The sequence below is a fragment of the Oncorhynchus nerka genome, linkage group LG12, assembly GCF_034236695.1.
Source record: "Oncorhynchus nerka isolate Pitt River linkage group LG12, Oner_Uvic_2.0, whole genome shotgun sequence".
Classification (NCBI taxonomy): Eukaryota; Metazoa; Chordata; class Actinopteri; order Salmoniformes; family Salmonidae; genus Oncorhynchus; species Oncorhynchus nerka.
In genome coordinates, this window is record NC_088407.1 from 53,478,097 (window position 1) to 53,602,142 (window position 124,046).

General features: G+C 43.2%; 2 protein-coding genes and 1 long non-coding RNA gene across 4 annotated transcripts; 2 read left to right on the forward strand and 1 right to left on the reverse strand.

The window, feature by feature from the left end:
- Nucleotides 1-1,827: 1,827 nt before the first annotated feature.
- Nucleotides 1,828-73,370, forward strand: ltk (leukocyte receptor tyrosine kinase). Its single transcript, XM_029675141.2, is given in 31 exon segments — nucleotides 1,828-1,949; nucleotides 2,071-2,144; nucleotides 32,308-32,397; nucleotides 35,467-35,616; nucleotides 35,882-36,110; nucleotides 38,332-38,471; nucleotides 38,578-38,718; nucleotides 42,971-43,120; nucleotides 46,618-46,718; nucleotides 47,045-47,205; nucleotides 47,475-47,569; nucleotides 51,361-51,459; nucleotides 51,706-51,880; nucleotides 52,783-52,933; nucleotides 53,150-53,269; nucleotides 53,659-53,815; nucleotides 54,306-54,426; nucleotides 54,428-54,486; nucleotides 58,475-58,573; nucleotides 59,179-59,331; nucleotides 59,611-59,724; nucleotides 62,034-62,220; nucleotides 62,389-62,479; nucleotides 67,999-68,063; nucleotides 69,499-69,628; nucleotides 69,794-69,891; nucleotides 69,984-70,076; nucleotides 70,318-70,419; nucleotides 70,550-70,684; nucleotides 70,828-70,918; nucleotides 71,006-73,370. Coding segments are annotated over 30 exon segments (4,584 nt in total). The 5' UTR covers nucleotides 1,828-1,949; nucleotides 2,071-2,089; the 3' UTR covers nucleotides 72,038-73,370.
- A 268-nt stretch (nucleotides 73,371-73,638) lies between these two features.
- Nucleotides 73,639-93,233, reverse strand: LOC115138359 (inositol-trisphosphate 3-kinase A-like). 2 transcript variants are annotated; one of them, XM_029675145.2, is made up of 7 exons: nucleotides 92,518-93,231; nucleotides 83,490-83,589; nucleotides 78,028-78,241; nucleotides 77,088-77,292; nucleotides 76,770-76,871; nucleotides 76,317-76,388; nucleotides 73,639-74,618 (listed from the first exon to the last, which is right to left on the reverse strand). In XM_029675145.2, the coding sequence occupies exons 1-7, from the start codon at nucleotides 92,938-92,940 to the stop codon at nucleotides 74,379-74,381; spliced, it is 1,356 nt and encodes a 451-aa protein (XP_029531005.1). In that variant the 5' UTR covers nucleotides 92,941-93,231; the 3' UTR covers nucleotides 73,639-74,378. The 2 variants fall into 2 exon arrangements, with proteins under 2 accessions (XP_029531005.1, XP_029531006.1); XM_029675146.2 differs by having other exon boundaries at nucleotides 74,546-74,632; nucleotides 92,518-93,233.
- Nucleotides 93,234-98,994: 5,761 nt separating this feature from the next.
- On the forward strand, nucleotides 98,995-105,470 carry LOC135574345 (uncharacterized). The gene is made up of 3 exons (XR_010465376.1): nucleotides 98,995-103,296; nucleotides 103,388-103,413; nucleotides 103,666-105,470. It is a non-coding gene; the product is annotated as an uncharacterized LOC135574345 (long non-coding RNA).
- Nucleotides 105,471-124,046: the final 18,576 nt, after the last annotated feature.

A 124,046-nucleotide genomic window follows, 5' to 3' on the forward strand; every position in this document is an offset into this window, starting at 1 on the left:
GGGAATGCTTTCTTGGCACATGTTAGGTCCCTTCATAACAATTGAGCAAGGTTTCCATGCCCGAAGAATTCAGGCTGTTCTGTAGCCAAAGTGGGGTCCGACCCAGTACTACATGGGTTTACCTAATAAACTGGACACTGAGTGCATATATGCCTCAATTAAAAAAAAATATATATATATAGACCCTTAGCTTTTATTTGACACAAGATTTGACAAGCTTCCTTTTACAAACATATACAATAGATCAAAAGCACTGTGATGTGATTATTAATATACAATATATGCCCATTGCTTTAAAATAGTAATGCACCAACATCATTTGAAAAAATACAGATTAAGCATGCATCGTCTTTACCTCGTCGTTACACCCAGACACCCCTTATTAGCGTTATGCTGAGATAGCTGTGGCCTTTGATCTTCACTGATCTTTGTAAACACATCAAAGGCAGGAAACCTCTATTAGCAGGTTATTACGAGGTGACAGGCGTAACCATATCCTGTATTAAAAACACATCAGACACGACACATGGACGCTCAACATAGTCAAGTTCTATGTTACAAGAAGAGGAGCACTGGTGAATGAAAAGGAATGAAATATGATACAGTAAAGAAGAGGAATCCAATGGCATAATGGGTTCATGTAGAGGAATGGACTTTTGCACTTTGCAATAGAGACTTTTTCAGGTGTTCAGAAATGTGGTTTTGTGAGACCTAACAGATTACTTCCTTTCTTCCTTTCTTATTTTAATTTGGATGTCTTTCAGTCCATGAAGGGAAACAGTGAGTTCCTGTGCTTGTAACTTTTAATTTCATAACTAGTACCCACCTTTGGTAAAAATGAATAGTTACAGAGCCTCTCATGATTGAAAACTGCTCAATGAAGTACCCCAAATGCTACTACTCTAGGCTCATCACTGGTTCCTCTTGATACTACAACTGGAATTCAATCACGCAAGTACAGCTAGAAAGTTCTACTGTGGAAAAATCATATAGATTCTGTGAAACAGGCATTGTTTTTCTCTAGTTTTCTCTTGCTTTTCGTGCAAATCAACCTGGCCTCAGAGCATTTCGTATTATTATTGTGTGTAAATCTTGGAAGTTCCATTTACATTTACATTACATTTAAGTAATTTAGCAGACGCTCTTATCCAGAGCGACTTACAAATTGGTGCATTCACCTTATGACATCCAGTGGAACAGCCACTTTACAATAGTGCATCTAAATCTTTTAAGGGGGGGGGTGAGAAGGATTACTTTATCCTATCCTAGGTATTCCTTAAAGAGGTGGGGTTTCAGGTGTCTCCGGAAGGTGGTGATTGACTCCGCTGTTTGTGGATGTCCATCAATAATTTCACATGATATGTTACAAATGACAATTCTTACTATATATTAAGAATTTGCAAAAAATACTATATGTTAACTTGCTAATGTTAGCTAGGCTATGTTTTCTGTTTTAGGGTTAAGTTTAGAAGTTAGGTTAAATGGTTAATGTTAGGGTTAGGGTGAGCTAAAAGGATTAAGGTTAGGGAAGGGTTAGCTAACATGCTAAGTAGTTGCAAAATGGCTAAAAAGTAGCAAGTAGTTCAAAGTTGCTAATTACAATAATGCTAAAGATGAGATTCAAACTTGCAACCTTAGGGTTACCAAACTTTACATTCCGTATCATACTAATTGAAGTATCCTGGATTTACATTTACTATGTTACGTCCATTGTATGAGACCAGGCTGTGCCAACAGTAAAACATGACCATACCAACCGCCATGCACAAAGCTCTCTGCAAAGCAGTAATATACAGCATGTACCACAGGCAGGCTTTAGGACCAAGTTTCTAAGTAGGCAGTGGTAACCCAAAGAGAAGGAGAAGACATTCATTCGGGAGTGAGTTTGAGTTGGTTCACCAATTCAGACCGAAACGCTGCAGCATCAGCATCGCCACTATTACAGCAAGGTGAAGTAAAAACTACGCTCGCAAAAAGGCTGCACGTCCTTGGGACCTGGTGATCTAAAACGCGTTTTTGGTTGTTTATCATTTGTTAACATTAATAAATAAAAGTGGCAACTCTTTCCAGGATCCTTCCAAAAGGAGCCATGGATTGTATAAGAAGACACACTTTTATTAATATCGCTGTCAGCGTTTTGATAGGTAAGTAGACTATAGTAATTTATTTACAATTTCCTTAGCTATATTGCGGCACTGAGGAGTCAATTTCAGTAATGTTTATTTATTTTATTTTTTAAATATCTTTGGTTTGGTCTAGATACACAGGAATATACTTCATTCGAAGTTTCAGTATCAGTTCCCCTCACGGTCATGATATGTTATTCTTCTATGATAGGCATATTAATCAATTCATTTTATTGTGAGATTAATACACATTCCTGACCGAATCATTAAGGTTAACATACTTTTAGAGTCATTTAGAGTCATTCTTGCACCTGGAAAATTCAGAACGACACATTTCCATTTGTTAGGAAAGGTTGTGGCAGTCAACTTGTTTACTCAACGGATTTCTCTAGAGGAATATTGTTATTATTGTCTGATCATAGGTTTTTAGGAATAATCGCCTGAGATGGTCAGAACCATTTTGCGACCTATTGTAGCTTCAGATCAACTGTGATTATTAACATTGCTGCCATTGAATAATTCTTTGCTATTTGACATTGTGATTCTTGGTACCCTGATTATTTGGAATGGTGCTGAATTATTTAAAAACAATATTCACGTGGATAGTCCATGTTGTCAATATTACTTTGACTATGCCTCACTGTATTTCCTTAAAGAGTAAGCCTTCATTATCCTTACAGCCATATGCACATTTTCGCGATCTTCATAATCCATAATGTCTCAATCAGAGAGTTCCTGAGGAACCTGCTTGAATATGTCTGTTTTAACTGTAGTTTACGTTTCTGCATGTACTGTACCTGTATAAGCACACGACATTTACACACGCCATCCCACTGATTTATGAGTAAGTATGACTGCACTCCCAGACAAATTTATTACAAATAAAAAACTGAAATACCATTTTTTAAATTTACTTAAAAGTAATTGTGGCAGTAGAAGCTGATGTGTTCCTAATGCTAAATCATGCATTAGGAAAACACAATTTGTGTTAAATAAATATGACAGGAAAACACTCATGTAAGATTCATGAAGCTCAAATGTAAGTTCAATATGAATAATTTATATAATGTTGTTTTGGCTTGGTTTTAAAACATGTTTTACTTGCATAAAACTCTCAACTGTTTAAATAGAACAATTATATGAAAAACTGTCTTAATTAACAAATTAGAGTAGGTGGTTTTGCTCTCCTTTTATAGTGGCTTATTTATTTATGTTTAATGCAATCGCTCTTGCTATATATCACGGCAGAATATTCTTTAGATGAGGAACATTGAAGTATTTGACATCAAATGTGTTAATTACATCAGAACAAATTAGTAACTACACTGTAATAAAGTGGTATCAGAGGAACCAGAACTATTTTCACAGACCTTTTATTACTTGAAATAGTGCAGCTTCACAGATTCTATTATTTTGGTAGTCATCCATGTGCTCATTACATCTGAAAGCATGTCTTGTAGATGGGACCAATCACCGTAGTTCATCCAATACATCTTATTGTAATATATTCATTTATTTCCCGAAAATGTATTTCTTGTGATGAACTGTTGCTTTAGTCAAATAGAGGCAGGGAATTCCAAGCATGTATATATTATTTTGATAACAAGTTTATAATTTAATCGGGTCTGAAAGCAACCAAAACAAATGCAGATTTGTAGTGTGCACATTGGTAGATAATCTAGTTTACACGTTTGACTGTGCTGGCAGCTGCTACCATAGAACTACACAGATTTTCTCAATATTAAAACTTCAAATCACCAGCTTGCCCCTTATAATAAGAAGTTTACCTGTCTTGAAATGTTGTCTGTCTTGACTATTTTCAACCTACAGAGGTATCTTAAAAATATCTTAAAATCAGGTAAAATATGTTCAATCTTTGACCTTGATGCAGTACCTTATAAGACAAAGGAGCTAATCGTGGGCTACAGGAAAAGAAGGGCCAAGCACGCCCCCAAACACATCGACAGGGCTGTAGTGGAGCATGTCGAGAGTTTCGAGTGACTTGGTGTTCACATCACTAAGGACCTATCATGGTCCAAACACACCAAGACAGTCGTGATAAGGGCACGACAACACCCCCTCAGGTGTCTGAAAAGATTTGACATGGGACCTCAGATCCTCAAAAAGTTCTATAGCTGCACCATCGAGAGCATCCTGACTGGTTGCATCACCGCTTGGTATAGCAACTATTCAGGCATTCCGACCGCAAGGCACTACAGAAGATAGTGCGTACGGACCAGTACATCACTGGGGCCAAGCTTCCTATGCCAGGCGGTGTCAGAGGAAGACCACAAATATTGTCAAATCCTCAAGCCACCCAAGTCATCAATCATTCAATCAAATTTATCATCAGCTGATGTCACAAAGGGCTGTACAGAAACCCAGCCTAAAACCCCAAACAGCAAGCAATGCAGATGTAGAAGCACATAGACTGTACTCTCTGCTACCACACGGCAGGCGGTACATGAGCGCCAAGTCTGGGACCAAAAAGGCAGATTCTACCACCAAGCCATAAAACTGCTGAACAGTTAATCAATAAAATGCAAATGAATTACTTAAAAATCATACAATGTGATTTTCTGGATTTTTGTTTTAGATTCCGTCTCTCACAGTTGAAGTGTACCTATGATAAAAATGACATACCTCTACATGCTTTGTAAGTAGGAAACACTGCCGATTTTGCAGGTTATCAAATACTTGTTCTCCCCACTGTATAGTGCAATCGGAATGTATTCAGACCCCTTCACTTTTTCCACATTTTGTTATTAAAATATTTTCCCCTGATCTATCTACACACAATACCCCATAATGACAAATCAAAAACAGGTTTTAAGAAATGTTAGCAAATGTATTTAAAACAAATCTGAAATACCTTATTTACTTAAGTATTCAGATCCTTTGCTACGAGACTCAAAATTGAGCTCAGGTGTATCCTGTTTCCATTTATCCTGTTTTTATTTTTTATTTCACCTTTTATTTAACCAGGTAAGCTAGTTGAGAACAAGCTCTCATTTGCAACTGCGACCTGGCCAAGATTAAGCATAGCAGTTCGACACAAACAACAACAGAGTTACACATGGAATAAACATACAGTCAATAATATAAATAAGAAAACAAAGTCTATATACAGTGAGTGCCAATAAGGTCAACTAAGGGAGTTAAGTCAATAAATAAGCCATGGTGGCAAAGTAATTACAATATGGCAATTAAACACTGGAATGGTCGATGTGCAAAAGATGGATGTGCAAGTAGAGATACTATGGTGCAAAAGGAGCTAAATAAATACATACAGTATGGGAATGAGGTAGATAGATGGGCTGTATACAGATGGGCTATGAACAGGTGCAGTGATCTGTGAGCTGCTCTCACAGCTGGTTCTTAAAGCCAGTGAGGGAGATGGGAATCTCCAGCTTTTTGCAGTTCATTCCAGTCAGTGGCAGCAGAGAACTGGAAGGAAAGGCGACCAAAGGAGGAATTGGCTTTGGGGGTGACCAGTGAGATATACCTGCTGGAGCGTGTGCTACGAGTGGGTGCTGCTATGGTGACCAGCGAGCCGAGATAGGGCAGGGCTTTACCTAGCAGAGACTTGTAGATAACCTGTAGCCAGTGGGTTTGGCGACGAGTATGAAGCAAGGGCCCAGCCAACGAGAGCGAGATCATCCTTGAGATGTTTCTACATCTTGATTGGAGTCCACCTGTGGGACATTCAATTGATTTGGACATGATTTGGAAAGGCCCAAACCGGTCTATATTAGGTCCCACTGTTGACAGTGCATGTCAGAGCAGCCATGAGGTCGAAGGAATTGTCCGTAGAGCTCCGAGACAGTATTGTGTCGTGGCACAGATCTGGGGAAGGCTACCAAAAAATGGCTGCAGCATTGAAAGTCCCCAAGAACACAGTGGCCTCCACCATTCTTAAATGGAACCACCAATACTCTTCCTAGAGCTGGCTGCCTGGCCAAACTGAGCAATCGGGGGAGAATGGCCTTGGTCAGGGAGGTGACCAAAAACCCGATGGTTACTTTGACCAAGCTCCAGAGTTCCTCTGTGGAGATGGGAGAAACTTCCAGAAGGACAACCATCTCTGCAGCACTCCACCAATCAGGCCTTTATGGTAGAGTGGCCAGACGGAAGCCACTCCTCAGTAAAAGGCACATGACAGCCCGCTTGGAATTTGCAGAATGAATACATCCCTGATCACACGCAAACACAGTTCACGTTCATAGCGGCTACATACAAACAGCTTTCCAAACCTTCATATCATATCATCACACTAACCACTACACACAGTCTACATTGTTTCCACCATAATAGCTAACGTCAAGTCAACATAGCTACTAGAACTAACGCGTTAGTAAATCCGCTACAATAATGCAGTACAGTGTATAGTCAGCAAGCAGTTTAGCAGTTACACCGGTGGGCCCCGGTGGCAATAAATTAATAAAACCAAAAGCTTACCTTAACTTGGAAGAGTTCCAGTGTTGGATAGCCATAGCCAGCTAGGTAACATAGCATCCCTCTCTGTTTGAGCCGGGTGTTTGAGTATGCTAAACTAGCTAACTGCATTCGCTAGCTAAGTAAGTGAAAGTGAAAGTGAAAAAATATGAAATATAGCTAGCTCACTCTCTCTTGTTTCTCCTTAATTTTTGAAGAAATGCATTTGTTCAAAACTGTTCAACTATTGTCTTTCTCTCTTTTTGAGTCAATTATTCACCACATTTTAAGCACTGCAGTGCTAGCTAGCTGTACTGTATGCTTTCAATACAATATTCATTGTCTGATCCTTGGATTGGGTGAACAACATGTCCGTTTATGCGGCAAGAGCTCTGATAGGTTGGAGGAGGTCCTATGGAAGTCGTCATAATTACTGTGTAAGTCTATGGAATGGGGGGCCTCCTAGGTTTTGTGTTGAAGTCAATGTACCCAGAGGAGGATGGAAACTAGCTGTCCTCCGGCTACACCATGTTGCTACCCTACAGAGTGCTGTGCTGTTGAGACTACTGTAAACCTTCATTGCAATTTAGTATAGTTTTATCAAAAATTATATTTTTTAATGTTTCACACACACACACACACAAGTCAGAATCGTCCAGAGTAGTGATGCTAGACGGGTGGGCGGGTGCGGGCAGCAATCGGTTGAAGAGCATGCATTAAGTTTTGCGTGCATTTAAGAGCAGTTGGAGGCCACGGAAGGAGTGTTGTATGGCATTGAAGCTTGTTTGGAGGTTTGTTAACACAGTGTCCAAAGAAGGGCCAGAGGTATACAGAATGGTGTCGTCTGCGTAGAGGTGGATCAGAGAGTCGCCAGCAGCAAGAGCGACATGATTGATGTATACAGAGAAGAGAGTCGGCCTGAGAATTGAACCCTGTGGCACCCCCATAGAGACTGCCAGAGGTCCGGACAACAGGCCCTCTGATTTGACACACTGAACTCTATCAGAGAAGTAGTTGGTGAACCAGGCGAGGCAGTCATTTGAGAAACCAAGGCTGTTGAGTCTGCCGATAAGAATGTGGTGATTGACAGAGTCGAAGCCTTGGCTAGGTCAATGAATACGGCTGCACAGTATTGTCTTTTATCGATGGCAGTTATGATATCATTCAGGACCTTGAGCATGGCTGAGGTGCACCCATGACCAGATCAGAAACCAGATTGCATAGTGGAGAAGGTACGGTGGGTTTCTAAATGGTCGGTGATCTGTTTGTTCACTTGGCTTTCGGAGACTTTAGAAAGGCAGGGTAGAATAGATATAGGTATGTAACAGTTTTGGTCTGTGTGTCACCCCCTTTGAAGAGGGGATGACCGCACCAGCTTTCCAAACTTTAGGGATCTTAGACAATACGAAAGAGAGGTTGAACAGGCTAGTAATAGGGGTTGCTACAATTGCGGTGGATAATGTTAGAAAGAGAGGGTCCAGATTGTCTAGCCCAGCTGATTTGTAGGGGTCCAGATTTTGCAGCTCTTTCAGAACATCAGCTATCTGGATTTGGGTAAAGGAGAAATGGGGGAGGCTTGGGAAAGTTGTTGTGGAGGGTGCATGGCTGTTGACCAGGGTAGGGGTAGCCAGGTGGAAAGCATGGCCAGCCTTAGAAAAATGGTTATTGAAATTCTCAATTATTGTGGATTTATCGGTGGTGACAGTGTTTCCTATCCTGCAGTGGGCAGCTGGGATGAGGTGCTCTTATTCTCCATGGACTTTACAGTGTCCCAGAACTTTTGGGAGTTTGTGTTACAGGATGCAAATTTCTGTTTCAAAAAGCTAGCCACAGGATGGACTATTCGATGCTAATGCAGTACGCCACAGGATGTTTTTGTGCTGGTCAAGGGCAGTCAGGTCTGGAGTGAACCAAGGGCTATATCTGTTATTAGTTCTACATTTTTTAAATGGGCCATCCTTATTTAAGATGGTGAGGAAACCACTTTTAAAGAATAACCAGGCATCCTCTACTGACGGAATGAGGTCAATATCCTTCTAGGATACCCATGCCAGGTCGATTAGAAAGGCCTGCTCACTGAAGTGTTTTAGGGAGCTTTTGACAGTGATGGGTGTTGGTCATTTGACTCCGGACCCATTACGGACACAGGCATTGAGGCAGTGATCGCTGAGATCCTGATAGAGGTGTATTTAGAGGGCAAGTTGGTCAGGATGATATCTATGAGGGTGCCCTTGTTTACGGATTTAGGGTGGTACCTGGTAGGTTCCATGATAATTTGTGTGAGATTGAGGGCATCTAGCTTAGATAGTAGGATGGCCAGGGTGTTGAGCATATCCCAGTTTAGGTCACCTAACAGTGCAAACTCTGAAGATAAATGGGGGGCAATTAATTCACATATGGTGTCAGCTGGGGGCTGAGGGGGTCTATAACAAGCGGAAACAGTGAGAGACTTATTTCTGGGAAGGTGGATTTTTAAAAGTAGAAGCTCAAACTGTTTGGGCACAGACCTGGATAGCATGACAGAACTCTGCATGCTATCTCTGCAATAGATTGCAACTCCACCCCGTTGGCAGTTCTATCTTGGTGGAAAATGTTGTAGTTGGGGATGGAAATTTCAGAATTTTTGGTGGCCTTCCTAAGACAGGATTCAGACACGGATATTAGAGAGATGCATAAAGCAATCACAGGTGTTGATCAGGAGAGCTAAGACAACAACGGGTAAATGGCGATTAATGGGCAGAATGGGTCAGTTAGGTACGTACAGGACCTGAGTTCGAGGCTGGGGCCGACAGGTAAACAAAATGAGGTACCATGTTATTGAAACAGTCCAGGGGGCATCAGCTGTGTAAATGAGTGATCACAGGGTCAAAAGAGCAGCAATAGGTGAGTCAAGGTGCTGATCGGTAATCACTATTACGCTAGGCAAGCAGGGGACACAGCGTTCAGAAAAGCTAGCGGGTCGAGGCTAGTAGCTGGTTCTTTGGCGACATCATAACAGAATAGCCTGCTGAAACCACATCGGGCGATCACGTCGGCAGTCCAGTCGTGATGGATCTGCGAGGCTCCATGTCAACCATAAAGGGTCCAGGCCAATTGGCAAAGGAGGTATTGTAGCCCTAGAATTAGCTGGTATATGGGCCTAGCTCGAGGCCAGCTCAAGGCTAGCTGGTGCTTGCTTCGGGACAGAGGCGTTAGCTAACAGTGGCCACTCGTTTGCAGCTAGCTAGCTGTGATGATTCGGAGTAATGATTTTGTGTAATGATCCAAAGCGGCAGGAATCCGGTGATATGGTAGAGAGAAGCAGTCCGATATGCTCTGGGTTGATATCGCGCTGTGCAGACTGGCAGGTGTTGTCCGAGCTAAGGCTGGCTGATGACGGAGGAAAAAGGCGAGGACCGCTAGCCGTGGCTAACACAGACTAGTAGCTAGTTAACTTCCATCTCCTGATGGAAGTTCCAGTTATAAGAAATAGAAATACAGATATGTACCACGTTGGGTGAGGCGGGTTGCAGGAAAGTATATTTAGTTCATAGATAGAATGTGAGATTAAGATATGTACAAAAAAATACTGTCTATTTACACAGGAAAAGACAAAAGACAAAGTCAGAGACAGATACACATACACACGTCCTACCTACTGCACCACCATCTTGGGAAAAATTAGGTCAGGGCACTGTGCAGGCCAGTCAAGTTCTTCCACACTGTTTTAGACAAACCAGTTCTGTATGGACCTTGCTTTTTACACGGGGCATTGTCATTCTGAAATAGCAAAGGGCCTTCCCCAAACTGTAGCCACACAGTTGGAAGCACAGAATGTCATTGTATGCTGTCGTGTTAAGATTTCCCTTCACTGGAACTAAAGGGCCTAGACCAAACAATGAAAAACAGCCCCAGACCATTATTCTTCCTCCAACAAACTTTACAGTTGGCACTATGTATTGGGGCAGGTAGTGTTCTCCTGGCATCCGCCAAACCCAGATTCGTCCGTCGGACTGCCAGATGGTGAAGTGTGTTTCATCACTCCAGAGAACACGTTTCCACTGCTCCAGAGTCCAATGGCGGTGAGTTTTACACCACTCCAGCTGATGCTTGGCATTGCACATGGTAATCTTAGGCTTGTGTGCGACTGCTCGGCCATGGAAACCGATTTCTTGAAGCTCCTGACAAACACTTATTGTGCTGACGTTGCTTCCAGAGGCAGTTTGGAACTCAAGCTACTCGCTTCGGCCCTCGGCGGTCAGGTTCTTTGAGCTTGTGTGGTGTATATCCCTTTGCCACTGAGCCGTTGTTGCTCCTAGATGTTTCCACTTCACAGTAACCGCACGAGTGTGGCTGAAGTGGCCAAATTCACTAATTTGAAGGTGTGTCCACATACTTTTGTATATATAATGTATTACCTCAATTACCTCAACTAACCCGTACGCTTGCACATTGACTCGGTACCGGTATCCATTGTATATAGCCTCGTTATTGTTCATTTATTGTGTTTCTGTTTTTACTTTAGTTTATTGAGCAAATCTTTCTTACTTACTCTGCATTGTTGGTTAAGTGCTTGTAAGTACGCATTTCACGGTAAGGTCTATTTGGATTGGTTTTACAAAGCAAGAGACATTAAAAGTGAAGCCATGCTTCTCTACTGATTTTATGTATTATTTCCTGGCATTGTTTAGATGGCTCACCAATGGCATTGGTTTTCTGGTGCATAGTTGATTCGCTGCCCTTATTATCCACATAACTGATTAGATAACCTATCCAATGGTCATCACAGTAAAATCACAGGACACAGTACTCACTCTGAATTAGCAAATATTGGTATCATTTTCACCGCTGTGGCACAGTCAATTAGTTCTTATTCTAGCGTACTAATGAAAATAGCCCCTCTACAACTTAGTTTGCAGAACATGTTTGAGCATTTATTGTTCTGCAAGATGACGAAAATGTTTTCCTGTAAATGCCAGTTAACTATTACCAGAATTATGCCTCTTTGTCTAAGTCTAAATAGGCCTGTGCATTGTTTGGGTTTGACTTTTGCTTTTAGTATGATTGAAGAAGCAACTGCCAAAAGTAAGGAAGGAATCGAAACCTGATTTGAGGTTACTTCTGAAAATATAATTGATTCATCAAAATAACCATGTACGACTCAGAGACACTCTCATTGGAATCATTGAGCTATACTGTAGGGCTTTTTGTTCACTGTAGACTTTTCAATAACCAAGAAGAGAAAGGAGGCTTAACTTAATTTGTGTTTTAATAAGAAGAACCGCAATTAACGTCTGTCCCCCCCCCCCTTCCAGTAATGCTTAGTATTCTGTCTAGGTGAAATTAACACCAACAGCAGATATGTTGTCTTTGAAATCTACTGTCCATACTTGCTGAACCTTCACATTGATTTCAGTTACTTGTACTTCTAACTTAATTTGATTGTTTTGAATTGATATACATGCTGAATGAATTCAATGCAAGTGCCAGTTACCTTTTTCTTGAGGCAGATCCAATCTATAAAATAATAAACTCATGTTGATGTGACGTCTAGCAGGCATGTTACATGAGTAGAGTGGTACGTTGGTTACGCATTTCCTACACGACATGTCTACTGGAGAAAATCTCAGTTGGGAGGGAGCTCCTTTAGGGTAGGATACTGCTATTGTAAACAGTCTTTGTACAGACATATGTACAGTAGGCTATACATCATATTATCGTAGATAGATGCAGTGTTTCCCCTCTTATTTATTTCAGCGGCGGTGGCAAAGTAAGTAGTGGGGGTCACTGCCTCCCGTGAGATTTTTTTTTATAGAACGACTGTGATAAGGTCATTTCTGTTGATAAAAAAAAAAAACTACATTCTACTCCCAAAAGCATGAAAATGTAATTATGTTGACACCAATCGGAAATATAACTGATACACTGTAGGGAGATGAGGAGCAAGCAGTGCACTCATGGCTCTAATTTGCACCACTGCTCAATATGTTTGAACTTAAAGGGATGGTGCGAGATTTTGTCATCTAAGCCCTGTTTCTACATACCTAGAGTCAGAACTCATGTATAACATTTGATTGTCTCTGCGTGCAGTTTGCAGGGGCATGAGGTGTTGGAGAGCCATTGTCTTTATACTATACCACTCAGAGGAGTGTCCCACACTACTGTAGATACCAAAGTGGCTTGGGAGAGAGAGTTTTGAAGCTAGATCACTCTCTTTACACTACAAAACTATGTGTTGTGGAACTAGTATGTGTCGTCAAACTAGTGTAGTGTAAAGAGGATCTTCTATGGAAGAGCTGTTCAGGCCATTGTGAAAACCTGTCTGTGCTGTAATGGCACCTCAGTACCTCCAGGCTCTGATCAGGCCCTACACCCAAACAAGGGCACTGCGTTCATCCACCTCTGGCCTGCTCGCCTCCCTACCACTGAGGAAGTACAGTTCCCGCGCAGCCCAGTCAAAACTGTTCGCTGCTCTGGCCCCCCAATGGTGGAACAAACTCCCTCACGACGCCAGGACAGCGGAGTCAATCACCACCTTCCGGAGACACCTGAAACCCCACCTCTTTCAGGAATACCTAGGATAGGATAAAGTAATCCTTCTCACCCCCCTTAAAAGATTTAGATGCACTATTGTAAAGTGGCTGTTCCACTGGATGTCTTAAGGTGAACGCACCAATTTGTAAGTCGCTCTGGATAAGAGCGTCTGCTAAATGACTTAAATGTAAAATGTAAATGCTGTCATAGCTGATTCAATATGCTAACTTTATGCTATGGTAATATAGTTAACATTAGGTTGGAGACTGGATTTTTGGGAATGTTGGACTTGGCAAGAATATTTAGAGTGCATTGAGAAAGTATTCAGACCCCTTGACAGGGTCTTCCAAATCGACAATGACCCCAATGTTGTGGCAAAATGGCTTAACGACAAGGTACAGTATTGGAGTGGCCATCACAAAGCCCTGACCTCAATCCTATAGAGAATTTCTGGGCAGAACTGAAAAAGTGTGTGCGAGCCAGGAGGCCTACAAACCTGACTCAGTTACACCAGCTCTGTCAGGAGGAATGGGACATAATTCACCCAACTTATTGTGGGAAGCTTTTGGCTACCCGAAACATTAGACCCAAGTTAAACAATTTCAAGGCAATGCTAACAAATACCAATTGAGTGTATGTAAACTTCGGAACCACTGGGAATGTGATGAAAGAAATAAAAGCTGAAATATATAATTCTCTCTACTATTAGTCTGACATTTCACATTCTTAAAATAGTGGTGATCCTAACTGACCTAAAACAGGGAATTTTTACTCTGATTAAATGTCAGGAATTGTGAAAAACAGAGTTTAAATGTATTTGGCTAAGGTGTATGTATAAACCTCCGACTTCAACTGTACATAAGTATTCAGAGCCTTTACTCAGTACTTTGTTGAAGCACCTTTGGCAGCGATTACAGACTTGAGTTTTCTTGCGTATGACGCTACAAGCTTGGCACACATGTATTTGGGGTGTTTCTCCCATTCTTCTCTGCAGATCCTCTCAAGCTCTGTCAGGTTGGATGGGTAGCGACAATGAACAGCTACTTTCAGGTGTCTCGAGATGTTAGATCGGATTCAAGTCTGGGCTCGCTCTGGCTGGTCACTCGAGGACATTCAAAAGCCACTCCTGCGTTGTCTTGGCTGTGTGCTTAGGGTTGTTGGCCTGTTGGAAGATTAACCTTCGCCCCCATCTAAGGTCCTGAGCGCTTTGGAGCAGGTTTCCATCAAGGATCTCTCTGTACTTTGTTTCGTTTATCTTTCTCTCAAACCTGACTAGTCTCCCAGTCCCTGCCGCTGAAAAACAACCCCACAGCATGATGCTGCTACCCCCATGCTTCACCATAAGATGTTGCCAGGTTTCCTCCAGACGTGACGCTTGGCATTCAGGCCAAATAGTTCAATCTTGGTTTCATCAGACCAGAGAATCTTGTTCCTCATGGTCTGTGAGTCCTTTCGGTACCTTTTGGCAAACTCCAAGCGAGCTGTCATGTGCCTTTTTCTGGTACCCTTCACCAGATATGTGCCTTGACAAAATCCTGACTCTGAGTGCTGTGGAAAATTCCTTTGACCTTATTGCTTGGTTTTTGCTCTGACATGCACTGTCAACTGTGGGAAATTGTATAGAGACAGGTGTGTTCCTTTCCAAATAATGTACAATCATTGAATTATCTACAGGTGGACTCCAATCAAGTTGTAGAAACATTTCAAGGACGATCAATGGAAACAGGATGCACCTTATCTCATAGAAAAGTGTCTGATTACTTTTGTAAATAAGGTATTCCTATTCTTAATTTGTAATACATTTGCAAAAATGTATAAAAACCTGGATTTGCTTTGTCACTATGGGGTATTGTGTTTAGATTGATGTGGATTTAGAAATGTTTTAATTCATTTTAGAATAAGTCTGTAACGTAACAAAATGTTTTCAGGGTCAAGGGGTATGAATATTTTTAAATTACACTGTGCTCTATAACCTCCAATACTTTGATTCTCACTTGAATCTGTTTATTATGATGCCATATTAATAGTTGTATTTTTACTGTATGAATCGTCAATGTAATTGAACAGATGGGCTGTTCATTGAAGTAAGCAGCTAATTGTGAATCCTGTCTCAATTAGCAATTAACGCGGTGTGTGAATATATTTGAATAAAGAGGAAGAATATGAAAACCCTTTAAAGACTCAAGGACATTTTAGAAAACACAATAATATACTGCAGATGGTGCCTTTGATGCAAATCATTTTGTAGCTTGTTGCTCCTAAAGCTCAATTAGAGGGAAATAATGAGTGATGGCATGTTCAGACATGTTCGAATTCTTAAGTAGTGAATGACAACGTTTTACTATCTGATGTGTTTTACATCTGCTAAACACATGGCCCAATATTTTTTTTCTTAACTAGGCAAGTCAGTTAGGAACAAAATGTTATTTTACAATGACTGCCTACCCCAGCCAAACCCTCACGACACTGGGCCAATTGTGAGCCGCCCTATGGGACTCCCGAACATGGCCAGTTGTGACACAGCCTGGGAACGAACCAGGGTCTGTAGTGACGCCTCTAGCATGATGATGCAATGCCTTAGACTGCTGTGCCACTCAGGAGGCCCGCTATATAACATCTTGTTGGCCAGAAGTAAGAAAGCAATAACAAGACATTGTCTATCACCTCAGATACCAACCATCCAGGACTAGACCAACAAAATCCAAGATATGGAACAAATAACAGCTCAAATCCACTTGAAACCTGACCCCTTTGTAAATACCTGGACCTACTGGACATCATTTTTAAACCAAAAAACAACAGAACCCTTCTAAATAACAGACCAAAATAACTCCAAAACATAGAAGAATGAAAGACAAAACAGGAAGAAGGATAATTCACCAGAGTGAAGATGATGGAAATGTATTTATCTTAAACAAAAATGTATTAAAGTTGTATTACATTGTATTTTATTAAATAAAGTAGTGCTCCCAATAGGTAAACATCTGATTTCGTGTACAAAACTGTCCATGGCATGCTCCTGCTCCTTCATAAGCCAGTGATGAGCCATTTCCAGGTGGATAATCAAAACCAGGCTGTGAAAATGTATTTACCCCTTTTAGATATTATTCTAAATGATAAAGACTTTCAACATGTTTTCAGGTAAACAATCCCTAAATGTATGTTAAGTGAATGATTGAAGCAGTTAGATGGCAGGCCTCCCTGAATGGAATACAGACTGACACGTCTATTAAGTGATGACCTTCTGTACCGTAGATTGCATGACTCACTATGGAATTGTTGATTTTAATGCAGAATTTAAAGGTTCTCACCTTTTCTAACCAGATGATGCCATCTACAGTATATATACAAAAGTATCTGGACAACCCTTCAAATTAGTCGATTTGGCTATTTCAGCCCCACCCGTTGCTGACAGGTGTATAAAATCGAGCACACAGCCATGCAATCACCATAGACAAATATTGGCAGTAGGATGGCCTTACTGAAGAGCTCAGTGACTTTCAACATGGCACCGTCATAGGATGCCACCTTTCCAAGAAGTCAGTTTGTAAAATTTCTGCTGGAGCTGCCTTGGTCAACTGTAAGTGCTGTTATTGTGAAGTGGAAACGTCTAGGTGTGACAACAGCACAGCCACGAAGTGGTAAGACACACAAGCTTAAAGAATGGGACCGCTGAGTGCTGAAGCGATGTCCTCGGTTGCAACACTCTACCGAGTTCCAAACTGAGTCTGGAAGCAATGTCAGAACAAGAACTGTTCGTCGGGAGCCTCATGAAATGGGTTACTATGGCCGAGCAGCCGCAAACAAGCCTAAGATCACCATGCGCAATGCGAAGTGTCGGCTAGAGTGGTGTAAAGCTCGCCACCATTGGACTCTGGAGTAGTGGAAACACATTCGCTGGAGTGATGAATCACGCTTCATGGCTGTTGAAGGAAGAGGACCAAGGTGCAGCGTGGTGAGCGTACATCTTCTCTCTATTTGGAAAATGACGCCGAACAAAACAATAAACACTACAAAAACAAATTGTGAAGCTAAAGGCTATGTGCCCTAAACAAAGTTAACTTCCCACAACCACAGGTGGGAAAAAAAGGGCAGTCTAAGTATGGTTCTCAATCAGAGACAACAATAGACAGCTGTCCCTGATTGAGAACCCTACCCGGCTAAAACATAGAATACCCACCCCAACTCACGCCCTGACCAAACCAAAATAGAGACATAAAAATTATCAGGGCGTTATACAGTACCCTCGCTGCGGGCCCCGGGCACCTTCGCCCTGGGCACCTTCGCTGCGGGCCCCGGACTGGGCACCTTCGCTGCGGGCCCCAGACTGGGCACCCTCGCTGTGGGCCCCGGATTGGGAACCCTCGTTGCGGGCCCCGGACTGGGCACCCTCGCTGGAGGCTCCGGACTGGAGACCGTCTCTGGAGGCTCCGGATGGAGACCGTCGCTGGAGGCTTCGTGCCATGGATCATCACTGGAGGCTTCGTGCCATGGATCATCACTGGAGGCTTCGTGCCATGGATCATCACTGGAGGCTTCGTGCCATGCATCATCACTGGAGGCTTCGTGCCATGGATCATCACTGGAGGCTTCTTGCCATGGATCATCACTGGAAGGCTTTGTGCCGTGGATCATCACTGGAGTGGAGAGACACACGGGAAGCCTGGCTCAAATGTTTTGGGGGGGCTGCCTCTCGGGCAACCTTGTTAGCCGTGTTCCCTCATAACGCTGCCGCTCTGCTTTAGCTGCTGCCTTCGCCTTCCTCTCTGCTTCTACCTGCTCCCAGGGCAGGCGATCCTTCCCGGCCAGGATCTCCTCCCACGTCCAGGATCCCTTGCCATTCAAAATGTCCTCCCACGTCCATTCCTCCTTACCACGCTGCTTGGTCCGTTGTTGGTGGTGGGAAGTTCTGTCACGGCTGTTGAAGGAAGAGGACCAAGGTGCAGCGTGGTGAGCATACATTTTCTCTTTATTTGGAAAATGACGCAGAACACAACAATAAACAAACCGTGAAGCTAAAGGCTATATGCCCTAAACAAACCGTGAAGCTAAAGGCTATGTGCCCTAAACAAAGTTAACTTCCCACAACCACAGGTGGGAAAAAGGGCAGCCACCAGGTCTGGGTGTGACAGCTACTTGCCCCAATGCATAGTGCCAACTGTAAAGTTTGGTGGAGGACAAATAATGGTCTGGAGCTTTTTTTCATGGTTCGGGCTTGGCCCTTTAGTTCCAGTGAAGGGAAATCTTAATGCTACAGCATACAATGACATTGTAGACGATTCTGTGCTTCCAACTTTGTGGCAACATTTTGGGGAAGGCCCTTTCCTGTTTCAGCATGACAATGCCCCTGTGCACAAAGCAAGGTCCATAATGGTTTATCGACATCTGTGTGAAAGAATGTTACTGGCCTGCACAAAGCCCTGACCTCAACCCCATTAAACACCTTCGGGATGAATTGGAACGCCGACTGCAAGCCAGGGCTAATCGCCCAACCTCACTAATGCTCTTGTGGCTGAATGGAAGCAAGTCCCCACAGCAATGTTCCAACATCTATTGGGAAGCCTTCCCAGAAGAGTGGAGGCTGTTATAGCAGCAAAGGGGGACCAACTCCATATTAATGCCCATGATTTTGGAATGAGATGTTCGACATACCTTTGGTCATATAATGCAATTTGACCAACATTATGCATAGTCTCGGATATCCCCGAACTTGGAGCAGCGTAAGCCTATAGGCAACGGCACAAAGTCTGGGGAGAATGTCAGCTTTTCTCTGATATTCAGCCAAAAAAATCTGGGGAGACTCCTCAACTCTCTCAAGAAGTCACGAGTTTGGGTAGGCGGGTCTGTAAATACAGGTGGGAATTGTGCTCATGTTTAGCTAAGGTAACAAGCGAATACGGCAGTGGTGCTGCAGTGACCCATTTCCGACCCAAACTTATTCCCGAATTTGTCCAGATGTGTTTTTATCAATCTTGATTCTCAGATGTATGTCATCATAGCATATAGATTTCAATGTGTTAATGGGAAAGCGAGGTTGTGGTGGTTGTGATGGCTCATATTTCCTTCCTGTCCCTCCTGAACAAAGTCCTCTAAAAATGGCCAATTTCCACTGACAGGGGCAAGAACTGAAGATTATATAAAACCTCACTTTACAATGTATTAATGGGAAAGCGAGGTTGTGATGAGGTGAGTGGATGGATGGGGGATAGAGAGGATGTGTGTGTGGGGGGGCAGAATGTCTGGATGATGTGGGCTTTTAGTGTAAATGGAAGGACAGGGGTCTGAGGTCTGAGGAACCCCTGAATCTAATTCAAGCCTAGCTGCAACCAATTAAATTATAAATTGAATTATGGTGTAATTTTTGGGAAATGCCAAAAGCCTGATTCACTGCATATGAATAGGTCCTTAGAAGTGGGGAGGGAGAAGACCAGCATTTTGCTCCAACAACAGACCCTGTATTTTGTTATGGTCTTGCGGTGCGGTAGCCATGTTTTTCCTAGTGGTCAAATAGTCTCTCTGGGTAGAAAAGGATGAGACAAGTTGCAGCACAGACCCTGTCCCCAGTTGTGTTTAGTTTGAAAAACAAAGAGGAACTTATTACAGCTGGAGGCCTGGATATTTCCATCCTGTCTGTGGTCTGTCCAGATCTAGGGTTCCCCCTGAACAAACGCCTTTGGAAATTGCCAATTTTCACTAGCATGAAAACACTGTCGTGGTATTTTGGCTGGCTGATTAACAGAGAGCAGATTCTGCTGAGTTTTAACTCTGGGCTCTTGAGGATATCTGTAATCACAAGAGCCCAGTCTCCTGTGTATTTGATTTTCTGCAGCACTGTTCTCCTCGATGTGTCAGTGGCGTGCGTCAGAGTTCTGGTGGACAGCCCCATACGATATGTCTGGAATGAGCAAGAAAATAAAACCTAAAACACAATTTCCTGTGGTGGGTCATGACCATGTTTTGGAATTCAATGATCTGTTGTCATAGGTTTGGTTCTCTATGTCTAAAAACATGCGGTGCTCTAAGTTCCTATTAATAGGGCTTGAATTCTTCAGATTGACATCTTCCTCGTCTTTTAGAACAATGAGTTTCAGCAAATATGTTTTAGGTTGACTCCAGAGCTACTTAAGTCTGTAACCACACTAAATCTAGTACCAGTCACAGACTAACAGTAGACCTAATTAACATAGGCTGACCAGTTAAGTTGCTGGATTTTGTCAGTCTCCCTGCTGGAGTGGAATAAATGAAAAGGGCAATATTCCTCCCTGAATGGATACCAGTCAGGAAGAGCCATATTAACCTGTTTTCATTCCACTAATGTACAGTATAGTGTTTGAAGGAAGTTGACTGCAGAAAAAATAATCCCTTGTTATATTTGATCATTATTACCTCTATACAGGGTAAGGAACAGAACTGCTTCATCTCAGCTCTATATAATATGACAGGAATGCGAAAGCCTTCAGTTAATGAGGAAAACATTCCTGTTGACAGGCGTGGTGAAGAGCGCGGTGCGGTTTCACTGTCCTGGAACCTAATGAATGTCAAGCACTTCTAATGAAGAGAACAGATGTGTTCAACAGATGTGCTGCTCTGTTTATCCGTGACTCCACTGTCTGTCTCCTCTTCTTCCAAGATACTCCTTAGCCTCTGGAGCTGGTTTGAATTCAAGGTCAAACATAACTGCTTCACTTAGGAAGACACTAATGGCTCTGAGTTAGATCATGCTGTAGATATTATATTGATGCTGAAGCTGTATTGTACGAGTCCCTAAGTATGCGTGGATACACAATATACAGTATCATAACATTTTAGAATAGAAAAGGATTACACTTGGAATCAAATCGATAAATCTATTTTTACAAGGGAGCCCAATGTCCAAGAGTTACTTCCTATTTTAAGCTCATGGGAGTCTTATCCCTCCTCGTTTTCGTTAAATGGTGATAAAGTATACCCTTGTGGTTCAATGTGTTTGAAGGAAGTGGGTCGGATCAGCACCAAACTCATTTGTCAGGTTTAAATTTCCTGGCCACATCACTACAGAAACGTTCCTTTGTGAATACTGAAGATTCCATTTGGCAAGCCTGGTTAGTTATTGGCTAAATGAAGACTCCTACTTGGACCTTCAGCTAATTCAATCGAGCACAGGCCTAACCGAATGAACAACAATGACGGAATGCGTTATGACATTTTAATAAATGGTTTGGGGAATGGTCTTGTCTCCAAGGGAAGATCCTCGGAGCCAGATGATGTGATGGCAGGTAGCCCTATGCGGGTCTGCTGGCTTCCATCATTGGAACTCCTTTCCCCCGCTGATGACAGGCCTTCAGGTTATTATAGTGGTGAGGAGGTGGATGCTTGTCGAAAAGTGAGAGAACGAGCGTAGGTGGACATTTTAAATACATCCCCAGATTTAAGCCCATTGGCTGAGAGAGAGGAAGGTGCTAATTGCAAGAGTGAGCCCGGAGGTTAAACAGTCAGCGTGATGAATGTGCATTATTGTGCCGTGCTTAAAGGCTATGAGGTAAGTAGGTGAAAGACATTCCACACATGGCTAATAGGAACGAGGAGAAGAAACAAGACGCTATGTTGACGATACATTTGTATTCATTCCCAATACGCCCGTAGAAAAGGAAACAAAGTGAATTATGTTAAGCCTACTGGATGAAGTTAAATGAGCATTCGGACCAGCCTTCCTGATTGAACTTTCTTAAACTAGATTAGAAAAAGGCAAGGCTGATGCTCAGAACATTGTGATATGATTTTGGACTCTTTCTCTACCAGAGCTTTTTTTGTTGTTGCCTTGATAGTAAATGGAGGCTTTTCTGGCGACTTAGGAAAGATGGTGACGATGAGTGAGTTGTATCACTGTGACAGGCATTCAATGGTCCATTGGAAGAATAGCACCATGGTTTATGCCTTTTAGCGTCAGTAAATTGCCCATGCACTGCCAAAGCTTTATTATTAGGATATCCCTCTGGACATACCCTCTTAGTGGGTACAGCACCAGCTCCTGTACATCCTGCAGAGCTTTTAACACCAACATGTGTGAGACATCTGATATGTTTAGGCGTTTCTGCATGAATAGACAGTGCATGACTTAAACAGGATGTAAACTGGTGTCAGTTGGGAATGATGCAGACCACTGGTTCTAGTTGATGTCCCTCTACAACAAACCATGCCTTAGGATGTGGATTCCATTAAAACAACGTTGCAAATAAATTGCTCCCTTCTAAAGACCTTTTCTGTGAATGAGTTAATTTTCCTACAGATGATATCAAGTATTGTACGTTTTGGGCACCCTTTTGGTCAGAATACAATTTGGAAATATCTGAAATAGCTCAGTACTGATGTATTACCATATCATAATCCACTATGTACTGGATTAGAACATAAGACTGAAAATATAATGAGCAAAACTCTCCGGTGTGAGAATGTACTGTAAGCTACAGTGTTCCCTTGAACTAAATATCTAGTCCATTTTGTGTGACAATTTAAATGTTTTACTGTAGGTATTTGTTCTGTTTCACAGATCTCAGAGCATGAAAGGTGTGAGGTGAAATGGAACACATGTAAACCATTCAAATCGCTCAAACATACACAAAAGGCTGTTATCAAAAGTAAACATTTCTACCAAGTATGGGGTTTTTGTAGTGCGTGCCCGGTACACCAGGCACTACCTTTTGAAGTTGAACTAAATCTGGAGCACGGCAGGGAGGTTATGAACCCAGGTTTGTGTAATTGAGTTGAAATGCTGTGGAATACCATCTTTGTCTTCAGACCGTGGGGCGTTGTCTTAGATCATGGGGCTATAGTGTAAGTTGACATTACTCTTCCCCAGAGGGGATAAAGCCTTTCGGAAGCAGGCGGATGCTCTTCCAGTGGATGACTCAGCAGGGAACAGAGGATGTAAGAAGACGTCGTTCTGCTGCATGATGTTCTGAGAAGAGGAGTAGAGGAGAGACGGGTCTGCTTAGGAGCGTGTTGGCAGTGTGGAGCCGTGGAGCTGGTTGGCTAAGCAGGCCCAGCTGTCACCGTCAAATGTGCTCCGTCGCCTGTGCAGCTGGAGTAGCTTGCACACGACACAGCCTGGACCTGAATCACAGAATCTGCTTTGAGGCTGGGCCTGCACTAGCTAATGAGCCAGATCATCCATTCCTTTCATTTCTGAAGATGACCAGATATCCTGTGGTTGATGATTGAATATATTTTTCTTTTGTTACATTTTTAGAGCCAATCTTAGGGCGTCACCTCAGCTTTGAACCGCACATGTGACGGTAAACAGTCAAACAATCCCTTACTCTGGAAACATCTTTGCTTCATTTGATAGTCAGTAGCTAGCGAAGAAGCCAACGCCCTCAAAGTAAACATCAATTTATGCATTTTAGTGTCTTCAATAAAACATGCCAACTGTTAAATTGAACCAACAATTGCTTTATTTTGAAGCCAAATGGCAAATGGTGTCACTGGTATAGAGAGGAGTAGGCAGGAGGCTGTCGCAGGTTTACTGAATTTATTTAAGCACCATAGATCAAAGCCGGACAAAAACCAAACACTGTTGTGCTCAAAATATATCTTCATAAACACAAAGTCACAGGGCGAACCTGTCATGGATCCCTCTGGAACTTTCATTGCGCACACCTAGCCCCTATTCCAACTAATTGTATTGGTATATAAACTCAGCAAAAAAAGAAACGTCCCTTCTTCAGGACCCTGTCATTCAAAGATAATTAGGAAAAATCAAAATAACTTCACAGATCTTCTTTGTAAAGGGTTTAATGAACATGCACCTGTGGAACTGTCGTTAAGACACTAACATCTTACAGACGGTAGAAAATTAAGGTCACAGTTATGAAAACGTAGGACACTAAAGAGGCCTTTCTACTGACTCTGAAAAACACTAAAAAAAGATGCCCAGGGTTCCTGCTCATCTGCGTGAACGTGCCTTAAGCATGCTGCAATGAGGCATGAGGACTGCAGATGTGGCCAGGCCAATAATTGCAATGTCCGTACTGTGAGATGCCTAAGACAGCACTACAGGGAGACGGGACGGGTAGCTCATCGCCATCGCAGTGGCAGACCACGTGTAACAACACCTGCACAGGATTGGTACATCCGAACATCACACCTGCGGGACAGGTACAGGATGGCAACAACAACTGCCCGAGTTGGAACACCAGGAACACACAATCCCTCCATCAGTGCTCAGACTGTCCACAATAGGCTGAGAGAGGCAGGACTGAGGGCTTGAGAGCCTGTTGTAAGCCAGGTCCTCACCAGACATCACCGGCAACAATGTCACCTATGGGCACAAACCCACCGTCGCTGGACCAGACAGGACTGGCAAAAAGTGCTCTTCGCTGACGAGTCACGGTTTTGTCTCACCAGGAGTGATGGTCCGATTCGCGTTTCTCGCTTCTGTTAGTCACATGTCTGTGGAAATTGTTCAGTTTATGTCTGTTGTTGAATCTTATGTTCATACAAATATTTACATGTTAAGTCTTCTGACAAAAACACAGTTGACAGCGGAGAGGACGTTTCTTTTTTGCTGAGTTTGTGTGCCCTTTGTTCACCCTGGCGCTGACGATTATTGTTACAATGTCCGTTGGTGCGTGTAAGTACCTGTGTTGTGTGTTTTGGGCTTTCGTGCCCTTGTGGATTGTGTAGATGATTACGGGTCTTGTCCCGTGAGATAATCATTGTGCCCGTGTGTATTTATTTTATGGTACTCCTGGCTCTTTTGTTTGGATTTCAACCCTGTGTTTTGTGTACGTGTTTGTTTGGTCTTTGTCCCCGTGCCTTTCTACGGCACACCGTAATTTGGGCTAAATAAAAACCCGATTACTGCGTCTGTCTCCCGATCCTTCATGCCAACGTCACAGAATATTCGACCATTAAGGGAGACAGCAGGAATGGCCCGTCCGACGACGCTGCGACGGGGTACTGTCACAGATCCCTCTGGAACTTTCATTGAGCACACCTGGCCCCTATTCCCACTGATTGTATTTGCGTACATGTGCCATTTGTTCACCATGGTGCTGTCAATTATTGCTGAAAGCTTGAGCTGGACAGGAGGGGGAGCCAAAGCAAAGGCTGGTGTGACAGTAACCCCACCCCTCCCCCGAGGCGGTGCGCTGCCGACCTTGGGGATGACCCCGGAGACGCAGTGCTTGTCGGTTGGACGATGCCTGTGGAAGTCGCGAATAAGAGAACGATCCAGGATGTCCCACGGAACCCAGCACCCCCTCCCAGTCGACCAAGTACTGGAGAAGCCCCCCACAATGTCATGAGCCAACAGACTGCAGACGGAGTATGTCGGGGGCCCCCTCGACGTTCAAGAGAGCGGGAGGTGCATTCTGGGGTCCAGCACGAGACAAGGGACCAGCTTCCACCGTCCCGAGGAGAGATGCATGAAATTAGGGTGAGATACGGTAATTGACGAAGAGCTGTAATCTGTACGTCACCTCAATGACTCTCCTCAGGACTTTGAACGGCCCCACAAACAACGGGCTTGGCTTCCGGCAGGGCAGGCGGAGGGGCTGGTCCTTCGTAGAAAGCCAGACCCTGTCACTGGGGTGAAAGACAACACTGCAGTGACAATCAGCCTGCGCCTTCTGCTGGAGGACGATGCACTGGAGACGGGTGTGCGCGGTGTTCCATACCTCCTCGGCGCACTGGAACCAATCGTCCACCGCAGGAACCTTTATCTGATAGCCTAGAACACACTGAAAGGGTGTGAGGTTAGTGGAGGAGTGACGGAGGGAGTTTTGTGCGTATTCTTCCCGAGGCAGAAATGCAGCCCACTCCCCTTTCCGGTCCTGACAGTAACTACGAAGGTACCTACCCAGTTCCTGATATACCCTTTCCCCCTGCCCATTTGATTGGGGACGGTACCCTTAGGTGAGGCTGACCATGACCCCCAGTCATTCCATGAAAGCCCACATGTCCTCCGGGAACCCGTAGTGCAGGAAGACATGAGAAAAGAGAGTCTCCTCGGTTTGCAGGGTCGTAGGGAGACCAGACAGGCTTTGGAAAACCGGTCCACAACAACCAGGATGGTGGTGTGCCCCTCTGAGGGGGGAAGGTCTGTGACAAAGTCCACGGAGAGATGGGACCAAGGTCATTGTGGAACCGGCAGTGGGTGGAGTTTGCCATAGGGGAGGTGCCTAGGTGTATTGCTTCGTGGCAGGTCGAGCAGGAAGAGACTTAAACCTGGACGTCCCAGGCCAAGGTGGGCCACCAGTACTTGGCGAAGAGCCAGTTGATAGTATGGGCTATACCCAGGTGCCCCAAAAGTGCTGTGGGTGCCCAGGCGAGGAGACGGCATGTAGATACGCCCCTCGGGACAGTGGTTAGGTGAGGGCTCCTGTCACAGTCCACATTCCACACGACAGGAGCCACAGTGCAGGACAGGGGAATAATGGGTGTCACTTTCTCCCTCCGATCCTCTGTGTCATGCACCCGGGACATCGGCCTTAATGTTCTTTGATCCCAACCGGTAGGAGAGGGTAAAGTCAACCCTGGCGAAGAATCGGGCCCACCTGGCCTGACGCGGGTTCAGCCTCTTCGCTGCTCGAATGTTGTTACGGATACAGTTATCCTGTGTGTGTGTATCCTGTGTGTGTGTTTCTTTTCTCTCCTTCTCCCCTCACAGGTGAAAATCATCACTCCCCAATCAGTCAACAATCAATCATCAATCAGAAGACACACCTCCTCCTATTTCCTACCCTATCGCAGTTCCTTCCCCATGGTTTAAAAACCCCATCATTTGTTTGCTCTAGAGCAATCTCTAGCTCAATCTCTCTGTAAATGCCATGTCTGTAGGTCTCTGTGTTTCAAGTCGCTTTGTGTCTTAACCTCTCTTTTGTTTAAAGCACCTCCATAGCACTTTGTCATCACCTGTGAGTATTGTTTTTGGTTATGGTGTTTGTGTGTTGCTGGTGGGAAAAGGGGGAAACCAAGACAAGTCGCCCATGGGCATACACTACCCGTAGGTGAACTTTGTTAAATACACTAGTTAGAACTGGGCGGACCACCCACTGTATTTTTGGTTAGTTAGTTAGCTGTTGTTAAAGTAGGCTAGTCTAGCTTAGGGGTGTTTTTGAATACTTATTGTTTCTTTCCTTGGGTCCAGCTCAGCCCCTTTTCCTGCTCCCCCCATTACCGTGTGTTTATAAATAAACCTAGAGTTTGACGGTAGATTTCTGTTGTCGTGGTTATTTCGTGCACACTTTTACTTTGTCACAATAATAATTTGCATGAGTTATGTTACGGGTCTCATTACCATCCCCCCTAGACTGTCGGGCCAAAAGGGATTCGTAACAAATGTACTCCAAGTTCTTGTGGTCCTTCCAGACAAGGAATGGGTGTTTAGCACCCTCCAGCCAGTGCTGCCACGTGTTCAGCGCCTTCTTGACGGCCAACAACTCACGATCCCCCACGTCGTAATTCCGCTCTGCGAGAGACAGCTTCCTTGAGTAGAAGGCGCATGGATGGAGTTTAGGCGGCGACTCAGTGCGTTGGGAGAGAACAGCCCCAACTCCAACCTCGGAGGCGTCCACCTTCACGATGAAGGGCAGAGATGGGTCAGGGTGAGCCAGAACAGGTGCGTCAGTAAAACGTTCCTCGAGCGCACGGAAGGCTTTGTTGGCCTCCCCAGTATAACACAGCTGTCGAGGACCTCCCTTCAGTAGGGAGGTGAGACCCCTAATGAAGCGCATGAAATAGTTAGCAAAACCAAGGAAGTGCTGCACCGCCTTGATGTTGGATGGACCAACTGCACTGACCCTCTGCTCTTCCATCTCCACTCCCGCAGTGGATATCCGATAGCCCAGGAAAGAGATCGCCTCCTGAAAGAAAAAGCACTTCTCCACCTTGGCGTACAGGTGATGCCCTCTCAGCCTCTCCAAAACGGAGCTGACAGGACCTGACAGGAGACTTGTTGCATGGGTGTAGTGGAGTACACCAAGATGTCGTCTATGTACACCACTACCCAGCAACCCAACATGTCTCTAAACACCTCGTTAATGAATGATTGAACCACTGAGGGTGCATTTGTCAGGCTGTAGGGCATTACCCTGTATTCGTAGCGCCTGGTGCTGAAGGCGGTCTTCCATTCATCCCCCTCTCTGATGTGCACCAGGTTGTAGGCACTGCGCCAATCCAATCTAGTAAAGTACTTAGAACCTGGGTATATGTTCGATCACAGTGGGTATGAGAGGCAGGGCATAACTGAATTTAACAGTTGCTTTACTTAGTATTCAGTAATCGATACAGGGGCGGAGACCTCCCTCCTTCTTCACACAAAAGAAGTTGGAGGTGGCCAGAGAGGTAGACGGACAAATTCATCTTTAGTCCAGCGCCTCCTGGACATAGGCCTCCATGGCTTCGGTCTTTGCATGCGAGAGAGGGTAGATGTGCCCACGCGGGAGGTTAGAACCAGACAGTAGGTCGATATTGCAGTCCCATGAGCGATGTGGGGGAAAGCACGTGGCACGAGTCTTTGAAAAGGCCACCTGTAGGTCCCGGTGCTCCATAGTGTTAGGGACGTGGGTGGTTTCCAGGGAGGTGGCACAGATTGACACAGAGACACCTCCCCTGAAACCTAAAACTGCACCGTGTGCAGGAGAGTTTAAGGTGGTTGTGAGTAAATGTGAGGGAAATGGGAATCGTGGTCTGGCACACCAGTCCTGTTCCGAGGGGACGGTTGTCTAGGGCAAGGACTGGGATAGGAGTTAAAAAGGGTCTAGAGGAATGCGTAATGATAAGGCCACTGACCGGTCTAGGAAATTGCCTGCAGCACCCGAGTCCACTAGGGCTGGACTCAGTGGGGGGCCAGGATAGTCAGGGAAGGTGACAGGAAGGAGGATGGGCTGGGTGGACAGAGAGGAGCAAGGCACGTCCACGCCTACCTGTGAAGGTGCAGGAGTGCTCCTCTGCCTGTCGCTTAATCACCTGGTTCTCCTTCTGGGACAGGTGTTCCAGGGGTGGTCCCGCAGTAGGAGCAGAGACCCTGTTGATGTTGCTGTTGGCGTCCCTCAGGGTGAAGGTGCGTCGTGCCAAACCTCTATGGGCTCAATCTCGCTGGAGGTTCCTGGGAGATACCCGAACCCCCGGGATGGGCGGCGAAGGGCACGCAGGAGATTGTCATGGCGATGAGCTGGTACAGCGTGAGGCCCTCATCGCAACAGGCCAGCTCGGTCTGGATGTCCGCCTGTAGCCCGCTAAGGAAAACCGTCAACAGGGCCTGGTCGTTCCAGCCAGTGGACGAAGCCACCAGTTGTGGTGGTGGAGCTTTGCTCCTACAGCTGAGAGGTCGGGATGTCCTGCTGCTTCCTGTTTTCTTGGGTCGGTTATTCTGTCACTGGTGTAGAGAGGAGTAGGCAGGAGGCAGTCGTAGGTTTAGAACTACCGGATTTATTTAAGCACCATAGATCAAAGTGGGACGAAACCCAAACTTTGTTGTGCTCAAAATATATGTTCATATACAAAAAGGCCCAGGGCGAACCCAAAGTGCAAAATGTAAAGTACTCAGGAAATAGTAGGACAGATTCCTCTCAGGAAAACAAGTAACATTTACAATGACCGACGAAGACAAATGGCAGAGGGTGTATATATACAGTGACAGAGTGGGGATTGGAACCAGGTGTGTGTAATGATGACGAGACAAGTACGGGGTGGATGAGTGAAGGGCGTTTACCAGCAGTAGGTTCGGCAGCAGCTAGAAGGCCGTCGACGCCTAACGCCTGAGCTGGACAGGAGGGGGAGCCAAAGCGAAGGCTGGTGTGACAAATGGCGAATAAGGCATCTAATGGCATCTAAGCTGAGAAAATATGTTGGTGTTTGCAGTGAAACATCTGTTTTTATACAATATTAAAAATGGCATCGTAACCAATATAGTTACAGCCTACTTCATTTAGTGAGCGGCTTTTTTTGAATAATCCAATTTCACAAGCATGGTCATGTCTCATATGTTTTTCTTCAGCATCTGGCAACATACAGACGGTCTATTGTCATGTGAGCTTTTCATACAGGGGTCAATCTTTAGAATGACGCGATACTAGTATGGGCTTATTTTTATTGTCTCTTTTGTCCAGTCTTGTGAGGTTGAGTTATGCTGACCCCCAGTGAAAACCCCTATTCCTGTTAGTGTGTGTTGATCCTAATTGGACCGTGGGGTGTGTCACATGATTTGTCCATTAACCCCCAGGGCTCTGATTGTTGGCGTTATGTCCTGTTTCCGGCCCTCTACTCCATTGAGCTAAAACTGTCATCTCCAGTTTATTTTTGTGTGACTTTGTAGTTAAAAATCGTCAATCGTTGTTTTGAATCGGGCTTGTTGTCTATAATTAATCTGTTTATACACATTTGATTTGTTTCAATCACTTCGGCTGAGTTCCTGTTTGGCGAGTCAGAGATGTAAAGCGTGTCGGTAGCCTGGAGCCTTGAGTCAGAGGGATCAGGAAACTTGAGTAGGGCTTTATTCAGGTCTTTGTGTTAGAATTCCTAAGCCTCTAAGGGTTTACTGTAACAGTGCTGATGTTGCACCCTGTTCAGTAATAACACGATGCATATAAAATGGAGTGTTTGGGAGAGGAGTGCTTTCTGTGGACTGTGTATGAGGCAACTCTTAATGTTGTTTGCATAGATATTCTTGCTGATATTCTTATTCTGCTGCCTCTCACTCTGTGAAACTACTGGTAATGTAGGCCTACTGTATATACCTTGGTAAAACAGAGCTCTCACACTTGCAATATTCTCTGCGGCCTGATCTTGTTTATGGCCCTTCTGTGAATAGTTTATTTATATATATATATATTTTCTTTTTAACACATTCTGAAAACCTAGCTGCCTTGAGATCCCGGATTACCTTGTATGCTTCCTGTGGTAGAAGATTAAAAGGCATTTAAATATGGTTTCCAGAATGAGTTTTTCCAAGTGTTTTATTTGAATGTAAATCTCACTGACCAGGATGTATAAATTCAAGCCTGATCCCCTCCACCCTCATTTAACTGAGTAAGTGTGGACAAGCTGTAGCCAAAGGGATTACTTGATAATTAAGTTCAGCTGATGTTATTGAAATCTAAGGACAGACAGATTCAGGGAGGAGGCATTCCTAACTAATACGATTAAGATACATATCTTAATGTTCAAGCCTCTATAAACAAGTGGAGGTTTTATTGCCAAGATTAAAACAGGCCCGAAGACAGGGGTTGTGTTTAATCAAAGGTGGTGATAATAATGTATATAGCAATGCGAGGACTCGATATACTGTATGGCAATCCAGAGAGAAGGTTCTGAGCTGTTCTGTAATGGTTACCTTGTATTGAACTTATTGGCCCGGGTTTTTCATGAGAGCTAAATTGGGCTATTAAAAAAAATGGGTTCCATAAAAATGACTTATTTCAAAACAGAGCTTAATGTAATAGTACCAATAGTTGATCTACTTTGATCCTACTATCCCAAGCAATGTGTGCCCATTTCAAACATGGCAAAGGAGTTTTTAATAACCCTTTTTGGTTATTGTGTAGAACTCAAGCCATGTTGTTAACAGATTGTTAACTTCGGCCCATGTAAACAAATGATGTATTCTAAAGTAATGTTAGGTAATTGTGCTCAAGTCAAAATACTATACTGTACCTCTTAAGGTTTGTATTTACAACCTGTTAATAATGCCTTTTATAAATGTTATGAACCTCGTGTTATTACAGTACAAACTCACCTTTTACAAACATCTTGTTCATATGCGTAGGCGACAACAACTCGTTGTGAACTCAAATTGATCCTTCCCAAAGTTATATGACAAGCAATTATCTTCTGTTGCCTTCACACTCATTATTGAAACTGTAGGACAACAAAAACATCAAGCATTTGGCCACATTCATCTGCTACATTATATTCAACATGTCAGAGTGCAATTTATATGTAAAGGCCTCGTCAGAGAACACTTGAGTAAGCCACCTATCCTCTGGTGTCGGGACACACAGTCAATAACAGCAATCATCTAACCACTTGTTTCTCGCTCTCTCGCTCTCTTGCTCTCTCGCTCTCGCTCTCGCTCTCTCTCTCTCTCGCTCTCTCTCTCTCTCTCTCTCTCTCTCGCTCTCTCTCTCTCTCTCTCTCTCTCTCTCTCTCTCTCTCTCTCTCTCTCTCTCTCTCTCGCTCTCGCTCTCGCTCTCTCTCTCTCTCTCTCTCGCTCTCTCGCTCTCTCGCTCTCTCTCTCTCGCTCTCTCTCTCTCAGTTAGCAGCTCCAGCCATGCTTTATTGGACAAGTCCCTGGAGGAGAACTTCATGTTCCCCCATCGCTTGAGGCCTGAGGACGAGAGCCAAAGTAAGACTATTCACTTAGACACAGCCACAGCAAGCTGTTTGTCATTAGCAGACCAGGAGAAGAATTCATTATTGACTTATTGACATTATTGACACAGTTGCGTAGAATACTCTCCCCTATCGTTAGTGAAATATGCAAAGTGTGTACGGAACCCAACTTATTAAGTGTCATTAATGGTCATGTGTGTCAGGGTCATTAAGGCTCAGGTGTCTGTCGTTATTCATTGTTTGCCTTATAGGGCTGCTATTTCTCTTAGGTAGTAAGTAGTTGTCACGCCCTGACCTTAGAGAGCATTTTTTATGTCTCTTTTTGGTTTGGTCAGGGTGTGATTTGGGTGGGCATTCTATGTCCTTTATTTGTGTTTCTATGTGTTGGACCAGGTATGGTTCTCAATCAGGGACAGCTGTCTATCGTTATCTCTGATTGGGAATCATACTTAGGTAGCCCTTTTTCCCTCCTTCAGTGTGGGTAGTTAACTTGGTTTGTTGCACTAATGCACTGTAAGCTTCACGGTTGTGTCTTTCGTTTGTTGTTTTGTTGGCGACATTTTGAATAAAAAGGAAAATGTACGCTCACCATGCTGCACCTTGGTCCACTTCTTTTGACGGCTGTGACAGTAGTATGTGTGGTCTGCAGAGAGTGAATTAAACCATTGAAAGCACTAATCTAATACAGTGTTTGTCACAGCTTTTACAACATTGTAATGTGTTCGTCTTGAAATTTACACAAAAAGCCTCATCTGCCTTGTTTATTCATGACAAAAGCATGCTTGTATTTATAGTAACCCATCAAACTGCATGCAATAAAAACAATTTTATTACATTTTCCATCTAACCACTTCTATTAGGATATTTCCGCGTCCCAGAAGAGAGGGATGGTGTCACGTCCTGACCTTAGTTCCTTTTTTATGTCTCTATTTTAGTTTGGTCAGGGTGTGAGTTGGGGTGGGCATTCTATGTGTTGTTCTATGTTTTGTATTTCTGCTTTTGGCCTGGTATGGTTCCCAAGCAGAGGCAGCTGTCAATCGTTGTCTCTGATTGAGAACCATACTTAGGCAGCCTGTGTTCCCACTATGATTTGTGGGTAGTTGTTTTCTGTCTCTGTGTCTGCACCAGACAGAACTGTTTCGTTTTCGTTCGTTCTCATATTATTTTTGTTTTTTTGTGTTCAGTTTAATTAAATATTAACATGGACACGTACCACGCTGCATATTGGTCCGATCTTTCATACTCCTCAGAAGAGGAGGAAAGCCGTTACAGATGGCTTTCTTATTAATGGTTTCACTCCTTCAGGACCGTCACACATTCACTTGGTTAGATTCCCCATGCCAGTTATGGAGCCTCTAAAAATGTATATTTTCCTCTTCCAGACTGACATTCCCTGGTCTTCTGCTGATAATGGAGTTGTTTCAATGTCTGATCGTTCGCAAATGACTAGCTTCATCAGACACAAAGCAGCGTTGTTCGTTTGAACTACAAAATGCTTTTGAATTGTTTTGTTGGTGTCTTATTGGAGAAATGCTAGATATCTCCTGCACTACACTTCAGGCAAGTTCCAGCGCAAATGGAATTAGTCTGAAATGGACAATAACAGCTCCAAACACTAAGCATGGTTTCTAAGGTAATTTTAGTACATTCTGGTTGATGAGAAGAAATTGTACTGAATATGTACTGACATGAGTAATTTGTGCATGATTGTGTGAGTTTAGCAGACTCCAGACACCAAAGAGTTAATTAAATAGTTAACCAATAGCTACCCAGACTATCTGCATTGACCCTTTTCGCAATAACTCTTTTGACTCACATATGATCACATATGCTGCTGCTACTGTTATCCATCATATTATCTATCCTGTTGCCTAGTCACTTATATGTACATATCTACCACAATTACCTCGTACCCCTCCACATCGACTCGGTACTGGAACCCCGTGTATATAGCCAGGTTATCGTTACTCATTGTGTATTTATTCCTCATCTTGTTTTATCTCTGCATTGTTGAGAAGGGCCTGTAAATAAGCATTCCACTGTTAGTCTACACCTATTGTTTACAAAGCATGTGGCAAATTTGATTTGGATTTGATATTTAATGATGACCTTTTGTTAAGGCTCAGAGATGCTTTATAAAGAGTTTTCAATGTCAAACTAAATAGAAATGTTCTACTGAATATGCTGTATCTGGTTTGGTATCTGCTGTTCTTGGAGGTAGGCAGAGCTGTCTGTTTATTGCCATTATCGGAGTCTGATAAATGTGCTCTCAGATAATGCATGTCAGAGAGCTCCTTTGGTATGAGTGGAAAAAGGTTACCACTTATGTGGATCACTCTGCATTGCTTGTCTGAATGTGTTCAGAATTACAGTAGAAACAGTAATGCCCACAAACTGTGGTATCTGTACCGAGGATGTGTCAGCAATCATGAGATTATCACTCCAATTCTATGCTGTCGTTGAAGATGAAGTCTATACTGTAGCTAATTTACTGAAACCATAATGGTTTCAAATGAAAATTGCGCTGAGATTTGGTTCATTTCTGCTAATTTCACCCATTTGGAGTTTCTTCTTCCCTTGTAAGGAACTATTGGTGGAGTGGAGTACACAGTTAAGGAGTTGTGGCGCAGTGGTCTAAGGCACTGCATCTCAATGCTAGAGGTGTCACTACAGATCTGGGATCGATCCCTGGTTTGATCCTGGGCTGTATCACAACTGTCTGTGATTGGGAATCCCATAGGGCAATTTGTTCTTAACTGACTTGCTTAGTAAAATAAATATAACATCTCGTCATACTTCTGAAGCAGGATGCCATGTTGGCCTAAATTGGCATCAGATAAGGATAATTATTTCCGTGGGTTGTGTCTCCATTTCATTCATTTGTATAAATACTGTCAACTCATTTGATTACAAATCTATTTCAGATGTAGTTTCCCTCTTGGATTCCATGTTGACGTCAATGAATACAGTACAATGTGAATGGTATCATACAGTTACAGTGGCCAGTGTTGAGCAAGAATGTGTGACAGGTCCATAGAGTCAGTCTCAGACCTAATGAAACTCTTTATCCTCACTCCTGCAGTTACCTCCTGTGATTTTGAATCGCCTTGCTCCTGGAGCTTCTCCAATCACAGCAGCAGATATGATTGGAGGGTCACGTCACCACAGCAACACAGATCCAGCACACAGGCCATGAGACCGGTCAGCGACCATTCGGAGGGGAGCTCTGATGGTAAGGGAGGAAAGCACAGTCACAAATTGTGTTTTTCACTCACACTTTTAACGTGGTACTCCTTTTATCTCACAGAGAGCATGGTGTAGTATACTGTATTCAGAGAGACGTAATGGAGTCATTAGATAGATGGTGTTGAGTGCTGGGAAAACAGGCAAGAGAGAAGGGGAACATTTTTAAAATGTTATTTCGCTCTATAATCAACTGTTTTTTTTTTTTTTTTTTTACTTCTGGGAAATTATTGTCTGGTTCCCTCCCTTTCTAGGTCACTTCCTGCTTGTGAGTGCCTCTGCGGCCTCCAGGGCATCTAGAAAGTGTGAATACCACATCACTAGTCCAGTGGTCTACAGTAGTGGCCCACTGTGCCGTCTGCAGCTGGCCCGTTTTGAGTCGGGGCCCACCGCTGGAAACCTCTCAGTCTTAGTGAAACCAGTCGACTCGGCATCTGTCATCAGCACAACAGCTCTCAGTGGCAGAGCCCAAGATGGCACCAGGTCAGCAAGGCCTTATGATTAGATTTTATGCTCATGTTTAGCCATTTATGTTTCAATTGTATGCTTGTTCACTTGAACATTCCACACACCTTTTCAACCATTTCTATTTTGCATGCTTACAGTAGTAGCATTTACTGTACTAGCTCTACAGTGCATCCATGTGTAACTCACTTACGGTACTTACGGTACTCTACAATGTATCTTGAGTACGTTCTTAGTGATGAAATCTGGCAGTGAACTCAGAATCCTATACACATCCACCTAATACAGTAGTGAAAGAAAGGGGCCAGCATTGCATTGCTAGTAACTATAAGGTACTCAGTCTGTTGATGGATTGAAGTGGTTGTTTTAAGAAATACATGGATCATTCTGCTATAATGCACTGAAGTGCAGGTTCTTGGGATACCTAGAGGGACTTGACATACAATAAGCTTTAAGTATGGCATGGAAATAGCACTACATCCCGAGACATGGAGAGAGATCATCTTTGTGTAACTATTGTTGGGCAAATGTCCTTAATATTGATCTAATGTTGGGCACAGGCATTCTGGGACCAGATAAAAGCATTTTGTTTCCAAATGCAGAACCTGAAAATGAATTTGGACATAATTGGCCTGGACAGTAGCGTGGAGGGATGGGCTGTGGCTATGCAACGAGGTTATACCCTGGCCTCTTTATTTGGAGAGTAATGGAGTGCTTGTCCATTATGAAAAAGGTTTTAACTCACAGACTGTAAGATGGTGAGTACTGGGGATGACAGGTCACCTTAATCTCCACTGGAAGCAAGACATACTGTATAAACAGGGGTGGAAGGGGTGGAAATATAGAAAAAACAGATGGAATGAATGAATAAATGAATGAAAGCTTTCAGCTTGACAAGTTGTTTTTTCACAGAATGGACAGTACTGTGTAATGTTCAGCACTCACCCACCGTAATGTGTTTGAACCTATTAGCTGAGGTAGTAATAGAAGTGGGCTTTTAAGAGCATCTCATTTAATCTTCTTGAATAAAGGCACACCTATCGTGAGAAAAAAATGTAATTAAGGTTTAAACTTGGATTTTAAAGGCGATGTAAACATTCCATTTAGCTCCCCCCCAGAAATGGGGTTGGGGTCACCTCTCCTAACGTGAGCTAGCTAGGCTATAAATATCCATTGGTGTGGCGTTATGCTGCTAGGTTCTCTGACAGGTCTCAGATAAAGATATTTGAGAATTGCTGGATTTCCAAATGACAGTGGTTTACGATGCTATGTGTGTGTGTGGGGGGGGGGGGGGGGCTCACATGGATGGATGGTTGTTGTATGGCAGAGACAGCATAGAGCCAATATGAACAGTGTATACTATATGTTGTCAAGCAAGAATGGAATCTAGACAGTTTGAATGGAATTTTATTTGGGTTAAAGATGTACAAAAATATGTACAATGTGTCGCCAGAGGATAGCACATTAATAATTAAAACACTTGTTTCTAAAGTGGTCCTTGATGCAAAAACATACGGAACATGCAATGATTAGACAAAATGACAAACAAAGACATTACATTCACATTTCCATCCCAAAAAGTGCCACTTGTAGATTGCACTTAAAAATAGTTAAATGAGCAGATGTTGAGATGGTGGACATAATATGTGATGTTATGCTGACTTCAGTTGAGAGGGAAATGTATAAACCTACATTTAAAATGTCATAACATAATCTTTAAGTGTAGTATAATGGTTGCCTGGGTATGAAGATGCAACACACTCCTCCCATTAAAAGTGAAGTTGTTTGATGACCAGAGACTGTTTGTGACATAGACGAGGCTGCTTAGACGTTTATTTGAACAGAAAGTCCTTTCAAGATTTTGCTGCCCAGACAAACATGCCACAACCTCACACACACACACACACACACACACACACACGCACACACGCACACGCACACACACACACACACACACACACGTTTTGTTCTTCTATCTTCGTGGGGACCTACAGTTTTTTTCTCCATTCAAAATCCTAAACCTAACCCTAACCATTAACCCCATACCCTTACCCTAATTCTAACCCTAAACCTAAAATAGCCTTTGTCCTCATGAAGACGTGGGAAATGTCCCCACAAGGGAGAATGTTCCTTGTTTTACTATCTTTGTGGGCACTTTTGTGGATTTTATGTCCCCACAAGCGTAGAAGAGCCAACCCACACACACATGCACAGTTAACCCTCTCTTTGCTTGGAACAGGGCCCAGTGGGAGGTGCTGGAGACGGTGATTGGAGAGGTGGATGAGCCCTTCCAGGTGACCCTGCTCTACTCCACCTGCCTGGGGAAGGATAGGGGGACTCTGGCTCTCGACTCCCTGGAGCTCATAGACTGTGACATGGGTAAATTCTGAATTACATCTCCGAACGTTAATAGAAACATAAAAATGCTATAATATTTTTCCGGGAACTAATCTGGAAACTAAATGTGAACTCTTTCTTGTTCCAGGTCACCATGAATTACAGCTGGGCACAGACTGTGACGAGATCACTTCTTTCCACTGTGAGCTAGGAGGCTGCATTGACAAGACTAGAGTATGTGACTTCCACAGTGACTGCCCCCTAGGGGAGGACGAGGGATTTATCTGTGGTGAGTCTAAGGCCTTAAAGGGATACTGCGAGATTCTGGCAATTTAAGCAGTTTTTCTACTTTTTCTACCCAGAGTCAGATGAAAAGTAGAAACATTTCTTGATTACCAGAATCTCGCAGTATTCCTAAGAGCAGCTTCAACAGTGCAACAACGTCACATGACATTACTGACGTTGAATTCAGGGTCCAGATTTTTCATGGTCATCATGTGGCTAGGACAAATCCTGGGCCCTATGTGTGTGTACCTTGCATCTGATCTTTCCAAGAAAGATGTTGTCGAATATGTGTGTATATTTCATCCAAACATCATACTTTGAGAAATCTGAATAAATTGTGTAACATTCTGAAATTTCAAATAGGTCTTCACCATAATTCATTGCCAGCTTTGATTTATTTTATTTTATAAACCAAAGTAAATCTTATAACGTAGTGATCAGATTATGTTTGAAACAGCTAACCCTAAAGGAAAAAGAGTTTCAGCATCTTAAATCACATCGTTTTTGGTTGGGTATTCTCATTGGATTAAATTAATGCAATTAGAAGTGACGAGAGTGATGTGACAAGCCACAAAGACAGAGTGTGGTACCACTGGCAGGGTGCATGCCACCTGCATTAACTGTATTAAAGTTTAAGGCCATGATGAATTGTTAATCCTTTCACTGGAGGCAGTGGATTAGCCAACAGTAAGTGCTCTCCTTCTCTCTACTGTGTGTCTTAGTCAGTTCCTTCTCTCTACTGTGTGTCTTAGTCAGTTCCTTCACTCTACTGTGTGTCTTAGTCAGTTCCTTCTCTCTACTGTGTGTCTTAGTCAGTTCCTTCTCTCTACTGTGTGTCTTAGTCAGTTCCTTCTCTCTACTGTGTGTCTTAGTCAGTTCATTCTCTCTACTGTGTGTCTTAGTCAGTTCCTTCTCTCTACTGTGTGTCTTAGTTAGTTCCTTCTCTCTACTGTGTGTCTCAGATAGTTCCTTCTCTCTACTGTGTGTCTCAGTCAGTTCCTTCTCTCTACTGTGTGTCTCAGTCAGTTCCTTCTCTCTCTGTGTGTCTCAGTCAGTTTCTTCTCTCTACTGTGTGTCTCAGTCAGTTCCTTCTCTCTACTGTGTGTCTCAGTCAGTTCCTTCTCTCTACTGTGTGTCTCAGTCAGTTCCTTCTCTCTACTGTGTGTCTCAGTCAGTTCCTTCTCTCTACTGTGTGTCTCAGTCAGTTCCTTCTCTCTACTGTGTGTCTCAGTCAGTTCCTTCTCTCTGTGTGTCTCAGTCAGTTCCTTCTCTCTGTGTCTCAGTCACTTCCTTCTCTCTGTGTGTCTCAGTCACTTCCTTCTCTCTACTGTGTGTCTCAGTCACTTCCTTCTCTCTACTGTGTGTCTCAGTCAGTTCCTTCTCTCTACTGTGTGTCTCAGTCAGTTCCTTCTCTCTACTGTGTGTCTCAGTCAGTTCCTTCTCTCTGTGTGTCTCAGTCAGTTCCTTCTCTCTGTGTGTCTCAGTCACTTCCTTCTCTCTGTGTGTCTCAGTCAGTTCCTTCTCTCTACTGTGTGTCTCAGTCAGTTCCTTCGCTCTACTGTGTAACAACCACTAGATGGGCATTGCATTAAGAGACAGAAATGTGCCAAAAGGGTCCTTCCACGAAGGCTAATATTTTTCTTTGGACCATTCTCTGTGGGTTTAATACATGTACTGTTTCTCCAAGACACCACTTGGAACTGAAATACCATTATTAAACTGTCATTTGAATGTAAACGCTCGTTTAAACGGCAGCTTTGTGAACGTATACAAAGGGAATTGATTAGTTAGTGACAACATGAAGGTAGCAGTCGACGCTTGCAGCCCTTGCATCAATGCTCACATCAACACCATTAGTCATAAAAGCCCTCTTAACACTCAATCAGAACACACTCAATGCAAAGAATGGTTCAGACATGGAGAATACAACTTGTACCTCCAGTAGGTAATTAAGAGGCTATTCTCATTGACAAACATTCAAGGAGAGGCAGCGTGACAAGATTTCAATTGACATAATATGTACATCAGTGGGGGCTGCTGGTTAGATCCATCTGAGCCACTGGCTTAATCCCATTCTTTAATTTGTATTTTTGGTTGAGCAGTAGATATATATCTCATTTAAAAGTTGATATTTGGTTGTGTTCTCAACCAAACACAATTCAATACTCATTTTGTAATATATTAAATAGCCTAAAGTTAAGGTTATCTAACAAACTAATGTAACATTCAACTTTGAAATTCGTAACACATCTATGGCCATATTTTTTCTTATTTCTTCTTATGTTATTACTGTATATAAAGCGTGGATGTTCAAGATAGGTCATCACAGGTCATCACAGGTCAGTAGAGATCTTCACAATTGCTCGGCAAGACGGAGCTGCTCTTCCTCCCGGGGAAGGACTGCCCGTTCCATGATCTCGCCATCACGGTTGACAACTCCACTGTGTCCTCCTCCCAGAGCGCTAAGAACCTTGGCGTGATCCTGGACAACACCCTGTCGTTCTCAACTAACATCAAGGCGGTGGCCCGTTCCTGTAGGTTCATGCTCTACAACATCCGCAGAGTACGACCCTGCCTCACACAGGAAGCGGCGCAGGTCCTAATCCAGGCACTTGTCATCTCCCGTCTGGATTACTGCAACTCGCTGTTGGCTGGGCTCCCTGCCTGTGCCATTAAACCCCTACAACTCATCCAGAACGCCGCAGCCCGTCTGGTGTTCAACCTTCCCAAGTTCTCTCACGTCACCCCGCTCCTCCGCTCTCTCCACTGGCTTCCAGTTGAAGCTTGCATCCGCTACAAGACCATGGTGCTTGCCTACGGAGCTGTGAGGGGAACGGCACCTCAGTACCTCCAGGCTCTGATCAGGCCCTACACCCAAACAAGGGCACTGTGTTCATCCACCTCTGGCCTGCTCGCCTCCCTACCACTGAGGAAGTACAGTTCCCGCTCAGCCCAGTCAAAACTGTTCGCTGATCTGGCCCCCCAATGGTGGAACAAACTCCCTCACGACGCCAGGACAGCGGAGTCAATCACCACCTTCCGGAGACACCTGAAACCCCACCTCTTTAAGGAATACCTAGGATAGGATAAAGTAATCCTTCTCACCCCCCCCTTAAAAGATTTAGATGCACTATTGTAAAGTGGCTGCTCCACTGGATGTCATAAGGTGAATGCACCAATTTGTAAGTCGCTCTGGATAAGAGCGTCTGCTAAATGACTTAAATGTAAATGTAAATCTGTTAAATTCTGTGCAGCATCTCGAACTGCATTGATCACTTGCACCATGTACTTTTCATGTAATCTCAACTGCAATCCAGGTCATTTGCATCTGTCATTAGACGAAGTGCAGCAATAACAGATTAATCTGATATATAAATAAACAAAATATCTGACACTGTATTCCCATGAACTTTAGTGTGCTTTTAGAGGGATACTTCAGGATTTTGGCAATTAAGCCCTTTATCTACTTCCCCCCGAGTCAGATGAACTGGTGGATACAGTTTTTATGTCTCTGCGTGCAGTTTGAAGGAAGTCACTAACTAGCGCAATTGCTAACTATCGTTAGCGCAATGACTGAAAGTGCATGGTAGCTGTTAGCATGCTAGTAGATACCATAGACTTCCAGTCATTGCGTTAATACGCTAGATAGCATTAGCTCACGAAACTACCTCCAACTTCCTTCATACTGGATGCAGAGACATAAAAATGGTATCCATGAGTTCATCTGACTCAGGGGAAGTAGATAAAGGGATTCATTGCCATTGAAAAATGCCATTGAGGTTTCCTTTCTTAAAGCATTGTTGACAATATCAGAATGTAACTGTAAGCTGTTACTGCAATTTCAGGTGAAAACTCAATTAAAACAAGTCTCAAATATCCTGAAAATGGCCGTACATTTCAGCTGTTTCAAAAGCATTGCTCTGCTACTAGTATGTCTATTGTATGAATGTTGGGCAATTCTGTTTATACTACCCTGCTTAGACCTAATAAGACCTATTGAATAGTGTGACCCTGAGGAGACGCTGTGGGTTCAGCACAGTAGAATAGCCTTTCTTTTGCTTACTTACTCTGAGAAGAAAAGATCATGTGCTGGGAGTGCTCCAATTGGTGTACAAGGTGGTCTTTGAAAAGGGGAGTCTGTGGACCTAGTCACTATGTCCTATGTTTATAATTTTCTAGAAGCTTTCATTTGTATAAGCTGTATCTGAATTTATAAGGGTATAGGGTACTGAATGAGCCACTGTGTCCCCTTGCAGACACTCTGCCTTATGGAGCCCACTGTTCCTTTGAGCCTGGGTCCTGTGGCTGGTCAACGTCCAGTGAGCTGTCCTCTTGGAGGAGGGTCACTGGGGAGGAACTGGAACACAGTAAAGACATGCTGGGGACAGCTCTGCAAAACACCCAAGGTAAATGGTGCAAAACACACCAGGTCACTCAAAGGGTACCAGTAAAATGGCTGGCTAACCCTTTATTTGAAGGGGGTATACATGGCACCTTTATCAGGCTAGACATAAATAGAGGTTGGGTATTGCATTGTGCTGTATAAAGTATCAATTTTACTCTAGACTGGTCCTCATCCTGTAAATTGAGTATTGTTTTCAGAACATTGGGAATCTAATGGCTTAGTACAGTGTCGTGTCTTTGGCTATGCCGGATTAAGTGATATGACATGCTATTCTATAAAATAATTTCTCCGTAATTGATATGACCTGTTTGAGCTAATCATGTAAATGTAATTAACTAGAGAGTCGGACACCACAAAATAATATTTATAGAGCTGTTATCTTCCGAATAAACTCTTAAAGACCTAGTAATATTTTACATCAATTGCAGTCAATATTAATCGTAAACTTAATTCAGTCTCATCTGAAAGTTGTAAATTCTTGGTTATCTGCACAAACCCTGGCTAACAAGTTGAACCAGCAATACAAAATTGGGTTTAATAATTTATTTACTAAATACCTAACTAATCACACAGAATTACACATACACATAATTAAATCATAACTTGATTACAAATGACGTATTAAAGGAAAACGTCCCTAGCGGGCGAAACAGATATGACAACTTGTTACACAAAAGAAAAGGGGCTGGGTTTGAGTGAAAGAGCGGGAAGACTGAGGAACAAAGGGCGAAGCTGTGCTATCGTAAATACAGTGTCTTATGCATTCTAAATTACCGCCCATTTGGAAAAGGAAAATGCAATAAATATTTACTCTGAGTTGCGCTTCGGTAGGTTGGTGGTAGATGGAAGGCCGTGTTGCCCAACCGAGTCCTTTGAAGAATGTCTCTGGTTGTCAATTGGATATGTTGTAGTAACGTCGTTGTGTGATAGAGAGGATACTCTGTCTGTTCCTTCCTAACCCTCGTTTGCAGCGGCTGTTGCTAACTCAACGGCTAGGAGGTATCACTTCCATACCATTCGCAACCAAAGCTCACGCTGATGTTGGCTTCGTTCTGTAGTTATTATCTGAACCATTCTGACATCGGACCGTCATCCTCACGTCCTCGGAACAGGAGGTTATATTGTCATCAAGGCTTTATATAGGAAGGGAGAGGAGGGCGTGTTTGAAAAGTTTTATAGCCCATGTCCCTTCACAGGGGCGGGCCACTGATTGAGCAGAGCCCTACCTTATGAAAACCCAAATCTCACATTTTAGAAGAATAATTTCATATTCAAACATTTAAATTGAACAACAATTCCATGTGAATCCGATGACTCTGATGTGTAGACTTTCCACTGTAGAGTTTGTCATCTTATCATTGATGAGAATGTCTCAGATGACAACCGAACTGACATCATATTCATTAAGTACCACCGCATATGTTAAATTGGTCGGATTACCAGAATATTGTTCATTTTCCCCCACCTTCTGATGTTCCCAGAATCTCTATGTTAACCAAGGGGTTGGAAATGTAACATCAGTAGGGTAGAGAGAGGAAAAAGGGGGGAAGAGGTATTTATGACTGTCATAAACCTACCCCCAGGCCAACGTCATGACAACAGTATTTCCCAAACTCGATCCTGGGGAACCCAAGGGGTGCACATTTAGTTTTTTGCCCGTAGCACTACACAGATGATTCAAATAACCAACTCATCATTAAACTTTAATTATTTAAATCAGCTGTCTAGTGTTAGGGCAAAACCCAAAACTTGCACCCCTTGGGGTACCCCAGAAGCGAGTTTGGCAAACACTGGCTTAGTCAGTCAAGTTCCACTGCTTTTCCCCTCTATTCAGGGAATGATTAGACCTGGTACACCAGGTGGGTGCAATTAATTATTAGGAAGAATAGAAAACCAGCAGGCTCCAGACCTCGTTGTCACGTTGGTATAAAGGTTTTGGGAGACAGGCGCAGGAATGCGTAATGGTTTTAAAAATTATACTCAAATGACAGCGTGCCGTGTAAAGGCACAGTGGCGAAGACCAAACAAACACTATACAAAACACAGGGTTGAAACCAAAACAAAAGAGCGAGGAGTACCTCAAATAATAACACACGCGCACAATGATTAACACACGGGACGAGATCCGTAATCATCTGCGCAATCCACAATGACACGAAAGCCAAAACAGACAGCACAGGTACTCACACGAACCAACGGACATTGTAACAATAATCAACAGGACACTGGTAAACCAAGGGCACACTTATTCAATTACTAATCAGTGGGAATAGGGGACAGGTGTGTGTAATGAAAGTACTGGAGGGATCCGTGACACTCGTAGGGTAAGAGTTGAATAATCCTGCCAGCAGGCTCCAGACCTCATAGGGTAAGAGTTGAATACTCCTGCCAACAGGCTCCAGACCACATAGGGTAAGAGTTGAATACTCCTGCCAGCAGGCTCCAGACCTCGCAGGGTAAATGTTGAATTCTCCTGCCAGCAGGCTCCAGACCTCATAGGGTAAGAGTTGAATACTCCTGCCAACAGGCTCCAGACCTCGTAGGGTAAGAGTTGAATGCTCCTGCCAGCAGGCTCCAGACCTCGTAGGGTAAGAGTTGAATACTCCTGCCAGCAGGCTCCAGACCTCATAGGGTAAGTGTTGAATACTCCTGCCAGCAGGCGCCAGACCTCGTAGGGTAAATGTTGAATACTCCTGCCAGCAGGCTCCAGACCTCATAGGGTAAGTGTTGAATACTCCTGCCAGCAAGCTCCAGACCTCATAGGGTAAGTGTTGAATACTCCTGCCAGCAGGCGCCAGACCTCGTAGGGTAAATGTTGAATACTCCTGCCAGCAGGCTCCAGACCTCATAGGGTAAGAGTTGAATACTCCTGCCAGCAGGCGCCAGACCTCGTAGGGTAAGTGTTGAATACTCCTGCCAGCAGGCTCCAGACCTCGTAGGGTAAGAGTTGAATACTCCTGCCAGCAGGCGCCAGACCTCGTAGGGTAAGAGTTGAATAATCCTGCCAGCAGGCTCCAGACCTCGTAGGGTAAGAGTTGAATACTCCTGCCAGCAGGCTCCAGACCTCGTAGGGTAAGAGTTGAATACTCCTGCCAGCAGCCTCCAGACCTCGTAGGGTAAGTGTTGAATACTCCTGCCCTATGGGGTTATCACTGAATATATTTGAATAACATCCTTTGGAAAGTTTGTAGATGATTTACAATCAGTTATAATACTTGAATACGTTCTATCTAGCCCAGCATGATGTGGTGTGAGGTAAAACGTGCCATGTTTCTGCAGAATTGATTTCCTGTCACTGACTTCTGCATTTCAGTTAATAGCTCCAATTGGTTTCATTCCAAACTGACAAGCACTGCACCAAGGCAATATATATTGTTTTGCAGATGAGGACTGAAAGGCTGTTCTCTTCAGAGCTATATCAGTCATGCCTTTTTGAGTGGTGCAAAATTATGTCAGTGTTCACTCCCCTCAGTGTTGCGGTTATTGTCTCCCCCCAAGGGCACTTCCTGTTCCTGGCGGTGAGAGGGAACAGTTCCAGTATTAAAGCGTCTGTCCGAAGTTCCTCATTCCCCCGACCGGTCTCTACCATAGCCTGTCAGGTGAGAAAAATAGACATATCTTTCCACCAATGGCTTCCTTGCAATCTCCCCTACTAACTACATGCTCACTGATGACTCACGGATGAGTTCTCACTAAGGAAGTTTTAGAAACACCCTCAAAGATGCCAGAATCTCACAACCGTAGCCAAGTCTTACATTTTTTTGTAATTAGTCAGGTGGTCACAGCGGGTCTATCATAACAAAGAGCAGTCCTCTAGTACCACACACAGAATATTAAACATCATACAGTTAAGCCATATTCAAGTCTTGAAATAGTATGTCATGAAATTCACCGTAACGTCTGTTCTCGATGTCTCTGTCTGCAGTTGCATTTCTCCCTGTATCTCTATGGGGAGTTTAATGGCACCGTGCTGCTGTCGCTAGAGGATAACAGTACTGTTGCATCCCCGTTGGTGTGGGAGAGGTCTGGACAGTGGAAAGACAACTGGCAGGACATCACTCTGCAGCTACCTGCCCTCCTCAATGGGTACAGTGCCATCATTTACTGCTAAATTACTGACCAGAAGTGTCAAACATACAGCACATAAAAGCTCAAAGTTCGTTTCTTGAGTGATTGTAGTTCAGTAATAAATGATGACTGTGTTAGTACAAAATATATTTTTTTGTAGTATACTGTATAGGAAATGCATAGGCTGATATGTGAAAGAATCGAAGGTACTTTTTGGTACTTAAACTAATATGAAAATAATGCCACTCTGTGTTTCCCTCCATTCATTGTGATCTGTGTTCCCCCAGGTTCCACCTCAAGGTGAAGGCTCTGTGGGGACCAGGCTCCAATGCTGACATCGCCCTAGATGACATCGCCCTGGGGGCAGCATGCTTTGACACGGGTAGCCCTCCATGTAACACAATCTGTACACAAAACAAAGGCAGCTCTCATTATAGATACGGTAGCATACTGTGTGGCTAGAGTACAGTGGGCAACCATTTGGAGGGCTCCTAGCACGTCATTGAATAATCTCTCAAACAAACAGTGAAAGAGTCAAACTCCCTAAATGTCTTAAGATTACATACTGATTGAGAGGGGCCTCTTTCATAAAGATATAGCTAATACGATTCCTTAACCCATTACAGTCTAAGCCCCGTACTAAGATGTATTGAACTGTTTTCAGGAGGTCATACCAAGGATCATTTAGCTATTTGAATGTGTATTGTAAGACCCCTTGAAGTATCAAAAAGGATTCACTACATGGAACAACAGTCCCCAAAAAAAGGAAGTTTGCTCTGAAGTGTCTGAGAGATTTATCTGAGAGATATAAGAAACATCCGGAAACATTTGTATATATATTTATATATATTTTTACATTCAACCCCTTATTTTTGTCACTAAACAGTCTCTACATACAATGAGTATACCAAACATTATGGGCACCTTCCTAGTATTGAGTTGCACCCCCCCTTTTGCCCTCAGAATAGCGGCAATTCATCGGGGCACCAACTCAACAAGGTGTCGAAAGCGTTCCACCTGGATGCTGTTCCATGTTGACTCCAATTCTTCCCGCAGTTGTGTCAAGTTGGCTGGATGTCCTTTGGGTGGTAGACACATGGGAAACTGTTGAGCGTGAAAAACCCAGCAGCGTTGCGGTTCTTGACACAAACCGGTGCGCCTAGCACCTACTACCATACCCCGTTCAAAGGCGCTTACTGTAAATCATGTGTCTTGCCCATTCACCCTCTGAATGGCACACATACACAATCCATGACTCAATTGTCTCAAGGCTTAATAATGCTTCTTCAACCTGTCTCCTCCCCTTCATCTAAACTGATTGAAGTGGATTTAACAAGTGACATCAATAAGGGATCCTAGCTTTCACCTGGATTCACCTGGTCAGTCTAAGTCATGGAAAGAGTAGGTGTTCCTAATGTTTTCTAACACTTTTTTACATTTGTTTTTTCTACTGGTACCGGGGGACCTTCAGACGAGCAACCGACATGTGCATGTTCGTGAGAGTCGCACCTTTCCAAATTGTTCGTAGGGCAAATTGTTCAGACGCTACAGATGATTTTGTGAGAAGACCGATTTTCGGGATGTCTCATGGTCTGACAAACACCGCTCCAGCTCTGTCACCTTTCACCCCAGATGTCTCATGGTCTGACAAACACCACTCCAGCTCTGTCACCTTTCACCCCAGATGTCTCATGGTCTGACAAACACCGCTCCAGCTCTGTCACCTTTCACCCCAGATGTCTCATGGTCTGACAAACACCACTCCAGCTCTGTCACCTTTCACCCCAGATGTCTCATGGTCTGACAAACACCGCTCCAGCTCTGTCACCTTTCACCCCAGATGTCTCATGGTCTGACAAACACCGCTCCAGCTCTGTCACCTTTCACCCCAGATGTCTCATGGTCTGACAAACACCGCTCCAGCTGTGTCACCTTTCACCCCAGATGTCTCATGGTCTGACAAACACCGCTCCAGCTGTGTCACCTTTCACCCCAGATGTCTCATGGTCTGACAAACACCGCTCCAGCTCTGTCACCTTTCACCCCAGATGTCTCATGGTCTGACAAACACCGCTCCAGCTCTGTCACCTTTCACCCCAGATGTCTCATGGTCTGACAAACACCACTCTACCTCTGTCACCTTTCACCCCAGATGTCTCATGGTCTGACAAACACCGCTCCAGCTCTGTCACCTTTCACCCCAGATGTCTCATGGTCTGACAAACACCACTCTACCTCTGTCACCTTTCACCCCAGATGTGAAAGTGCGACATCGTCGGATGCGGTGGATTGAGACGCATCCAATGCAAAAAACAACAACAGATATCTCGAGCTTAAACTGCCACATTTTGATGGGGATTTTTTGTTATGCTAATTAGATTTACACAGGGGGTGCGGACATTGACTCTAGGGGGTTAAAGGCCAACTGGATGTTGGCTATAAGCTCATATTGCCAATATCACTGAAGTGTAGCATTCACCTGAGGGATGCCAATGAATTTGGATAGGAGCAGCTGAATACAGTCCAAAGCATGTGTGTCTAGTTCTAGGAAGGACATTCAGTGGAGAGCAACGCCCTATTAGAACTACTGATGCATCCCCATGAAGTTGCAAATGAGACCTTTTATCAAATCCAATAATATTTTATTGGCCACATTCACATGTTTAGCACATGTTTAGCAGTGTAGCTAAATGCTTGTGTTTCTAACTCCAACAGTGCAGTAATACTAACAGTTCACAACAATACACACAATACACACAAACCTAAAAGTAAAAGAATGGAATTAAGGAATATATAATGAGCAATGTCAGAGTGGCATAGTCTAAAATACAGTAGAATAGAATCCAGTACACACATATGAAATGAGTAAAGCAAAAATATGTAAACATTATTAAAGTGACTAGTGTTCCATTATTAAAGTGGCCAGTGATTTCAAAGTCTATGTATATAGGGCAGCAGCCTCTAAGGTGCAGGGTTACGTAACCGGGTGGAAGCCGCCTGGTGATGGCTATTTAACAGTCTGATGGCCTTGAGATAGAAGCTGTTTTTCAGTCTCTTGGTCCCAGCTTTGATGCACCTGTACTGGCCTCGCCTTCTGGATGACAGCGGGGTGAACAGGCAGTGGCTCGGGTGGTTGTTGTCCTTGATGACCTTTTTGGCCTTCCTGTGACATCAGGTGCTGTAGGTGTCCTGGAGGGCAGGTAGTTTGCCCCCGGTGATGCGTTGGGCAGACCGCACCACCCTCTGGAGAACCCTACGGCTGATGGAGCATTTCTTATGACTGGAAACAATAGAGCTGTTGAAGCACAGTCAAAGCCAGAGAGGAGTCTTAACCGAAGAATGATGCACACAGATGCGATGGCTAACCACGGTTTCCAACGCAGCTGGAGTGCTCCCCAGGAGGCCCGATGATCCACACACTGGCTGATTGCTTCTGAAAGAGGGAAACCGACGTAGAATGCATCTCCCCGGGATTCGAAATCTGCAATCCGACAATAAAATTGTACGCCAACAATGGGTTCCAGTGTCAAGTTATTGTCACGCTCGAGGACACATCTTCTTCGCTCCGTCGATTCTTCTCTACCATGAAACTCTTTGGTCCGAACTCTGGAGAAGCCTGCCAACATTAGTTTAATTTGATAGGAATTGACAATGCGGTTAGGTAAATGTTGGGAGAGAGGCGGGAGGGCTTGCAGAGTCTGGTGCAAGGCAAATGGTTCTGGTGGCTGCGGGTTGTCGACGCCAGACAGGCACCAGTTGGGCGTGCTATGATCGGCACGCAGATTTATCGGCCCTATTACGTTTTACTGTAGCACATCTCCAGAATTCCACAGCTAATTACAGCTCCTAAGTCATAACCTCCCTTATATTGTCTCCTGCTAAGAGTTTCACGATGTCCTCCCTCACAATTATTACTGATCTCCTGAAGCCTTTGTCTTTCTCCACAAGTCTGTCTGTCTTTCTTATTCTATCTCCTCAATCCTGCAGCTCATGCCTTTTTATATACTCAACTGGACTGTATCCTGCCCTCACAAAAACACATCTATGCTCTAAATCCTATCTCTTTCTCCGTCTTTGAAGAAACCATAATTAATAGACGTCGTATGAAAGAGAATGCTTTTCTGGTCCGTCTGTAGACTGTAGAGATGAATGTGTCTGTCTCCCTCCTCTCAGATCTCAACTCCCTGCTGCTCGGACACAGATTCCTCCATGAAATGGACTCCATCAGTGAACTGGATTTCTTCAGCCCCCTCCCAGAGCCCTCTGCCTCAGGTACACTACCAGCTGTTCTAATGGAATATCTTTAGCCTTTCTATGACCAATGGCCTTTGCAATTTGATTTTCGTAGAGCTTTTCCCCTCAATTTGGCAAAATACACCAGGTGCATCCATTAAAGTAATTTCCTTTGATTTCCTCCGCAGCTGCTCCACTATATGTATGTCTCTCTCCTTTCCATGCAACACAGGGAGTTTGTTTGTTGACTGACATGTGACTCATGTGTCTGTCTCCTCTCCTCAGAGGTGTCCCTGATGACCTGGTGGTTCACATCCTGTGGGGCCAGTGGCCCCCGAGGTCCCACCCAGGCCCAGTGTGACAGCGCATACCGCAACACCAACGTCAGTGTCACAGTGGGCAAGGAGGGTCCGTTCAAAGGAGTGCAGACCTGGAGGGTACCGGCAACCAACAGATACATGTGGGTGCAAATTTGGCTGTTATTCTAATCTTGTAGAAATATGAAATCTGTTTTTGCAATCGGAACACTCTTGCGCTAGACTAAACCCTCAGGTAAAGAAGCTTGAAACAAGCCCCCTGACCAATGATTGCATCTGCACATCAGTATTGACAGCTGGCAGGAAGCAGCCTTGCCTGAGACATCAGTCAACTGAATGAATACAGGTTAAATACTGCCATGTATCACATTCATGTCACGTATCCGCTAGACCTATAGAATATAGGCAAGTCTCTGTAGTGGCAAGATTGATTTCCACATTATCCAGGTTAGGAGAGGGGGGTCTTACATGGGATCAGACCGTGTGTGTGTGTTTGTAAGACTGAGGCAGAGTGAGAAGCGTGACTCACCAGCTGGAGGCATAGATTAGTCTGTCTGTGCTCACTGCTCACTCTCTCTTCCTAATCTGGCCCCTGCCAAGCCAAGGCTTTGAACTAATTTATGGTAGTTGCTGGTCTAGTCATGGGGCATTTACAATGAGCTCCATAACACTAGATGATAAAAGGGGTACAGAAAGACAAGAAGTGGGTATCAGTTCTCTGCTCTTCTTTGTTAGCATTGGTATGTTGTTGTCGGGGGGCTCAGCTGAGCTCTGATTACAGTAAAACTACAGAATATTCACCCTGATTTCATCTGATGATACAAGCTGATGATACAAGTCAAGCCTTGGTATTGCCAGTGTTACAGTCTGATTTGAAGTGCTGCAAACCTTCTGATGCACTATAGAGACCAAACCAACATGGCTTTTTTGCCTCCTTTCTGCAATGCTCACTTTTAATTAATTGAGTAGCCACTGTTATAAGGTCACCTAAGCACCAAAAATGGCCTTCAGTGGCCCCATCACATGTTTACTGTGCCCTCCTCAGGATCTCAGCCTATGGAGCTGCAGGTGGCAAAGGAGCAAAGAACCACAACAAGCGTTCCCACGGTGTCTTCATCTCAGCCATCTTCCCTCTGGAGAAGGGAGACATCGTCTATATACTGGTGGGACATCAAGGGGAGGATGCCTGTCCAGGGGTGAGTGTTAGAATGGAGAGTTAGGCCACCTCAGGTGATATTATGGATGGATCACCTGCTCTTCAAAGTGTTTAGTTTTCTTTCAACGTTTGATTACTTCCTGGTACCTCGGGTGCCATCCAGAGAGTATTTTCCTCCTGATGGTAGGAAAATATCATTTCAGACTAGCAGCCACTCTCTCTCTCTGATCTGATCATATCCATTTGTTCTCTGTAGAGAAATCCTCTGACACAGAAGATCTGCCTGGGGGAATCCTCAGTGATAGAAGATGAGTTCACTGGTGATGATTGGGCAGGTGGTGGAGGAGGCGGCGGAGGAGCCACGTATATTTACAACGTAAGAGTCCCTAAATGAGTCCCCAATCTCAACATAACTTGATTCAACTCTTTTCCGCCTTTACCTCATCCACACAAAATGAAAGCCACGATGGTGTCCATCGGAAGCAGATGTACTGTAGCTGCTAGATATGAACCGATTTATAAGCTTCAAAAAAGTTCTGAAGGAATTCTAAAAGATCATTTATCATGGTCTTTCTCTACAGATGTAGTTACAAGCAGTAGAGGTCAGAGGTTATGTTAACTGGTTTGTATCACAAGAGCCCTTTAACCTAGAAGTTGTATGTCTTTGTAACGCTGGACTGGCCCCTAAGTTGAATGATGGACTATGACAGAGGGTAGAGGGGTGCTCTAAAAGCTTTTACTGTGATTGACTGTGACCCCTGCCAGATGGAGGGTGGAGTACTGGTGCCTCTACTCATAGCAGCTGGTGGTGGAGGTAAAGCCTACCTGGAGGACCCAGAGAGCAGCATGGACCAGATCCCTCTGGAGCAGTATGAGAATGACACGGTGGCCACCAGCTCCAACGGCAAGACTGGGGCAGCAGGTTGGTAGGGTTGCCTTTACCTCACCCCCTCCATGTGGCCCTTCCCCTGATTCTCTTCACAGAGCTGGCGATCTGCTCCCTGAAAACATATGGCTTTCATTCCTCTGACTGCTAAAGCTCCTACTTGAGTGTCTTCAGGAGACAGGACAAGAGTGTGTCAGAGAAAGGGCAGGAGTGCATGTGTTTGTATCAAGAAGCTGGCTCTGTGTCTGGACTGGTTATCCATTGGGTCTGCTTATAATCTTGGTTGCAGCCTTTTGACTTATACAACTGTTGAAAAGGGAGAAACGGCATACTGTATATGGCAGTACCATGTCAGTGTTCTTGGAAAAGCTTCATGGAACATTCCCAGTAAATCACCTTTGACCGGCAGGGTCTTATGGAGCAATTATCGACACATCTTATGCAAACATTGATGGAAGAAGTGTTTAGAGAGCGTGATGGCTAAATGAGGGGTGTGTGTGCGTGCCTGCGTGTGTGTGTGTTGCAGGGGGAGGTGGAGGTTGGAAGGACTCCTCCAGCCACTTGTGGGCAGGGAAGTCTCTTCTGGAGGGGGCCGAGGGGGGTTCCTCTTGTCCCCAAGCCTTATCCAAACTGTCCTGGGCCACCTTCGGGGTTTGGAGGGGGAGGGGGAGCCTGCACTGCTGGAGGAGGAGGAGGCGGATACAGAGGTAAGCTCACACACACACACACACACACACACACACAATAATAATACTAATATTTATTTACTGCTTTCCTATGTGTTGTACTATACTGTTATTATAGGATGAATCTGACAAGATATTTATGCTGGAGAATTTCCATTGGCCCCAAGGAAATGGGCACATTGATAACATTCACTGCTTTTCTGTCTTTATCTAGTATGATTTACTAGTTGTGGATTGGTGACATAACTCACAGGCCGTTCTGAATGTACTGATATTATGAGACAGTTTAAAGAAAGTTCTACTTCATTGATTGATAAGATTGGGTGTTCCACTTGGCTCCTCTGCAAAACATGATTGAGAGGAGATGGGTCGTTCCATGAAAGAATGCCTTTGATATTTTAAGTAGATGTTGTGCACCAATATTGCATTTTAAAAGCCTGTTATATTTAATGAGGTCTTATTTAATATAGACCACATAGAGAATTCAATAAATCAGATTTTTTTAAATGAATAAAGACTTGTTTCACCCCTTACGGAAAAACCACATGATTTCACATGTGAAATGTCCATGCTTGGCCTGTGTGAAATCATGTAAAACTATGTGTTTTTGGAACACTTCACATGATCATATTTCACATGAAGTTTCACTTAGATTTTCACATGTGATCACATAACCTTTATATTTTTTACATGAGATTTCACAGGTGATGTCCTGCAAACAAAAATGAGTAGTTAGGATACACACACAAACTGTACAGTGGCAAGAAAACGTATGTGAGCCCTTTGGAAATACCTGGATTTCTGCATAAATTGGTCATAAAATTTGATCTGATCTTCATCTCGGTCACAACAATAGAACAATATGTTCTCATGTCTTTATTGAACACACTGTGTAAAAATTCACAGTGCAGGGCGGGAAAAGTATGTGACACCCTTGGATTTAATAACTGGTTGACCCTTCTTTGGATGCAATAACCTCAACCAAACTTTTTCTGTAGTTGCTGATCAGACCTGCACAATGGTCAGGAGGAATTTTGGACCATTCCTCTTTACAAAACTGTTTCAGTTCAGCAATATTCTTAGGATGTCTGGTGTGAACTGCTTTCTTGAGGTCATGCCACAGCATCTAAATCGGGTTGAGGTCAGGACTCTGACTGGGCCACTCCAGAAGACATATTTTCTTCTGTTGAAGCCATTTATCTGTTGATTTACTTCTGTGTTTTGGGACGTTGTCCTGTTGCATCACCCAACTTCTGTTGAGCAAAGCAGCCCCAAACCATGATGCTCCCTCCACCATACTTTACAGTTGGGATGAGGTTTTGAGGTGGTGTGCCTTTTTTTCTCCTCACATAGTGTTGTGTGTTCCTTCCCAAACAACTCAACTGTAGTTTAATCTGTCCACAGAATATTTTGCCAGTAGCGCTGTGGAACATCCAGGTGCACTTCTGCAAACTTAAGACGTGCAGCAATGTTTTTTTTTTGGACAGCAGTGGCTTCTTCCGTGGTGTCCTCCCATGAACATCCTTCTTGTTTAGTGTTTTACGTATCGTAGACTCGTCAACAGAGATGTTGGCATGTTTCAGAGATTTCTGTAAATCTTTAGCTGACACTCTAGGATTCTTCTTAACCTAATTGAGCATTCTGCGCTGTGCTCTTGCAATCATCTTTGCAGGATGGCCACTCCTAGGGAGAGTAGTAACAGTGCTGAACCTACTCGATTTATAGACAATTTGTCTTACCGTAGACTGATGAACATCAAGGGTTTTAGAGATACTTTTGTAGCCCTTTCCAGCTTTATACAAGTCAACAATTCTTATGTCTTCTGCGATCTCTTTGTTCGAGGCATGGTTCACATCAGGCAATGCTTCTTATGAATAGCAAACTCAAATTTTATGAGTGTTTTGTATAGGGCTGGGCAGCTCTAACCAACATCTCCATTCTCGTCTCATTGATTGGAATCCAGGTTAGCTGACTCCTGACTCCAATTAGCTTTTGGAGAAATTATTAGCCTAGGGGTTCACATACTTTTTCCAACATACACTATGAATGTAAAGCCCTGTTAATTTTGTTATTTTGACAAAGTCATTTCTGAAGAATATTATTTATTAAATGTTACACTACGTGATCAAAAGTATATGGACACCTGCTTGTCAAACATCTCATTCCAAAATCATGGGCATTAATATGGAGTTTGGTTCCTGCTTTGCTGCTATAACAGCCTCCACTCTTATGGGAAGACTTTCCACTAGATGTTGGAACATTGCTGCGGGGACTTGCTTCCATTCAGCCAAAAGAGCATAAGTGAGGTCGGGCACTGAATTTGGGCGATTCGACCTGGCTCGCAGTCAGCGTACCAATTCATCCCAAAGGTGTTCGATGGGGTTGAGGTCAGGGCTGTGCAGGCCAGGCAAGTTCTTCCACATTGATCTCGACAAACCATTCTGTATGGACCTCGCTTTGTGCACGTGGGCATTGTCGTGCTGAAACAGGAAAGGGCCTTCCCCAAACCGTTGCCACAAAGTTGGAAGCACAGAATAGTCTAGAATGGCATTGCATGCTGAAGTGTTAAGATTTCCCTTCATTGGAACTAAGGGGTCTAGCCTGAACCATGAAAAACAGCCCCAGACCATTATTCCTCCTCCTCCAAACTTTACAGTTGGCACTATCCATTGGGGCAGGTAGAAATCTCCTAGCATCCAACAAACACAGATTAGTCCGTCAGACTGCCAGATGGTGAAGCGTGATTCATTACTCCAGAGAACGCATTTCCACTGCTCCAGATTACAATGGTGGCGAGCTTTACACCACTCCAGCCTATACTTGGCATTGTGCGTGGTGATCTTAGACTGGTGTGCGGCTGCTCGGCCATGGAAACCCATTTCATGAAGCTCCCAACGAACAGTTTTTGTGCTGACATTGCTTCCAGAGTCAGTTTGGAACTCGCTAGTGAGTGTTGCAACCGAGGACCGATGATTTTTACGTGTTACGCGCTTCAGCACTCGGCAGTCCCGTTCTGTGAGCTTGTGTGGCCTACCACTTCGCGACTAAGCCATTGTTGCTCTTAGATGTTTCCACTTCACAATAACAGCACTTTCAGTTGACCGAGGCAGTACTAGCAGGGCAGAGATTTGGCGAACTGATTTGTTGGAAAGGTGGCATCCTATGAGAGTGTCACGTTGAAAGTCACTGAACTCTTCATTACCGGACATTCTACTGCCAATGTTTGTCTCTGGAGATTGCAAGGCTGTGTGCTCGATTTTATACACTCGTCAGCAAAGGGTGTGGCTGAAATAGCTGAATCCACTAATTTGAAGGCTTGTCCACATACTTTTGGTGATGTAGTGTATGTCATTCTCATTGAAAGCAAGTCTAAAAAGCGGTAGATCTGTTCTATATGCGCTATTTCTATGTTTTTGTGTCTTTTACTTTGATGTTTTGTACACCAGTTTCAAACAGCTGAAACTACAAAATGTTTGATTATGGAAAATATATTTCACAGTTTAGATGGTAAATTGATTCTCTACACTATACTTGCTTGTTTTGTCACATAAACTGAAATTAGGCCAACTATTGGATTTTTACCTTCAATACCCTCTGTCAAAAGGGGCTTTATGGCTTATTTGATAATTAACCTGTTATGGTCAACGCTGTTACTTTATTTGGTACTTAATAGACATTTACTATCGTATTTTAAAAAATGTAACCTCTTGAGATGGGAAAACGTTTTTATGAAGTTGAACGTGTTCTTTATGAAAACATTTTTTAAACCAAATTACACTTTTCAAAAGGCACCGAATTGGTTGAATGATCAAGATATGAACAGATTGATTGAGAGACATTTGATTTCTTTCAGCATCGTTAATATACCATACATACTCTCCCTCTAACCAGACCTTTTTTGTTCAAAAGGAAGATTGCCACTTGTTAGCAGATGTGCAGGCAATAATAAGCCATTATTATTAGCTCAAACATGCACTTATCTTTAATATCGTGTTTAATCTAAATCAAGGAGGCGATGCCGCGCTGACTGATGACATCACAGCGGGCGGTCAGGATGGCATCTCCTTTGTTCATCCCATGGGGGAGATATTTCTCCAGCCGCTGGCAGGTAAGGCTTTCTCCTACTACATCAGTGTCACTGGGAGCCAGGAGAGCGCAAGGAAAGAGCCCTGGCCGTAACACAGAGGTCTGTGTGTCTCTATCACCTGACTGATTCAGTGGGAGAAGTAGGGAAGGGCGCCTCAATCCTCAGACACCGGTGACCTAATTGATAGCCTCAGGGATCTTGTTGATCCTGGCGCCATGCTGTCTTCTCTTTAGCCGCTGAAAAACAGGCAGCCAATCAATTCTTTACGGCATGACAATGTCATTTGTGGCCAAAGCATGTGCTGCCAATGCTGCCCGGAATACAAAGCAGTTCTCTTTGTAGTGAAAGACATGACAAAAACACAAACTAAAACAGATCAATTGATCCATGGTCATGCAGTATCGACATTACAGTGAACACATGATTAGGTTTAGTTGACCATAGCTAAGAATTGAACTCCAGTGTTTGACGATGTTATGAAGAAGAGATACAAAGATACAAAGATTGTTCAACGTCTTCTCTTTTTAGTCATACATATGGCTAGGTTGACCGGTGCTTGTGCTACAGCATTGTTCTTGTGAGATTCATGTGGTGATGTAATGTCCTCTGTCATCCTCTCCACTCAGCCATGGAGAGCCATGGAGAATGTGAGATCAAGGTGCAGCTCAATTGCAGTCACTGCCAGACCCAGAGCTGCAAACGAGACGAGGACACTCGACTCATTCTCTGCCTCTGTCACAACGAGGAGGTGCTGGCCAGTGACAATGTCACCTGCACAGGTAACTTCTGTACAGTCATGGAAATACCCTAATTTACTGGATGTGTTTTGGGATCATGAATGCAACATTTTAAAAATGAGTCCTTGAGAATTTCTGCCAATCTGTTTCTTATTAAATGGCACAATCATCGAATAAAATACACGGAGGAATGGAATGGAAAAGTTGTTAACGACCTCACTAGTATTCCCATTGTCTTTGAAACATTCTTATAATCTTAGTGGTTCTCCATCTTCCCCTGCTAACCCTGACCTCTGACCTCTGACCTCTGACCCCCCCCAGCAGCCCCTCAGGGCCTCACCCCAAAAGGCCAGCTGTCCCTGTCCCTCATCCTGGCCGTGGTGGCATCTATCGTGGTGACGGGCATCGTCCTGACCTGCACCAGCCTCACCATCAGTAAGAGACTCTTCCAGTTCTGTGTGGACTCTGTGCCCTCCACCTTTCACCGCCTGTGAGCTGTGAGCTTCTCTCCATGCCGACGATACTGTATTTAACTTTCAGAATGAAAGCATCCTGAAAAGGCAGGACGCTTAACATTTTAAACCAAGCTGTGGTTTAATGTGTTCTATTTGAGGGAAATGTGACATTGGATGAGAGTGAATGGCAGAAGTCCACGATTCAACACAGCAGTCAAAAACCAGCAAGATACTTAATTGTAGAGAAAGGCAGAGCTTGAATATAAAATAACTCAGAGACTTGACAGAAAGAGTACATGAGGTGGCCTTTTAGGAATTTAGGCTTATCATTTTCCACAGTGACAATAATGGGTTTGTCTTGCAAGCCCTTGGGCATTATCTTTATTTCAGATTTCAAGCCTGGAGGAAACTAGACATATTTGAACTGTGATACACATCATTTTGGAGGGGCTTAAGGGATTACAGTGAGACTAACCACCATTCACTCTTACACTATTTCAGACCACACAATCGAAGACATTTATGTTGGAGTGAAGGGGTTAGCGAAGTATTCAGTTGGTTGTGTAGCACATTGGGATTGATGGTCCTATATACTGTATATCTATTCATGCTTCAAAGGGCGCATTGGACATATCTCCAGTAACAATTCTTACCCTCTACTGTATACTTGTTTTATAATCACATTCAAGGTGATACATGGCTTCACCGCTTAATGCTAATGATTGCACAACTACCCTGCTAAAAGGAATGATTAGGGAATTAGGAAAAGGACTGATATGAACCTTTAAATTGTACCTTTGATTATTCTGCTTTGAGGAGTGAAAGAGAGAATAATCATCGATTCTCCTAATATTAGTGTCTAACTTTGTCTTGCCAATAGGCAATGATCAATATCATATTGAATGCTGCTACCGTGTTATGTGTGTACTTAATGTGTGCGCATGCAAACATTTTGTTTTTTTGAACCATTTGTCTTATTATTTTTGGGGGGGGCTAGAAATGTAGGACAGTGAGGGATTATCTGATGTTTCTGTTTGCACTGCCCCCTTTCTGACGCCCGTGTGCTGCGGTAAGAGCGGAGGTCAGCTCTGTCCGTGTGCTGCGGTAAGAGCGGAGGTCAGTTCTGTACGTGGAAGACTACTTTTCCAGGCAGTGCTGATTTTAAAGGAGTGTCTAACCATGGAGTGTCTTACCATGGCAGAATGTCAACTTTTAAGCTTTAAAAGCACTGTGGTGGTGACTCATCACTATGCATATGCCCTGTCAGGATCCAAGCATTACTGCTTTGCTGCGAAAGGATCTTCTCTAATCCCCTATACCTCCCTCATATAGTGTACATCTCTCAACCGCGGAGGAGTTAATACTACCAATAACAATAGAGTGTCGGGATATGAACTATTAACTATGTGATTACTGTTGTCCGTGAAGGCAACAAACCATCCCTCTATGTCAGTATGAGATACAGATATTTAGAGTTTGACTTGTGCACGAACTGTAACACACTGTGCCATGACTGAAGTGTAACTGTACTTTTCCCCCCCATGCTAAATAAATAAAACCCGTAATTAACACAAAGTTTCACCGTGAAGTGAGAGTCCCTCTGGGTATGACCACAGAACGTTCCCATGAGCCTCAGAGGAAGTGATGTCAGCGCTATCAATTCAGAAAACATACTATACAGTGTCAGTAAATAGTTTCCCTATATCCTAAACACACAACATGTGTAACACACAACATACAACACATACACACTCAACCCAACACAAAATCCTTAGCCCTGGGCCAGATGGTTTATGCAGCCCCACAGTGGCCCATGGAGAGGGCCCTTCCAGGGTGGAGACAGACCTCAGACACTTAACAGTGTCTCTTCACCTGAGCTCTCCCCCATGTAGGTTGGTAGTCTGTCCACGGGCCCCCCACTCCTCCCCCGAGTGTCGCGTCTGTCTGCACCTGCAGCTCGACATCACAGCAGAGGGCACCTCTCACCTCCACGCATCGCCCCCCAGGGCCCCCACCCAGCCCTCCAGGCAGACTACCAACCTGCATCGAGGCCGCGGGCCGCCTCCACGGAGGGTGAGTCCTCGGTCCTCAACTCACAGACTGTTAGCTAGTCACTGATTGGACCAGGGCCAGAAGCCAGAGGTTAGAGGACAGACAGACATCAGGGTTGTGTGTCTAATGCAGCGCTAGTGGGATGTTGTCTCTGATAGTTACAGTATAGCAACAGTTTGAAGCCGAGGGCTGTATCACAGTAACCAACCCCATCTTCCTGGTCTCTCTCCCCTACAGTATACTACCGTAAGAAGAACCAGCTGCATGCTGTCAGGCTGCGTCTCCAGAGTCCAGAGTACAAGCTGAGTAAGATCCGGTCATCCACCATCATGACAGACTACAACCCAAACTACTGCTTTGCTGGCAAGGCTGCTTCACTGAGCGAGCTGAAGGAAGTACCACGCAAGAACATCACCCTCCTCAGGTAGTCCACACACACAGCGAGGCTGACACAGCAGAGACCTATAAGCTATTAAGTGCATTACATGATAATTTATTTGTAGTAGTGTGCTATGTTCAAGTCACTTCAGGTTTTGACTGGACTCTGGAATTAAGCTCTTTGTCATCTGTCTGGCTTGGTGTGTGTTTGCAGGGCGTTGGGCCATGGAGCATTTGGGGAGGTGTATGAGGGCCAGGTTCTAGGGATGAATGGCGAGAACACAGCCATGCAAGTGGCCATAAAGGTCAGTTCCTCTTCCTCCGTCTCCGTTACTCGTCCATGACTTGAAGCACATTAGCACATAGCAGTTGAAATGAAGTAATTGCTTTTGGCAGTGCATATGACTGAATGTCTTAAAAACAGGAGTAGAGAGAAGATGGTTAATATTGGTAACCTTTTGACCAAAAATATATTCCTCTATGGTAGTTTTCCTTGACATTTTCTTCATTATATGTACTGCTGGTCTGTTGCATTGAGAACTGTCTGGATGTCGACAATAACAAGGTCCCCTTTTTGCCTCTGTGTTGTAAGCAACAATGACGTGCAGACCTGTAATCGAACAAAGGAGATTGTGCTTGTGACCTTTAAATAGACTTCAACACGGATCTAAATGTCGTTCTATTAGTCTCTCTGTTTCGCTGTGACACAACATGTCTGTATGCATTGCTTCTGCTTGGAAAAATGCATGATGCAAGTCAAACAATGCGCGATTACGGGATCATTTAAGAGTAGGGTTAAAATCAGTGGAGGCTGCTGAAGGGGCGGACGGCTCATAATAATGGCTGGAACGGAGCAAATGCAATGGCATCAAAACACATGGAAGCCATGGAAACCATATGTTAGATGTATTTGATAACGTTACACCTATTCCGCTTCAACTATTACCACAATCCAGCCCTCTCCAATTAGGGGAAATGTAACATAATTGCATCACACATACCATAGACGTTGACATTAATGAATGAATTAATTCAGCTACATATATTAATGAATTCATTGATTTTCCGAGAAAACAGGGTGTGAAAATCAATCAATAAAATGTATTTATGAAGCCCTTTTTACATCAGCCGATGTCACAAAGTGCTGTACAGAAACACAGCCTAAAACTCCAAACAGCAAGCAATGCATATGTAGAAGCACAGTGGCTAGGGAAAAATCCCTAGAAAGGCAGGAACCTAGGAAAAAACCTAGAAAGGATCCAGGCTCTGAGGGGTGGCCAGTCCTCTTCTGGCTGTGCCGGTGGAGATTATAAGAGTACAGTTGTGGCCAAAAGTTTTGAGAATGACACAAATATTAATTTCCACAAAGTTTGCTGCTTCAGTGTCTTTAGATATTTTTGTCAGATGTTACTATGGAATACTGAAGTATAATTACAAGCATTTCATACGTGTCAAAGGCTTTTATTGACAATTACATGAAGTTGATGCATAGAGTCAATATTTGCAGTGTTGACCCTTATTTTTCAAGACCTATGCATTCTGCCCTGGCATGCTGTCAATTAACTTCTGGGCCACATCCTGACTGATGGCAGCCCATTCTTGCATAATCCATGCTTGGAGTTTGTCAGAATTGGTGGGGTTTTGTTTGTCCACCCACCTCTTGAGGATTGACCACAAGTTCTCAATGGGATTAAGGTATGGGGAGTTTCCTGACCCAAAATATCGGTGTTTTGTTCCCCGAGCCACTTATGGCAAGGTGCTCCATCATGCTGGAAAAGGCATTGTTCGTCACCAAACTGTTCATGGATGGTTGGGAGAAGTTGTTCTCAGAGGATGTGTTGGTACCATTCTTAATTCATGGCTGTGTTCTGAGGCAAAATTGTGAGTGAGCCCACTCCCTTGGCTGAGAAGCAACCCAACACATGAATGGTCTCAGGATGCTTTACTGTTGGCATGACACAGGACTGATGGTAGCGCCACCTTGTCTTCTCCGGACAAGCTTTTTTCCGGATGCCCCAAACAATCGGAAAGGGGATTCATCAGAGAAAATGACTTTTCCCCAGTTCTCAGCAGTCCAATCCTTTTACCTTTTGCAGAATATCAGTCTGTCCCTGATGTTTTTCCTGGAGAGAAGTGTTTTCTTTGCTGCCCTTCTTGACACCAGGCCATTGCTGGACTTTCTTGCGTGCCCTGAAGCCTTCTTCACAACAATTGAACCGCTCTCCTTGAAGTTCTTGATGATCTGATAAATGGTTGATTTAGATGCAATCTTACTAAAAAAGCCATATCCTTTTTTGCGTGTTTTTATTGCAGAAATATCCTTGCCTGTGAAGCCCTTTTTGTGCAAGCAATGATGACGGCACGTGTTTCTTGCAGGTAACCATGGTTGACAGAGGAAGAACAATGATTCCAAGCACCACCTTCTTTTTGAAGCTTCCAGTCTGTTATTCGAACTCAATTAGCATGACAGAGTGATCTCCAGCCTTGTCCTCGTCAACACTCACACCTGTGTAAACAAGAGAATCACTGACATGATGTCAGCTGGTCCTTTTGTGGCAGGGCTGAAATGCAGTGGAAATGTTTTTGGGGGGATTCAGCTCATTTGCATGGCAAAGAGGGACTTTCCAATTATTTGCAATTCATCTAATCACTCTTCATAACATTCTAGAGTATATGAAAATTGCCATCATACAAACTGAGGCAGCAGACTTTGAAAATTAATATTTGTGTCATTCTCAAAACTTTTGGCCATTACTGTACATGTACAGTTGAAGTCGGAAGTTTACATCAGAGTCATTAAAACTCGTTTTTCAACCACTCGACAAATTTCTTGTTAACAAACTATAGTTCTGGCAAGTCGGTTAGGACATCTACTTTGTGCATGACAAAAATAATTTTTCCAACAATTGTGTACAGACAGATTATTTCATTTATAATTCACTGTATCACAATTCCAGTGGGTCAGAAATTTCCATACATTATGTTGACTGTGCCTTTAAACAGCTCGGAAAATTCCAGAAAATGATGTCATGGCTTTAGAAGCTTCTGATAGGCTAATTGACATAATTTGAGTCAATGGGAGGTGTACCTGTGGATGTATTTCAAGGCCTACCTTCAAACTCATTGCTTGACATCATGGGAAAATCAAACAAAATCTGCCAAGACCTCAGAAAATAATAGTAGACCTCCACAAGTCTGGTTCATCCTTGGGAGCAATTTCCAAATGCCTGAAGGTACTTCATTACTGCCACTTTTAGTGAGTTTGGTACACATCCGGAGGACAGGGAGCCATTTATTATATTCAACATAGGAGGGCTAAGTACAGGAAATAGCTCTTTCAGTAGTTTAGTAGGAAGAGGTTATATTAGGCAGCTGGAAGGTTTAGAGTCCATTACTATTGCTGTGGAATGTGTCGAAATACAGGATTTAAAAAGGTCCTGGCAGTTCTGTACAGACTGAGGACAACTGGGTTTTGGAGAAATACACATATTCAAAGAGGACTGCAATTATCTTTCTAATGCTCATGATCTTTTCGTCAAAGAAGTTCATGAATTCATCACTGCTGAAGTGAAGGCCATTATCACTTGGGGAATGCTTGTTTTTAGTTTGCGTTGCGTCAGTATTTTAATTTCTCTCAATCAATTTTGAAAAGTAGGCTGATCAAGCAGCAGTGAGGGCTTTTTCGATAATGTCCGTCCAAGCTAGTCGGAAGACTTCAAATTTAGTGGACCTCCATTTCCATTCCAATTTTCTGGAAGCTTGTTTCAGGGCTCCGGTATTTTGTGTATACCACGGAGCTAGTTTCTTGTGACACATGTTTTTTTGTTTTCAGCGACGTGACTGGATCTAGGATATTACGCAAAGTTAAGTTTAGATCCTAGGTTAGGTGGTTAACTGATTTTTGTACGCCGACGTCCTTGGGTAGGTGGAGTCTGAAAGGGCATCTAGGAATCTTTGCGTTATCAGAGAACCTATAGGGTGGCTCTTGTTAATCCTTGGTTGGGGTCTGGGCAAATAAAATTGGTGGTCCAATAGTTTAAGATTATGAGGAAAAACATTTAGATACACTATCTATTCCACAGGATAAAACTAGATCCAGGGTATGATTGTGACATTGCGTAGGTCCCGAGACATGTTGCACAAAACCCACTGAGTCGATGGCTCTGAAAGCCTTTTGTAGTGTCTGTGGACTATTATGACTACGAGGTCCGATAGGAATTCAGGGAACTCGGTGAGGAACGCTGTATACGGCACAGGAGGCCTGTAAACAGTAGCTATAAAAAGTAATTGAGAAGTCTGCATAGATTTCATGACTAGAACCTCAAAAGACAAAGACGCAGTCATTTTTTCCCCCCCTGTAAATTGAAATTTGCTGTCATAAATGTTAGCAATACCTCTGCCTTTTGCGGGATGCGCAATGGATATGGTCATTAGAGTAACCAGAAGGAGAGGCTTCCTTTTACACAGTCAATTAATCAGGCTTGAGCCATGTTTCAGTCAAGCCAATCACCTCAAGTTTATGATTCATTGACTATGACTGCCTTGGAAGTGAGGGATCTAACATTAAGTAGTCCTATTTTGAGATGAGGTATTTTCACTCTCTTTCAATAATCACAGGAATGGAGGAAGTCTTTATTCCAGGGAGATTGCTAAAGCAAACACTGCCATGTTTAGTTTTACCAGACCTAGATTGAGGCACATACCCAGTCTCAATGGAGAAAATTGAGCTGACTGTGCTATCTTTTGTGAGGGACAGAAATACGTTTTCAACCACTGATTCATTTGTGAGTCTGCTGTAGAGCTCATCACTCCCCTTTACTGGGAGGGGGCCAGAGACAATTATTCAATGCCAATATATATTTCTAGTTAAATTACACGCTGAAGTTATGTTGCACTTGATGACCTCTGACTGTTTCAGCCTAATTTGTGCTGATGTGGATAACAATATCCCTATACCATCTACACTCACCAGTTTTAACCTCAGCCAGCACCATCTTCAGATTAGCCTTTATCTCGGTAGCCCTGCCCCCCGGTAAACAATGTATGCTGAACAAAAATATAAACCCAACATGCAACATTTTCAACGATTTTACTGAGTAACATACAGTTCATAGAAGGAAATCAGTGAGTTTAAATAACTTCATTAGGCCCTCAAAAATGGATGTCACATGACTGGGCAGGGGCACAGCTATGGGTGGGTCTGGGAGGCAGGCCCACCCACTTGGGAGGCAGACCCACTCACCGGGGAGCCAGGCTGAGCCAATCAGAATTAGTTTTTTTTTCTCCAGAAAAAGGGCTTTATTACAGACAGAAATACTCCTCAGCACTCCCTCAGATGATCCCGCAGGTGAAGAAGCTATATGTGGAGGTCCTGGGCTGGTGTAATTAGACATGGTCTGCGGTTGTGAGGCCGGGTTGATGTAATGCCAAATTCTCTAAAACGACGTTGGAGGCAGCTTATGGTAGAGAAATGAACATGACATTCTCTGACATCAGCTCTGTTGGACATTCCTGCAGTCAGCATGCCAATTGCACGCTCCCTTGAAAACTTGAGACATCTGTGGCATTGTGTTGTGACAAAACTGCACATTTTAGTGGCCTTTTGATTGTCCCCAGCACAAGGTGCACCTGTGTAAGGATCATGCTGTTTAATCAACTTCTTAATATGCCACACCTGTCAGGTGGATTGATTACCTTGGCAAAGGAGAAATGCTCACTAACAGGGCCGTAAACAAATTTGTGCCATTGGGTGTGTCTCTCACTGTTCTGCTCTGAATAGGACCTGATTGGCCTGACTGCCTATTGTTACCTCTCTGCTCCACAGACTCTTCCGGAGATCTGCTCCGAACAGGACGAGATGGATTTCCTGATGGAGGCCCTGATTATGAGGTGCATTGGGCTGGAACACACGGCCCCATCCACTTCCTCCTGCACAACACACACACACACACACAGGATGCATACTGTAACATAGCGTACCATGAGGCAGGCGGATGAGACCCAAACACTGTCATGCCATCACTTAGCGCTCAGCAGGCTAGTCTGCTGCCATGTTTTGTGTGCTGCTTGTTTGGTTAACCAGCTCCCCAGCTGTTTATCATAGTGAGTCAGGTAATTCATCCCTATCGAGGAGACAGCAGCTGGTTGCCAGAAGAACCTCGTCTCTCCTCCAAATGGAGCTCTGCTGAAAGCATTAAAAAGCATATCTGTCGAGCAGATGCTGTCGGGCTAAAGCAGGCACAACAGAGTGCATAATAAGCAGCTTGGGGTAAATTGGGACCCCGGAGTGTTTTCCTGGCCATGAAATAACCCTAGACATACAGATGTAAACACAGACGCATGAATGTAGACGCCACCACACATCATCACACACACTTTTGTAACAATCCGTGCTTAATTTGTAAATCGGGAGGTGTCGGAAACAAAAAACGAGTGGGTGAGTTGGGGAGCTCTGAGGTACCGGAACGCATGCGAAAAAAACACATCACCTGTATAATAAAGCCTGGCTTGCATGTAATCACATTTTATTTGCGTGGTGACATAGAGCAATAGAGTAGAGGCACTTCCAGAAGTTGCACACATGGGGAACATTGTTAGTAGCCTAGGGTCTGGGGGAAAATGTGGCCTTTCAATAAACAAATTCCATGCAATTGACAAATTGCAACTAACAGATTTGCCGAGCGTTCTCGACTTGTAGGCTATGCCTCGTTAATGGGCTACTATACACAATCCACAGCTAGGCTATTTATTTTTCATTTTTAAAGAAGCTATTGATCCTCTGTGGCTAAATTAGTAGGCTACTCTAAATTATTTCATTTATTTCTGGACAGACCGCAGTAATTCTATAACTTTTTCAAATGTATTTGAATTAATCAGGGGTGCTCCAGCTCCTCCAGAACCCTTCTCGCTGTTGTGATTATATATGGAAATAAAGTACAACGCTGGGGAGCGGAGAGTTGCAGGCTCATGTCTATCAGAGAGAGGGAGAGAGATCATAGAAAATGAATCTCATTCTAGTTCTGTGAGCGATGAAGCCGTGCTTCTCACACAGCCACACGTTGGTCTCAAACATAATGTTGCTCAAACCGTAAACCCAGGCCGGCTGTACCCCAATCAACTCTTAGAATATTAGATAAGGGCTGAAAATCTACTTTTTCATATTACGTTTATTTTTTGCCAAGAGGTACCGGATCCGGCCAAATGGTTTCAGGAATGAAACAGTCCAAAACGGAATGGTGCCGGATCCTGTGTACCCTGAAGCTATTACAGCTGGTGTCTGGCCTGAGGCAGTGTATTCACCACCACTGTCCCTGTGTGTCCTCAGTAAGTTCAGCCACCAGAACATAGTGCGCTGCATCGGGGTGAGTCTGCAGATCCTGCCCCGCTTCATCCTCCTTGAGCTGATGACTGGAGGAGATATGAAGAGCTTCCTGAGACAGAACAGACCCAAAACGGTCAGTAGCTTCCTGAGACAGAACAGAACCAAAACGATCATTAGCTCCCGTAGACAGAACCGACCCAAAACGGTCAGAAGCGGAGTGTCTCTCAACTGTTAAACAGCCCTGTAGGTCTGTGTAGGTAAAAGCCAGCAGTAATGGTTTTGTATGGTGTCTTTTCAGAGTCAGAGCTCCTCCCTCACCATGCTGGAGCTGTTACACGTGGCCAGAGACATCGCCTTCGGCTGCCGTTACTTGGAGGAGAACCACTTCATCCACAGGTTACTATGTCCTCCTACCACAACCTAAGCATGACCTTTTTGTATACGGTATTCATATTACATAAAGAGGTATTCAATGTTGTATGTTTCAGAGACATAGCTGCCAGGAATTGTTTGCTGACCTGCCCTGGGCCAGACAGAGTGGCTAAGATAGGGGACTTTGGAATGGCACGTGATATATACAGGTACACTTAAACCACTAGTACTATCTGTCCCGATAGCACGCTCGGCATCTACCAAGCCTCTTGATCTTCATGACATGAGCCGTTTTAATTTCTCCATTCTTTTTCTTCCTAGTTGAAATCTCAACGTATCTGTAGGATCAGTCTGGTCTCGCTCCATGCAGTGATGAAGACTCACTATTCCCATTGAGTTATATACCTAGAGGAGTTTGAGACGCTAACCATGACTCATTCTCCCCCACAGGGCCAGCTACTACAGAAAGGGCGGCCGTGCCATGCTGCCCGTCAAGTGGATGCCGCCAGAGGCCTTCATGGAGGGCATCTTCACCTGCAAAACTGACACCTGGTAACCCGTTTACTCTTCTACATGATCCAAAGTTGAATGAATGGTATAAGTACATACGGCCAGTGTAAATGGGACAGCAACTGATTTCTCTTAGCAACTTTTTAAACTGAGCTCTGTTCTCCCTCTGCAGGTCGTTTGGAGTACTGCTATGGGAGATTTTCTCTCTTGGCTACATGCCTTACCCCTGCAAGACCAACCAAGAGGTTCTGGAGTTTGTGACGAGTGGGGGGAGGATGGACCCCCCGAAGAGCTGTCCTGGGCCTGTGTGAGTAGATCAGATTGAGCTGATGGAGAGTTGACTCTTGGTGGGAATTTATAATGCATTTACTGTTGTTGCAGGGCCTATATGCAATTTTAGACTTAAATCCATGATATTGAGTTTTTTTTTCCTCCCTTTCCCTTCTGTAGTTACCGGATCATGACTCAGTGCTGGCAGCACTGCCCTGAACACAGACCCAATTTCTCCACCATTCTGGAGAGGATCAACTACTGCACTCAGGTACTGACCCACTGGCAGCCAGGGATGCATTTCCTTTATAACACACCATTTTATATTTACAATTTATATTCTCGCTCTCCCACCCAGGACCCTGATGTGATCAACACACCCCTGCCTGTGGAGTATGGCCCCACAATAGAGGAGGACTTGAGCACTGTGATCTGCCCTGACACCTCAGGCAGTCTGACCCCTCTGCTGGTGGCCCCCTCCCAGGAGGTCTCTCCCCAGCTCAGCAGCCTGGGTCTGGGCATTGGTCCCACCCCGCTGCCCCAACCACACAAGCCCCGTCTGCTGCTACATAGGCCCCAGCAGCTGCCTCAGGAGGTGGCCTCATACCGTGAGGCCCTGGAGCCCTGCTGGGCTGAGCCTGTCCCTGCTCCAGGGGTCTGCCCTGGGGCCTGGCTCCAACCTGAGCCCCTCCTCCAGCCCTGCTCCAGGAACAGCTCCTTCTCAGGCAGCCAGAGGCTCAAAAACAAGACCAAGAACCTGTGGAACCCAACCTATGGCTCTTGGGTGCTGGAGAGCTTTGGTCAGGGGAAGACAGCACTGTCTCATACCCAGTCCATGCCCCTGTCCAGCAGCTGCTCTGCCCTCCAGGCAGTACCCCCTACCTCCGAGTGCACCGACTCTGGGTGCGATGGCAGCCTCGGCCTCCCTGCCCCCAGCAGCCTGTGCTCCTCATCCCCCTCCTCGTCCTGCCAGACCCTTTCTGCTCCCCAGGGTGCACCCAGCCTCAGCCTGGTGTCCTCCCGGAAGGGCCCAGCAGGAGGCGCCAGTGGGGGCCAGGTCGTGGACCTGGCTAAGCTGCAGAGCTTCCCCTGTGGCAACGTCAACTATGCCTACGACGAGCAGAGCTACGAGGTGGAGAGACTGCCCCTGGTGGTGCCCAAAAGCCCAGAGCCCTGCCCCAGCACCAGCTGTGTCCCCAGCGGCTCTTTCTCCTCCTGCTCAGGGGCAGGCCTGGGTGCAGCCTCCTCTTGTATGCCCAAACTGCTACTGAAGCGCCACGCCAGCTATGGACACGAGGATGTGAGGAAGCACACCAAACCTGAGAAACCCACCCGGGACAGAGACTCAGGCTTCTCCCTGTCGGAGGACCTGAGCGTCACCCCTGTCTAACTGACTCCTGAGGGGGAGAAGCAGAACCCCGGAACAGACCGCACAGATCAATGGCCACGCACAGGAACACACTACTGGAGACGGCAGCCATTTTGACCAAATCATTTTCACTCCCTTTTGTCTATTCATGGTTTTATTTTATACAGTTTTGGTGCAACTGATGCATTCTAGTTAGCGAGAGAATTATATGAAAGGCACAGTAGCAGGAAAACACAAGTTTACAGACTGGAAGAGATGCTGCATTGCCAGGAGATGGGTGGTATGTTCTCTTCCTGATGTGGAATATGATACATCCCATGAAGGCTGTCACTGGCACAGAAGCACATCCAAGCCTCAGTGGGTTTCTAGGCCTTTGCTGGATTCATCTGCGCAGTGTCTCCTCTGCTTCGGGGCTCTTTTGTTAGTCCATTCCTTTCTTCTCTGTTTACCTTTTTTATCCCAACAACAATCCTCTACCCTTGAGCCCATCATATGCTCTCCATCCAGGGAGAGCACTACAGCTTGACCCTGTGCGCCTCTCAACGGTGCGTCTGTGTGACGTGTGTGCGGGGGGTGTTTTGTTCGTCACTGAAACGATGGATAATAAAGTTGTATTGTAGGTTTACACTGGAATGAATGACTGGGATTGACTGCTAAATCAATACTGTGAAGACATAAGAATCTCTGGTTCCCCTATGCAGGTGATGGTAAGGCAGAAAGGACAATTACATTGTGCGAGGATGCTATGACGGGTACAGTCTAGACTAGTGTAGGAGCTCCTTGTGATAATTATGACTTGTCACCTACAAGGTGCATGACCAATGTCATCTCATTTAGTATTGTCAGTTATTTTGTAGATAGTTTAAATGTAGTAATTTCCACACTTATTTTCTTAATACTATTGTCTACTAATACTTTACCCTCTCTACGTGCATTTAATCAAACGGTGGCTATTCTCACTTTTTACTGAGGGTTTTAGAGAAACCTACAGCAGATCATGTGGTAGGAAGTCCTGTGTCCATACTACTGAATTTCACCTTGGCAACACCAAAATATGATATATGATTATTTGACATTGGAATTCCTTAAACTGGACTAACTTCGTACATTTGTAGCAATTATACTTCATTTCTAAAAAGTGTATTTATTTGTCTTGAACACTACAGGTTTGTACTGTACCTCCTCCTCCCAGCAGGGGACAGCATCCTCATATGAAATACCAAATAGTTGAGGGCTTGTTTGCCATGTACTTTTTTGATTCCTCAGTATTTATGTTATGAGCTGCAGTTAAAGTGGTACGGTTGCTGATGTACATGTTAGCTTATTACACTGAAATAAAACATTGTTTACTGGATATTTTAGGTTACGTTAATGTCCTGTGTTTCCAATGATGTAGGCTACAGTCAAACACAGTGACACTTTGTGGACAAGCCTTGAAGCCTATATATTAATTACAGTGAAGAAACCCCCCTTCACCTGACTCTACCTGGTATAATACAATCTTCCCCAACCAAAATAAAAAATTATAAAACAGTCTGAAAACGTTTTTTCAAAATTTCCGCAGACATTGGTTTCATAACCAAAGTTATGGGCCTCTACACAGAAGAACAAACACTATAAACTTGTATCTCTCTGCCCCAAACAAATGAACTATTTAATGTGTTTTATAATACAGCATTACAGATGTTTACTTTAACATATGAAATCCCAATACACAACCATTGCTAACCCATTCACGCAAGGCAATAGCGTTTTTCTGAGGTTAGTCTCATGGACTATCAAAATACAATTACTAGAAAGACTCATTTTAAATTCATCTTTCACCATGATATGATCCTAAATACAAACTGCTGTGTGTAACTGTATTAGAATAAAGTATGCCCAATGTCTTAGATAACGTTTGAAACCAAAAAAGACATGCTTGATTATCAAATACTTCAATCAATCATATCTAATGATACCTTGGAATATGGAGCGTGTTAGATTTCTATGCAATACTGTCCCTTACGTAAGCAATAATGTAATGCCTTTTCTAGAATGTACAGGCTTTACAATACCAAGTTTCTGTATATTCATTAGTTCAACAGGCAGATATGCTAAAAATAAACCTTCCTCTTACCTCCATGCTGCAATAGCTTCAACAATACTGTATTACTTACAACAATACTTACTCAGCGATACAATTGGTTGTGCTGAATACAGTAGGTAGGTAAAGCTGTAAGTGTGATTCATACAGTAGGTATACTTTCTGACAGAGGACCCTTGAGAGACTGTAGAATACCGCCCAGGGTCCTCTAACTGCTAGAATGATGTAAAATCCATCTCCCTTCCGGGTGGCCATAGCTAAGAGGCACTCACTAGTTCACTCACTAGTCAATTGACTAGTTCCTTCACTATTGCCTTCATTGGTCAAAGAGCCCAGTGTCCTCATCAGGTTGTCCAGTCCCAACATGTATCCGTCCTCTCGGTTGCCCTCCTGCCAGGGTATGCAGTGGTCCAGAGTCTGTCCTTCAGGTAACCCTGTGGTCTTACCAAAGTCAATGAGCCAAACCTCAGCTCGCTCAGTGTGGTCGTGGATGAAGAGGAGGGAGCTCCCAATCACCTTGGAGAAAAAGACTAGTACTCATTACAATATAATCATTGATATTGTTCACTGGTATGCCTCACAAAAGCTCTTCGATGTGTTTAATATATACAGTTGTGGCCAAAAGTTGAGAATGACACAAATATTAATTTCTACAAACTTTGCTGCTTCAGTGTCTTTAGAGATTTGTCAGATGTTACTATGGAATACTTAAGTATAATTACAAGCATTTCACAAGTGTCAAAGGCTTTTATTGACAATTACATAAAGTTGATGCAAAGAGTCAATATTTGCAGCGTTGACCCTTCTTTTTCAAGACCTCTGCAATCTGCCCTGGCATGATGCCAATTAACTTCTGGGCCTGACTGATGGCAGCCCATTCTTGCATAATCAATGCTTGGAGTTTGTCAGAATTGGTGGGGTTTTGTTTGTCCACCTGCCTCTTGAGGATTGACCACAAGTTCTCAATGGGATTAAGGTCTGGGGAGTTCTGGCCACGGACCCAAAATATCAATGTTTTGTTCCCCGAGCCACTTAGTTATCACTTTTGCCTTATGGCAAGGTGCTCCATTATGCTGGAAAAGGCATTGTTCACCACCAAACTGTTCCTGGATGGTTGGGAGAAGTTGCTCTCAGAGGATGTGTTGGTACCATTCTTAATTCATGGCTGTGTTCTTAGGCAAAATTGTGAGTGAGTCCACTCCCTTGGCTGAGAAGCTACCCCACACATGAATGGTCTCAGGATGCTTTACTATTGGCATGACACAGGACTGATGGTAGCGCTCACCTTGTCTTCTCCGGACAAGGTTTTTTCCGGATGCCCCAAACAATCGGAAAGGGGATTCATCAGAGAAAATGACTTTTCCCCAGTCCTCAGCAGTCCAATCCCTGTACCTTTTGCAGAATATCAGTCTGTCCCTGATGTTTTTCCTGGAGAGAAGTGTCTTCTTTGCTGCCCTTCTTGACACCAGGCCATCCTCCAAAAGTCTTCGCCTCACTGTGTGTGCAGATGCACTCACACCTGCCTGCTGCCATTCCTGAGCAAGCTCTGTACTGGTGGTGCCCCAATCCCGCTGCTGAATCAACTTTAGGAGACGGTCCTGGCGCTTGCTGGACTTTCTTGGGTGCCCTGAAGCCTTCTTCACAACAATTGAACCACTCTCCTTGAATTTCATGATGATCCGATAAATGGTTGATTTAGGGTGAAATCTTACTGGCAGCAATATCCCTGCCTGTGAAGCCCTTTTTGTGCAAAGCAATGGTGACGGTACGTGTTTCCTTGCAGGTAACCATGGTTGACAGAGGAAGAACAATGATTCAATACACCACCCTCCTTTTGAAGCTTCCATTCTGTTATTCAAACTCAATCATGACAGAGTGATCTCCAGCCTCGTCCTTGTCAACACTCACACCTGTGTTAACTAGAGAATCACTGACATGATGTCAGCTGGTCCTTTTGTGTCAGGGCTGAAATGCAGTGGAAATGTTTTTGGGGGATTCAGTTCATTTGCATGGCAAAGAGGGACTTTGCAATTCATCTGATCACTCTTCATAACATTCTGGGGTATATGCAGATTGCCATCATACAAACTGAGGCAGCAGACTTTGAAAATTAATATTTGTGTCATTCTCAAAACTTTTGGCCACGACTGTAAAATGTGATGAACAAATTTCAATAGAAAACACGTGCTGATGAACTAAAGCTCCTCTATTCACCTCATGTCTCTTGAAGAATTCAGATGACTTCAGGGCTTGTTGAATTTTTGCTAGTTTGCTGAGGTATGAATTCTGTATGAGAGGGAGAGAATAGGGGGCAATGTGATAATTCTGGCTGTAGAGTTGAGACTTTGGAGCCTCCCTTGATAAATCCATTAAATGAAGAGGTTATGTGTACAGGTAGCTCAATTCCATTTGCCATCTGTCGTTCCAACAGGATCTACTATAGTGCATATTGCCATGTGGGTTTCTCATCCTATCCAAATATTTACCAATGTGTGTATTACTTTTCATGTGATCTTACACGAGACAGGTAAACCAATTTGTTTGACTGTTCAAGTATGGCCTTTACATGAGACAAGGTATGTCTCCATTTGTCTATGAATCAGCAGAACATGCAAATGAATGCGGCTGTAACACCATAACAGGTAGGACTCGTTGCCGTCAACCTACTACGATGTTTGTATTGCCTCCGGAAAAGTCCCTGAAGACCTGTGTGACATCCGCCTTAGACCGGGTCTTCTTGAAATCCGTATGACATGTACCGTCAGCTTTCTGTGAGAAGGAACAGACAACATGACTCAATTGAATATGTAGTGAACTACAAATAAAAAAACTCATGAGCAACATTAACCATTAAAAATTGGTTAATGGGGACGGGGGGGGGCAAGAAAAACCTTTTCTGGTTTAAATGGGAAAGGATCTCTATGGTGGCGTTTTGAGTGAAAACTGACCAAATTCCTTCTTTTATGTTGACACACTGGTACTTGCCTTGATGCCCTCGATGCGGAACCCCAGGGTGTGTGTGGAGCTGAGGGTCTCTCTCCACTGCATGTAGCAGAGTTTGGTGACGGCCCTCTGGAGGTGCTCCTGTGGGCTGGGGGCCTCACTGTCCACCTCCAGCATCTTGTCATACAGATCCCTACGGAGCTTAGGCCGCTCCCGCGCTCGCACCAGCTCCTCCTCCAGATACGTCCTGAGAGGAAAAAAACAGAACGAGACACACCGAGTGGCGTATGACACGGTTTACAATCCTCACAGCTAAGTGACTTGTCATTGTCTTGTCGTCTATGATGAGTGGCGTTGGTGTGGTGGCACTACAGACAACGGCATGCAAAGTCTTACTTGGTGGACAAAAAGAGAAGCAAAGTCAATGTATGAAGGTCAGTTTCATTCTGCTAATGGAACTTCCTCTGTATAAAAGGAGGAAGTCAGGAGGAGACTCCAGGGTACACAGCCTGATTGTTAGTTTAACTGTGTGACAGGGTGTGTTAGCTGACAGTGAGAGAGCTTGGGCAATGAATTGGATTGTATGTTTGTCAGAAGGGAGTCTCCAGGGGAAACCTGTGCCTGCAACCCCCCGTGTGTGCGTTTGTACGTGGTTCTTTGTCTATGTACAGGAAACGTGAGGGCCTCTGTGTGACATGACACCCCCACCAACTGTGGCAGGAAATCCTCACAGAAACAGTTTTTTTTTTTTAATCAAGAGAAAAATAAACAAGTTTACAGTGTGTATGTTCTGCTATCAGGAGCACTGAAGTGTAAGATGGAAAATGCTCTCTGATACTGCTAAATTATATTACTCCAACCGTGACTCGTTTGCCATTTTCTCAACATTGCTTAATACCTCCTTTCACCCAACCCTCCTAAAGGGCCAGACATGTAGTATTCTGCACATTATTATGGAACAGACCTACTGCTGCTACCTTACCTCACTCCCATCTTGCAGTCCATAACACTGGGTTCATCAAAGTTGACCAGTAGATCAGTCATATGTAGGAAGGGCTCCCCATCCCTCTCCACCACCCCATTGTATCCTGGCACAAAGCCCTGGAGCACATCACCCTGCAATCTCTCAAAGCACAGCTTCTCATTCTCTGAGAACTTCTTCAGAATGGTGCCTTTGCCGCCAGCTTTGAAATTACCTGGAAAAGAGCAGCACAGACACACTGACATTCCACAGCAAACCACTCATGACTGACAGTTTATATTGACATTTTAGGGGGGGGGGGGAATAAGACATATGACTTAGCAACTTATTCACACCCCTAGACTTTTTCCACATTTTTGTGTTACAGCCTAAATTTAAAAATGTATTAAAATGAGAGTGACACAATCTACAAACAATAACCCCGTAATGTCAAAGTGGAATTATGTTTTTAGAAATTTGTACAAATTCATTTAAAATGAATGCTGAAATGTCTTTAGTCAATAAGTATTCAACCCCTTTGTTATAGCAAACCTAAATAAATTCAGGAGTGAAGATTTGCTTAACAAGTCATATTATAAGTTGCATGGACTCACTCTGTGCACAATAATAGTGTTTAACATGATTTTTGAAAGACTACCTCATCTCTGTACCCCACACACACATACGGATAATTGTAAAGTCCCTCAGTCGAGCAGTGGACTTCAAACAGAGAAGGGCACCTATTGGTCTTTTTTTGTATATAATAATTAATCATTCATTTAGCAGACGCTTTTATCCAAAGTGAATAACAATCATGCATACACGGGAATTGAACTCACAATCCTGGCGTCACAAGCTCCATGCTCTATCAACTGAGCCATACAGGACCACAAAAATGCAGACATTGAATATTTCTTTAAGCATGAAAAAGTGATGAATTACACCTTGTGTAATTACACCCAGCAATCACTACAAAGATACAGGTGTCCTTCCTAACTCAGTTGCCGTAGAGGAAGGAAACCAGCATGGTCGGCAAAGCAGCAAGCCAAAGCCCTACTAGCCTACTCTAAACCAGCTAGCACTATAACCCACAGTCAAAAACGAAACCTTTGCCAGCAGAGGAAAAAGCAGAGAGCAGAGGCCTACTCAATGAAATTGACGACTGGGGCCCACACAATGGCAAAAGACTCGAGGCTGGGTTACCAGAGCCAAGGAAAGAGGCGCTTCAGGGGAGAGGCCGTAGCGAAGTGGTCACCAACCTTTTCGGAGTCAAGACCACTTCTGCAGTCAAAAAGCATGCAGAGTTCTACCGCTTATAATATTTTCTAAACAGGACTTAAAATGTAACATTAACCTAATAAAAACAGTTCTGTAGGAATGAGGTTTGTGCACTAGGCCCAAACCTAAAGCATATTGGCTGTGGGCCTAGCTTGCCAATATTATTCTCAGACCAGATTATATTTCAAAACTTGAGATTTGATAACAATTAGATCTGTTGGTGTAGCACTTGCAAGGAACAGCTGAGCATAAATTGAAATTATTAGCTTTGTTCCTGGACTGATGGTACCTGCATCCAATGGTAATGGTGCTTTTATGACAACTGGGACCCGGGGGGGTCAAATCGTGACGTCAATGATCTTCAGGACGGAAAGTCGGAGCTCTAGAGTTTCCACCTTGGAATTCTGAGTTGAATGACCGTTCAAACTATTGTTCCCAGTCAGATCTCATTTTTGCCAGAGTTCCCAGTTGTCTTGATCAGCAGATGGAAGGAGAGAGCAGCAGAGGTTCCGCCTCTCACCGTCCCTGCTCTCTCCTTCCTTTCCTCCAGTGAGACTGAGCAGAAAGAGGGGACACGGTCTTCCACCTGATGGCGAAATTCATCTGTCTCAAGCACAAATTCATGCTGTTCCTATGACCAGAGAAAGTCCTCATTATTAAAAAAAAGACAACAAACTGCTAATAATAAGTCATATGCAGGGCTATCGATAGACTTGGCTACTCATTCATTGCAGCGGGAGAAGTAGGGAGAGGCCCGTTTTATAATAGTGTCGAATAAAAGCAGACATGAACTCACTCATACTCTTTGATGTGTTCTTTGAGTCTCTCTGGTCATGATTTTAAAACTTATGAAACCTCATGTAGGCTCGCATCAAACTTTGTGGCCGGGGAAGCTGTAGACAAAGTGATTTGAGCTATCCAAATTGGCCGGCGCAGTAGGCACACTCAATTTAACCACAGGTCTCCCGGACTGCCTGGTAGGCGGAGTTTGTCTTTTCAGAGAAAATAAATTGTTCAAAAATGGGAACACTTTGCCTGCGCAGGGCTTCTGAATCAAGTGCAACTACCAACAACAGCGCAACCTGCACACAAAAAAAGGAGTGTAAGCCTTTATCGTCAGTGACCCCTGCCATAGAACTTACCGGCAAATAATCAGGGGGAGGCGGAAGCCATACCCGGCAGCGAGAGTCAGAGGGTAATCTGATAGGAGGCCAGGAGTGAACCAGCAGGCCGGCGATCAGAGGAAGAACCCTGGCAGGTGGAAGTCACAGCAGCGCAGTCCAGACTCAAATCCAATTTATGCTTGATCCGAAAATATGGTTGGAGGCTTTGTATGGCGGGTGTGACAATTGCAAAGCCGCCAGAGGCACGCAAAGGCCAAATCAAGCGCCGTACCACATCGCTGTGTGCCTCTCACATTTTTCAACAATGTGGAGGACTCCGTATTGGCATGATTGGTTGATGGTGGGTGGGGACGGGAGGTCCTGTATAAAACACAAACTCGGTGTATTAGGTAGTCGTTGTGGAATTGTTAGATATTGCTGCACTGTCGGAACTAGAGGCACAAGCATGTCGCTACACTCGCAATAACATCTGCTAACCATGTGTATGTGACCAATATAATTGTATTTTATTTGACAACAGCTCTGTGAAGCGCAAAAAGTAAATTTGCGCTGACTTCTGCACCGTCTGTATCAGCAGTAAATGCTGTACAGCCACTGCACAGACCACAGATTGCAGAACCTTTTCAGAGGTAGACTAACAGCTAACAAGCTCTAATAAAGCAAGGTTGTAAAAGTCCAGCATGCAAGGCAAGTGGACAAAAACAGGCTGAAAAGTAGACAAAAAAACAGAACAATGAAGAACTAACAAATCGAAAGTAACAAGTCAACACTGTTAGGAGAAACATGTACCAGGGACAAGCGGCAGTCTAGCACGAAGACAGAAAATACTTAGGCCCTGAAATGTCATCACACAGTTACAGAGATTAAAGTTACAGAGATTTAATGGCTGTGATAGGAGAAAACTGAGGATGGATCAACATTGTAGTTAGTCCACAATTACTGACCTAAAATGACAGTGAAAAGAAGGGAGCCTGTAAAGAATAAAAATATTCAGCAATAAGGCACTCAAGTAAAACTGCAACATAAAAAAGTGTAAAAGTAATGAACTTCATGCCCTGAATACAAAGTGTTATGTTTGGGGCAAATCCAACACAACACATCACTGAGTACCACTCATCATATTTTCAAGCACGGAGTTGGCTGCATAAAGTTATGGGTATGCTCGTTATCGGCAAGGACTACGGAGTTGTTTTAGGATAGAAAGAAACAAAAGAGAGCTAAGCACCTAGAGGAAAACCTGGTTCAGTCTGCTTTCCACCAGACAATTTCACCTTTCAGCAGGACAATAATCTAAAGCACAAGGCCAAATATACACTGGAGTTGCTTACGAAGACCACATTGAATGTCCCTGAGTGGTTTTATTTTCAAGTCGATTTAAGTCAAAACTATGGTAAGACTTAAATGGCTGTCTAGCAATGATAAACAACCAACTTGACAGAGCTTGAAGAATTTGAAATAGAATCATGTGCAAATAATTGTACAATGCAGGTGTGCAAAGCTCTTAGAGATTTACCCAGAAAGACTTACAGCTTTAATCACTACCAAAGCTGATTCTAACATGGATTAAGTCCGGGGTGGGAATACTTATGCATTTCATTTTTAATACATTTGCAAACATTTCTAAAAACATGTTTTCACTTTGTCATTATGGGATATTGTATGTAGATGAGTGGAAACAATACATTGAATCCATTTTATGCTGTAACAACAAATGTGTAATAAGTGAAGGAGTATAAATATTTTGTGAAGGCACTGTATTTAAGATACTCTTTTAAGAGGTAGTACGTTTTTAGTTGTTGTCAGAAGATGGGCAGAGACTCTGCTGTCCTTGCTTCAGGTGGAAGCTCATTCCACCATTTGAGTGCCAGGACAGAGAAGAGCTTGGACTGGGCTGAGCAGAAGCGGACCTTCTGTAGGGTGGGAGGACCAAGAGACCAGAGGTGGCAGAACGGAGTGCTCGGGTTGGGTGTAGGGTTTGAGTAGATCTAGGTAGAGGAGAAGTTCCCTTTGTTGCTCCGTAGGTAAGCACCTTGATTTTGTAATGGATGCGAGCTTCGACTGGAAGCCAGTGGGGTGTGCGGAGGTACGGGGTGACATGGTAGAACATGGGATGGTTGAACATCAGGCAGGCTGCGGAGATCTGGATAAGTTGCAGGGGTTTTATGGCACAAGCAGGGAGCCCAGCCAACAGCGAGTTGCAGCAGTCCAGATGGGAGTTGACAAGTGCCTGAATTAGGACCTGAGCCATTTCCTGTGTGAAGTACTAGGGTCGTACTCTACGGATGTTGTAGAGTATGAACCTGCAGGAGTGAGTTACTGCTTTGATGTTTGCAAAGAACGATAGGGTGTTGTCCAGGATCACGCCAAGGTTCTTTGCATTCTGGGAGGAAGACACCATAGAGTTAGTCAACCGTGATGGAGAGGTCTTGGAGCGGGCAGGCCTTCTTGTTGAGCTTGAGGTGGTGGGCCAATATCCAAGCTGAGATGTCTGCCTGGCATGCAGAGATGCCTGTCGCCACCTGGGTGTCAAAAGGGGGAAGTAGAAAAGTAATTGAGTGTCATCCGTGATAGGAGAGACCATGTGAGGATGAGACGGAGCCAAGTGACTTGGTGTATAGAGAGAAGAGGGCATAGGACGGAGCCCTGGGGGACACCAGTAGTGAGAGGACATGGTGCAGAGATCCTCTCCACGTCACCTGGTAGGAGTGGCCAGCCAGGTAGGATGCAAACCAAGAGTGTGGAGATCCTGAGAGGGTGGAGAGGGGGATCTGACGGTTTATAGTGTTGAAGGCAACGGACAGATCTAGGAGGATGAGGAGAGAGTCAGCTTTGGTAGCTTTGGTAGTGCCTCCGTGACAGAGAGGAGAGTGGTCTCGGCTGAGTGACCCGTCTTGAAGCTGGTTAGGGTCAAAAAGATTGTTTCAGATGGAATTTGCAGTTGTGTGTGACTAATAGCATACAGTAGTCTATCTCGTGTGCTTTATTTTGTGTGGAATGTGCACAGTATGTATCATTAGTGATTGGTTCGTGGTACGCTGCTCTGATCGGTGAGGGGTCATGACCATGATGACTGTGCTTTACCTTTGTGTCCAGCTAGTTGAACCCAGGACAGGTTTCTTCTCTGGGAGCCAACAAAAGGCCAGTTGACGACAATATTCTTTAGCGTCCACCAGGGAATGCTCTGAGGAAAGAAGACCAAGCACAGTAACAGTCAGCTTTACCTCGTTGGAGTATCTGGTTCATTATCAACCAGGCAGAGTCACTGTCCTCCTCAAGCCAGCGCTCACCAGTCGGGTGGACGTCAATTAAGTTGTATAACGATAATGATCATGATTTGACTCAAATACGACGGACAGCTGTCATAATCACTTGGCCACTGTGACTTTGGTTATTTGCTTCAATGTATCTAAGTCACTAACCGTAGCTTCATATCCTTATCGCGGCTCAACTCAAATTCTAACCCTAGCTTCATGGCCCCATTCTTGCTCAACCCTAAACCTTAATCCTTCACGTGATGCATTGTTGCCTCTCCCTTTCTGCCTGTTTGTGCTGTTGTCTGTGTCCAAAAATGTTTGTACCATGTTTGTGCAGCTACCGTGTTGTCATGTTGTGCTGCTGCCATGCTGTGTTGTCTTTGGTCTCGCTTTTATGTAGTGTTGTCTCTTGTTGTAATGTGTGTGTGTGTTTTATCCCACATTTTTATTTTGAATCCCCAGCCCCCGTCCCCGCAGGAGGCCTTTTGGTAGGCCATCATTGTAAATAAGAATTTGTTCTTAACCGACTTGCCTAGTTAAATAAATAAAAACCTAGCCATTACCCCCTAACCCATTACTTGAAACACTAACCTTGGCCTCATCTGCAAACATATTAGTTTCTTTGCTATATATTGTCATTTCTGTGGAACTTACACATTTCACTACCAGCTGTTGTGTATGGTCACACCTGACTGGCTTTCTGTTTCCATGTGATTTGCATTAAGACAGTCATGGAGATCTTGTTCAACGAGATGTGGATGATTCAGGCAGAGACGTGACAACTTTGGTTCTCTATCTGTGATGAGACGTTGAGTGAGTCACACAGCATGTTCACAGCAGAACTGCTACACAGTCTTAGCACTGGCTTGATGACACAGAGGTGAGACATTCTTTTATTACACTCTAAAAGGAAACATTTCCACACCAATCCGGTTTAAGACCTGGACATGGCACCATTTCAGCTGATGTGTTAAATTGCTTCAATTATAAAAATCATTATGCTGCCTTCTTTATAGACCGAACACTGTTGACCATCCCATTCTCATACCAAAAGGTTGAATGACATAGGCCTGGATCAGGCTTCTTGCGTGTGGTTTGAGAATTATCTGTCAGACAAGACACAGTGTGTGATTTCTAAATGGTGTTCAGTCTAGTTTTCGAGATACGTGTCTGCATACAGCTGAACATTATAAAAACATGTATCTATGGCATTGCCCAAACTGACAACCAGGCTGTGTAAGAGCTACAATCTGGCCTGGTTGCCTTACAGAATGCTCCGGTAGGTTTAAAACGTATACTTAATGCGGGCAAGATTAAATATATGTTGTTCTCTTATTCTCGTAAAATTTGGGGGGCTGGACTACATATTTTTGGGGGCTGGACTACATATTTATGGGGGCTGGACTACATATTTATTCATTCGATGGTTCTCCCGTTGATCGGGTCACCACCTATAAATATCTGGGCATTTGGATTGACAAAGATTTCATGTTTAAAAAAAATCTATATGCTAGTTAAAAATATTTAAAGTGGGCTTATTTTTCAGAAATAGATATTGCCTCTCCCTAAGTAGCAGGAAGCAGATTGTTTACAAAGCTCGACTACACAAGCTTCCAACTTACCCAACTGTGCTACTAAAGTACAAAAGAATGAGATACCAAACCCATTCGCAGGGATGGTTAACTCAAGGTCCCTCTGGTCTCGACCAATTTAGGTAAATCCTCCTCTAGTTTCAGGGATCCCCTGAATAAATAAAAATAAAACCATATATTTTTTTAAAGTACTGAGATACAGTGCATTCGGAAAGTGTTCAGATGCCTTGACTTTTTCACATTACAGCCTTATTCTAAACAGGATTAAATAATCCCCCCCCCCAATTTACACAAAATACCCCATAATGACAAAGCAAAAACGAGTTTAGAAATGTTTGCAAATATATTAAAAATGTATTCTTATCTACATAAGAATACATACCCTTTGCTATGAGACTCCAAATTGAGCTCAGATGCATCCCGTTTCCATTGATCATCCTTGAGAGGTTTCTATAACTGAAATTGGAGTCCCCCTGTGGTAAATTAAATTGATTGGACATGATTTGGAAAGGCACACACCTGTCTATATAAAGGTCCCATAGTTGACAGTGCATGTCAGAGCAAAAACCCAGCCATGAGGTCAAAGGAATTGTCCGTAGAGACAGGATTGTGTCGAGGCACAGATCTGGGGAAGGGTATCAAAAAATGTCTGCACCATCGAAGATCCAAGAACACAGTGGCCTCAATCATTCTTAAATGGAAGAAGTTTGGAAGCACCAAGAATATTCCTAGAGCTGACCAGGAAGATGACCAAGAACCCAATAGTCACTTGGACAGAGCTCCAGAGTTCCTCTGTGGAGATGGGAGAACCTTCCAAAAGGACAAACATCTCTGTAGCACTCCACCAAACAGGCCTTTATGATATAGTGGCCAGACGGAAGCCACTCCTCAGTAGAAGGCACATGACAGCCCACTTGGAGTTTGACAAAAGGCACCTAAAGACTGACCGTAAGAAGAAAAAAAATATTGAGTCTGATGAAACTCTTTGGCCTGAATGCCAAGCGTCACATCTGGAGGAAACCTGGCACCATCCCTACGGTGAAGCATGGTGGTTGCAGCATCATGCTGTGAGGATGTTTTTTCAGCGGCAGGGACTGGGAGACTAGTCAGGATCGAGGGAAAGATGAACGGAGCAAAGTACAGCGAGATCCTTGATGAAAACCTACTCCAGAGCGCTCAGGACCTCAGACTGGGGTGAAGGTTCACCTTCCAATAGGACAACAACCCTAAGCACACAGCCAAGACAATGCAGGAGTGGCTTCGGGACAAGTCTCTGAATGTCCTGAGTGGCCCAGCCTGAGCCCGGACTTGAACCCTCTGGAGGGTTCTGGAGAGACCTGAAAATAGCTGAGCAGCAACGCTCCCCATCCAAACTGACAGAGCTTGAGAGGATCTGCAGAGAAGGGTGGGAGAAAATCCCCAAATACAGGTGTGCTAAGCTTGTAGCATCATACCCAAGAAGACTCAAGGCTGTACTTGTTGCTTCAACAAAGTACTGAATAAAGGGTCTGAATACTTATGGAAATATGATATTTCCGTTTTTTTATTTAGAAAATCTAAACTTTATTCTTTGTCATCATGCGGTATTGGGTGTAGATTGAGAGGGGAAACAACAATTTAATCAATTTTAGAGTAAGGCTGCACAATAACAAAACGTGGAAAAAGTCAAGGGGTCTGAATACTTTCCAAATGCACTGTAAGTCCAGTGACACTGACAATTTAGGGTAAGCAATGAAACAGAGGTCGGAGGTCACAATGCAGTATGCTGAGATTGCAGTAAAAGGAAGTGAAGCCCTAGTCATTGGCCGCAGTGAAAGAACACTAACTCATTCTATTGATTGTATACACTGGAATCAAAATAACAGAACTCACAGACAGGCACTCTGAAATGTCAAGTGACACTTGCTGGTGTTGTTTATGTGGCATATGAAATGCCCTTTGTTGGTTTAGCCAGCTATGTGGGTGTCATATGTTCCACACAGGCCTTCAACTCTCTCGCAAACACATCATTGCCAACAGTGTACAGTGACATATTAAATGAACATGTATTTAATAAAGCCATGTCATCTGTCAAGACAAGGAGATATGAACACAGTCCTTTCATTTGTGGCTACACACAATTCTATAGATGTAATGTATAAGCTAGTCTGAATTTCAACATTGTAGTAGGTATTTCAATTAATAAAAAAAAAAAGATTGCAACATTTCCATGACCGTATGGGGGCACGCTCTCACACAAACTACAATCACTTCATGTTTGTGAACATTGTTGCTTCTTTAACCTTTTATTAATACATTCCTGTTGAGTTCTGGGACACATCTCTATGTAAAGCCGTGCCTAGTGTGGTTGTCAGACTGATGGAAAATAATGCTCCTGGGATCAGCTGCAAATAAAGCCCACTACACTTTGACTTGACCAATTATAAAATGACATAACAGCAAACAAGAACTGGAACAAGGGAGTGACAATACTGAATGATTCACTCAAGCTGTTCATTTTCCTTGCAACAGTTTCTCAACCTGGCAGATTTAAATATGAGCAATCATTAACATACCATTTTTTTTATTTTAATTTTTTTACAAATTGGTAGCGCCAATTGATGTGATGACAATGTTCATTCCTCTTTTTCACTACAAGTAATTGTCATAGGGGAGGGTGGGGTAAGTTCAGCCAAAGGGGTAAACCATACACAAAATTAATAATTTGACCAAATATTTAGGAAGACGTCATTTCATGGAGTCTGTGAAGGAAGAAACCACATTGAAAAAGTGGTAAGCAAGTTAGGTCATTTTTTAAAGATTGTCACCAAGTCAAATAAATGTATTGTGTTAGAAGCATCATGAAAGCTCCATCTATACCAAAGAAGATCATTTTAAGAATGTTCTATACATCAGTGGGGGTCTCAATAAGCTTCAAAATGAGGTCCTAAACCTAGCATGACAAGCATAATTATACAGTTGAAGTCAGAAGTTTACATACACCTTAGCCAAATACATTTAAACTTGGTTTTTCACAATTCCTGACATTTAATCCTTGTAAGAATTCCCCATCTTAAGTCAGTTAGGATGACCACTTTATTTAAGAATGTGAAATGTCAGAATAATAGTAGAGTGAAGGATATATTTCAGCTTTTATTTCTTTCATCACATTCCCAGTGGGTCAGAAGTTTACATACACTCAATTAGTATTTGGTAGCATTGCCTTTAAATTGTTTAATTTGGGTCAAACGTTTTGGGTAGCCTTCCACAAGCTTCCCACTATAAGTTGGGTGAATTTTGGCCCATTCCTCCTGACAGAGCTGGTGTAACTGAGTCAGGTTTGTAGGCCTCCTTGCTCGCACATGCTTTTTCAGTTCTGCCCACAAATGTTCTGCAAAATTGAGGTCAGGGCTTGTGATGGACACTCCAATACCTTGACTTTGTTGTCGTTAAGCCCTTTTGCTTTGGAAGTGTGCTTGGGGTCATTGTCCATTTGGAAGACACATTTGCGACCAAGCTTTAACCTCCTGACTAATGTCATTGAGATGTGGCTTCAATATATCCACAATTTTCCTACCTCATGATGCCATCTATTTTGTGAAGTGCACCAGTCCTTCCTGCGGCAAAGCAACCCCACAACATAATGCTACAACCCACATGCTTCACAGTTGGGATGGTGTTCTTCGGCTTACAAGCCTCCCCCTTTTTCCTCCAAACATAACGATGGTCATTATGGCCAAACAGTTCTGTTTTTTGTTTCATCAGACCAGAGGACATTTCTCCAAAAAGTATGATGTTTGTCCCCATGTGCAGTTGCAAACTGTAGTCTGGCTTTTTTATAGTGGTTTTGGAGCAGTGGCTTCTTTCTTGCTGAGCAGCCTTACAGGTTATGTCAATATAGGACTTGTTTTACTGTGGATATAGATACTTTTGTACGTGTTTCCTCCAGCATCTTCACAAGGTCCTTTGCCGTTGTTCTGGGATTGATTTGCACTTTTCGCACCAAAGTACGTTCATCTCTAGGAGACAGAACGCGTCTCCTTCCTGAGCGGTATGATGGCTGCGTGGTCCCATGGTGTTTATACTTGCATACTATTGTTTGTACAGGTGAACATTGTACCTTCAGACGTTTGGAAATTGCTCCCAAGGATGAACCAGACTTGTGGAGTTCTTGGCTGATTTCTTTTGAGTTTCCCATGATGTCAAGCAAAGAGGCACTGGGTTTGAAGGTAGGCCTTGAAATACATCCACAGGTACACCTCCAATTGAGTCAAAGTATGTCAATTAGCCTATCAGAAGCTTCTAAAGCCATGACATCATTTTCTGAAATTTTCCAAGCTGGTTAAAGGCACAGTTAACTTAGTGTATGTAAACTTCTGACCCAATGGAATTATGATACAGTGAATTATAAGTGAAATAATCTGTCTGTAAACAATTGTTCGAAAAGCACAAAGTCATGCAAAAAGTAGATGTCCTAACCGACTTGCCAAAACTATAGTTCGTTAACAAGAAATTTGTGGAGTTTTTGAAAACTAGTTTTAATGACTCCAACCTAAGTGTATGTAAACTTCTAACTTCAACTGTAGCTGTGTGGGCTAATATAGTCAAAATGTTTGCCTTGGGGTAAGTTGAGCCAATGGCAAGTTGAGCAAATTGAAGTGTTGTCTTCCCAGGCGTAATGCAAGGAATTATTGCTGGTGTATGAGCAAACAACAGGGCCTATGTTAAAAGTGTTAGATAGCTTGTCTATGTTTTCCATGGCCTTTGATTATTTCCAGGGATACACAACATCTTGAAATATATGTAGAGATCTTTGTTAGAAAGAATACTATATTTCCCTTGACGGAGTAATGCTAAAGGGTAAAAAAATACAAATCTACTTACCTCACTCTCCCCTACTGGAAAAACACAGAATGGGTAACCTAGTGTACAAAGTAGTCGTTTTCTTTCTGTGTTGAAAGGGCAATAACTAAATGTCAATGTGGCTCAAATGTGCACACAAGTCATAAGACTATGGGGGTGTCTTGTAATGTAAGTGTGGGGGCTGACTGGAGACTTCATCTACCATTTCAAAAGGTTAGCGAGGTAATGAAATCTCTATTTTCATAAACGGGGAGGAACCTTTTCCGTGACCATTTGTTTGTTTTCAATAACTGGAAAAATCAATAAAACGGTTGAGTATGAGAGCTTTCAAGTGGCCTGTCATACTGACCTGGCCCAGTTGGAGAGCACTGTGAACCACTGTGCAGTCTACACAGCCCAGCTATCCCTTCCTGCAGGGCCAGGCAATGTGTATGCAGTGTGTTTAAAGGAAGCTGACAGCTCAGAGCCTTCTATGGAGATGGCTGAGCTCTGACGAGTTACACAGAGGCACAGATCTCCTTTGTCAGAGACAAAGTCAAATATGGCTTCTGACAAGTAGATTATTATTCACTTCGTACAGAATTTTCACCCAGTGGTATAGAGAAACAGAGGTCTTAGAAGTCAAACATTGAATTATGTTTTTACATTCACAAGTGACATTGTTTGGAAACTTTGTTGGATCATCATATTAGGTATTCACGGCTACTTTTAAGTTTGAGGGTCTAAAACTACTGTATTGTCCTGACAAACACAACTGTGCCACTATTTTATACAGCAAGTCATCAATCATGTGTGTTGAAGTCAAATACAACACCATCCTCAGCCCTCCTAAATTATACTGTAGGCCAGGCAAACAGCAGCGCCTGTATCATGTGCTATAAGACGTGGCTAAAACAAAATGGCTGCTTCAGACCAGGGTCCATCAGACATGAAGGAAGTTAACTCAATTAAGATTGGGGGGGGGGTAAACTAAATCCTTTCCACTTCTGCACCGCAAAAGAGGAAATTACCTTTAAGATGGCTAACGATAGGCCTATCTGACATGATCCCAATCAAGACTAAATAAACCATTCGAAGAGTGTCTGTAATTACCCAAGTGATCAGTGCGAACTGATCACTTGGCTGTTGATTAGATACGAAAATGTCCTGTTTTTCACTCAGCGATTCATCGTTACTGCACTATAAATGAGAAAACATTATAAAGAGCCTCAAAAACAACTGATTATACGAGTATCACATGTACTGTATGTTGCTTAATGGTCTTGTGTATGAAAGGGTTTCTAACAGATGAATTAATACATTAAGGAAAGGATGTTTAGAAAAATTCATCAGAAAGCTCACATACATGAAAGATGAACTATGCAGAAATCGTTCCGCCATTTCTTGGTTGCTAAAATTCTAGTTCACATGACAAAACAAGCAAGTATAGTGTAGAGAATCATTCTACCATTTAAACCACTGTGAAATATATTTGTGTGCAAAGCTGTCATCAAGGCAAAGGGAGCCTACTTTGAAGAATCTCAAATATATTTGGATTTGTTTAACACTTTTTTGGTTTCTACATGATTCCATGTGTGTTATTTCATAGTTTTGATGTCTACACTATTATTATACAATGTAGAAAATAGTAAACAATTAAGAAAAACCCTGGAATGAGTAGGTGTGTCCAAACCTTGGACTGGTACTGTACAGTACATTGGGGAAGAATAAATCTAGCCCTATGACAGGACAGAGTTCTCAGTCATAATATCAAAATGACTGCCAGATCTGAGATATACTAGTAGACTAAACATTTCTAGTCTGTATCTATGGGTAACAGGGTTGACAAAAGTAATAGACTGCAAAAACGAAAGTTAAGAACAGGAACCATAGAAAATGCGCACATAGAACAGAGCTACCGCTTCTTAGACTTGCTGTCAATGAATTTTGTCAGGTCGCTCCAAAATTGTAAATATTGCAGCTTTAACAGGGTTGGCCTTAAAATGAGGTACATATGTAAATTAATCACATGAAATAAAAAATAATCTTCAGAAATAACTGTCAGAACTTGAGCTTAACTACATGACGGTGAAAACCTGGATACATTTGGAGTTAAGTGGGTTAAAATCTTCCTAGAAGTCACAGAGGGTGCCTGGAATGCAATGAAAATGCACAATTTTGGCACTTGTTGTTTGTTGCCACAAGTCTTCATTTAAAAAAAGCTGATTTATTGAATTCTCCATGTGGTCTATGTTAAAGGTTACAAAGTTTCTCAACCCAGCTTTATTAAAGGGCAATTCATTCATTTACTATAACAGGCTTTTAAAATTCTATATTGGTGCACAATCTCATTCAAATATGAAAAGGGACCCAAAGGCACTCTTTTTGTGGAACGACCCAATAACAATAAGACTTTAATTGAATAAAGAATAGTCTACTCACTTCTCCCGTGTGTTCACACAAATGTTCTAATGTGATATTTCCCTTGCTCTTTTTCTCGTTGTCACTCAGAATGTCATCCTCTGACTCTATGGAGGAACCGGTTGAGGAGATAGAAGAGTTTGACATATTCCGTCGCAGAGGACCGTCCACATCAGCCCAGTCCTCCTGTTCCATCTCCTGCGAGCAGCCTCCATCTGGGGTTATTGTCACCTGTGGTACACCGCGCACCTCCATCATACTAGATTGCGCTAGAACGGCGTTAACCTCAGGCAACCGAACTTCTGTCATCTGGCACAGTTCATCGCAATTCTCAGATGCTTTGCAGCTTGTTCTGCGCTCTTTACAAAACCCTTCACCAATCCCAGCGCCAGACAGCCCTGCCTCCTTGGAGGTCTTTCGCCTCTTCTCCCTCTCCTTCGGCATTCGACTGATGAACGTGCGGGAGTGTGCACAACCGACACCGTGTAATCCAAAATTGTAGGGCGCTACAATTTAATTTTACCGCACACCGTCAAACGTGGTTATCTCAATTACAGTACTATTTTTGAGTGCAACTTTCAGTGTATTTTCCAATACTACAATAGGTGTTCTTCTGGTTAGGCTACTGTCCGGCATAGAGAGATATTTCAGGCGGTACAATGTGCTGACTGGTGTTTTGGGGAACCCCACTCCACGGCGCACACCGCGTCGACACACACAAACTTATCTTCCGCATTGATTGTGCCTCTCGTCTTCTACTTCTTCTTCTATGAGGTTTAACGGCGGTTGGCATCGAATTTGTTGCCTTACCGCCACCTACTAGGCTGGAGTACTCCCTTATACTGTGCTTGAAAAATAAAAATGGACTAAATAAATACCATTGCATCTAACACTATACTCACTAACTTCACAATTATTTAAAATAAAATGAACACCACCCTACCCCACTATTCTTTTTCGGAAACTAGATTGCATAGCGGAGAAGGTACAGTGGGATTCGAAATGGTTGGTGATCTGTTTGTTCACTTGGCTTTCAAAGACTTTAGAAAGGCAGGGCAGGATGGATATAGATCTGTAACAGTTTGGGTCTAGAGTATCTTCCCTTTTGAAGAGGGGGATGACCGCAGCCTCTTTTCCAGGTTGCAACAATGGCAGCGGATAATTTTAGGAAGAGAGGGTCCAGATTGTCTAGCCCAGCTGATTTGTAGGGATCCAGATTTTGCAGCTCTTTCAGAGCATCAGCTGTACCAGACACACCTACTCATTCAAGGGTTTTTCTTTATTTTGACTTTTTCTACATTGTAGAATAATAGTGAAGACATCAAAACGATGAAATAACACATATGGAATCATGTAATAACCAAAACCGTGTAAAAAAAAAAATCTAAATATATTTTATATTGGAGATGTTTTAAAGTAGCCAACCTCTGCCTTGATGACAGCTTTGCACACTCTTGGAGTTTATAAAAGGCCATTTTTCCTCAGACCGTACAAAGGAAGATAGATTCATGCAATACTTTTATTATAATGGAGATCTTTTCACCCCTACCCTTGTCCACAGTGGTCTGTGAGCCCACACCCTTGTGGCTACTTTACAATGTTTGGAAAGTTTCTAAAACTGCATTTCGAAAGCTCTGGTATGTCATAGGAGTGAGGGTAAATGGTAGGCATGTTATCTGCTATCCATTTTATGTTCTAATTATTATTTTGGGTAAAGAGGAGGGTCACCTCTAGGAGCAATAATGGCTCAGCCGCGAAGTGGTAGGTCAAACAAGCTCACAGAACACGACCGTTGAAGCACATAGCACACAGCACTACCGAGTTCCAAACTGCCTCTGGAAGCAATGTCAGCAAAACAACTGTTCGCTGGGAGATTCTTGAAATGGGTTTCCATGACCGTGCAGCCGCACGCACACATGCCCAAGATCACTATACGCAATGCCATGCTTCAGCTGGAGTGGTGTAAAGCTCGCAGTCATAGGAGCAGTGGAAACGCGTTTTCTGGAGTGATGAATCACGCTTCACCATCTGGCAGTCCCGACAGACAAATCTGGGTTTAGCACATGCTAGGAGAACGCTACCTGCCCCAATGAATAGTGCCAACTGTAAAGTTTGGTAGAGGAGGAATAATGTATCTGGGGCGGTTTTTTGTGTGTGTGTTTTTTTTTTGTTCCAGTGAAGGGAAATCTTAACAATACAGCATACAATGACATTCTAGACAATTCTGTGCTTCCAACTTTGTGGCAGCAGTTTGGGGAAGGTCCTTTCCTGTTTCAGCATGACAATTCCCCCTTGCACAACGCAAGGTCCATACAGAAATGGTTTGTTGAAATCTGTATGGAAAAACTTGACTGACCTGCACAGTGATCTGACCTCAACCCCATCCAACACCTTTGGGATGAAATGGAACAATGACTGCAAGCCAGGACTAATCGCCCAACATCAGTGCCCGACCTCACTAATGCCCTTGTGGCAGAATGGAAGACATTTGTGTTTAGTGAGTCTGACACATCAGAGGCAGTAGGGTTGACCAGGGATGTTCTCTTAATAGTTGTGTGAATTGGACCATTTTCCTGTACTTTTGGGTGTCAGGGAAAATGTTTGGAGTAAAAAGTATGTTATTTTTTTTAGGATGTAGTAAAAGTTGTCAAAATATAAATAGTTGTCACGGCTGTCGATAAAGGAAGACCAAAGCGCACCGTGGTGAGCGTACATATCTTTATTATTATGTCATCGAGAAAACAAGAAACGAACGTGACGCTTCCAAGGGCTAGAGTGCCCCTAACAAAGTCAACTTCCCACAATGACAAAAGGGGGAAAGGCTGCCTAAGTATGATTCCCAATCAGAGACAACGATAGACAGATGTCCCTGATTGAGAACCATACCAAGCCAAAACATAGAAATACAAAAACATAGAAAATAGAACATAGTATGCCCACCCAAATCACACTCTGACCAAACCAAAATAGAGACATAAAAAGGATCTCTAAGGTCCGGACGTGACAATAGTAAAGTAAAGTGCATATACAAATAAGCTAGTAGTACTTTAAAGTATTTTTACACCACTGGAAATTGTCACATAATACTACAAATGAAGAAACACCTATATGTAATGTATGTTCTAATATCTTGAAAGTGTGGGTTAGTATCTAAAATAAATGTAAGTACATATACTATCTCGACATTTTGATTTCCATATCCTGAAATCTCGAAACTTTTAGATAGTATAGATACTATAAATCTCGAAATTTAAAGATCAACTCAGCAAAAAAAGAAATGTTCTCTCACTATCAACTGCGTTTATTTTCAGCAAACTTAACATGTGTAAATATTTGTATGAACATAAGATTCAACAACTGAGACATAAAATGAACAAGTTTCACAGACGTGACAATCGGAAATGGAATAATGTGTCCCTGAACAAAGGGGGGTTCAAATCAAAAGTAACAGTCAGTATCTGGTGTGGCCACCAGCTGCAATAAGCACTGCATTGCATCTCCTCCTCGTGGACTGCACCAGATTTGCCAGTTCTTGCTGTGAGATGTTACCCCACTCTACCACCAAGGCACCTGCAAGTTCCCGGACATTTCTGGGGGGAATGGCTCTAGCCCTCACCCTCTGATCTAACAGGTCCCAGATGTGCTCAATGGGATTGAGATCCAGGCTCTTCGCTGGCCATGGCAGAACACTGACATTCCGGTCTGGCAGGAAATCACACACAGAACAAGCAGTATGACTGGTGGCATTGTCATGCTGGAGGGTCATGTCAGGATGAGCCTGCAGGAAGGGTACCACATGAGGGAGCGAGGATGTCTTCCCAGTACCGCACAGTGCTAAAATTGCCTGCAATGACAACAAGCTCAGTCCGATGATGCTGTGACACAACGTCCCCAGACCATGACGGACCTCCACCTCCAAATCGATCCCGCTCAAGAGTACAGGCCTTGGTGTAACGCTCATTCCTTCGACAATAAACCAAATCCATCCATCACCCCTGGTGAGACCAAACCGAGACTCGTCAGCGAAGAGCACTTTTTGCCAGTCCTGTCTGGTCCAGCGAAGGTGGGTTTGTGCCCATAGGCAACGTTGTTTCTGGTGATGTCTGGTGAGGACCTGCCTTACAACAGGCCTACAAGCCCTCAGTCCAGCCTCTCTCAGCCTATTGCAGACAGTCTGAGCACTGATGGAGGGATTGTGTGTTCCTGGTATAATTCGGGCAGTTGTTGTTGCCATCCTGTACCTGTCCCACAGGTGTGATGTTCGGATGTACCGATCCTGTGCAGGTGTTGTTACACGTGGTCTGCCACTGCGATGACGATCAGCTGTCTGTCCTGTCTCCCTGTAGTGCTGTCTTAGGCACTACAGTACAGACATTGCAAGGTCTCACAGTACAATCATTGCAATGATTTATTATTATTATATTATTATTTTTGCCCTGGTCCTATAAGAGCTCTTTGTCACTTCCCGTGAGCCGGATTGTGACAAAAACTCACACTCAATCTTATGTTTAATAAATGTATCGTATCGTGTGTGTGTGGCAGGCTTACAATGATGGCAAAAAACAACATTTGAGAGTGCGCTGACCCTGGTGCTAGATGAGGTACGCAGCTGGAGGTTGAATGTTTGAAGGGGTAAGGGACTATGAAAAGTTTGGGAACCACTGCTATAGTCAATTAGGCTAGAAAATGTTTCTGCGTGTGTGTGTGTCCATTCGTGCGTGCGCTCGTGCGCGCATGTGTGTGTGTCGTTGGTGATACGTCGGTGTCAACCAGCGAGCAAGGAAGCGCCTAAGAAAGCGAGTATTTAACGGTCGTGGCACAAATTATGTTTGGCACGGGGATGGTTATGACAAGTTAAAACCTTACAGAATATGTACAGTATCAGTGGATGCATTGAAGGGTTTTCACATAAAATGATATTGCTTAGAAGCCTGCAAGACAAAACAATGACCCTTGGATCATCGCTGGGTATTTCAAGGATGTTGTGAGCGACAGTAACGATTGAGGATTGATCATGGAACTGGAAACACCCATGTCTGTGTCACTCTGTGGATGAGGTTGGAACAGACTGTGTCACTCTGTGGATGAGGTTGGAACAGACTGTGTCACTCTGTGGATGAGGTTGGAACAGACTGTGTCACTCTGTGGATGAGGATGGAACAGACTGTGTCACTTTGGGCCCCAGCACTGGAAATTAAAAAGAGGAGATGGGCAGTTTGCAGACACTTTCCTGGACACATTTCTCATCTAGTGTTTTTTCCAAAACACAATACAGATAAAATCATCTATCATATATAGTGAGTTGAGTAGTCTGGACTTAGTAAGCTTGTCATTGTACTGTGTGTATTCCAGTGCATGTGCAAATAAACTCAGTGTCACACCCTGATCTGTTTCACCTGTCTTGTGTTTGTCTCCACTCCCTCTAGTGGTAGCACATTTTCCCCATTATCCCCTGTGCATTTATACCTGTGTTTTCCGTTTGTCTGTTGCCAGTTCGTCTCATCAAGCCTACCTGCGGTTTTCCCGTATTCCTGTTTTTCTCTCTGGTCCCTGTTTTCTAGCTTTCCCGGTTTTTGACCATTCTGCCTGCCCTGACCCTGAGCCTGCCTGCCGTTCTGTACCTTGTGACACCACCCTGGGTTACTGACCCTGAGCCTGCCTGCCGTTCTGTACCTTGTGACACCACCCTGGGTTACTGACCCTGAGCCTGCCTGCCGTTCTGTACCTTGTGACACCACCCTGGGTTACTGACCCTGAGCCTGCCTGCCGTTCTGTACCTTGTGACACCACCCTGGGTTACTGACCCTGAGCCTGCCTGCCGTTCTGTACCTTGTGACACCACCCTGGGTTACTGACCCTGAGCCTGCCTGCCGTTCTGTACCTTGTGACACTTGTGACACCCTTGACCTGTTGTTTGCCTGCCACCTGTTCTTGTAATAAACTTGTGTTACTTCAAACTGTCTGCATCTGGGTCTTATCCTGAGGTCTGATACTCTAATTGAATTTGAGTATAATTTTTTCCCAATTTTATGTGTCAATAATATTGTCTCCTGGTAAGTAACTCTCTTAAGAAATGTGTCAAGTCAGTGTCCACTAATATGCAAACTCTGTGGAATTCCATATTTTCCATTGAGTAACATTATGTCCTTTGTCTCAAGGAGGACCTGGATCAGGTGGTTTATGCATGGAACAACCACCGAATAAGGCCATCCCACAACGCTCGGGCTCCCAATGGTCAGCCAATAAGGATGTATGCTTTCCTCAACCTGTACTGAGCCCAGAACCACTTACAATGTGTGGACCCTAGGGAAGCTGATTTCATGAAATAGGATTCGTTATTTTATGAGAAAGCACATACTTAGACAATAGGGCTTTGTTTAAATGTGCTATTTAAAAAAAAGTATATATTCTTGTACGTTGTGGACAATTCTCTGACCTGATGTATGTTCTGAAATGCAAGCAAAACAAATAAATTATTTAAATTTCATCATTGTATCTTGATTGTGTCTTGAAGGGGGGGGGGGGTGGGATGGTAGTGTAGTGTCTTTGGCTATGCCGGATTAAGTGATATGACATGCTATTCTATAAAATAATTTCTCTGTAATTAATATTACCTGATTAAGCTAATCAGGTAAATGTAATTAACTAGAAAGTCGGGGCACCACGAAAGAATGTTTAAAGACTCTTAAAGACCTAGTAATCTTTTACATCAGTAGCAGTCAATATTTAATCTTCACTTTATTCAGTCTCATCTGAAAGTTGTAAATTCTTGGTTATCTTTACAACCCCTGGCTAACAAGTTGAATCAGCAATACAAAATTTGGTTTAATTATTTGTTTACTAAATACCTAAATAATCACACAGAATTACATCTACACAGAATGGATCATACATTGATTACAAATTATGTCATAAAGGAAAACGTCCCTAGCGGAAGGAACAGATATGACGGCTGGTTACACAAAGAAAGGGGGTTGGGTTTTGAATGAAAGAGCAGGAAGACTGAGGAACAAAACGATTTGTGTCACTATCGGCCCATAGGCAGCTATGCTATCGTAAATACAGTATCTTATGCATTCTAAATAACCACACATTTGAAAAAGGAAAATGCAATAAATATTTACTCTGAGCTGCGCTTCAGTAGATTGGTCGTAGATAGAAGGAGGGGTGGTCCAGCATGGATCTCTGGTCCTCTGAAAAATGTCTAGTGGTGAACTGGAGCGTGGTAGAATGGATACTCTGTCCGTTATCTCCTAGCCCACGTTTACAGTTGCTGCACTAACGCAACGGCTAGGAGGTATCACTTCTTTAGTGAATAAGAGTTCAAAATTCATACCAAGTTGCCATACTTTAAGCTCATGCTATATTCTGGCTGGTTTAGTCGAAATTCAGCCTTCCGGCGTGTGGATCGTCATCTTCACGTTGAAATTCGATGCTAATTTCGTTATGTTCTTGTCGTTCAACCAGAGCTCACGCTGAGATTGGCTTAGTTTTGGAAGGTGACCTTGTCCTTTTTAACGCGGGGACCGCAAGTCCACACGTCCTTGGAACAGGAAGCTGAATTTTCATCAACAGGTTTATATAGTGGTGAAAGAATCGGCGTGTTTCATAGTTTTACAATCAAAGTCTGTTCACTTGGGAGTTTCTCTATGACAAACCGTTCTCTCATTTAAGAAGGTCAAATTACATTTAATCTTTTCACAAATAGTTAAATATTTAAACATTTAAATTGCACAACAATTCCATGTGAATCTGACAACTAGAAAGTATCGACTTTCCAAGATACAGTTTATGTCATCCTGTCATCAGTAGTAATGTCTCAGACAACAACTGATCTGACATCATATTCATTAAGTAGCAACACATATTTTCAACTGGTTGGATTACCGAAATAGGGTTCCGTTTCCCACCTTTTGATGCTCCCAGACTCTCTATGTTAACAAAGGGATTTTCAATAGTCACATTGGTAGAGTAGAGAGAGGAAAAGGGGGAAAGGTATTTATGGGGGTCATAAACCTCCCCCAGCAGGCCAACGTCATGACAGTAGGAAGTAAAAAATATTCAAGCACAATTTAAATGAGGATTACACTGAAAATAAAACAAGGATTAAATAAAAACATGTACCCAGCTACTGGTTCAATCTCCCAAACCAATATGCTGGGTTTATGTCAAAACCCAACACACTGGGTTGTTTTAACCCAGACATATAGTCTAATTTACTAGCAGCTGGGTCAAGCGCTCAACCCCAGGTGCTGGGTTAGATGCATAACCCAACCCCACTGGGTCGAATTAACCCAATGCTTTGTTAATCCAATATTGGGTGTCGAAATTACCCAAATTTTGTTATTTTTATTAACCCAGCATTTAGTTTGTGTAACAAATTCACTTTGGAAAAATTATATGAATTGCCATTTTAGGCATAACTCAAATTCTACCTTTTTTAAGATGGCAAAATAAAATGTTTTTAGTAATTGTTTCACTCAAAAAGGCAATAGTTCTGAACTGGGTTTGATTTCGTAAAAAAATCTATATATATATTACATTTAGTTAATTATCTTTTAAACTTCTAATGGTTGAAAGATATTGCTAAGTTATCACTTGGCTCATGTACAAAATTATATAGTTGCTTATTTAAACATCTTATTAAGGTCAACATCCTCATAGTGTTCACATTACTCTCATGTAAATGTTGTAGCAGCTGTCGTGATGTGACTTTTCATTAATGTGAAGACTGTTATATCAAATCAATTATCTATGTTTAATTATTATTATGTGACTAAACTAATAATGTAAACATAATTAACCAAGAAGTCGGGGCACCACGGGAAAATGTTGTTTAAAGAGTTACTATTTCCCAAATGTAACTCTCTGTATTCTGAACATCGTAATTTCTTGTGGCCTGCACGAGCCCTATTTTAATGATGAATCAGCAATACACAAATTGGCTCAATTATTTATTTACTAACTAATTAAACAATTGAATAATACACAAATGCTTCAGAGGTTGTCGGTGTTCTTGTCCTAGGCTACATATGTTTCCAGCTGCAGACTAATAACGCGATGTCTAGGATTTGCTTCTTCTGTAGTGATCGATAATTTCAGAGTTTATACCCATTTTGCAACATCTGGCTCGCGCCTTAGTCTGCTTGCTCTATAGAGCGGTAGATTTCTCAATCATTCGTAAGGTATTCAGCTGGCGCTGCATGTAACTGGTCTCATATGTAAATTCTTCAGCGCATCCTTGTAAACACTAGGGGAAAAGGGCTTTCTATTATGGTTTGCATAATCTCTGTGCTCACGTGGGCGTGGTTACTGACTTGGTAAACTTTACATGAAAAAACATTTTCTCATTTATAAGACTCAAAACTGTGCTGTGTGTTTTGGGCTTTCGTGCCCTTGTGGATTGCGCAGATGATTACCGGTCTCGTCCCGTGTGTTAATCATTGTGCGCTCGTGTTATTTATTCAAGGTACTCCTCGCCCTTTTGTTTGGGTTTCAACTAGAGGTCGATCGATTATGATTTTTCAACGCCGATACCGATAACGATTATTGGAGGACCGAAAAAAAGCCAATACCGATTAATCAGCCAATTTTTATATATATATTTGAAATAATGACAATTACAACAATACTGAATGAACAATGAACACTTTTATTTTAACTTAATATAATACATCAATAAAATCTATTTAGTCTCAAATAAATAATGAAACATGTTCAATTTGGTTTAAATAATGCAAAAACAGCGTTGGAGAAGAAAGTAAAAGTGCAATATGTGCCATGAAAAAAAGCTAACGTTTAAGTTCCTTGCTCAGAACATGTGAAAGCTGGTGGTTCAATATTCCTAGTTCTTCAATATTCCCAGTTAAGAAGTTATAGGTTGTAGTTATTATAGGAATTATGACACGTTGACTGGTTCTCTCTATACCATTTGTATTTAATATAACTTTGACATTTGGATGTTCTTATAGGCACTATAGTATTGCCAGCCTAATCTTGGGAGTTAATAGGCTTGAAGTCATAAACAGCGCGGTTCTTCAAGCATTGCTAAGAGCTGCTGGCAAACGCAGTAAAGTTTGAATGAATGCTTACGAGCCTGCTGCTGCCTACCACCGCTCAGACTACTCTATCAAACCAACAGGCCTTCAAGGTCAGGCACTCCCCTTCGGTTATGTACTTCTAGAAGTTATCCACAAGATCAGATCTCACTGCTCTTACAATATTGCTGGAGCCATTTTTACATTTTCCATCCGACTGAATAATGCGGCCTACACTTTGCCATTACTTTCCCCCGAAGTCGTGTCGAAGAAACGGCACCTTCAATGTACTATCCGGTACACTGGTTGTAAAACTCCTCCCAGAACTCAGATAAACATTCCCCCAGAATTCCTCCCTCGTCAGTGGACTGTTCGTTCAAAAACTAGGGGTTCAACAAGGGTTCTTCTAAGATCCTCAAAGTTCTTCGAAGAACCTTAGGGTTCTTGGCACTGAAAATTTCCCCAAAAAAGGTTCTTCCAAGAACCCCATAGGATTGGGGGTCATCGAGGAACCTCCTTAGTTGGTGGGGGTTCTTGCCGGAACGTAACTGCCCAACTGAAACATTTGGATTTTAATTTGAAAGACAGCAGGTGCAGGCACATAACTGAAACATTTAAAGATCTCCTCAATTTAGGGTAAGTTTTGTCCCTTGTACAATCTAAATTCATATTGTTTTATGATACCATCTATCTTTTCATATGTGTTCAAATCTTTCTAAAACAGAAAATGGACACAATTCAGTTGATATCAATCAACAAAGAGGTAAGAATATGTAGGCTATAAGAATATGTTGAAGGTTAGCTGTATTGGGTGCAGATGACTGAACTGCTCACTTTTTTGTCTGTGTCTGCAGGTGTACAGACGAGGAGGCATACAAAGGTATGTCAATTGGTATTGGTATGTTATGCAGATCACATCTTCCATCCTTCTCCTTTACCTGTTCAATGAATATCCCATAGGCCTTTACATTATGGACAAGGTATATGTATGAAAACCATTATCCCAAAAGTTTTTTTCATTCACATTTTACTGCAAAAACAAAGGTCTGAATACTGTCATGTGCATGTTTTGTTAATCATCTGTATAATTACTATTTTTTTGGATTCCCTACATCTCTGATGAATATAACAGGAAACCTGTTTGATCACCATGCACTGCAAAATCATTCTGGCTATGGATACGGAGAACATCAAGACATTAACATCAACACGCCAGAGGATATATCCATTGTACTTGGGCTCTGCTGGGAGTTTACCTCATATTTCAATTTTTTTTTAATTCTGCTTTGCTACTAAAATCATGATTAACACTGACAACTAAAATATTGTGTTATTGTTGTTATTGTTATGCATATTATTATTATTATTAATAATCTGTACCATCCTATTAATAATAATAATAGGGGAGGGGCGGTAGTTAAAAAATGAATGCCAAAAGTTTCTTCAAAAGGTTCCTTGATAATCCATTAAAATGGATTATTTGAAAAACCATTTTAAATGGCAGCATCATGTTGTGGGGGTGCTTTGCTGCAGGAGGGACTGGTCTCAGCCTCTAGTATTTATGATGCAGTAGTTTATGTGTCGGGGGGCTAGGGTCAGTTTGTTATATCTGGAGTATTTCTCCTGTCTTATCCGGTGTCCTGTGTGAATTTAAGTATGCTCTCTCTAATTCTCTCTTTCTTTCTCTCTCTCTGAGAACCTGAGCCCTAGGACCATGCCTCAGAACTACCTGGCATGATGACTCCTTTCTGTCCCCAGTCCACCTGGCCATGCTGCTGCTCCAGTTTCAACTGTTCTGCCTGTGATTATTATTATTTGACCATCTTGGCCATGTTCTGTTATAATCTCCACCCGGCACAGCCAGAAGAGGACTGGCCACCCCTCATAGCCTGGTTCCTCTCTAGGTTTCTTCCTAGGTTTTGTCCTTTCTAGGGAGTTTTTCCTAGCCACCGTGCTTCTACACCTGCATTGCTTGCTGTTTGGGGTTTTAGGCTGGGTTTCTGTACAGCGCTTTGAGATATCAGCTAATGTACGAAGGGTGATATAAATACATTTGATTTGATTTGCACTTCACAAAATAGATGGCATCATGAGGAAAGACAATTATGTGGATATATTGAAGTTAAAGCTTGGTCGCACATGGGTCTTCCAAATGGACAATGACCCCAAGCACACTTCCAAAGTTGTAGCAAAATGGACAGGAAAGTGTCAGGATTTGGCCAGGGTTGTTCCGGTTTTTGGTCACTAGATGCCCCCATTGTGCCTTTTGACCTTTTGTTTTCCCTTGATCCCCATTATTATTTGCACCTGTGCCTCGTTTCCCCTGATTGTATTTAAACCCTTTGTTTTCCTCAGTACTTTGCTCTGTGTTTGTATGTTAGCACCCAGCCCTAGTACTCTGTGTACTCTTGTTGATCCCGGTGGACTCTCTTGTGGAATTCTGTTTTTTGTTCTTGTTTGTTTGTTTTGAGTATTTTTTGAGGCTTTTTGTGCTATACCTTCCACCTTGTGGATTTACCTATTTGTCTTGGAGGATTACCTGTGGAATTCCTTTTGAAGTTGTGGAGTTACATGTTTTCCTGAAGAACTTCATTTTTTACTTCATTAAATACATCGTCTCAAGTACTGCTGTGTCTGCCTCATCTTCTGGGTTCTGCCAACTATTCGTGGCTCAGTTGGTTAAGTGACTGTTTCTCACTCCGGAGACCCGGGTTCGTAACCGGGTCCTGACAGAAAGTCAAGGTATTGAGTCGCCATCACAAAGCCCTCACCAGCTCTGTCAGGAGGAATGGGCCAAAATGTACCCAGCCTGTGGAAGGCTACCCGAAACGTTTGACCCAAGTTAAACAATTTAAAGGCAATGCTACCAAATACTAATTGAGTGTACTGTATGTAAACTAGGAATGTGATGAAAGAAATAAAAGCTGAAATAAATAATTCTCTCCACTATTATTCTGACATTTCACATTCATAAAATAAAGCGGTGATCCTAACTGACCTAAGACAGGTAATTTTTACTCTGATTAAATGTCAGGAATGATGAAAAATGTAGTTGAAATGTATTTGGCTAAGGTGTATGTAAACTTACGACTTCAACTGTATAAGTACAGTATGTAATTTGACCCATTCAAAATGTATTGAATGAATTCTTCTTGTGATTAGGTTCAGCACTGCTATCAGCAGTAGCTTTATTACAGGTAAACAACTCTACAGTATCTCAACATTTCTAGAAATGATTTCAACATTTTTCGATAGTATCTCAACATTTTTAGATACTAAATCAACATTTTGAGATAATATCTAAAAATGTCGAGATACTATCTAAAAATGCCAAATAATTTCTAAAAATGTTGAGATATTATTTCAAAATGTTAAATATACTATATATATATATATATATATATAAACATTTCAAGATGCTATGTAAATAAAAATGGATACTAACTCAACATTTCCAGATAATAGAATATACATATAGGATATGTTTCTTAATTTGTAGCATTATATGGCGATATCCATCTATTCACGTGGCAGAGATCAGCACAGCAGGGCCACCAGCAAACGTGTGGTGGGCTGGCAATTGCCCCAACATTTCTGATTCGGTTTCATAAAAAAAATATTGACGCAAAAGCGTTGAAATGAGGGACAATGTACTGTTGTTTGCACTGACTTGCCTCATGATTAATTTGTCAACGAGTGCACAATTAATCTGCGCTTCAGTCTGATCAGCTCTAGCCTACTGATAACCACAGCTGCAAATATCCTAGAGAAGCCTAAGCGCTCTGATCCCATCTGGCCAGCGGAAACGAAGTGGGAACGTCATGCATGTATTGCCTAACCTATGTATTTATAGCTTAAATTATTAATTTGTATTAAGATAAAATGTGAACGTGATCAAATTTGGTTTATATTCAAAATTCGGGTGACTAGGCTACCAAGACCTTATCAGGCCAAACGCTTTGACTGTAATTAATCAATCAACACAATAGTGAAGACAAACTGTGTAAGTAACATTTTAATTACAGATGCGAATGCCTACACGTGCAACTCAGCCCTGTTAGTTCCATTGCCCGATCGAGGTAGTTATTTTTAAACCATATGACCTGATTAGAACAATCTGGTCCCATCATAGCCCATATGAAAACTGTTTTACAGCTGATTTATTACTATGCCATACCCTCCAACTAGGGTCCGGAGTTTTACCTGGTTAGCTTAGTCCAGTGGTATTTAAACCTCTCCCAGACGTTTTACAATTTTGTTTTTGTCCTGAACTAGTTCACCTGATTCACCTAATCAAGGGTTATTTGATTTAGGTGTGCTAGTTCTGGAAAAGGTCAAATACATGAACTTGGTGTGGGTCCCCGAGGAGAGTTTTGAGAACATGGAAATAAATCATTCTGGGCCCCAGGAAAACAATCCAATTTAAAACACTTCAGTCCCCCAGACATGTTTTAAATACACCAAATAGAGCATTATTTCATTTCGTAACATGACTATTTCCAATTTGAGTGTGAGAGCATAAAGAGCCTATAAATCCCGTTTTATACTCTGTAAGAAAGCATAGCATATACATGGATTCATAGCCTACTAATGTTTTCACACATTATAAGATATGTGTTCTCATGTTATAAAGTAATTCAAAGTGCTTTTAAGAAGTGTAGGCTACTTGAATGGTATGATTCAAGAAATAATTGTTTTAAATTAATCTAGACTGGGAAAAATCTATTTGACTTCTCCCACATGGTGATCTCTGATGTCACCTACAAAGGAAAATGGCCTCGATAACAGCATTTTCGTACATCAGGAATCAAGGTAATACCCAAGTGCAGACTGTGTTAAGTAACAATGTTTATTGTAACAACAGGGGCAGGCAAACGACAGGTCAAGGCAGGCAGAGGTCGATAATCCAGAGCAGAGGCCAAGGTACAGGATGTCAGGCAGGCTCAGAGACAGGCAGTGGTCAGGCGGGCGGGTACAGGGTCAGGACAGGTAAAGGTCAAAGACCAGCAGGCCGAGGAAAAAGAGAGTCTAGGGAAAACCAGGAGCTGAAACAAACCACTGGTAGGCTTGAACAAACAAGACAACCCAGGTATAACTACACAGGGGATAATGGGGAAGATGGGCGACACCTGGAGGGGGGTGGAGACAAACACAAGGACAGGTGAAACAGTTCAGGGCGTGACATTTTCAGATGTTAAATGAAATTACTTTTTTTTTTAACTATCTATTAATATAGTTTTTGAACACCATAATTTCTTTACTTGCTTGATAGCTGTACTTTTAGTTTATGGTTGACACAGCTTATTGGCCATTAGCCAATTGTGCGTTTCTCAACATCTTCAAAGCACGTGAATGCATCCAACTGGTATTCACGACTTCACAACTGATAAATTCTCACTCAATAGACGAGTTTCCCACTAGCAACTCCCAGTTGGAGGGCTGTTCAAATAGATTTTTCCCAGTCATATATGGTAAACAAAGGGAATGATCAAGATATCATCTTTACAGACTGAGGACGCAAAACATTACGAACACCTTCCTAATATTCTGTCCTCAGAACAGCCTCAATTCATAGTGGGCATGGACTCTACAAGTGGTCGAATGCGTTCCACATGGATGCTGGCCGATGTTGACTTCAATGCTTCCCACAGTTGTGTCAAGGTGCCTGCATGTTCTTTGGGTGGTGAACCATTCTTTGGGTGCTAGACCACAGGAAACTGTTGAGCTTGAAAAACCCAGCAATGTTGCAGTTCTTGACACACTCAAACCGGGTTGCCTGGCACATACTACCATACCCCATTCAAAGGCACTTAAAATATTTTGTCTTGCCTATTCACCCTCTGAATGGCACACATACACAATTAATGTCTTACTTGTCTCAAGGCTTAAAATCCTTCTTTAACTGATTGAAGTGGATTTAACAGGTGACGTGGATAGAAGTGGCTTTAACAGGTGAAAGCTCTGATCAATAAGGGATCAGAGCTTTCACCTGGATTCACCTGGTCAGACTGTCATAGAAAGAGCAGTTCCTAATGTTTCGTACACTCAGTGTATATTATGACGTCTGTAAGAGCATAGGGAGCAGCATTGATGTCATCTCCATTTTGAAGTAGTCAATTTTCTTCTTCTACTACTACTATGAGTTAGCAAACACACTGAAATGGAGCATACTGCCATCTAGAGTGTGTTGTTTGAACAGGTATAAAGCCAAGGATGGCAATTTACTGCCACCTACAGTTATGAAATGTTTGCTCGCGAGTATAATTCCTTAGCTAATCCCTCATGTGATCTTTCCTTCACCCATAGGAAGTCCAACCCAGTTGACTACTTTAATTTGGTGAAGACCTTAATGGCAATGTCCATGCAAAAGGTCAAATAGGGGGTGCTTATATTTATCCTGTTTCACTGCATGTACAAGTGACTAACCTGTACAAGTGTGATGTGTGAAATGGTCATGTTTTTTTTTGCATATCCCAACTCCCCCTCAGACACCCTTGGAGAGTGGTGGTATATTCCCACTTCCCACTTGGTTATGAACGCAGCACAATTGACCACCAGAGGAAGTGGCTAGTTAGATTGTAACTCTAAATATTATATTGCTGATAGTTGTGTAATTGATTAACCTAACAGTACATTTAAAGATCTGATTGTTCAGTGGGCCAGGTGTAAATGTTCCGCCCTACCTATTTTTTCAACCAGTTTGAATACAATAGAAGCCATCCACCCTTAGTGTGTGAAGTCTTGAGGGTGCCGACAGCGTTGCTGACAAAGTTGTATATGTTCCTTCTGATATTAGATGAAGTAATCCAAAATGTAATCAGCGTTTTTTAATGATGTAACTGTAATCCGATTGCATTTTTTTTTAAGTAATCAGGGCTGATTCCAGGCTACTTCATTTTTTTTATCAGATTCCGTCATCCCTGTTACATGTAATCTATTACTGCCCAGACCTGACTGTGCATGAGCAGTAGAGAGCCAGAACCAGTTCCAGCTGTTGTAGTTGTGAACTGAACAAGCTCATAATTTCTGTTATGATGAACAAAATCAAGAGTGGTTCAAACCTCTCAATTAATGGCCCAATTCAGCTGTTTTGATCTTAATATCAAATCATTTCTGGGTGACAATTAAGTACCTAAATGTGATTGTTTTCAATTAAACTGATTAAAAAAAGCTTCTCAGCAAAGAGCAATTTCTCAAGCAAGAATTTTGCTAGGACTGTCTCGGAGTGGTCTGAGTACAAAGGGGAAAAGGAAATCTAGCTGTTATTGGCAGAGAGGTTTGGAACTCTCTTTCTCTGTTACGGCTTTCATTTGTGGAATGACCGGACCAAGGTGCAGCGTGGTAGGCGTACATCGTTCTTTTTATTGATGACACTAAAAGCTAAATAACAACGACAAAAACGAAAGGGCACAGTTCTGCAAGGCAAAATAAACTGTACAGAAAACAAGATCCCACAAAACCCAAAAGGAAAATGACAACCTATATATGATTCCCAATCAGAGACAATGATAGACAGCTGCCTCTGATTGCGAACCACACTCAGCCAAAAACACAAAGAAATAGAAAACATAGATTTTCCCACCCGAGTCACACCCTCACCAAACCAAACATAGAGAATAATAAGGATCTCTAAGGTCAGGGCCTGACATTCTCATTGGTCTATTAACTAATTTACTGCCTGGTGATGTCACTAGCAGTGACGATTTTAGCATGTAGGTGAGGCAAACTCAAAAATATTTTTTTAGATGCATGCCAGTAAAGTCACTACACAACACTGAACAATATATTAATTGCACTATAACAGTGACAAAAAGGTGCCCATAAACTGTTAGGGCCTATAGAAAGCTGTCCCAACCGCAGAGCTTTCCTTTCAGTACCATGGAGTGAATCCTTACCACCGCTACACCTGGCTATCAGCGGAACCTTGTCTGGCAGCGAAACAGTTCATCCAGCCTCATTTCCTACCTTTTTAAAAACGAATAGCCGATATGTCTGACTTGCTTTAACAAATGTGGTTACTACTGACTACTTGTGGATTTGTGTAAGTCAATAAGAACCGCATTCTCCTTCAATAATAACGAATGCTAAAATGAGGTTTGAACCATACTCAAATATTATTACATTTATGTTCGGTAAATTCATAATGTTTATTCTTATACCATTAACCCTTAGCTCTAATTATAAGTAAGTGCAAGCAAACGAGCTGGGACGAGGTAGGCCTATTCGTTCAGGACTTTCAACATGGACACCGACAGATATTCAAATATTTGAATAAATTCAAATAAATTCAACAAGATGTTGAGGCCTTAACTTTACTCTTCTTTAAGTCTGCAGAGAAAGAGAGAGGGAGAGAGAGAGAGCGAGAGAGACTCAGTTAGCCTACCATTAAGTATTTTATTAGGCCTATGTGTTCGAAAAAAGGAAAGAAAATACAATCATGAGGATCCACTTTTATATACAATGTAATGACGCACAGACAGCACATTGCGCAAACACAACAACCATCGTAATACCAACTGGAATTACTTGGGTCTATTACTGAACTTTTTGTTCAAAACAAATATGTGAATGGAAAGAGACTGTCACTGGCAGACATGGTTACAGACCCAATGTAATGAGTCTGTGTGTAGCTGGTGCAGATGAGTCAGGCGCAGGACAGCAGATATGAGTAATGAAAGCAATTTACTCAACAAAATAAAACAATACGCGTCAAATAAACCAAGGCCACTATAACGGACCGCAATACAATAAACAATCACTCACAAACAACAACAATTACTCACAATTACTCACAAACAAACATGGGGGAACAGAGGGTTAAATAAATGAACAAGTAAATGGGGAATTAAGACAAAGACAAAACAAATGGAAAATGAAAAGTGGATCGGCGATGGCTAGAAGGCCGGTGACGTCGACCGCCGAACGCCACCCGAACAAGGAGAGGGACCGACTTTGGCGGAACTCGTGACACCCAACAACATTATGTAGCATCTCTTCCTCATCAAGAAAAGCATATGAGCTAATTATAATACACAAAGTAAGCAAAACAATGAAATCATTCTAACATTGCCAAAATGATGAATAAGATACTCATGAGATAGACTTGTATAAGCAATAACCCTATAACAATTGAGATGTACAATCTATAGCATAAATGAATGATGAGTGGATAACAGGCAGTCAGTAATTTCAATTAAGACATTAATGAGCGAGCTAAGATGGATGTAGTCAATATAACTCTTTGTTCAGCACTTTTGAAATGTACAGCGACATAATTCAGAACATGGGACATTCTTACAGTATTCTCCCTGTACACCAAGTCAGAACCCTAGGATAAATAAAGGGGGCATATACGCAGACAAAGAAAGCTCTTACAATTTTAGATGATGACATTTCTCTAAAACAGACTATAGGCTACATGTGCACCACCAAGTCAGAACAGTAGGCTAAGTTCTAACAACTTACTATACAACATACACTAAGTATTACTTTCTTAGCTATAGTATACATATCTCCCTGGCATATTACATAATTTAAGCAGTGGCATACTGTCACGCCCTGGCCATAGAGAGGTTTTTATTCTCTATTTTGATTAGGCCAGGGTGTGACTCGGGTGGGCATTCTAATTTCTTTATTTCTGTGTGGTATGATTCCAAATCAGAGGCAGCTGTCTATCGTTGTCTCTGATTGGGGATCATACATAAGTTGTCCTTTTTCTTTTGGGTTTTGTGGGTAGTTGTTTTCTGTTTAGTGTCTGCACCTGACAGGACTGTTTTGGTTTTCCCGCTTTGTTAGTTTGTTCGAGTGTTTTGAGTAAAACATTTATAATGAACACTTACCACTTTGGTCCATGCCTTCCGACGAGAGACGTGACACATACAATTTTTGAGCTAGGCTGAAACACCTGCATGTTGGAGCTGCTTTACTCAAGAAAGCACATTTGTATGCGCCTTCATTCACTCAATACATTTGTTTTTACATTGTTTGCAAATTGATGTGGCACAAATTAATGCCAAAATAACAGCTACAAGTCACACCCTGTTCTGTTTCACCTGTCTTTGTGCTTGTCACCCTGGATTATTGACCTCTGCCTGCCCTTGACCTGTCGTTTTGCCTGCACCCTGTTCTAGTAATAAACTTGTGTTACTTCGAAACTTCACTGAAACGTGATAGTACAATCTGGTCATGTTGAAGGAAGTCTTCCACTTGTCCTCTTCCCATATCCGTATCAGGTGGTAGGCATTCCGTAGATCCAGCTTGGAGAACACGGTGGCCCCCTGGATCGCCTCAAAGGCAGAGGAGATGAGTGGTAGCGGATAGCGGGTCTTCACCATGATAGTGAAGAACCCTGAGGCCCTGGTAGTTGATGCATGGGTGCAAGGTTTTGTACTTCTCCACAAAGAAGAACCTGCACCGGTGGGGGAGACAGAAGGACGGATTCTACGGAGTCCTCAATGTAGGTCTCCATAGCCTTGGTCTCTGGACCCGATAGAGAGTACAGTCGTCTCCGGGGCGGAGTGATGCCTAGGAGAAGGTTGATCCTGCAATCATAGGGTCGGTGCGGCGGAAGCGAAGTGGTCCGGGCCTTACTGAACACCTCCCGGAAGTCCTGGTACACGGCGGAGAGGTTCAGGGCAACTTCCAACTTGAGCGGGTGGTATGAGGGTGGTATTGTGGGTGACCCTGTCACACCATGATCTGTTTCACCTGTCCTTGTTATTGTCTCCACCCCCTCCAGGTGTCACTTGTTTTCCCCAGTGTATTTATCCCTGTGTTTCCTGTCTCTCTGTGCCAGTTCGTCTTGTATGTTTCCAAGTCAACCAGCATTTTTTTCCTGTAATCCTGCTTTTGCTATTCTCCTTTTTCTAGTCTTCCCGGTTTTGACCCTTGCCTGTTTCTGGACTCTGTACCCGTCTATCTGACTATTCTGCCTGACTTGACCTCAAGCCTGCCTGCCACTCTGTACCTACTGGACTCTGAACTGGTTTTGACCTTTTGCCTGTCCACGACCATTCTCTTGCCTACCCCTTTTGGATTATTAAACATCCTAAACTCCAACCATCTGCCTCCAGTGTCTGCATCTGGATCTCGCCTTGTGTCATGATAGACCCGGCGTATAGAGCGCCCATCCAGTGCTCTAATGTCCATGGGAATGGAGATTGGCTGAGTTGGGATGCCCAGCTTGGACACCAGGGTAGGGTCCATAAAGCTCTCATCGGCCCCAGAGTTGATGAGTACCCGGAGAGATTTCAACTGGTTCCTCTACAGGAAGATGACATGAAATGGGGTGTGAGTAAGGGGAGAGGAAAAGTTATCCGTATGGCCAACCAGAGTACTCGCTCCTACTGGTGAACCTGATCTTTTAGTGGACAGGTGGTCACGAAATGACCAGTAGTCCCGCAATACAAGCAACTCTTCGTGTGAAGCCTGTATAGCCGTTCGGCTGGGGACAACCTAGCTCTGCCTAGTTGCATTGGCTTGGGGAGAGGTGAATCGGCAGCCTTCGGAGATTCTAGGGGAAACTCTGGTAGCCTCTGGTTCTCTCGGCAACAGAGCAGTCAGGGACTTCCGGGATGCCTTAGAGGTGAGGTGGAAGCCTTGGGTGGGCGAGTGATATCGAACCTCCTCTCCTTCCTTTGCTCCTGTTGTCACCCATAGATCCGAATGGTCAAGGTGATGAGGCACTCTCAGCTGCCAATGTGCGGAAATCCACTGCATAGTTTACCACACTGCGGGAGTCTTGATGAAGCTGGAATAATTTCCGGGCAGCCTCTCTCTGCGACAATAGAGCGAGCCAACCAAGACCTGGAGACAACTCTTCGCTGCCTGGTCTACTCCAACCCCACCACCTGGAGCCAGCAACTAGTGTGGGTTGAATATGCCCGCAACACCCTTCCTTGAGGTATCGACGACAAGCAGACTGCCACTGGACCACGACTCCCCGGTATCGTCTCGGGCAGAGGGTATGGCTGTCCATCCAAGATCTGCCCCCCCCCCCGGTTTATCGGCCCTTTCCCCATCTCCAAGATCATTAGCACCCTCTGTATATATATTCAAACCCATGTCTCACAGCCTGACCCCGAGAATGCCTGCCATTCTGTACCTTTTGGAATCTGATCTGGATTACTGACCTCTGCCTGCCCTTGACCTGTCGTTTTGCCTGCCCCGGTTCTAGTAATAAATGTTTGTTTCTTCGACACTGTCTGCATCTGGGTCTTCCCTGAAATGTGATACTACATATTTTATTTAGCTTAACAGGTGGGGCTCTGCCTCACTTGCCCTGAATGACGGGTCACCACTGATCACCAGGCATGCCAAAACCCATAAAAACACGCTGAATTCTTACTTTAAGACATCAGTTAGGAATTCAACTACTACAGAACAAGGGTTCTTTAGTGTATCCTATGCCAGATGCAGATCCTTTAGATCTGCTAAATGACTTAAATGTAAATGTAAATATCTGAGGCGTCCTAACTGGTTAAGATCCTAAAAAGTGCATCCTAACTTTAAGGCAGCTCCTGCACAGCAGAGCCTCCCATTGGGTTCATCCATTTTCTTCAGAGATTACTTCCAGCAGAGGGCACACATAGAGTAATTGCTAAACTAATGGCGACCAATGGAGAGGCTCCATTCTCAGGGCTCCTGAGCTCTGTTGGCATCCAGAATCACATGGCGTCTGCTATTCTGGGGCAGAGTGGGGAGGGCTGCTCCAGCAGTGTCATCAGCACCCTGTCCCCCCCAAGGAACTGGGACCACGGCCAGGGCCACAGGAGGCTAATCTTCGGAACCAGTCCTGAGCCCCAATTCAGTATGAAGATGAGTAATTTATATGCTGTGGAGATGACTGATTTGGGGGATAAAATCATGTGTATATGTATTATCATACCACATGAACTTACTGAATTGAAATACCTTGTGGGAACCATGTGAACTCAGTAGATTAAAAAACAACAGAATAATTTACTAATTATGTTTTGTCCATATAAAATAATATCAAGATAAAAAGTTGAAAAATTAACAAGAAAAAACTGCTTCAATATTGCGGATAGATTGTGGGTTCCATCAATGTAATTCTCTGCATGATTTCCAATCCCTCATATATATATTTTCCTTCTTTATTATGTTCCCTTTATCCCACCACCCCTCCCCTTCACCCCACCACCCCACCACCCCTCCCCTTTACCCCACCACCCCTCCCCTTTACCCCACCACCCCTTTACCCCACCACCCCTCCCCTTTACCCCACCACCCCTCCCCTTTATCCCACCACCCCTCCCCTTTATCCCACCACCCCTCCCCTTTGCTCAGTGCACAGCAGGACAGGGCCAAACTCCTGCAGAGAATCACTAGCCTGGAGGAGGGGTTGGAACTGCTCAGGACCAATGGGAGCACAGAGAACTGATGCCAACCATGGTTGACAACATGAATTCTGACATTAAGGGAGTTTTATTAACCACCAGATAAAGCGTTTTTATCAAAGGCAATCACCTTTGCATGTGAAAACAGAGTCCTACGCATTACTCCACATGCTTAATCTATCTTAGGCCATGTCACTTTTGTTTTGAGTCAACTTCGCCATGGGCTTTAAACAGGGCACCTGGCTCACACCTGAGATGCAGCTCGGTTCCAAAACGAATGCAATCACTGTTCACCCGGTGAAAATGTAGCGCAGATGTATGAAACATACTCCTCAGTCTGAACCAATAGCTAGCTTTTCACGTGGCGTGACTGGTAAGATGCTTCAGGAGGGTGGTCACGTGTGCTAGCAAAGCAGAGGTCCTGGGTTCGAGGCTAGTGTGAGTTAAATCAGGAAGAAGTGGTACTTGCTAAGCAAGCAGTGTGATGTCCTTTACAGTGGTGCCTAGTGACTTTAATCAACAGTTGCGCGGAGATAGCTGTTGAGTAAGTTTGAGAGGGGAATGTTGCAATTCGGGATGTGAACCTTAATCCTCAGACTGAAGTGTCCCCACTTGTGCCAGCAAATAGCTAGATTTCTGCCAGGCGTGACTGGTAAGATGCTTCAGGATGGTGGTCATGTGTTCTAGCAAAGCAGAGGTCCTGGGTTCAAAACTCGATGTGAGCTGAATCAGGAGGAAGTAGTATTCACTAAGCAAGCAGTGTGACATATACTTTACACAAACTCCTCCCACCGGGGTTACCCGGGCCTTATAATCAAATCCCCTCAGTTACTATGGGAACAGCCCCCACCAACCAGCCACCCAGCCTTCTCGTGCCAATAAGCAGCGAATTAGATCTTACTGTACAGTGTGGTATGGATCGAGAATGATCTGTCTATATCTGTAATGATGCACTGTGTGCGCTCTCAGTTAGTCCTGTATTTTGGAGCTCGAAACCTAATATTTTCACTATACCCTGCAGTCACACCTGCAACCCTGTTCATGTCACTATTAAACACTCTGAATCTCTATCTCTCGCTTTTTTACTCTCTCACTCTGAATTGTGTTTGCTTTCTACACCTTGTGTGATATACTGTAAGTAATGGGTGTGAAAAGTACTGGTAATCAATTGGTAATTAATGTGTATGTGGACACCCCTTCAAATGAGTGGATTCAGCTATTTCAGCCACACCCGTTGATGACAGGTGTATAAAATCAAGCACACAGCCATGCAATCGCCATTGACAAACATCGGCAGTGGAATGGTCTTACTGAAGAGCTCAGTGACTTTCAACGTGGCACCATCACAGGATGCCAACTTCCCAACAAGTCAGTGTGTCAAATGTCTGCCCTGCTAGAGCTTCCCCAGTCAACTGTGTCAGGTTCTAAATATCAGAGTAAGAACTCGATGGACACTATGCAAGCTTAAACCAATTTCATTAATTTATTCATCATCGAACAGCTGAACAGACAAAGACATATTCACACAAACACGGATATTTAATCCTTTCTCCTATGCAGTCTCCTCCTACACATCTGAACATGCAATGCATCTCTGTTGCGAGACAGAACCTTAGTGATATCTGTTCTTCCTCACTTCATCTGACCTGACCCTCTGCCCCAAAGTGCTCACTGCTGCCCAACTCACGGCTGTCATGTTGACTCGTATCAGTGTCTTTCTTCCTCCCATAGGATCCCTGATGGCTAACAATAACATATCCCGACAGAATGAAAACGTTATACATTCCCCTCTCTCCCTCAGTGACATGAATAAGTATGTTTCATATTCTCAGAACCCAACAACTGTAAGTGCCCTTGTTGATAAGTGGAAACGTCTAGGAGCAACAACGGCTCAGCCGCGAAGTGGTTGGCCACACAAGCTCACAGAACAGGACCAAGTGCAGAAGCTCATAGCACGTAAAAATCATCTGTCCTCAGTTGCAACACTCCAAACTGCCTCTGAAAGCAACATCAGGAGCTTTATGAGATGGGATTCCGTGGCCGAGCAGCCGCACCATCTCGCTTCACCATCTGGCAGTCCAACGGACAAATCTGGGTTTGACAAATGCCAGGAAAAGGCTACCTGCCCCAATGCATACTCACAACTGTAGGTTGGTTTGACGGAGGAAGAATAATGATCTCGGGCAGTTTTTCATGGTTACGGCTAGGACCCTTAGTTCCAGTGAAGGGAAATCTTATTACTACAGCATACAATGACATTCTAGATGATTCTGCGCTTCAAACATTAGGACAACAGTTTGAGCAAAGTCTGTTCCTATTTCAGCATGACAATGCCCCTGAGCAACAAAGCGAAGTCTATACAAAAATGGTTTGTCGAGATCGGTGTGGAAGAACTTCACAGGCCTGCACAGAGCTCTGACCTCAACCACATCGAACACCTTTGAGATTAATTGGAACACCGACTGCGAGCAAGGCCTAATCACCCAAAATCAGTGCCCGACCTCACTAATGCTCTTGTGAATGAATGGAAGCAAGTCCAGTAGCAATGTCCCAACATCTAGTGGAAAGCCTTCCCAGAAGAGTGGACGCTGTTATAGCAGCAAAGGGGGGACCAACTCCATATTAATGCCCATGATTTGGGAATGAGATGTGTCCACAAACTTTTGGTCGTGTAGTGTATCATGTAGTGTATCTGCTGTATCTATGAGTGCTGCCTGCCTTGTGTGTTTTCTTTATTGATCCTGTCTATGATCACAGGGTTTAATGAGGGCTGCTATGGCCCTTGGTATTGTTAACTTTTTATAAACCACTCTGTGATCCCACAGTACATCATGTGTTCTCCACAACTATTGACGGATTGCTACGGCACAACATAGAACATCCTTACGTGACCTCAACCTTTAGGAGCGCCACCGTCAGAGATAGTACGGCCAATCAGGGTCTACTCTGTGTGAACATCCTGAAGGTAGCAAAGTGGTAGTGGACTGTTTCAGTAACACTTTGTGTGGCACGGTCGCATAATCAAGACTTTGACGCAGAACCTATAAGTATTCAGATTTAAAGCTGACAACTCTTATACACTATTCTACTAGAAAGGCCCATATCCTGTGTGTGAGTACAAAGGTATCAGACTACAGTAGGGAGATTGTAAGTACACAAGAGGTGTAAGAGTTAAGTTAATACATTGAGTGGCACTAACGGGCATTAGTGTGGATGTTGTTTCTGAGTATTATCACAACAATGTGCTTAAAGGGCCAACCAGCAGTTGAAACAATAACAAAGTGGCTTCCCCGCCACTGTTTATTTGTATTATTTTTAGGGGGCAGATCAGCTTTACTATTGCAGATAGATTGTGGCTTCCATCAATGTAATTGTCTGCATCACGTCCAATCCCCCACATATTGTTTTGCAAATATAAATACACTACCGGTCAAAAGTTTTAGAACACCTACTCTTTCAAGGGTTTTTCTTCATTTTTAATATTTTCTACATTGTAGGATAATGGTGAAGACATCAGAACTATGAAATAACTCATGTACTCATGTGGAATCATGTGGAATCATGTACTAACCAAACAAGTGTTAAACAAATATATGTTATATTTGAGATTCTTCAAATAGCCTTGATGACAGCTTTAGACACTCTTGGCATTCTCTCAACCAGCTTCACCTGGAATGCTTTTCCAACAGTCTTGAAGGAGTTCCCACATATGCTGAGCACTTGTTGGCTGCTTTTCCTTCACTCTGTGGTCTGACTCATCCCAAACCATCTCAATTTGTATTTGTATTTGTATTTTTTGTATTTATTATGGATGCCCATTAGCAGCTGCCAAAGCAACAGCTACACTTCCTGGGGTCCAACAAAATTAAGGCAGTTTATACATTTTTAAAAACATGACAATACAATCACAGATTTCCCAGCACACTGCGTGCCCTCAGGCCCATACTCCCAATCTACAGTACTAAATCCATGTGTATGCATAGTGTGTGTGTGTGTGTGTGTGTGTGTGTGTGTGTGTGTGTGTGTGTGTGTGTGTGTGTGTGTGTGTGTGTGTGTGTGTGTTGCTTCATAATCCCCGCTGCTCCATAAGGTGTTTTTTTTATCTGTTTTTAAATCTAATTTTACTGCTGGCATGAGTTACTTGATGTGGAATGGAGTTCCATGGAGTCATGGCTCGATGTAGTACTGTGTGCCTCCAGTAGTCTGTTCTGGACTTTGGGACTGTTTTGTAGGGTATACATGGGTGTCCGAGCTGTGTGCCAGTAGTTTAGACAGACAGTTCGGTGCATTCAACCTCTCATAAACAAAAGTAGCGATGAAGTCAATCTCTCCTCCACTTTGAGCCAGGAGAGATTGACATGCATATCATTAATATTAGCCCTCTGTGTTCATCAAAGGGCCAGCCGTGCTGCCCTGTTCTGAGCCAATTGCAATTTTCCTAAGTCATTTTTTGTGGCACCTGACCACACGACTGAACAGTAGTCAAGGTGCCACAAAACTAGGGCCTGTAGGACCTGCCTTGTTGATAGTGTTGTTAAAGAAGGCAGAGCATCGCTTTATTATAGACAGACTTCTCCCCATCTTAGTTACAACTGCATCAATATGTTTACAATTTAGGGTTACTCCAAGCAGTATAGTCATCTCAACTTGCTCAATTTTCACTTAATTTATTACAAGATTTAGTTGAGGTTTAGGGTTTAGTTAATGTTTTGTTCCAAATACAATGCTTTTAGTTTGAGAGATATTTATTCTACCAACTTATTCCTTGACACTCACTCTGAAACTAACTGCAGCTCTTTGTTGTGCGTTGGTAGAGGTCTGGGGATTGTGGAGGCCAGGTCATCTGATGCAGCACTCCATCACTCTCCTTCTTGTTAAAATAGCCCTTACACAGCCTGGAGGTGTGTTGGGTCATTGTCCTGTTGAAAAACAAGTGATAGTCCCACTAAGTCCAAACCAGATGGGATGGCGTAACGCTGCAGAATGCTGTGGTAACCATGCTGGTTAAGTGTGCCTTGAATTCTAAATAAATCACAGACAGTGTCAACAGCAAAGCACCCCACACCATAACACCTCCTCCTCCATCCTTTACAGTGGGAAATACACATGTGGAGATTATCCGTTCACCCACACAGCGTCTCACAAAGACACAGTGGTTGGAACCAAAAATCTACAATTTGGACTCCAGACCAAACAGCAAGTTTCCACGGGTCTAATTTCCATTGCTCGTGTTTCTTAGCCCAAGCAAGTCTCTTCTTCTTATTGATGTCCTTTAGTAGTTGTTTCTTTGCAGCAATTCGACCATGAAGGCCTGATTCACACAGTCTCCTCTGAACAGTTGATGTTGTGATGTGTCTGTTACTTGAACTCTTGAACGCATTTATTTGGGCTACAATTTCAGATTCTTGTAACTCTAATGAACTTATCCTCTGCAGCATAGGTGACTCTGGGTCTTCTTTTCCTGTGGCGGTCCTCATGAGAGCCAGTTTCATCATAGCTATCATGACACAAGGCGAGATCCATATGCAGACACAGGAGGCAGATGGTTGGAGTCTTACTATATTTATTAATCCAACAGGGGAAGGCAAGAGAATGGTCGTGGACAGGCAAAAGGGTCAAACCCAGTTCAGAGTTCAAAAGGTACCGAAGGGCAGGCAGAATCAAGGTCAGGCCAGGCAGGATGATCAGGCAGGCGGGAAAGTAGTCCAGAGTCAGACAGGAAAGTAGTCCAGAGTCAGACAGGAAAGTAGTCCAGAGTCTGACAGGAAAGTAGTCCAGAGTCAGGCAGGAAAGTAGTCCAGAGTCAGGCAGGAAAGTAGTCCAGAGTCAGACAGGAAAGTAGTCCAGAGTCAGACAGGAAAGTAGTCCAGAGTCAGGCAGGAGTCCAAACCTAGAGGACTAGCAAAAAGAGAATAGCAAAAGGAGTACGGGAAAAACACGCTGGTTGACTTGACTAACATACAAGACGAACTGGCACAGAGAGACAGGAAACACAGGGATAAATACACTGGGGAAAACAAGCGACACCTGGAGGGGGTGGAGACAATAACGAGGACAGGTGAAACTGATCAGGGTGTGACATTAGCACTTGATGGTTTTTGCGACTGCACTTGAAGAAACTTTCAAAGTTCTTGACGTTTTCCATATTGACTGACCTTCATGTCTTAAAGTAATGATGGACTGTCATTTCTCTTTGTTTATTTGAGCTGTTCTTGCCATAATATGGACTTGGTCTTTTACCAAATATGGATATCTTCTGTATACCCCCACTACCTTGTCACAACACAACTGATTGGCTCAAACGCATTAAGAAGGAAAGTAATTCCACAAATTTTAAGAAGGCACACCTGTTAATTGACATGCATTCCAGATGAATACCTTATGAAGCTGGTTGAGAGAATGCCAAGAGTGTGCAAAGCTGTCATCAATGCAAAGGGGGGCTTTTTGAAGAATCTCAAATATAAAATATATTTTCAATACTTTTTTCTTTTTTGGTTACTACATGATTTCATATGTGTTATTTCATAGTTTTGATGTTTTCACTATTATTCTACAACGTAGAAAATATTTAAACAATTTAAAAAACCTTGAATTAGTATGTATATTAGTATTAGTGTTCTAAAACATTTGACCAGTAGCGTATATACTGTACATATACATACACACATATACATATACATATAAATACATAGAAGATAGAAGGCCAGCATCCCGGAGTCGCCTCTTCAATGTTGACGTTGAGACTGATGTTTTGCGGGTACTATTTAATGAAGCTGCCAGTTGATTTGTGAGGCGTCTGTTTCTCAAACTAGACACTATTATGTACTTGTCCTCTTGCTCAGTTGTGCACCGGGGCCTCAGAAACGCTTTCTATTCTGGTTAGAGCCAGTTTGCGCTGTTCTGTGAAGGGAGTAGTACACAGCGTTGTACGAGATCTTCAGTTTCTTGGAAGCCTTAATTTCTCAGAACAAGAGTAGACTGACGAGTTTCAGAAGAAAGTTATTTGTTTCTGGCCATTTTGAGCTGATGCTCCAAATACTCAACTAGTCTAAAGAAGGCCAGTGTTATTGCTTCTGAAATCAGCACAACAGTTTTCAGATGTGCTAACATAATTGCAAAAGGGTTTTCTAATGATCAATTAGCCTTTTAAAATGATAAACTTGGATTAGCTAACACAATTTGCCATTGGAACACAGGAGTGATGGTTGCTGATAATGTGCCTCTGTGCGCCTATGTAGCTATTCCATTAACAAATCTGCCGTTTCCAGCTACAATAGTCATTTACAAACATTAACAATGTCTACACTGTATTTCTGATCAATTTAATGTTATTTTAATGGACAAAACATTTGCTTTTCTTTCAAAAACAAGGACATTTCTAACTGACCCCACATTTTTGAACGGTAGTGTACATGTCGGTTTGGTTAGGTGAATGATTGAAGTACTACGTACATGTAGGTAGGGGGTGAAAAACAGAAAGTCTGAGTAGCAGTTTCATCAACGGTTCAGCAGTCTTATGGCTTTGGCGTAGAAGCTGTTAAGGAGCCTTTTGGTCCCAGACTTGGTGCTCCGGTATCACTTGCCATGCGGTAGCAGAGAGAACAGACTGTGACCTGGGCGGCTGGAGTCTTTGACAATTTTTAGGGCCTTCCTCTGACACCGCCTGGTATAGAGATCCTGGATGACAGGGAGCTCGGCCCCAGTGATGTACTGGGCAGTACGCATTACTCTCTGCAGCACTGTTGACGTTGAGGGAGAGGTTGTTGTCCTGGCACCACACTGCCAGGTCTCGGACCTCCTCCCTAAAGGCTGTCTCATTGTCGTTGGTGATCAGGCCTAAATCCATTGTCAGCAAACTTAACGACATGGTGTTAGAGTCGTGTGCAGCCAGTAGTACAGTAGTTGTTTACAAACTTTGGAGTAAACCAAGTTTATATTTTGGGTTCTGACTGAGCTCATGAGGCATTTACAAGTTACATTCTTCAATAATCAATGGGTACATTTCATTCATGTAGAAGTCCAAAAATGAATGTAGCAACTACTGATATAAAATATTGCATGTCACCATCCAAATGTATGACCTTGTTAAAGTTTAAAGGTCAACCTGTACCTGCGAACTGCAACAATATACTCAATGGCCAAATACCCTTGTCTT

Coding starts and splice junctions, on each gene's coding strand:
- LOC115138359 (XM_029675145.2), bottom strand. CDS start 92,940: ATGCCGAAGGAGAGGGAGAAGAGGCGAAAGACCTCCAAGGAGGCAGGG. Junction 83,590..92,517: donor TGTGTGAACACACGGGAGAA/GTGAGTAGACTA, acceptor TTCTTTCCTCAG/AGCATTCCCTGGTGGACGCT. Junction 76,872..77,087: donor TCCGCATCGAGGGCATCAAG/GCAAGTACCAGT, acceptor TCCTTCTCACAG/AAAGCTGACGGTACATGTCA.